At 33.3% G+C, this 144,179-nt stretch overlaps 16 protein-coding genes across 32 annotated transcripts in view; 9 read left to right on the forward strand and 7 right to left on the reverse strand.

Annotated features, from left to right (window-relative positions):
- Positions 1 to 802: 802 nt before the first annotated feature.
- LOC130824257 (kinesin-like protein KIN-14C) lies at positions 803 to 7,776 on the forward strand. The gene is made up of 17 exons (XM_057689187.1): positions 803 to 1,053; positions 1,132 to 1,374; positions 1,465 to 1,609; positions 1,853 to 1,962; positions 2,040 to 2,159; positions 2,265 to 2,468; positions 2,994 to 3,203; positions 3,311 to 3,385; positions 3,483 to 3,629; positions 4,537 to 4,675; positions 4,906 to 5,015; positions 5,356 to 5,517; positions 5,731 to 5,948; positions 6,418 to 6,499; positions 6,589 to 6,687; positions 6,780 to 6,884; positions 7,313 to 7,776. Exons 1-17 carry the CDS (start codon positions 1,006 to 1,008, stop codon positions 7,478 to 7,480), a joined length of 2,385 nt encoding a protein of 794 aa, XP_057545170.1. The 5' UTR covers positions 803 to 1,005; the 3' UTR covers positions 7,481 to 7,776.
- A 1,234-nt stretch (positions 7,777 to 9,010) lies between these two features.
- On the forward strand, positions 9,011 to 11,642 carry LOC130824053 (thioredoxin-like protein CXXS1). Its single transcript, XM_057688931.1, has 4 exons — positions 9,011 to 9,091; positions 9,181 to 9,285; positions 10,491 to 10,613; positions 11,357 to 11,642. The coding sequence occupies exons 2-4, from the start codon at positions 9,187 to 9,189 to the stop codon at positions 11,507 to 11,509; spliced, it is 375 nt and encodes a 124-aa protein (XP_057544914.1). The 5' UTR covers positions 9,011 to 9,091; positions 9,181 to 9,186; the 3' UTR covers positions 11,510 to 11,642.
- A 3,604-nt stretch (positions 11,643 to 15,246) lies between these two features.
- LOC130824162 (oxygen-evolving enhancer protein 3, chloroplastic-like) lies at positions 15,247 to 18,520 on the forward strand. Its single transcript, XM_057689054.1, has 3 exons — positions 15,247 to 15,848; positions 16,654 to 16,952; positions 18,274 to 18,520. Exons 1-3 carry the CDS (start codon positions 15,545 to 15,547, stop codon positions 18,370 to 18,372), a joined length of 702 nt encoding a protein of 233 aa, XP_057545037.1. The 5' UTR covers positions 15,247 to 15,544; the 3' UTR covers positions 18,373 to 18,520.
- A 1,033-nt stretch (positions 18,521 to 19,553) lies between these two features.
- Positions 19,554 to 21,134, forward strand: LOC130824096 (GLABROUS1 enhancer-binding protein-like). The gene has a single exon (XM_057688984.1). It carries the CDS (start codon positions 19,745 to 19,747, stop codon positions 20,963 to 20,965), a length of 1,221 nt encoding a protein of 406 aa, XP_057544967.1. The 5' UTR covers positions 19,554 to 19,744; the 3' UTR covers positions 20,966 to 21,134.
- Positions 21,135 to 24,705: 3,571 nt separating this feature from the next.
- Positions 24,706 to 34,534, forward strand: LOC130823756 (protein HEAT-STRESS-ASSOCIATED 32). Its single transcript, XM_057688499.1, has 5 exons — positions 24,706 to 25,018; positions 27,334 to 27,525; positions 27,619 to 27,829; positions 33,927 to 34,150; positions 34,245 to 34,534. The coding sequence occupies exons 1-5, from the start codon at positions 24,893 to 24,895 to the stop codon at positions 34,353 to 34,355; spliced, it is 864 nt and encodes a 287-aa protein (XP_057544482.1). The 5' UTR covers positions 24,706 to 24,892; the 3' UTR covers positions 34,356 to 34,534.
- A 5,952-nt stretch (positions 34,535 to 40,486) lies between these two features.
- LOC130824224 (uncharacterized) lies at positions 40,487 to 44,902 on the forward strand. Its single transcript, XM_057689133.1, has 6 exons — positions 40,487 to 40,779; positions 40,984 to 41,959; positions 42,049 to 42,269; positions 42,971 to 43,007; positions 43,642 to 43,703; positions 43,966 to 44,902. Exons 1-6 carry the CDS (start codon positions 40,679 to 40,681, stop codon positions 44,441 to 44,443), a joined length of 1,875 nt encoding a protein of 624 aa, XP_057545116.1. The 5' UTR covers positions 40,487 to 40,678; the 3' UTR covers positions 44,444 to 44,902.
- A 15,057-nt stretch (positions 44,903 to 59,959) lies between these two features.
- LOC130823460 (pentatricopeptide repeat-containing protein At1g55890, mitochondrial-like) lies at positions 59,960 to 61,016 on the reverse strand. Its single transcript, XM_057688079.1, has 2 exons — positions 60,925 to 61,016; positions 59,960 to 60,860 (listed from the first exon to the last, which is right to left on the reverse strand). The coding sequence occupies exons 1-2, from the start codon at positions 61,014 to 61,016 to the stop codon at positions 59,960 to 59,962; spliced, it is 993 nt and encodes a 330-aa protein (XP_057544062.1).
- Positions 61,017 to 61,815: 799 nt separating this feature from the next.
- Positions 61,816 to 72,485, reverse strand: LOC130824225 (cysteine-rich receptor-like protein kinase 44). 10 transcript variants are annotated; one of them, XM_057689139.1, is made up of 11 exons: positions 72,036 to 72,485; positions 70,591 to 70,763; positions 69,291 to 69,327; positions 67,692 to 67,786; positions 66,149 to 66,904; positions 64,759 to 64,890; positions 63,932 to 64,053; positions 63,467 to 63,677; positions 62,878 to 63,115; positions 62,594 to 62,744; positions 61,816 to 62,479 (listed from the first exon to the last, which is right to left on the reverse strand). In XM_057689139.1, the coding sequence occupies exons 5-11, from the start codon at positions 66,849 to 66,851 to the stop codon at positions 62,165 to 62,167; spliced, it is 1,872 nt and encodes a 623-aa protein (XP_057545122.1). In that variant the 5' UTR covers positions 66,852 to 66,904; positions 67,692 to 67,786; positions 69,291 to 69,327; positions 70,591 to 70,763; positions 72,036 to 72,485; the 3' UTR covers positions 61,816 to 62,164. The 10 variants fall into 10 exon arrangements, with proteins under 10 accessions (XP_057545122.1, XP_057545121.1, XP_057545124.1 ...); XM_057689138.1 differs by having other exon boundaries at positions 67,692 to 67,809; XM_057689141.1 differs by lacking the exon at positions 70,591 to 70,763 and having other exon boundaries at positions 67,696 to 67,786.
- A 1,765-nt stretch (positions 72,486 to 74,250) lies between these two features.
- Positions 74,251 to 78,815, reverse strand: LOC130823461 (cysteine-rich receptor-like protein kinase 25). The gene is made up of 7 exons (XM_057688080.1): positions 77,948 to 78,815; positions 76,780 to 76,923; positions 76,460 to 76,581; positions 76,077 to 76,287; positions 75,632 to 75,869; positions 75,366 to 75,522; positions 74,251 to 74,937 (listed from the first exon to the last, which is right to left on the reverse strand). The coding sequence occupies exons 1-7, from the start codon at positions 78,762 to 78,764 to the stop codon at positions 74,647 to 74,649; spliced, it is 1,980 nt and encodes a 659-aa protein (XP_057544063.1). The 5' UTR covers positions 78,765 to 78,815; the 3' UTR covers positions 74,251 to 74,646.
- Positions 78,816 to 94,290: 15,475 nt separating this feature from the next.
- Positions 94,291 to 98,231, reverse strand: LOC130823495 (uncharacterized). The gene has a single exon (XM_057688114.1). It carries the CDS (start codon positions 97,109 to 97,111, stop codon positions 95,471 to 95,473), a length of 1,641 nt encoding a protein of 546 aa, XP_057544097.1. The 5' UTR covers positions 97,112 to 98,231; the 3' UTR covers positions 94,291 to 95,470.
- Positions 98,232 to 98,367: 136 nt separating this feature from the next.
- Positions 98,368 to 103,168, reverse strand: LOC130823496 (DAG protein, chloroplastic-like). The gene is made up of 5 exons (XM_057688115.1): positions 102,607 to 103,168; positions 99,844 to 99,941; positions 99,698 to 99,763; positions 99,302 to 99,478; positions 98,368 to 98,691 (listed from the first exon to the last, which is right to left on the reverse strand). The coding sequence occupies exons 1-4, from the start codon at positions 102,957 to 102,959 to the stop codon at positions 99,303 to 99,305; spliced, it is 693 nt and encodes a 230-aa protein (XP_057544098.1). The 5' UTR covers positions 102,960 to 103,168; the 3' UTR covers positions 98,368 to 98,691; position 99,302.
- Positions 103,169 to 104,034: 866 nt separating this feature from the next.
- Positions 104,035 to 110,728, forward strand: LOC130823497 (pentatricopeptide repeat-containing protein At1g66345, mitochondrial). 8 transcript variants are annotated; one of them, XM_057688119.1, is made up of 5 exons: positions 104,035 to 104,368; positions 105,597 to 107,536; positions 108,340 to 108,478; positions 109,951 to 110,109; positions 110,224 to 110,728. In XM_057688119.1, the coding sequence occupies exon 2, from the start codon at positions 105,784 to 105,786 to the stop codon at positions 107,461 to 107,463; it is 1,680 nt and encodes a 559-aa protein (XP_057544102.1). In that variant the 5' UTR covers positions 104,035 to 104,368; positions 105,597 to 105,783; the 3' UTR covers positions 107,464 to 107,536; positions 108,340 to 108,478; positions 109,951 to 110,109; positions 110,224 to 110,728. The 8 variants fall into 8 exon arrangements, with proteins under 8 accessions (XP_057544102.1, XP_057544106.1, XP_057544105.1 ...); XM_057688123.1 differs by having other exon boundaries at positions 108,381 to 108,478; XM_057688118.1 differs by having other exon boundaries at positions 104,098 to 104,368; positions 105,355 to 108,478.
- A 1,436-nt stretch (positions 110,729 to 112,164) lies between these two features.
- Positions 112,165 to 113,836, reverse strand: LOC130823499 (U-box domain-containing protein 21-like). Its single transcript, XM_057688124.1, has one exon. The coding sequence runs from the start codon at positions 113,695 to 113,697 to the stop codon at positions 112,357 to 112,359; it is 1,341 nt and encodes a 446-aa protein (XP_057544107.1). The 5' UTR covers positions 113,698 to 113,836; the 3' UTR covers positions 112,165 to 112,356.
- Positions 113,837 to 125,391: 11,555 nt separating this feature from the next.
- Positions 125,392 to 126,401, forward strand: LOC130823500 (uncharacterized). Its single transcript, XM_057688125.1, has one exon. The coding sequence runs from the start codon at positions 125,452 to 125,454 to the stop codon at positions 126,139 to 126,141; it is 690 nt and encodes a 229-aa protein (XP_057544108.1). The 5' UTR covers positions 125,392 to 125,451; the 3' UTR covers positions 126,142 to 126,401.
- Positions 126,402 to 139,552: 13,151 nt separating this feature from the next.
- On the forward strand, positions 139,553 to 139,939 carry LOC130823463 (cysteine proteinase inhibitor 1-like). Its single transcript, XM_057688081.1, has one exon. The coding sequence runs from the start codon at positions 139,553 to 139,555 to the stop codon at positions 139,937 to 139,939; it is 387 nt and encodes a 128-aa protein (XP_057544064.1).
- Positions 139,940 to 143,879: 3,940 nt separating this feature from the next.
- LOC130823501 (uncharacterized) overlaps positions 143,880 to 144,179 on the reverse strand; it is a 1,576-nt gene continuing 1,276 nt past the window's right edge. Inside the window, exon 2 of the mRNA XM_057688126.1 lies at positions 143,880 to 144,008. Coding sequence (XP_057544109.1) covers positions 143,949 to 144,008 — 60 coding nt within the window. The 3' untranslated portion in view covers positions 143,880 to 143,948. The remainder of the gene's footprint in view (positions 144,009 to 144,179) is intronic.

The raw sequence follows: 144,179 nt of genomic DNA on the forward strand, positions 1-144,179 counted from the left end.
TTCAAAGTTATAAATTCAAAATTTTCTTTGATTTATGTGAATCGAATTTAACCTCGATTCGTGACCCTATATCTTAAGTACTTCAATGAGGGCCTAATAAATTCTTTTTATTTATGCAACTAAAAAAAGGATCAATGACACTTATCAACCGTTAATTAGTTCTCACTCACAACCTCTAGAATGGTCATGGGTCAAGGACCTTGTTGGACCCGCTTTTTTTTTAAGGGTCTGGGTCTTATTTGTTGAGACCCATGGGATCTGGGTCTGAACTGGATCTAGAAAATATTTGACGGGTCCGGGTCCGAGTCTCAAGGTGCAGGCCCGGACTCGAACCCAGAATGGACCTCGAGACCTAGACCCTAGACCCGCCCCTCAGTCCCGGACTCGGACCCTATACAATTAAATATTTTTTTTACTTTTTAGTAATTATTTTGTATTTGAATTTAATGAACTCGAACAAGTGTTTGTAATACGATAATAAGTTACTTACAAAAATACAAAAAAACTCGAAAAAAGGTTCAATTTTGACATTTAAAGAGACTTTGTTTAAGACCCATTAAGAACCCATCAAAGACCTTAGACCCCGTCAAATCTGGAGGGTCTAGGTCTGGGTCTGGGTTTGAAAATTTTGGACCCCTAGGGTCCGGATCTATAAAAAATAAAAGGATCCGGGTCCGGGTCTGACCAGAGCCACTCTAGACCCGCCCCATTACCATCCCTACTCGCTAGTTGTTATATAACCTCCACAAACAAAACGTTGTGTTGCACCCAAAATTAAACAAAGTAAACAATAAAACGCAGCGTTTTTTCTCCACATGACCAAATGTAGAGGGTTCCTTCAAAATAGCGCCAGGATACTTTTCAAATTTTGAAACAGCAACGTCTCTCTCCAAGCTCGAATTCCCTTTCCCCAATTGCCCCAAACCCTAAATCGAATCCTCGAACTCCTTTAGAAATCATAAAAATTCACTAAATCATCTTTATTTTATCATTTTTTTAACGAAAATGGCGTCGTTTCGCAGCCAAAATCGACCTCCAAATTTCTCTCTCAGTGTATTCCACTTTTATACTTTCTTGTTCTGGTTTTAGGTGTTTGTCTTTTTTTCTCACTTTTTTCTTTGATTCTTGCAGAAAAAGGATGGAGGAGAAGAATTACCTTTTGATAAGCGTCGGAAAATAGGTGGAGGAAGATTGGCGGGTACTACTGCGGCTAGTAGAGCGAGGCAAGTTCTTTCAAATGTTAATTCGAATAATCAAGATGGTGCAAGTGATGCGGCATCCATTGCTGAAGTTCCTGAGAGTGTCGAATTTACTAAGGAAGAAGTTGAGGCGTTGTTGAATGAGAAGATTAAGGGGAAAAAGTTCGATCTTAAGGTTTGATTTTGTGAATTGAATTATACGTTTTTGTGGTTAATTGATAATTGAAGAGGTTATGTGAATTGGTAGTTTGATTTTGATTTTTAGGGTAAATTGGAGCAACTTTCAGAGTCGAATAAAAAGTTTAGACTTTGTATAAAATGGTTTCAAGGAGTGGAGCAAAGCCTCAATCAGGAGCAGGAAAAGCTGCGTAATTTGTTAGAGGCGTCCGAGAGGAAATGCGTGGGAATTGGTAATTTTCTTACTTTAACAAATTTTACCTCGTTTTGAAGTAACTTGAAATATTTTCTATGATTATTCATGATAATTGATTGATTTTACCCAGCTTTAGTTGATGTATTCAGCAGAAATCGGTAATAAATTGATTAGATCATGAAAATTTTCTGACCATTTATCTTCAAGAACAATGAATGAGTGATCAAAAGCTCATGTATTAGCAGTTCATATGTAATTTAAATTTGTGCAATGCTTTTAGAGGATGAGAGGAAGAGGAAGGAGGATGAACTTAACACGATCAATGGCGAGTTGAGGCAAAGCAATGTTGTTCTACAAGAGAAATTAGCAAAAGAAGAATCAGATAAATTGGTATGTTCAATGAATTCAATAGCATCATATATAGCATGTCGTAATAATTAACGCAATGTAGAATATGTAATTTGTAGGAAGCAATTGAGGGTCGTACTAACGAACAGAATGGGAGAGCTGCTGCAGAAGCTTTGAATGCCTCACTATCACAAGAGCTTGAGAAAATCCGACAAGAAAAAGCAGATGCTGATTTAAAGGTATAGCAGCAGTATTAATTAAACAATCTTTTCTGTTGTGCCGTAGGTATTCTAGTAGGATTGTTTATAATAATTTTCTTGTCCTCCTGAATTTAAATTGGTTAGGTTGCGTCTGTGAATGATATGTACAAGCGTTTGCAAGAGTATAATACTAGCTTACAACAGTATAATAGTAGACTCCAAACAGATCTTGCAGCTGCTAATGCAACCCTTCAAAGAGTGGAGAAGGAGAAATCGACAATTGTGGAGAATTTGGGTTCCTTAAGGGGACACTATGCCACCTTGCAAGACCAATTGTCCTCTTTCAAGGTTACTTTCTTGATCTACGATGCTTGCTGAGTGTGGTTCTTGAAAATTATTCTCTTTAGGAATGTGCACATGTGGTGACTTCACTTGATACTTGATAGGACGGATGTATTTGTTCATATAGAATCTTATGGGATTTGTCATTTTTTCTGTCTTTACTTGATACATTTATGCTTGTATTGTTTGTTTATACTTGTTCCAATGAGACAAAATATCAACTTCTTGTTTCAACTTCAATGTTTTCAACCCATAGACTGTAGGACACGAGGAAATGTTTCTTTTTATTTAGTACATTCAGTTGAAGAAAAACTAGATTTGGAATTTTTTGGTATAGTTGGTTATCGAAGTTAAAGATTTTGAAATAGGTGGGTAAATATGATGTTTTAATGTTAATAATGTTGCATTGTATGTTGTACCTGTGGATTTATGTTTTGTTATTTTTGGCTTGATATTCAGTTCCGCTTCATTATAAGTTTCTCTTCAAAACGTGTGATGTGTTTGTGTTCTTGTTTCTTCTCCCTTGTCTAGGCTTCCCAAAATGAGGCTGCAAAGCAAAAGGAGACCTTGAATACTGAACTTATTCGCCTACAAGGAGAGTTACAACAAGTTAGAGATGAAAGGGATAGGATGCATTCACAAGTGCTTCTTTTAACCTCTGAAATAGAGAAGTACAAAGAGACCACAGGGAAGTCAGTTGCAGAGTTGGACAACTTGATGATGAAGTCTAATGCATTGGAGGTTTGTTGTCTTGTTTTTTGTTTTTATATTTTTTGAATTACTTTATGTCTCATGTCTCATCCATTTAGTTCTATATAACTGAACATTTTTCCGGCTGCAATGTTTAGGAAACTTGCGCTTCACAAAGGGAGCAATTGCATGTACTTCAGGATCAGCTTGCATCTGCAAATGAGAAGCTCAAGGTTGAAACTTTTGGCTTGTTTTGTGTATTTGTTAGAATTGACGGTACACTTTAGCCTTTACTTTGCAAACTCAATATACTAAAGGAGTTCTGTGCAGATGGCTGATCTTTCAGCTTTTGAAACAAGAACTGAATATGAAGAACAAAAGCTACTGATACGTCAATTGAGAGATCGTTTGGCAGATGCAGAGCTTCAAATTAATGAAAAGGAGATGTTGAGAAGAAGGTTGCACAATACTATATTGGTAATACTTCTCTAGCAGGTTTTTTAAGTGCATTGCTCTAGTGAATTCTAAATTTTTGATATTATATTAAGAGTTCTACAATTTAATATTTTATTCTGATTGTGATGGAGTCCTAGTTTGTGTCAGTGCTTCTGCGACAATATTTTTTCAAGCCCTGTCCCCAGCTGGATGGAATCATACAGAAACAGAAAAAGAGAGAAATGAGCATTGGGAACGAACTCTTAATTTGATACCTCTTTAATATAAATAGCTTGTTTTGGTTTGAAATTGGTGACACTTTCTTCCGTTGTACTGCAATGTTTTTTCACGAAGGTTGGATCAACTTGACCTTTGTCTCATTTATAGAGAAGAATTTAAAACTCCTCACAAATGTTGGAAATTTGGTGTTTGCACTTGCAGGTTACTTAAGAATAGAGAATTCTGTTTATATAAGAGCCATTTAGATGTTTGCATTGGTATATTGTATGCGATTTATGCTGCATAGGTGTTTACAAGTTTGTGTTATTATTCTGCATACTTAGTTTTCTGTAGTCTAAACTTTTGACAATGGCAATTGGATGGTCAAACTGATATAAAATTCTTACCGTGAGTTGTACAGTTCAATTTGATTAGAACATTACAAAATACCCACTGCCTTTCTCTGATCAATTTATGTATTTTGGTCTGGACTTTCATTATTGCTAAACATACATGTATCTCATGTTGCGAGAAACGTGAGTAGCTTAGGATTGTGACTAAATATGCTTGGATATCTGTTTATTATTTCAGGGTTATACTCTGATATTGCTTACTTCAGATGGGTTGCTATGTAATTTGTTGGGAAGCTTTAGATTCTCCAAACAGTAGGAAATTTTAGGTGATAAATATAGCAAATTTATAATCTCTTTTACATTGCCTTGTACTGCAGGAATTGAAAGGAAACATTCGCGTCTTTTGTAGAGTTAGGCCCTTGTCACCAGAAGATGGCTGTGCTTCTGATTTACCTGTTATCTCTTATCCTACCTCAACTGAAGGACATGAATCCGGAATTGACCTGATACAAAGTGGTATGCTGTGAGAAAGTTTTGTTTATTGATTGTTTTAATATTTTAAGTGTTTTGTCTTTATGCTTGCCTGTCATCAAGTTGTTATAAATCAGCTTAATGCTCCTTTTTTCAAGTATTATGTTGAGATGTAGAATAAAGAGTGAATTCACATTTTATTTGCAGCCACTATAAAATGTTCGTCCGAAATACCAGTGTGAATAATTATTGACACTGAATTCTGCTATTTTCAGGACAAAAATACGCCTTTACTTTTGATAAAGTGTTTACCCATGAGGCCTCTCAGAATGACGTGTTTGTTGAAATATCAGAGTTGGTGCAAAGTGCTCTTGATGGATATAAGGTATAAATTGCTTCTACAAGCTTACTTGTTCTAACCATGAGATCTATTAGAGTTTATTGTAATGCAACTAGTTTTTCACCTTGAGGAATCCTTATCCAAGCTTATAAATGATAATGTCTTAGCTTGATCTAATGAGTCGTCCTATCTTGGTGCTTGCTATTGCTAATCGCTCACTGTATTGTGCAACCTGTCGTATAGACCCTGCAGGATGGAATTATAGAACATTCTGTTTTGCTAATTTCTTTGTATATGAACGTTTGTGCTTATTGGATTTGATGTTGTTTAGTAAATATTCCTTTGACTGCATCTTATCATATTATTATCTCTGTTGTTTGGGCAGGTGTGTATATTTGCTTACGGTCAAACAGGTTCCGGCAAAACATATACCATGATGGGCAGACCTCAGTCCATAGAGCAGAAAGGGCTTATTCCTCGCTCTTTGGAACAGATATTTGAAACTAGCCAAAGGCTATCAGCTCAGGGCTGGAAGTTTAAAATGCAGGTATATTTTGCTTTGCTTACAAATCCTTGATTTTTGTGAAGAACTCTGTACAGAGCAATGGTAAAAGAACAATGTTTAACATTTATTTACGAATGTAACTGCGTGGGATTATTGTGTAACTACTTGCAAGTTGCAAAGTGACATTGTTTGTTTTTGATTATTAGCATGGTTGTAGGCTTAATATCATAGTTGACGTGTTTTTTTTTTTTGCAGGCCTCAGTACTCGAAATTTATAATGAAACAATCAGGGATCTGCTAGTAACTAATAGAACAAGTTGGGATGCTGCACGTACTGAAAATGGTGCTTTGGGAAAACAGTATGCAATTAAGCATGATGCTAATGGAAGCACATTTGTCTCTGATCTTACCATTATCGATGTGTGCAGTTCAAAAGAGGTTGCTTCTCTTTTGCATCAAGCTGGCCAATGCCGGTATGTAGCTTAATTTCTTATGGCTTAATCTCTGGGTGTGAAGTTTATTCTGCAAAAGGTTCCACCTTTTCATTTTTGTGGTTTGCCTCTTTTTTTTTTTCCGGGGGGGGGGGGGGGGAGGGGGAGTGTTGGAGGAATAAAGCAGGAAAAAATGGGACAATGAGGTGAATAGTTTAGTAGAATCGAGAATAGAGAAAAATTATGTATAGGACAGTGAAAGCTTTTGATCCCCGTAAATCTTTCTGCATGTATTGTTACACATGTATAGTAATCCGCTCAAGACCAAGTCCCAATAGTTATAGCTTTTAACTTTTCATGTTCTTGTTATATGACTTAACAAAAGTTGTTTGTTATTAATGTCGAAACTTGCATGGAAATAATAATAAGACACTGATGGTTTTCAGGCATGGTTAGTTTGGCACACCGTGGTTTATTGTTGCATGCATATTGACTGTCTGCAATATTTCAGGTCCGTTGGCAAGACACAAATGAATGAGCAATCATCAAGAAGTCACTTTGTCTTTACACTGCGAATTTCTGCAGTAAATGAGGTAGTTTTATGTACTTTGCTAGCCACTCTTTTAACAATCAACGCAATGGCCCGTGTTACATGGGTGTTTACTGCTTTGTTGTGTGCCAGACCACAGAAAAACATGGTGTTTTGAATCTTATTGATCTTGCTGGAAGTGAGAGGCTCTCTAAAAGTGGAGCTACTGGTGAACAATTGAAAGAAACTCAGGTATTTTTCGGTATTTGAATGGTTTATCAAACTTGTTAATGGGTGTTTTTCAAATTTCCGACACAGGAATTTTACTTGTTTTTCTATTACAGGCCATCAACAAGAGCTTATCCTGCCTTGCTGATGTTATATTTGCTTTAGCCAAGAAGGAAAGCCATGTTCCCTTCAGGAATTCAAAGCTTACATACCTTTTACAGGTAAGAAGATGCATTCTAATCACATCCATTACCGATTTTACCTGCATTAGCATAATCTATGAAATGTATCTAGGTAGAACTTGAGAGAATTAGCTATATATGCACACAATTGAACCCACAAATCGATCTGTCTAAGAACAAATTTGCATTGGACGCGGTTGAGCTGTGATCTTAAATTTGCTTTCTTCACGTTTCAATAACACATCACTTTATGCCAATGCTAAGTTACTCCTACAGTCCTACCTAAAGCTCTCACCTAATTAGAGTTTAGGGGTTGTATGTACTCGACCTTTGATAGCAAACATCATTTGCAACTTCACAAAAACCAAAGAATTATAAATCTTTTCTGCATTGAATTGTTCAATTTCTTAATGTTTCAATGAAAACATACAAAAGTCATTAACAATATGTTTGTCTTGTATTATCAGCCTTGTCTAAGTGGTGACTCAAAGACATTGATGTTTGTCAATCTATCACCGGAACCATCATCAGTAAACGAATCACTATGCTCCCTTCGATTTGCTGCCAGAGTTAACACATGTCAGATAGGAGTTCCTCGCCGTCAAACGGCCGTAAGATCATCAGATTTCGTCTAAGCACAGGCTGAAGACAATATATATGCCTTCTCTTCTTTTTACTTCAAAGAAATTTGTTCCTAACTTCCTAGAGTGTAAGTTTATGGTTGTATAAGCAGCTATAGGATGAAATAATTGGTTTTTTCTGATCTATAGTGTAATATAGGTGATTAGGACTTTAGGAGTATTGATTATGAATGCAAAGTTTCCAGCTTTGCCTAGTTTATCTGGTTTTTTCAATGAATTATAGATTATACAAAATTGATGGTGATGTTTTCTATAGTAAAAATAATAGTGTTGATCATTTATTTTGTTGATATTTCGGAGTATTATTGATGTAATAATGTTAAAATTTTGGTTTCAAAAAATGTGAAATCGGTGCATAAATCACAATGAATCACTGTGGGAAGTTGTCATTGCTAAAGATTGTGTTTTGTTGACAGGATATCAGGAATTGAAATATGCAGTAGGAGTAGGTAGGAATGTAGAATACTTGGAGGAAATCAATATATGTTGACGATTAATTGATTTCGAGGTTGAAGGTGTTTGACAGAACAACTTATTATATATTTAACTTATTATTAGCGCAAATTAAAGGTTGATTGGTCAAATCACATAATGTTAATGTTTGGTGACTTAGCTAGTTATTATGAATAAACTAGTTTTGAATAAGCTATTTATAGCATTTAATTCAAAATAAACTGGTTAAATCAGTTAATAAAATTATTTCGTCAAATTATTTGCTTCAATTAGCTATTAACTACCAACCATTTGCCAATTTGCCAATATCTCATTCTTAATTATATTTTAGTATTGAAGATAAGGACCAAATAAAGTATTAACTTTGTTACCATTAATTTCTTATGTTTATTTATGATGTTATATGTAATTATGCTAGGGCTATTGCCTATTGGATTGCCCAACCAAATTGCACATCTAAAACTTCTTTCAAAATTCTTTTGGAACAATATGATCCAAAGTTCTTTTTGCACTTTTATGATGTCCAAAAATGATACTCTTTTAAATATTCAAACAATTTTGTTATATTTATATTTTGACAAATTTTGAAGAATTATAATTCCTTTGTATTTTTAAACAAATTAAGCTAATTTAATACATAATATAGACACTCTATTATATTATAATATTGAATCAAAAATGATTCAAAGCAAAGTAACCAATTTCTATATAGATATATTCATATATTATTATATCGTATCAGAATTGATTCTGGGAACGGAAAAGGAACAGAATAATTTAAAAACAGATAATGATATTAATGCATGATTCTTTTGCCCGAGACGCGCCTTATTCATTAATTACATAGTTCAATAATACAAAGTATTTAGCATTTATACTTCTTGTTTTAAGGTCGTCTCTCGGAGAGACGATATCTCACAATGGTTGCTCTTCTATTAATAATTTATTTTTATTTCTTCCATTGTTTTTAATTATTTATTAGTTCAATTATATTAAAAATAAATCAAAAAGTTATTAAAATTGCTGAACCTAATATTGGACGTTTTAATTATTATTATTTATTATATATAAATAAGAGTCAGGGCCATCATAAAGTGATACATGTTTGCCAATAAGCTTATCTAGAGCTATTTGTTCATTCACATCCACTTTGTAAGACTTTTTATGAGAAATTTTCAAGCTTGATCATATATAATTATTATTCAATAATTTAATTTAACAACTAATCAAATTATTTGTAGGAAGAAATGGAGAAACAAAAAGGCAACAGATCCATGGTGTCAAAAGTTGAGACTAAAGATCAATGGGAATTGCTTTTCAATATGGCCCAGAATAAGGCCTACCCTGTAAGTGATTAGTTTCAATGAAAACTTTTTTTATTTTTTAATTTTTTTTTATTTTTCTATGATAAAAAAGTGTTTAGAGTATATAACATATTCTGAACTTTAAAGACTCCATTTTCTGCTTAAATTTTTGGTTGAACTGGTTCTTTAATATGATATCAGAACTAGCATAAGGAAAGGTCACAACCGTATTAGAGCGTACAAAATATTAGGAGACCTCAACCATCAGATTAAATTCTAGTAAATTTGTTCTTTGACAAAAAGCTCTCATACAGAATGTCAGGAGACCTAGACTAAAATATAAGGAGAAATTAATAAGATGATCGGAATACTTTTTCTCTTCTGATTGTTTAGCATGAATTGTTTTGGTGATTTTTCAATTGGATTGTATTTATTAGGTGTGTTAAAAACTATCAGATTGATTCGAAATGTATTCTTATAGAAGGCTATAATTTCAAGGGGGAATTCAGGCCCCTTGCGACCCTAATTCATGACTCCGGTTGCATTATAAAAACAATATTTTATCATTCTAATGTCATTAAGTGGTTTCCATCTAGGATGGGGTTTGAGAGGATCGGATTTACTAACCTTTATTATTTCCGATTGAACCTTGGTAGCAAATATCATGTGCAAATTCACGTAAAAAAGATTGCACATGATTATTACATTAGATTTCGAAATAAAAGTCTATAAATCTTTGGTCCCATTAAAATAATAATCATTTGAATTGTGTAGCATATAATACAAAAAATAACACCTGAGTTAGATTCTTATAAATGTAAGATCAGTTTTCGATACATTTCTATATCAATATTCTGAATTCATCCTTGTATAATTCAATTTTCATTTTTCAATAAAATTAAAGATTTATACTCGAATAACAATGGAATATTTTTATATAATAAATTATAATATAATAAATTATTAAATTTTATTAAATTATTTATTAAAAAACACTTTTTGTTTACGCTAATTTATAAGTGATAATGGCCATTAAACGTCAATCAGAAACAATCCTTTTATTTTTACAAGAAAAAAATTGCATCTATTCAAGTCACTTAATGACATTAAGTAATAAAATGTTGTGTTATAAGGGATTCGATCTGCTCCAGACACGCCCCATGACCATCCCTGAGGTTGGTGCCTTGGTGGTGTTAATTTAAAGAAGCTTATGTTTATGACATGATTAATGGGAATGGTATTTGCAGATGGTGGTTCATTTTGGGGCTACATGGTGTGTTCCATCAGTTGCTATGAATCCAGTCTTTGAAGAATTAGCCTCAACTTACTCTCATGTTATGTTCATCTTTGTTGATGTTGATGAAGTCAAGGTACTTAACTTGCCCTTCAATAAACTTCTACTATGTTTTCACATTTTGTGAACAATAGTTATTAATTTATTCCTATTTTCAAAAGTAGTCCCTTTGTTATAGGGTATATATTATATCACGAGATTTTAACCATTAGTTTAATCTTTTAGTTCATTGAATTTTAACATGAATTTAAAAGCCAATACGACAACAAAATTAAAAAGATTTGAATCTAAGCGGCACCTCATTTCAAGTGTAGTATAATGTATACTTCATCCATTTCAAAATACTTGTAACATTTGACTTTTCACGCAATCTAATGCACTAATTCAATCCTTAATATCTCTAATTATGTATATTAAAAATTATAAAAATTTGATATCAATAATCTTTGCATTGGAAACAGAGAAATTAAGGATGATCAATGAATAGTGTCATTTTCCTAATGTTGTAAGTAATTTGGAACAAAGAAAGTGTTATAGGTGTGAGAAGAATATGTGTTGCGTCTATACTTCTAGCTTAAAGAGCTCTCGTGTGCGTAGGAATGATAGATATATTGAGAGAATATAATAATTTAGGGCTTCAACCATTAGATTAATCTTTTGGTTGAATTATTCCCTTGGCATAAATAAAAGTATGTTTTAAGCTTTAATTATTAGCTTAAATTATTGATTAAGTTGATTTTTCGACACCTTTTGTTGTAAGACCAATTCGTTAATCTCATTGAACAAGATTTGATGGTGATTTTTTTGGCATTCATTCAGGAAGTTGCTTCAAAATTTGAAGTGAAAGCAATGCCAACATTTATTCTGATGAATGATGGTGTTGCAATTGACAAGCTAGTTGGAGCAAACCCAGATGAAATTAAGAAAAGGGTTGAAATATTTATTCAGTCAGATGGCACTAATATCGCCTAGTATTTTGTATTAAATACATCATATTTTTCGATTTTTAAGTTTTCACCAAATAATTTTAAAAACTTTTACATATTTAACATATATAATGCAAATATAAAAGAACATAGAAAGTATATTATTTGCCTTGGCATAATATGATCTTTTTTGTTCTCTTTTGGGGTGTGATTTAAATTGTAGTAAAAGTTATACATGAAATTATGTTTCCATTTTTGTGCTTGTTTGTTGAAATGTTAGTTAATTTCATAGAAATTTTGAAGCTTTTGGCAATTGAATGTTTGTTGATTTATTTGGCATGTTTGATTAGCTTATAATTATTTTATTTTTATTCGGCTAGTCTCTTGAGAGACCAGAGACGTCTTTTAAGACCAGCCCACTAAAATTTAATGCCTATTTACATTATTCTTAATGTCTACTTATCATATTCTTAATGCCTACTCAGAGTATCTTAAATGCCTACTTATATTATTTTTAATGCCTATTTACAATATTTCAAAAATATATATTGGGCAGGCCCAATTAGAGATGGTCTCTCAAAAAAACTTTCTTTTACAAGAATTTATGTTTTTTATTTGTAAGTTAATTGTATATGTAACACCCCGATATTTTCTAGATATTTTTTTCCCCGATATATTTAATAATTTACTAGTAATATTATTTTTATATATATATATATATATATATATATATATATATATATATATATATATATATATATATATATATATATATACATATATATATATATATATATACATATATATATATATATATATACATATATATATATATATATATATATATATATATATATACATATATATATATATATATATATATATATATACATATATATATATATATATATATATATATACATATATATATATATATATATATATATACATATACATACATATATATATATATATATATATACATACATATATATATATATATATATACATACATATATATATATATATATATATATATATATATATATATATATATATATATATATATATATATTATTGAGCTTGGTCATGAGATTTGCAATCTTTTTTGGCAATTAGAATTATTTGGGCCCAAACTTTTCCTTAACCCAACTTTTATTTTCAAAAAAAAAAAAATAGGAGGGATTTTTGGTGGAGCTTGTAACTCCCTTAGGGTAATGAAAGATCGAGGCATTAATCCCATATAATTAACCCTTCTTAATTCCTTAATCATTTTCATTTTGACATCCTTTCATTTCTAAAGTTTCCAAGGACAAAAAAAAACATATTCTTTCAAATTTCCTCCTAATCCACATTCCTAACTCCATTACACTTCATCATTTGGTGTTTTCCTTTACAATTGTAAGTGTAATTCTTAATCTATGTTGATTCTAAGTTTTAATTTAAAATTCTATGATTATTATATGTTTTATCTTATAATTCATGTTTAATTTAAGAATTTAAATTTTCATGTATGATTTTAGGATGTATTTTTCTATCTAAATTGATGAAGAATGTTTCTTTTTAGAGTTTTTAGATATGCATATATGTGAAGAATATGATTGGTTTGTGTGATGGGTGATTTTGAAATTTATATATAAATATGAATGTTCATGTAAAAAAAAAAAGTGTGTGGTTAAAGAAATTATTGTTGAACAATGAATTTAATCTCAAAGATAGTTCATAAGAATTATATAAATTTGGTCATTGATATTTAATAGGCAATGTACCATTTGAAATTCATTTGTTGATGAAATTTTGGTGAATCCCGTAGGGTTAGAAAAATAGTAAAAAAATCTGTTTTTGGAACACTTTTTGGCTTGAAAATAGGTTAAAAATACTTAAAGTACAATATGAATTATGAAAATTGGTACACGGGGGTTTTGACGCCTTCCGGACGCAACGGTGAAGTCGGAATTTCAGTTTGACAGTGTTAACATACTGTTCTGAACAGAATACTGAATCTGAATTTTATTGGATGTTATGTTGTGATGAAGTATGTTGTGTGATCATGAATAGTTTGCAAGTGTGGCTTGATGTTAGATGTGTGTGTGTGTGTGTGTGTGTGCGCCTTGATTGTGGTTTGAGAAAGTGTGAATATATGCTTATTCCCGTATGTACGATTGAATCGTGTAGGAAGTCGATTCGTGACGGGAAGTTGATAGGTTCATTTAAGATTTGCTTTTGCTTTCTTAAGGTACGCACACGCAGTAAAACTTTTTATATCGTGGATTGGTTGTTATAAAGGAATAATAATAATAATAAAGTGTGAAAGTGATGTTATGCTTTCTTATTCAAGAGATATGATTTCAATAACTTGATGAGTAGAGGTAGTATGACCTCACTAACTTTAAAGTAGACGTAGTATGACGTCGATTGGTGGAAATATTTTACTCGCGGTTTGTGGGGGCATTATGAGCCACCGCGGGGGTATGCATACTTAACCATAGGCACCGAAGTAAGGCGTGTTGCCTATGGTAGAGACTTGCTTAGGGGTTAGCTCCCCCTAATGTATTGTCTTACTCCGGAAGTTTGGGGTTTGGTTCGGCAGTATGATGACTAACTCAATGAATCATTTGGAATATATTAAAAAGTAAATATTGAACTGTAGCCGACGTATGGTAAGTTGCCATTGTGCTTTATGCTATAATGTTAATGTTATAAGAGATGTTTTTGCTGACGTGTACCTTTGATCTTAACGATCCTGCGATGATGTTGTTTTTCCTTTCGGGGTTAATAACTAGCAGTGAGTTAAGTTGCAGGCTGGGGAGTGAGGATTACATCTGAAGAATAAATGAGATAGAGTACGAAAGGATTTTAATTTCGAACTTTATTAGCTTTTTAGAAATGGATTTATTCAAGAGGCGACTTCGCTCTCGAGATGTACTCCTTGGACTTTGGTTTCATATCTTTTATCCGCTGCTAAGACTACGATGTCACTAATTAATCTACAATAACTCTAGTAGAACTCGATCTGCAAGTTTTAACTTTAAAAATTTCGTTTTCTCGTGCCATTATGACATCTTGGTTAAACTCGGGTCCTGCTTGGTTTTCTTTTAAAATATAAAAATCTCTCTTTTAACGATCCGAGTTTTTCCGGCATGTTACAGTATAAGTAAACTAGTAATAAAAATGTTTAATAAACTAAAATGCAACTTTTTCATATGTATAAATGGAGTATCATTTAACAAATAAGGGACTGTTTGGAAAAACACCTAGTTGGATAATTTTAGCTAATTTTTTGATATAAATAAAGGGTTGGATGATTAAATCATCAAATGATAATGTTTGTTAAATTTGTTGGTTGAATCAACTTATTGTTATAAATAATTTATTCTTAAACAAGCTGCTCATAGCAACGGGTTCAAAATCAACTGGTCAAACCAATTACTAAAACCAGCTGGTCAAATCAGCTACTGTGATAAGCTATCAGCTGTTTGAGAGTGTTCGGCAAACAAGTGATAGCTGGTAGCTGATTATAGTGGCTGATTTAACCAACTAATTTTATTAACAGGTTTTACCAACTGATTTTGAACCCGATGCTATAAGCAATTTGTTCAAAAACACATTATTCATATCAATAAGCTATTTCAGCCAGTTAGTTCACCAAATACTAGCATTATCTGGTTTGACCATCCAACCCTCTATTTATGTCAAAATAACCTAAAATTGCTCAATAAAATAATTTGACATACACCCTCTCTCTCAAACACATTAAGATTTTTCACATATTTTAATAAAAAATTGCATGAACCAATTCTAATTGCTAATTTCCGCGTGTCAACATACTAAGCCTCCAAATCATCACAATCCAATCCAATCCAACAAAAATGAAATACACAAGAACACATGTAAACCACTAAATGGTTGACTTCATATCTAAAAATGATCCAAGTGGGACCCAAAATAGATAAGGTGTACTAGTAAGAGTATGAAACAAAATCACCCCATTGGAGATCGGAGAATCATCCACCTTACACTTCCTCTTGTCACCAAAACCACCATTGTTAAGTAACTTCTAGAGAGAGAAAGCAAGCTAGGGATGGCTCAAGCTATGGCTTCAATGGCTGGCTTACGCGGCTCAACTCAAGCTGTTTTAGAAGGAAGCCTTCAAATTAGCGGCTCTAACCGGCTAAGTGGGCCCATTTCAACCCGTATTGCTGTTCCTAAAACAGGCCTAATTGTCCGAGTCCAGCAAGTTTCAGCAGAGAGTACGGAGACAAGTCGTCGGGCTGTTTTGAGCCTGGTTGCTGTTGGTATTGCTTCTGGATCGTTTGTTAAGGCTGTTCTTGCTGATGCTAAGCCCATTGCTATTGGCCCACCTCCTCCACCGTCGGGTGGTCTTCGTATGTATTCAAATTCTTTTTTTTTTTTTTTTTAAATTTTAGGATAAACAAAGAAAAGAAATAGAGTGAATTAAAATTAAACTTAGATCTTTCCTATAAAATAGTAATGTATTTATTTTTTAATTGAAACAAAATTCAATTTTTATTAGATATAAAATTAATAATAGATGATACTTTGTTGAAGTTGAAGATTATAATTCATATAGGAGTATTATATAAATAATTTAAATATTATATAAAAATATAAGAAAAAGTTTAAATAATTTTGAATTTTTTAGTGTAATATATGTTAAAGAAATATAGACATTTTAAAAATTTATATTCCTAATAACAATCATCATAGCAAGATAGTAAAGAATATGCACAATATATAATAATCTAGTAAATTTTAAATATTATGATCGATAATATTGTTATTTTTATGTCATTCCACTTTATATATAATAATCTCAAGTTGGAAGATTAATTATAAGCTAGCCTAACTGCTCTGATACCATGTTAAAAAATTAAATTTATCAAAAAGTTTAAGTTATTAATTGAGGCCTAAAATTTGTTATATAATTTAACGGTCATAATCTATCCACTCTTAGTAATCATCTTTCTACTAAAACGACAATATTAACATTCTATTATATTCTTGATGTCATTTGCTGAATATGACTTAAGTAGAATTTGAGTTTAAATGTACACAATTTCTTGTTATAACCGATCATAAAAAGATAAATTGCAATGAACTCTTAATAGCGAATTATTACCGTGTTAGTGATAACAAAAAGATCATTAAAAAATACATTTAATATGGCAGCTGGAACATTGAACTCAGACCAAGCAAGAGACGGTAGTTTACCCTACACGAAGGATAGGTTTTACCTTCAACCATTGCCTCCAACAGAGGCAATCCAAAGAGTAAAGGATTCAGCTAAAGAAATCATTGGTGTCAAGGGTTTGATCGACAAGAAGGCATGGCCATACGTCCAAAATGATCTTCGAACAAAGGCTGAGTACCTTCGTTTTGACCTTAAAACCGTTATCTCAGCTAAGCCTAAAGATGAGAAGAAATCTCTCCAAGACCTCACTAAAAAGCTCTTTGATGATATCAACAATGTGAGTCTTCTCTTATTTTCTTTCTGACTCCACTTCAGTTTAGTTCAGTTTAGTTTGGTTCACTTGCTTGTTTTTGTTGGTATGTATAATACAACGCCTTATAATGGAGTATATAATATATTCTAGGTATTATTATCAAATTAAACTTTTAGTTGAGTTGGTCATTTGATATAGTATCAGAAGCTGACTTGACAGAATGGTATAAGGCCGAATCTCATCCACCCCTCATTATTTCAAGTGAAATATTTTCGCCCGTTTGGTGAATGGTAATAAACGGCAGTAACGGGAATGAAAAACTAGTATAATCTTGGTTGAAAAATTACTTGGCTACCTTAATAGCCATGCTTGTCTAGCTTCAATCATCTCATTTTTTTCATAAAATTCATTCCAATACATTACCATTAGAAGATGTGGTATTAGATGGTAATAGAAATTTGTAAACAAATTTTTTTTTGTAATCAAAGTTTCATTACCATGAGAATAATATGAAACTTTTGATAAAATTTTACACTATAAATCATTTTCATTACCATCATTTAGTACCACTAACCAAACGGGCCGTTAGGGTCATATATGAAGAGAGCTTAAACGGCATCCTTACTTTTAGCTCAAAAGACATTTTTGTAAAGGGGTGTGATAGCATACATAACATATCTTGGAATCATAACCATCATCTTAAATTGTTGGTTAAGTTGATTCTTGACAATTTATTATTAATTTCTTAATCATTACATCACTTATTTTTCATATTGACATTTAATACTTATTTCCGTTCGAATTAGTTTAATTTAACATTAGTAACTTAAACATAACTAAATTGAAAAGAACAAACTCAAATCTTTATATTGGGTGTTTAGCAAACGATTGATAACTAAAACTCCAGTATTGAATGACTTATTTGACCAATTGATTTTATATATGCTGGTGGAAGCAATTTGTTATATATTAGTTAATTTAACCAATATTCTATTTTAACCAGTTAAATTTACCAAATACTGACATTTAAATGATTTGACCACACAATCTGTCTATTTGTTCATACCTAAAGAAGCTAGATTATTGAAGAAATTATTTTCCCCAAAACCCATTTATGCTTAGGAAGATTTTGATAATAAATAGTTCACTTCCTCCATTTCTTAGAATTTGTTTCATTTAACTAAAAAAAACTCCTTTATATAAAATAGTCAAAGGGGACAACCAGTATAGGTGAATGAGTCACTTGACTTTGACTAATTGTAAGTAATATTTCTGTATTTGAAAAGAATTGCTAGATTTATATGATTGTGGATTGATTAATTATATCTTTATTTATGGATGTCAGTTGGACCATGCGGCAAAGATAAAGAGCACTCCAGAGGCGGAGAAATACTATGCTCAAACTGTATCTAGCTTAAATGACATTCTTGCTAAGCTTGGTTAATTGTATTATTTTTTGTTTTTTTTTTCTCAAGATAATGTATGACATTCAAGTTTATTTTAGTCTTTTCTAAGAATTTTTTTTTCATGTTTATATATTATCATATAATAAATCTCGTTTTTAAATAAAATATTACAGATTATGTTTACAATCGATTAATAAAGGTCAACTGAAAATATTATTATTGGAGGATTTCATACTTATTAGATTTGGTTTTGAGTTTTGAATAATCTCTTGCCGATAAAGTATATAAACTAAGATCTTTTATTTATTTCGTTTTAATTGTTTTGGACTTTGTTATAAAGAAGAAATGTATCTTTAATACCTTTGAATGAGCACCTTAAAATATTCGGTATTAATAATAATAATAATAATAATATAACTTAACTTAGATTAGTGTCATGATGTCCTTAATTTCAAACAACTGTATGATTAGATACTTATGATGTGTTTGCTCCTCAATATCATTCATTTAAAATATTTAATTCGGATCTCTTATACAATTTATAAAGTGTAATGCTACGTGTGATATGTGTTCATCATAAATGTTGTTACCATTCAAATTAATTAACTCATTAAAAGTAAACTAGAATGACATAAATAAATTTAGATTGAATTATTTTTATATGCAATATCTTCATTCGCCACAAAAAGAGAAAAAGGTGAATATTAAACACCAAAATAGGAAGCAGAAGCGTCGGGACGGTCTCCGATCTGGTGAGAAGTATGGTGGGAGTAGAAAATTTTTGAAAAATACTAATTTTTTTAACAAATAACCAATTTATAAATAGAATAAAATAACTATAATTAAAACACATATTAAAACAATCAATAAAAATAAATATAATATCAGTTTTAACTAAAATAAAGTAAAAAAATAATGTTAAAAAAAAAAAAAAGTAATTATCAACATTGTGATATATCACCAAGTCGAGAGTTATATTGCCTTCAACCTACAATAAAATTGTAATATCTTTTGATGTACTCACAACTTCAAAATATGATACACTAACAACAATGATAAATTAATAGTGATGTGACTTCTTTAAATCCAATTTCAACGCATATTTTTACATTTTACGTTGACCCAAAAGCATAATCAATGAATTAGTATTAGTATAATTAAAAAACAACAAAGTTGAGCCCAAAAAATGGGCCAGCCAATCAAAAAAAAAAATACTTGTAATAAGTTAGGGTTAAAAAAACATTATTTAGGGTTTTACAAAAACATAGGAATAGTTCAGAATTCAGCCGTTGTCATCCCCCTGTATAAATAATCATATACCTAATTCTTTTCTTAATATCCCATCAAAATTCAAGATCTGCGACCAATTTCTATCTCTTTCTCCCCCAAATTTCCCTCAAATTCCTATCAATGGCACGCAACAAAACCCTAAAACCCTTGACTGAAGCTCCTCCTGAGCCTGAGTCTTCATCTGATGAAGAAACTGATAATGAACAACATCAAGAAGAAGGTTCTGGCGGTTCATCCGATGAAGAACAGGATCTAGAACAAAGAGAAGGGGAAGGGGACGAGGAAGAGGACGAGGAAGAGGAAGAATCTGATGATGATGATGAAGATGAAGAGGAAGAACCAGAACAAAACACATCAACTCCAATTCAGCCTTCCAATACCAAAAAATTAACTATCATTAATTCAAAAAAACCCGTTCAGGATGGTTCCTCAGACGAGGATGATCCCCCTGTTTCGAAATTTAAATCCGTTTCAAAACCCGTTCTTGAGATCTCTTCCCCTCCTAAGTCCAGATCTAAACCCGCAAACACCGGTTCGAGTACTACTGCTGAGAAAAGGCCTGCTGAAGGGGATGAGAAAACTGGTACAGCAAAGAAGCAGAAGAAGGAAAAAACTACTCCTGGGTCTGGAGTTGGGACTCCTGTTGTTCAAGAAGAAGGGTCCAAGAAGTTATTCCAGAGGCTTTTTAGTGAAAATGATGAGATTCAGATTCTTAATGGCATGATTGAGTATAAGGCTAGAAAAGGTGCTGATCCCATGAATGATATGGAGGATTTTTGTGCTTTTGTCAAGAAATTGTTGCATGTTGATGTTAGTAAGAGTCAGATTATGGATAAAATTCGTAGGCTTAAGAAAAAGTTTAATAATGCTAAGAGTAAAGATAAGAAGATTGGTAATGAACATGAGAAACGTTTGTTTGATTTGTCTAAGAAGATTTGGGATGATAGTGGTAACAATACTAAGGATGATAAAGTTTCTAATGGGGTTGTTGGGGATAAGGATGTTGTTGTGAAATCGGGCTCGAAGCCCAGGGCTACAAAGAGTAAGAGTGATAATGTGGTTACTGAAAAGAATAAGGTGGTGGTTCACAATGGTGATACAGCTGGAAAGGGTTTGGTGAATTCTGCCATGGAAGAAGATTTGGATGTTGGTGAAATGGCTGTTAAGGAGAAGGTTAGGAAGAGGGCATTGAAAAAGATGGGTGAAAAGGGGCGGGCCGAGATCGACGAGATGTGGGAGAAGGTGGCAAAAGCGGAATGGGAATTGAAGATGATGCGGGAAGAAGCACAAAGGGAGGAGACTAGAAGGATTATGGAAGCTCTTGGATGGGTTAAGCCCTAGGTGTAAGTAAGGAAGTATGGAACTTTGTTGTTTATGATTATCTTTTTATAAGCCTTAGGATGTACATTCCTTAAACAGGCTCTTTATGTTTGATATGTTTTCTGGATTACAGATGGATGTTTAAATTGGATGCTTAAATTTTAGTTTATTTTGGTTGTGTTTATGCAGATATTAATGGTGGTTCTGTTTTTTGTTTGCATGTTATCTATGTGTGTTGATTATTTTTGTGATTGTTCTTGCTCAGCTTCTGTGTGATTATGTTTCTTTTCATTAGTGTAGTTCTGGATTCTCTTGTTGTAGATTCTTTTGGTAAATATAACTTACTGCATGCTTAGATAGCATTTTAGCCATTTAGGAGTGGAAAGAAGAGGTGAAAACAGTTTGTGGGAGTATTTCTTTAATGTAATCAGGGTTAGATGTAATTTGCTAGTTTTGGTTTGTTTGGATAGAATCTTAGTTGAGGGAGTGCGACGATATATGATGACGTTACGAGTAAAACTTGAATAATATCTGTGTTTACCTTTATTAATGCATAATTTACTGATTTGCTATTGTTTTAGATAACATCGAATCTAAGTTAAGGGTGTTGGATATTATATATGATATAAAGGTTTGATGTCTGGATGATGTTGCTTCTTATTTTGGTCTAGATGCATTAATGTTCGGTAAAACATGAGTAATAATGCAATTTCCATTATTAGTGCATAGCTTGCTGATTTGCTTATGTTTTAGATAGCATAGAATTTAAGTGAAGGGAGTGTGATGACATGCGATGATATTACGACTTACGAGGGGTTAATGTCTTGATGACGTTGCTTCCTAATTTGATTGTAGAATGCGACAAACATTAATGTTTAGTAAAACATGAGAATTTCCATGATTAGTGCATAATTTGCCGATTTGCTTATGTTTTAGACAACATAGAATCTTAGTGAAGGGAGTGTGATGACATACGATGACGTTACGACTTATGAGGAATTAATGTCTTGATGACGTGAGAAATATCTGTATGAGTACTGCATAATTTGCTTATTAGCTCTTGTTTTAGATAGCATAGAAAATTAGTGAAGGGAGTGCGATGATATACTTTGACGTTATTAGGGCTTAATGTCTAGATGTTGCTTCCTATTTTGGTCTCTGAATGCCGACAAACATTAATGTCCTGTAAAACACGAGAGATATATGTACAATTTCATTAATGGAAAATTATCTTTCACTTTTATTGCATTCGTTACTGGAAAGTGTTTCTTAAATTTCATCTAAAATACATATAAAATTTATTCAACCTTTTCCCCTTAGGATACGAGGTGTTATGAGAAAGAGGAAAAAGTTTGATGCAAAATTGCAGTTATAGTTATTGAATGTTTTTTGGTTGTCTTATTTCAAATCTTATCTTTCAATTCTCCTCTGCAATAGATGCCATAACGTTCTTCTCATTTAATCAGCTTTACATTTCATTTTCTTTGACTTCACTTCAATTTGTTTCAACCAAAGGACTTGTGAAGTTGTGCTTTGTGTGATTTAGAAGGGAGTGCAGAGAAGGTATGTGAAGATTAGGGAGAGAGATCTCGTAGAACGGATGACAGAGTATAGAGTACTTTGTGAGTGTTGTAATTTGCATAGCTCGTGTTTCTTTATTGGCTTTAACTTGTGGTATCAGACACTCCAATTCTTTAATTGTTTTTCAATGTTCTTTTCGGTGTTGTGGTCGTCAAAATGCCGATCCTGCTGTTGTGCTCGATTCTGTCAATGTGTTTGGAGATGGTTTCTTCCCTCACTTGCATTCATTGAGGAGATTTTTTTGTCATGCCGATTCTGAAAATTTAATCTTCAAAAGAAGTTGAGGACTTTTTTCATTTCTTTGCTTTCTTCTTCATTCTGTTGCTATGAATCAGTGAAAACCTAGGGAGTCAATACATTTCTGTGTATGTTGAATGCTTCATATCTTGTACACCACAGGTTACAGTCCACACTGCAGTTATGAATTTTACGTGGTTTTAGGATTTTGGTATCTTCGTACTTTCTTCTTATGAACGTTGGTGTGGTTATGTTTTACCGGCATTGTTTGATGATGTCTTGATGTCGACGATGAGACCAAAACTATTAAGATAATATCCCGTAACTAGGTGACTACCGTATCTTTTTTTCCTTAAAGTGACGAATCTGTACATCTGCAAACACTTTTCACATTCCTCGATTTGAATTCGTGAATAGGATTGCAGTTACCTGCTGTGATCTTGCAATCTACCCTTTTTCCATGTCAATTCTTTCTGTGCTTGTAGCATACAGATTTGCTTGCATGTTCTTGCTGATGTACACAGATACTAACCTGGTGCTGTCGAGTGCTTTGAATTAGAAATGTGTTTACTTGGTTATATTTTCAACTTCGCGTTAAACTCGAGCCCTTTGTTTTCGATGGCATTTGCATTGCTGTGATCCTGTGAAGCCGAATATTAAGTCGAGTCAAAATCGGGTCGTGTCTAAGTCAGACTGGTTCCAATTTGGCACTCCTTTGACTTGAATATTGCTTCATAGTTCATGGTAAATTGCATTATTGAGCTTGAACATAGCTTCATCTTAAATAGCCAGGCGATTATTGTGTATTTCCTTATATGATGATGGAAAATTTTGCTTGTTTTGTATAAAGTTTTATTGTTTTAATCAAGTTTCGTAAAAAGCGATATCCTCCCGATGTTAATTGCTTCTACTTAGGATGCGATTTGAAAGGATCGGATTACGCAATCTTAATTTGTTAATGATAATAATAAAACTAATGCTCTTAATCCTAAAATGGTGAAAATTAAGGGATTTTTGATATCTTTGATACCTAAACTATTCGATCAACGACATTATTATATTAAAACTTCCATCACACTGTGTAGATTCTTAATTCATCTTGATTCACAATCCCAGACTTGAAGTTGGAAAATTTAATTCGGTGATTTTGAGTTTTAGGCTTTTCAAAAGCAAATATTTTGTTATCTGTGTAATAACTTAAAGCTTCTAATTTTAAATATTTTTGTTAAATTTATATTATTATTATTATATATTATAATGACTTGTTTCATAAAAATAAATGTGGCAATTACTTTTGTGGAAAACGTTTTCCAAAATCTATTTGAAATAAGTATTGAATTTAAGAAACATTTTAACTTTTTTGTTTGCCACATAAAAAGTTGGAAGTATCATATGCTAATCAAAGTTTTTTATCTATCACGTGGTAAAACCAAATTTTATCGCTAGAATGTTCAAACCATATACATCAAGTTTCAATTACAAATTGGTTATTTTATAATACTTATCATTAATTTGTTCTATATAATCGTAATAGTATGTTATAATTTGTTAATTTATAAAACTAATAAAACATATTAATAAACTATTTAAATTATCGTGAAAAAAATCAATAACAAATTTGAAAAAAATGAAAATTATATATTAATTTAATGGTCAAAAGTTTTTTCTTTCACCTTTATAACAGAAATTGAATTTTATTATCAAAATAAATGTTCTTTAATATTACGCCTTTAATTATAAAGATGTTCAACACATATCTAACAATCAACCATTATTCAACTTTATAATCGAACATGATTTGACCCAAAATCAAATAAATTTACAAATATTTAAGAATCAATGTAGTCGTAGAACAACCTTAATTAACTCTAAATAGATAAAATTATTGAGTGGGACCCAATCGAACGAAATGGATAAATCGCTGTCTGGTTGAACCGTTTGTCATGACTCATGAGTATAGAGCTTTTGAGCCTTCTCTAGAAACAACCAGCACACTCCATAAATCTTTTCAATTTCACGAGAAACAAAAACCAATACAACGAATTTTCTCAAAATCTCAGCATCAAACTTCTAATCCCTAATATCTTCTACAAAAAAATACTTGGTGTTAAGCTATAAATTCAATCGATCATGGCGTCGTCACTGAAATGGAAGAGTTTTTTCGAAGAGGAAGATCGTCCGGAAAAGCCTAGAAGGTATGGCGTCACTGAAATTCGCGGCCCTCATTACTCTCATTTCTCTCAAAATGTTCTTCAGGTACATTTTTTTTTTGGAGAATTTAGTTAATTTCAGTGTTAAACTTTTGTTGTTGAGTTTCACTTTTTTCAATTTTCAGTAAAAAAATAGTAAATTTTTTTGTTGAGAGTGTTGTGTAATTAGTATGCACAATTTAATGATCTCAGACGATGATATAGGTCAAATTTGATTAAAATTTTTTTTGCATGCAGCTAATAATTTCATGATTTCCTATATGTTAATGGAAGATGATGTAATTAATAGCTCGAATACTCGCTAAATCAGAATCAATCGGCTTCTTATTGAATGCTCTCTTACAAATTGTCATTAGCAGCATACTTTGTTCCTTTTTCAGTTGTTAATTTTCGGGAAAACATGTTTAAATTCTAAAAGTACTCTGTTAAAACTGCTGTTATGCTGCAGTATAAAGAAGAGAGAACAAATAAGAAGCAGATGTAAACAAGGAGAAAAATAATACGTTCTATTCATAGATGTAAAAGAGATACATCATTGGTTTACATAGAAAATGGAATGAGCCTAAGACTAACAACAATCCTAAGTTTCTAATTAAAAAAAATTAACACACAACCTAAGAAGATGACTGAGCTGGCATAACAGAAATAACAACCTCAACTATGATTTAGCTTCCTTGGGCCTTGAGGCTTCTGTTTGATAAAGTTCTTGTAGTTTTTGTAGCTTTGTCATCCAATCTTGCTCGTGACTTATGCGACACGAACCAGCGTTCTAACCACCAACATGAGCCAAGAAGGAAACATATACTACATGAGCTGAACTTATCTGACTTCATCTGCATCATGAGACTCATGCTCCCTCCTTTTGTTGGTTACGTTTGTAATATTTCATACAGGGAGAGAAAATTTTTTAACATGATTTTTAATGGATATAAAAAATTAAAATATATCTACGTGGATCTTGTAAGATACGTCTTAATGTATAAAATTTTAATATATATTTTTTAATAATTTTGGTAAAGTGTATTAATAAATATTAAGGCTTAATTTATACTTAAAAATGTGCAAAAATGTCAAAGTTAACCATTATTATGGAACAAAGGGAGTAATAATTAAACTTGTGCGATGGGCTAAAGCCATGAGGCCTATTGTACGGCACACTATTTCGAGTCTTAAAAGGGGCTCGTAATACCCCCGACCCCATCGTATAACCAGCGACTACTACAAACGAATACAAGTCTTTCCAGTGCACTCTGGTCTTACTTGTGGTGGTACCCAAGGAAACTTTTCAAGATGTCAATCCTAGATTGCTTCCCACCAAGCGTGCTTAATTCTTAGTAAATGGCTTTCATGAAAAGAAGATGCAATTATTGATATAGTTAGTCTATCAATTCTTTTTGAAGCTTAACGGAGGGTATCGCACTCAACCCACTCTACTGTCTTTGCCCTAATGACTAATAATAAAAGCATGTTTTTCGTGGTTTGTATTAGGTTCTTTTGGGTGCTTTAAAAAAATGTAAAGAACAAGTTAGAGTATCAGATGTTCAGATGACATAATGGTTTCATATGTTTGTGTATAGGGGAAACTAGGCAATAAGGCAAAATCAGTATTGAATTGTGTACATATCACCAAAGAACTGCTGGTGAGTTAGTTCAACACAAATGAAGTATCCTGGATTTGCCCATGTAATACCAATAATCTGAGGCTGATAAGAAATGCTTTTCTTTAGCAACAGATTGCACAATGATTTACCGATGAATCACACATATTTAAGCAATATTAACTCCCAAATATCTGATCAATTAATTCTCAGAAAAGTCCCACATTAAAGAACCAAAGTTACTTGCAATATGTATGAGAAATCCATTCTATTTCTAGATAGCATGGATGGAGCTCTAAATATCCCTTAGACATACAGCATAAAGATCTTATTCTAATTAAAGCACACATTTTTAAAACAAAGCAAGTTACTGATTTTGCCTCTATATCTTTAATAGTTTAATACATTCTTATACACTTTTAGGCATTCTGCACATTCGCCATAATGTTTAAGTTATTTGTAGCCGCCGAAGTGTTGTACGTCAGCCTGCAATCTGCTACGTAGAATTCATTCCAGAAGGTGTCATGCTGGCCAAGTTTGTAACTGTTTCTCACAATTAGTCTTGCTAAGTTGGTATTTTTGGATATTTTTGATTTGTTGTAATGTGTGGAAGCACTTTTTACTGTAATGTCTTGCACTTAGCTTTTCATTAATGAGAATATCTTTTTCCTTATCCAAAGATTAAAAGAAGGGTTATTGTGAATATATCATTTAATTGTTTTCAATGTAAATTTGTATTTAAGCAGTTTCTTGCCTTCTATAGGATGTTTTTGAGTCAATGGGGCAGTTTGTTGATGGTTTGAAGTTTTCTGGAGGTTCCCAGAGCTTGATGTCGGAGAGTTATATTAAGAAGGTGACTGACATGGCACACAGGCATAATATTTATATCAGCACTGGTGATTGGGGAGAGCATTTGCTCCGAAAAGGCACTTTCGCTTTAAAGCAATATATAGAGGTGATTGTAGATGTATATTTATTCTCCTTCAGCTTTTCAAAGATAAGTACTAGTTAATATATTGTTCTGAAATCATTGTCTGCTACTCTTCAGGATTGCAAGCGCTTGGGTTTCGATACAATTGAGCTAGATGCAGGTTCTCTTGAGATCCCTGAAGAAACTCTTTTAAGATATGTGCACATGATTAAGGAGACTGGTCTGAAAGTTAAACCTCAGTTTGCTGTTAAATTTGACAAGTCTGATATACCTTTGTCTGGAAACAGAGCATATGGAGCGTATGTAAAGCCAAGGCCTCGAACTTACGGTATTTGGATCTGTTTGCTATTGTTGTTTCTTTGTTGGGTTTGATGGATGTTAAGGTATCTCATGATAATAATTGATCCGTAAATCTTCTACTCATTACATTCGTACTAGATGTGTGTAATTTGAGGCTCGTCAATTTTGAGATGCACTTAAATTTGATTTCGTAAATTTCTCCTAGCGTGTTGTTGTTTTAGATGCACAAATTTTCATTTCATTATTTTTCTTCTCTCTATGATTTGGTACTGAAGATTTGAACAGCGGAAATTAGGGTTTTGGAATTCTGTTCATTAATTTATGAGAGTAATACAATCTTCAATATATACATCAATTCTAGGGACTAAATAAGGCAATAAGAATAATCCTATAATTCTATATATAATTAAGGGAACGAATTAATCTATTATACTGGAAATATATATATATATATATATATATATATATATATATATATATATATATATATATATATATATATATATATATCCCTACACTCCCCCTCAAGTTAGGCTGTAGGGTCACAAACACCTAACTTGCGTAGAATAGGTGTTGAAGGCTTCTGGTGATACGGCTTTAGTGAGAATGTCTGCCAGCTGGTCCTTTGATCTGATGAATGGTAAACTAATGATCTTCTTTTCCAGTTTCTCTTTGATGAAGTGCCTATCTATCTCGACATGCTTTGTACGATCATGCTGAACAGGATTTTTAGATATGCTGATAGCCACTTTATTGTCACAGTATAAGTTGCACGCCTCTTTTTGTTGAAAATTTAGCTCATCCAAAAGTTTCCTAATCCAGAGAACTTCTATAATCCCTTTAGCAATACCTCTGAATTCTGCTTCAGCACTAGACAGAGCTACCACTTTTTGTTTCTTGCTTTTCCAAGTGACCATATTACCACCTACGAGGGTAAAATATCCCGACGTCACTAGCCCTGTCAGCTTCTGTATAAGCTACAAGTTCCAGGTGTTGATTTTTTCTAAAGAGAATTCCCCTATCGCAAGTTTCCTTTAAGTATCTTAAGTGTCTCGTTACAGCCCCTATGTGTTGAACTTGAGGTTGATGCATGAATTTGCCTACAACACTTACAGCATAGGCAATGTCTGGCCTTGTGTGTGATAGATAGATAAGTTTTCCTACCAATCTTCGATACTGATTTTGATCTGCCATCTCAGCTCCTTCAATGAATTGGAGACCGTGATTTTTCACTATAGGTGTCTCTGCTGGTTTGCAGTCAATCATCCCTGTTTCAGCCAATAGGTCTAGGATATACTTCCTCTATTTGATAAAGATCCCTATCTTAGATCTTAGGACTTCTATCCCAAGGAAGTATTTCAAATTCCCCAAATCTTTCATCTCAAATTCCTGGAACAATCGGCTCTTTAGCTCATTGATCTCCTTAGCATTATTCCCCGTAATGACCACATCATCTACATAAATAACAAGACATGTGATTAGACCATCTTTCCTCTTAAGAAACAGAGTATGGTTAGAATTACTCTGTTTGTAACCAAATTTTCTCATAGCTGCAGTAAATCTTCCAAACCACACTCTAGGAGATTGTTTTAGCCCATATAAAGCTTTTCGGAGTCTACACCCCTCCCCCTGATTGTATTCATGTGGGAAACCTGGTGGAGCTTGCATGTAAATCTCTTCTTCAATTTTCCCATTTAAGAAGGCATTTTTCACATCGAACTGGTATAGTGGCCAATCTTTGTTGGCTGCAATGGAGAAGAGAACCCGGATGGTGTCAATTTTAGCAACTGGGGAGAAGGTTTCAGAGTAGTCCACTCCATAGGTCTGAGTGTATCCTTTTGCAACGAGGCGAGCTTTGTATCTTTCAATGGTTCCGTCCGCGTGATATTTTATTAAGAAGACCCATTTGCATCCTACTGTTCTCTTTCCCTTTGGCAGAGTGCATCGTTCCCAAGTCTCATTTTTCTTAAGAGCTATGATTTCTTCTTCCAGGGCTTTCTTCCACTTCGGATCACGAAGAGCATCTTTAGTGGTTTTGGGTAGGTTGCCCGAGTAGAGAGAAGCATTGAAGGCAACTGCTATCTGAGATAGTTGCTCTTGGTTCGCTTGATTAATGGGATATCGAGATCTTTGAGACTCGAACTCAGGATCATATCTCCTTGGAGGAACACCTCGTGTGCTCCTTGGAGGCAACTCATATCTCCTGGGAACAACATCATCACTAGGCACCACATTATTGTTAGTATTAGTATCTGGGGAATCAGGAATTACCTCTTGTTCAGCAGGATACTTGGGGACTATAGTGGACTGAGGAAGATGGAAGTATTGTAGTTTCGGTGACGATGTCGGTGGTGATATCTACTTGCTCTTTTGGGTCTCGACCATTTGCCAGGGGATAGATTAACCAGGTTAGATCCTCACTAGTACTCTCCCCCTGAGATCTAGGCTGGATAAAAAAGTAAGAGTGCTCAAAGAAGTCACAATCTATAGTGGTGTACATTTTGTTATGAGTTGGATCATAACACCAATAGCCCTTTTGACTAACACCATATCCAAGAAAAACACACTTATCAGCCCGAGGTTCTAATTTAGTTCTGTCCCGTTTCGGAAGATGAATATAGACCACACACCCAAAGACACGGGGAGGAAGAGAATGAGAGGAAGGGACAGAATAGAAAGTACTCAAAGTAGCAAATGGGGTTTGAAACTGAAGAGATTTTGTGGGAAGCCGATTGGTGAAGTAATTAGCAGTGGCAATGGCCTCAGGCCAATATGAAGCCGGGACATGAGACTCGAAGATAAGAGCACGAGATATCTCAAGTATGGTTCAGTTCTTTCTTTCGGCAACCCCATTTTGTTGTGGGGTGTCAAGACAAGTTGTTTGATGAAGCATGCCATGTTCAAGAAAAAAATGTTTTATTTTATGAGAGACATATTCCCCACCGTTGTCTGAGCGAAGGATTTTTAGGCGAGTGTGAAATTGAGTAAGAATCATATTGTAAAATTTAACAAAGACATTAAAAACCTCAGATTTGTGTTTATGAAAATAGATCCAGCTCATGCGGGTACAATCATCCACAAACAAAACAAAATATGAATATCTATGAGAATTAATATCAGGAGCAGGACCCCATACATCAGAATGATCCAAATCAAAAGGGTTATCAGTCCTAGTTAAACTAGGAGAGTATGAATGTTTCTGGCTTTTAGTCGGTATACAAGCTTCACAATCCAAAGACAAATTACAATTATGAAAAGATGGAAAAAGACGTTTTAGATAACCTAGTGAAGGGTGACCTGAACGATGATGCCAAATCCATAGTTGCTGCATGGGAGTCCCTTGAGCGAGCATTGAATGACCTTTTTGAATCGCCTCGTCCACATATTACAGTGCAACCTGCTTGGTACCACGCCCAAGAATCGTCCCTGTCCGAGTATCCTGCACAAGACAACCATCAAAACTAAACAAGACCGTACAATTAAGCTCTTTAGTTAGCTGACTAACAGATAACAATTTATGAGAGAGACTGGCTTGGTGGTGGCCTTCCTCCTTTGTAGGTCATCCCACCAATTGGGATACCCAACTAGCTTAAAACAACCTTCCTTGGTATGTCGTGACCCTCCACAGTGGCTACACCGGAGTTTTTGCCAGTTGTCACTTTCACGGTTTCGAGGGAAGCTTTTGTTTTTCATCGCTAGACCCGATCCAATCTTTGAGGGATCCAATCCCAGTGATGAGACGCCGGTCATGATTCTCCGGCGTGAAATTTCTCTTCGGATGGTGGCATAAGCCACGTCCACTGTCGGCAGAGGGTCCATGTGAAGTAAGTTCCTTCTCTCCTTGTCCAAATTCTCATTTATTCCTGTGAGAAATCGGTACAGTCTTTGTCTTTGTATGAAATTGTTGAATGTTGTAATTTCTTGTGAGCAAGTCATCAGATTTGGCATGCGTCTGTCAATTTCTTTCCACAACATACTAAGTTTTCCAAAGTATGTTTCGATGGTGTTGTTTCCTTGCCTCAAAGTGGCGGCTGTTGAACTTAGATCGTAGTTTTGGAGTTTGTCCCGGCCACTGTTCAAGAGATTTTCAATTCCTTGCCATAAATTTCGAGCAGTGCTATAAATGATAAACTGGTTTACGATTTCTGCATCAATATTCTCAATAATCCATGAAATAACCACGGAATCATGTTGGGCCCATTGCGGGTAATCAGAATCTGCTGTCTTGGGAGGCTCATTAGTAATGTGGTTTAATCTGCCACGACTATTAATGGCGATTTGCATCAATCTGCTCCATCTGGTATAATTGTTGTAATTTAATTTCTCTGAAAGTTGAATTGTGGATACGTTTTCTGTGGGGTTATTTCGTTTGTTAAATTTCTGAAACATTTGGAACATTTTTTCCATTTGTTCCATTGTAAACAGTTGGTTTGGTGTTGTTTCATTGACTGGTTCAACCATTGCAGATATGAGGTAGATGATGAGTAAAGTGAACGGTTTATCGGAGTTTTCTCGGATCTGAACCTGTTCGTCTCTGATACCATGAAGATTTGAAAGGGTTTTGGAATTCTGTTCATTAATTTACGAGAGTAATACAATCTTCAATATATACATCAATTCTAGGGACTAAATAAGGCAATAAGAATAATCCTATAATTCTATATATAATTAAGGGAACAAAATAATCTATTATACTGGAAATATATATATATATATATATATATATATATATATATATATATATATATATATATATATATATATATATATAGGTACTCCGTGTTTACACTGTTTTAATCTTTTGGATTTTAAGTCATTGGGTCATGAACGAATTTACAAATGGTCCTTGTAGCTGATAAATTTTTGGAAAAATTGTTGTGAATAATCTAACCTATTTTCCATTATCTGCCAATAATTCCACCTTTTGAAAATTTTTTAATAATCCAATCTTTGCTTTCTGTTTGTTGCCAATGGACCCTTCGAAAAATGACCTGCTATATCAGGTTACTTTTCATCTTCTTCCTTCTTTATTATAATCCAATCTATTTTCCATTACCGGCCAATAATCCTAACTTTACAATTTTTTGTAACAATCCAATATTTGCTTTCTGTTTGTTGCTAATAAACCCTTTAAGAAGCTAAATGAAATTGCTATTATTTTCCAAGCTTATGAAGTTGGTCATTGCATAAATAATAATTGTGTTTACATACATATCCCATCAACTAGGGGTGTTCAAAAAATCCGACCTGCTAGACTCGACTCGCCAAACTGCTTGACCCGACCCGTTGACCCACATCCTAAATAGCTGGTCAATTTTTTTAAAAAAAATAGTATAAACCTGGTCGGGTACTTGACCCGCCTTAATCGGGTTAGGTCATGGGCCAAAAATACATTGAGTCGGTCACCCATCGACCCGTTATGTATTTATCTTTATCAAGTTGAAATTTAAAAAAATCAATAATAGTCGTATGTTTTTCAATTCCCATCAAAGCATACTACCCCTTTAAATCAGTGGTAAAGAGAAGTTGAGTATTTTAAAAATTGTAGATTGTTTGATAATAACTAAAGAGAAAATGTGTTGATGAAATTAAAAGAGACTTAACATGTATGGATGAGATATGTTGGATTATTATAAACTAGTGGCAAAGAGAAATTGAGTATTTAGCTTCTTGAAAGGTCCATTGGCAACAAAATGAAAACAAAGGTTGGATTATTAAAAAGAAATTCAAAAGATGAGATTATTGGCAGATAATGAGAAACAGGTTGGATTATTATAAAGGAGAAGATGAGAGGTAACTTGATATAGCAGGTTATTTTCTAATTATATGGGTCCATTGGTAACAAACTGAAAGCAAAAGTTCTTATTAAAAAATTTTCAAAAGGTGGGATTATTGACGGGTAATGGAAAATGGGTTGGATTATTCGCAACAATTTTTCATTATTAAAATCTGTGCATGTTTAAGCTATACTCCCTGTATAGACAGTGTATTTAAAGTTGATGAAACAAGTTATAGGTGATAATTCGACAAATGTTTCCGGAAGATGTGACACGGTATGGAAATGCTAGCAAATCTGAGTTGCGATGAAATAATTGACGTTTTATACGAATTTCGTGTTTTCATAGATCTTGTTGAAGATGTAGACCTCCTAATCCGTAAAGCAGAGAGATGTTTGGAGGCTGGGGCAGACATGATAATGATTGATGCTCAGGATGTTTCTCAGCGAGCTGAATCTTTAAGAGCTGACATCATTGCCAAAATTATTGGTCGGCTAGGAGTTGAGAAGACTATGTTTGAAGCGGGAGATGCTAGAACATCGGATTGGTTCATCAGTCAGTATGGTCCTAAGGTACTAATATTATATTTCACCTTCTCACGGACACATTGCAACTTATTTTTTTCACTGAGCTAGTGATTGACACTGGTATATAAAACACTTTCAGGTAAACCTTTTTGTTGATCACTCCCAAGTGGTTGCTCTGGAGTGCCTTCGTGGGCGCAAAGCGGGCAAAAATCACATGTCTGTTCTCAGTTCAGCATATCATCTATTCTAACGTGATATTTGTTAACATGGTTCATTTTGTTGTGTTTAGTGTATATGTTCCTCATCCTCCCTTATGATATTAGTTGTTATATGTAACTGCAATCACGTTAGGGTTGCTCTTAAGAGAACATGCGGAACTGTGCTGGTTGTGACTATCCTTGAATAAAACAAAACGAAAATTTTAACTTCTGTTTGGTCTCTTTGATTCAACTGATGCTGATCTTAAGTTGTACTTGGTGCCCTAAATCTTGGTACTTTTGGAATATAATGCCCGCTTGATATGGGAATTGTTAGCAATTAGCAATTATCTTCCCTACAACTGCAGTCTTTATACTTTAGATAGCCTTTTAAGAATGAAGAAAGGGTAGGTAATAGAAGGGAAGGGGAGGGAAAGGAAGTGGAGGGAAAGGGAAGGAGGGGAAATTAAATAAGAAAAGAAAGGAAGGCAAAGATGAAAAGCCACCTCTCATTTGGATAGGAATTGAGTCAAGAAGGAAAGGATGAGAGGGGATTAGAATGAAAAAAGTTCATTCCTCATTTGATTTCGAGGTCCCTCATTTGATTTTGGGGTTAGACTGAGAGGAGAGAGGGAAGGGGGAATTGATCTTAATTGATCTTCCTTTTAAGTGGTGATTATCGAACCCCTTAACTGACCTAATCTCATTGAACATATTCAACTTTCAAAGGTATCAAATGTGAGCAATGTTGCATGGAGTGATTCCCTCAAAGTGTTTTTTTTCATGGTATAGCTGATGCTTTTGGAACATATTCCTGTTCCTTTTGAATTACACTGTAATAGTGACATTATCTTTGGATACTTATGCTCTCAGCTTTTTGTAACATAGCTTAGGTTTTGTTCATTCCTAAAGTGACATTAACCATTCTCAAACAGCTGGTGCGTGAATTCTGTTAATTTTTCAATTGTAATTTATAAGAGACCAGAAAAACGATCTAAGATGCTCATTCCTTCTTTGTTAATAACCCAAATAAGCACTTCACACAATCCTAAGCCAACAATAAACCCACAAAATTTTCTTTTTCTTCAGTTTCTAGCTTAACATAAGCACTTCACACAATCCTAACTTAACCATAAACCCTGTTCCTCCTGGAATGTTGAACTTACCAAAGGCCAATATTATCGAGCTTAAACAAAAGAAACTAGTCGGTGAACTTCCCTCGTTCATCTCAGGTGATTTGCCTAGACACTCTAGATGTATCCAACAATGCCATCAGCGGAAGGATTCCTCCAGCATTTCGGAACTTGGTCAGTTTACATAAACTCTTTCTCGGAGATAACAATTATCAGGAAACATTCCCGATGAATTATTCAGTCTGAGAAACATATCAGTCATCAATATAAAAAATAACTACATAACTGGAGATATACCTAAATCAATAGGGAATTGTTCATCTTTGCAATTCTTAGATCTAAGCAGAAACAATCTTAGTGGAAAAATCCCACATGAGATATCTAATTTGGTGATTTTGAGCAGTTTAAATCTGTCCAGGAATCATTTGACAGGTGAAATCCCTACTGATATGGTAAACATGAGTGGGTTAGTTTCACTTTATCTTTTTTATAACAATTTGTCAGGTAGAATTCCAACAGATGGACAATTTGCTCATTTTAACCCGGATTCGTTTCTGGGTAATCCGAACCTCTGCTATCCGTTTTAGTTAACTTGTGCTGCATAATTCGAGATCAGCTCGGGTCATGCGTTTCAGCGACTAGGCTTATCATTTGGGTGCATAACTATGCTCCTATTTGTTAGTAGTTTTCTTCTCTTGTATATGATAGTACCCTGAAGAATAGTGGCTCAGTATATATTCATCTGTATTATGTCAGTATACTTCAGTCTTTATGACTAGTAACTACTTATAATAAATGCCGTGTTTTGTGATTTGTATCTGATGTTTAGACACATAATGGTTTCATATGTTTGTGTATATCCAGGCCCGAGTCATTTGTTCAATAATTGCTACGGCTGCACACGGTTTGAAATTTTGGTTAGCCTAGGCTGTTCTATACACCAAATCGAATCAGAATCGGATCAGACCGATCTAGAACGATCCGATTTACAGTTATTATTTTTTATATCAAACCAGGCTTAAATGATATATTTGTTTATGAATATATTCTACATGTTACATTTTAACTACGAAATTGTAAAACCACTAATAATACAATACTAACAAAAAAAACTCGTAACATACTTTTACAAAAACTCGTAATGTTATCACATAATTTTCAAATTGAAGCTTGAAACCTAAAAACTAATATTTTTATATTTGATTTTTACGTAATTTAATACATTATTTTGTTATTTATTGAATTAGTTTCAAAATAATATTTATTAAAAATTAATATCATTGAAATATGTAATTAGACGATTCAAATAAAATTCTATTTACTATTTTTTTTCCTTAGATATTAGCCATAATATACAAAATAAGCTTGAATAATGATTAGCTTATATAATTATAATGTAGTAAATATTTCAGAAAAGAGAAAATGCTATAACATTTGAATGGGGACATAATGATATTGATTGTTAACGCCAATAATACTACATTGGAGGTATTAAAACTAGTTTCTCATTGTATAATATAATAATGATATAGATTACAATTTTTGTATGAGATGTTCTTACCATGAGACGCTCTCTATATATGTGTTTAATAGCCTAACTGATACAAGTAGTAGCATATAAGCTCTTTTGTTTTGAGGTCGTCTCATCGAGAAATGATCTCTCACAAAAGTAGCTCTATTGAGAGAATGATAGTACTACTTTCTTCTCGCACTAAACAGAAAAAATTAACATGGACAAGGAGATGGTTAAAATCTATTGATATTTTAATCGTAAATTTTCAAATGAACGGTGAGGCTATCTATTTGGGCTGATTCAATGTACACTTATTATGTTAAAGCATCCAGACAATATCTTAAAAGTGATCACTTATAACCTTAGAATAATCACTTATAATCTTAAAGTAATTAATTAAAAAAATTGACTAATTACATAAACTCGTCTTTTAGTGATACGGTTTCATAGAGGTTGCTTATTCAAAGTAGTTAGGCCACAATCAATATGCAATACTTAGGAAAATTTGAAACAAATAAGCAAAACATTATAAAAAATTTGAGTAATAGTAAAGTTTTGTAACTATTTTTCAAGATAAACAGTTTTTTCCAAGACATGAGGTTTGGTATGTTTGCACTTAGTAACAGCGAACAAAGGCAGAGGGTTTCATAAAAGGCAAAGAATCTCTTCGTTGTTACTAATAGCGAACAAAGCTAAAACCTGGCCAAACATGGTCAAAGATCTGTTCGCTGTTAGTAACAACGAATAAAGCTTTGACCTTGTTTGATCAAATCTAATTCGTTCGCTGTTACTAACAGCGAACAGATCCTTGACTTTTTTTTTTATTTTTTTTATTTTTTACTTTTGTTGGTTGTTTTTGTTCAAAATAGCCATTGTAGCTTTGAAATACAGCCGTTGTAGCGTTGAAATATAGCCGTTGAGTGAAGATCTATAAATACATCACTCTTGTTAATTCTATTCTATCCATCCTATTGCTTTTGAAGTTAAGTTGAGGTATGTTCTTGTAAATTATGCTTATTTTGAGGTATATTTCCCATCTTCTGTGTTACATGCTTACGAATACACGACATGAACCAAAACCACGCATCTATGCATTCCTTCTCAAACAAGGCAAATGCAAGTGGAAAGATATCTTTATCACCATCCTGTGCAACCGCAGTCAATAAGGTATGACGGTACTTACCATACAAGTGTGTACCATCAATGGCGATTAGAGGTTTACAAAGCTTAAAACCCTCTATGCTAGGTCTAAAGGCCCAAAAGACACGTTGAAAGGTTCTAACATTAGGACGTACATACATACTCGCGTCATTGTCTTCCTTAAAGAACCACTCAACTACTATGCCCGGGTTAGATTGTTGCAACGCTTTCAAAAAGCGTGGAAGAAGAGAATATGAATCCTCCCATGTACCATAAATGGACAATAGGGCTTGTTGCTTAGCACACCATGCTAGCTTGTAAGTGACCTCTTTCCCAAATCGATCTTTCACCATCTGTCGAACGATAGACACCTTAATCGAAGGGTCTTTGGAAACACAATTCCAAATCACAATGTTAATCACAGAGGACGTCAAGTGAATATGTCCAGCTGACACAGTGTCACTACCCAACACACAATTCCGATGCTTTTCATTGTACTTTGAAATGAACCATGAGGTTGAATAAAGATTTAGCCTAGCCCTTAGTTTCCAAGAACATCCCTTCTTACACTTCAATAATTAGAAGTCTCTGTTTTATACTCTACATTCCTACGAATATGATAGACTCTAACAGCTTCCAACAAAGCTTCCTTACGATCAAATATCATACCCTTTTCAAACTCCTCATCTTCGGTGTAGGTGGTATCACAAACCCAAGTCTTCCAAGAGTTTTCCTCTACATATTCTCCAGAGGTGGACATAGGGCATAAGATGTAGGAGCAACGATTGTAGGATTGTTGCCTAAGGTCATGTCATTAGCTAGGGCATCCTCTTCCACATCCACATCATCATCAGAAGGATCATCAACAAGTTCATTACTTTCATTACCATCTTCCTAAGGTACCAACTCAATACTTTCTCCTACATTAACAGTCGCATCATTTGGGATTGAGTTTGAAGGAATTCGGAAGGAGTAGAAGATGGGAAAGGAACAAAGGGATTTTGAGTTTCTTGAGTTAAAATAGGCATATGTGTTGGAGAAGGATTGGAAGCAACATTCACAGCTTGATTGCCTAGGGGTACCACTTCTATGTATAACTCTAAAGTGGGAATAGATGTAGCCTTTGAATGCTCCCACATAGCATCTATGGAATCATTATCCTCAACAGGAAAAACTAACAATTCACCACTCATGTAGTATTTAAAACTTAAATTAATAGTACTTCGTGTGGTGTCAATTCCAATCTTAGAACATACAAGAAGCTTAAACTCATTCAAATCCATGTTCGAGTTGCATGCAAACAATTTACGTTTACCCCCAACATGCGTAACCTTGTTACCACTTGTACGAATGGAACCATTCCAAAAACATGCAATAGTCACACGAAATGGTGCCATTTCTACATGAATACATACAAAATCAACTTCATCACCAAGTACATTCACGAAGATACATAATTAATTAACTACGTTTACATAACTATTTAACTACATTTACATAAACTAATCAACTAATTCAAATAAAATAAATATACTCAATATACAAAAAAAAATTAATTACGTATAATCAATATACAAAACAAAATCAACAAACATAATTTACTACCTACATTTACATAAACTAAATCAATATAATTACCAAGTAACTAAGTACATAATTATTAATTCAAATGATTAGTGATAACATGGTACCAAACTCACATTATCCACAAAAAAAAAAACCTAATGTAACCAAATTCAAAAGAATGCACAAATAAGTAAAAAGTCAATAATACATTACCTTAATAAGCTTATATATTGAACTAAATGAGTAGTATTTGCACAAGTAATGAGCTGTATTTTAAACAAAGAATGAAAATTAGATAAGGAAGAAAAAACCCTAATTTTCGTATAAAAAAAAAGAAGAAAATTATACCTTAGACAATTGCAAGTATATGCTAGACCACTTTACTAGTGTTGGATTAGAAGAGAGAAGGATTAATTGAAGCATTCAAGATGTTTTAATGGAGGAAAATGAGAGAGCAAAGGCCGACTAAGGTTTTAGGGTTTAATAGAATTGGGGGAAAATTAAGAAAGATCAAGAAATTTAACTCGCATCTGTTCACTATTATTAACAGTGAACAAAGATTGGAAGTAAAAAATAGTGAAAATCTTTGTTAGCTGTTAATAACAGTGTATAGACTTTTTGACTTTTTTTAGCCTCAACTTTTTATTTGCTGTTCGTAACAACGAATAGGTCCAAACCAAAGCTTTAAGAAAAAAACTGCTTATTTTAAAAAATAGTTTCACAACTTTACCACTATTTAAATTTTTTATATTTTTTAGTTATTCATTTTAAATTTTCAGATGCGTAGGTGTTGAGTCAAAAACAACAGCCCAAATTCAGCCCAAACCCAACCGGATAGAAACAAACAACAACAAAATCAAATCAAATTATTCTCTCGTGAATTTTCCTTTCTCTCTCTTCTGTTTGGACGCCATTTCTATCTTTTCTCTCTCCTCCATTCTGCAATCCGAATCCTACTACCGATTTAACACTTCAAACACCTGACCCGTTTCTTTTCACGAGCGTAGCCATTGAAGGACAAGGAATGTCGAAGAAGAAAGCTTTCAGTGGCAACACCATGACTCTCAAAGACTTTCATGGCGGTTCTATTCCTTCCGATATTTCTCTTCCTTCTGCTCCTGGCGTGTATGTCTTTCTCTTCTATTCGTTGAGTATTTCAATTAAATTAATAATTTTTTTTGTGATGGAAATATCTGTCCTAAGATCTATGCTAGCTTGTTATCAATTTTGGTTGATTTTATGTTTGTTAGTTTATTCGGATTAACATGTTTTGTGAAGATTAGATCTGTGATTTCGATTTAGGTTGTAAACCCTAGTTTTTTTGAACAGGATTGTGAGACCGAGTGATCGTTCAACTTTCGATCGTCAAAATGTTTGGGGGAACTCAATGGGGGCGGGTCGATCTGATCATCGATTGCGTCCGAGTTCTTCAGGTTCTATGAGGAATTTGGGTGATAATAAGACTCCTTTTCTTACTAATACTGTTAATATAGGTAGAAATTTCGATGAGGATGAGAGGAAGCCACTTGATGGTGGTGGACCTTCTGCGCCTCGTAGGACTGTCAGTGATGAGAGTTTCGGGAGTTCAGTTGTCCGGTCGGAGACTCGAGTGGATGTAGGGAAGGTTTTAGTGCAATCGAGTTTGAGGCCAGTGAGTCCCCAGGTTGTGGGTGTTAATGGGAATTCTTACTCGGCTAGAGTTGCAGACGGAAGTCAGACGGGCGTGGGTGTGGGTTCAGGTGTAGGGGGGAGCGTGAGTTCTCGGCCTAATGCCTGGGGTGTGAGGAAAGAGGTGCGTGGAATGGGTGAGCTGGAGTCTTCTATGTGGTGTGGGCAGAATACAGTTTCTAAATTTGAGCAGGCGAGTGCATTGGATAAGATTTCTTCAGGTAGATGGCAAACTAAGTCTGTGCAGAATCATTTGGAGGTAGGGGCTATTATGCCGTTGGATTCGCCTAATAGTTTGTATAGGAGAGAGAATGACTCTTACGAGGGTAATGTGAATTCTACAAGCGAAAGAGAATACTGTGAGACTACATTGGCAAGGCATGTGGAAAGGGGTCTCAGAATTGAAGAAAGGAGTCAAGGAGATTTTAAGGAGATTCTAGGTGTTGAGAGAGTCCATTCTCCAGTTCAGAATTCTGTAATGTTTACTAATGAGGGTCAACCAGCTTACCCTGATTCAAGATTTGGGGTTTCTGAGTTGTCACAGCCTCCAGAAGTGAATGGAAGGCCTAAGTTGAAGCTGCTTCCAAGAACAAAGCCGCTAGATGTCCAAGAATCTATTGTTGTTGATCATAGGAAGGTATGATTTGTGTGTTTGATGATTGCTGATTTTTTAATTATTCCATTCTGAATATTTATGGTAATTCTTTTCTTTTTGTCTCCATGAAGCGTTCCCTACAACCCATTGATACTGGTCACTCAGAAGCTGGAAGCATCCATGGACGTGCAAGTCATGTGTTAGCTAGACCAAGCAGCACTGAAACAAGTCATAGGAAACCTGGGGCAAGTGGTGTTGAAGAAGAGCAACAGGTTGTGGAGCGTCCAAAGTTGATTTTAAAGCCCCGTTCACAGCCTGTTGACTATTCAGATGAAAGCACCGAAAAAGAAAGGTAAGTAGCTTGTTTGAGATCTTCATAGTTATGGTTCTCTTATCCCCTCCCATGCATCATTAATATTCAGTTTTGGCCTCAGGATATTTTTCATTGGTTGCAATCTCGTGTATGTAGCCAAGTTTAAATTATGAACTAATATCTTTGATTTCAGTGTCTGATATTCTTGTTCATATTATTTCTTGTTTCTATTTTGTAGTTAATAGTACCCTTTATTGTTTGTTATCAAATCCATGTTTGTTCCAAGTACCTTATTCAATGCTCTTGATGTTTGGTGGTCCAGCATATCTAAATATATGTTGAGCCCTAGTTTATTTTGGTCCAGAAATTCTTGTTTCCCGGTAAGCCTTGGTGTGCATGTGTATGGTAATATCCTGAAAACTTGTGTACGTGTTAGTTCCTTCTCTGTTAGGGAATTGCGTGTATGTCCTTTGGGTTAGAGTTCCCATTCTGGATTGATTAGCCATTGCTTCAAGATCCAATGTAGTGAGTCATTGACCGCTCAATTTTCATGGTTTCATCTTACTAGCATGTTATATGCCATATGGTTGAACCTATTCTTGCAATCATGTCTAAAATTATAAAGCTTCATCCAAGGCTTGCATTGTATATATGCCATAGTGATTGCTTGATGCCTTAATGTGATTCCCTGAATGTTGAAAGATGTGCACTTTGTTGACTTGTTTATTTGTAACACTCAGGAGGGCATTGTTTGGCGGTGCTCGACCACGGGAAATGGTAAGTCGGTTTCAAGTTCTGCATCCGCCTTCCCTTTCTTTTCTGCTTTTGTTTTTTTTTTTTTTTTTTGGTGAAAATGGTGTTCTATTAGTTGGCCTCTCATAGGAGTGTTCTTTGTTATACTTATATAAGCCAGTTTCTAGAATTTCAATTTTCCTACTTTGAAATGGTGTATTGGACAGTGATTGGATGTGATGAGTGATGACTTTTAGACAGAAGAGTTGAACGGAGACAAGCCACAAATTCCAGAATTCTTTTGGACAAAAGTAGCTTTTTATTCTGTAAGGAGGTAGAAATTGTGGGCTAGGATTTTACTTCCATAATTATGGTTGGACTTCTGCATGAATAAAGATAAAAGAGGTGGAGGGAAAGAAGTATTTGTACCCTTAATCTTTTCTCTAGAATATGGAATATGGGGCTTGACAAGGTGGGATGGTAAGCTGTATACTGGAAGAAGAAAAACAAAACGTCATGGTCTTCAGGATGAATATCTTTTTACTGTTTTCCATTGCAGGCGTTTTTTTGAAAAATGTAGTGTTTCCATGGAGGATGTCATAAATGACTATCGTATTTCTTCCATCTTGATTCTCTGTTCTCTTTGGGGATGTCTTAATTATGCTTTCTCATGTTCCAGGTTTTGAAGGAGCGAGGTGTTGATGATGTCACCGGCCATGATGAAGCACAAGATCCAAGCCGGTAATGATACTACTCTCTCATTTACTGTAAGGCTCAAAATTTTGGTTATCTGTACGTGTATAATATGTGTGCTGATGCAATCTGTTTGTCATTGTTTTGTGTCAAATCTTTCCATCCTCTCTTCTTCATGCTTGACCTGATTTGTGTCCAGATATTGAAAATGAATCTCCTATTCTCATCCCTTGCGTTCTCTTTCTTTCATCCTATGTAAGCAATTTATAAATCTTCTCTGTGCTTACTTGTTCAAGAATCTTATGTGAAGGACAAAAAATACTGCGCTTCATAGTGAAGTAGTACCCGCTCATGCAAATGCCTCAAGCCAGGGTGATAGGCTTGATAATCTATCTATTGATCAGAGGACGGGAAGAGGCCATGAGAAGAGAGACCAAAGAGCAGATGTCCAGAGAGCTGATTCGCAGAGAAAGAATTGGCGTAATGATAACCGGAGAGGTGGCCGAGACACGGAGAAGCACCAACAGGAGAGGCAACCATCACCAGAGACATGGCGCAAACCTATTGAGCAGCCAAAATCCGACAATTCTGGATTGCGTTTTGGCAAGGCTGTTTCTGCTGTTGATCTTGTACAAGCCTTTTCAAAATCAGCATCAAGCCCTAAACCTGTCGATCAATTTCCTGGTCAAAAAGGACTTCCTGGCCAAAAGGGTCTTCCTGCCCGTTCGCAGATACCTTTCTCTAGGCTTACTGGAACTACATCCAGGCCTCAGATCAATGGTTACTGATATTTCAAGGCATCATCTTAATATTCAGGATCCATGAAAATGAGTTGCGATGGAACAAGAGCTTGGGCACTGTTCCGCGCCTGAAACTTGGCGGAAAATAAGAGTTCGGGTTTCAACCATCTTTTGCTTTTTTCCTCAGATTTTTTATTCCTGATCTGCTCATCTGTTAATCATATCCAGTATGTGGTAGCTGTTTCGGACCTAATGTCCACTGTTAGGCTAGAAACCAATGAGTAGTTGTCAGCAAATCAAAGCAACATGATTCTTTGATATTGTGGCTGATACCCATTTGATGATATGAATGATATTGGTTCATTAGTGTTTCAGATGATTGCTTGTGGGGTTTTGAGTCCTGCCTTAGAGCATGTCCCTAAAATGTATTTGATGATTTCAAAGGTATGGAGATCAAATTAAAGGTTGCTAACAAAATTAAAGGCAAATCAGCCTAGTTTATAGTCAGAAGTAGTGTTTTTTTGGGCAACTAAACTCTAAAGTTGAAGTTGAGCTAAACTTTAGCTCTGATACCAAAGCTTGAGCAATTAAGAAGTAAAAAAGAACAAAAATAATGTTAAAAGAATAAACTAGACAAGTAAGAAAGAACACACCAATTAGGAAGGTGGAAAAACCGTTGAATCATATGAGTTGAAGATTATAAAACCCATCCAAACATGGGGAACCAATTGTATATATGTATGCTTTGAGTACAAGAGATTATAGGCAAGATGTCACGCATGGCTCGTAGCCCTCACACATCTTACATCAAAAGGAGGTTATAGAGACTTCCAGAATCATCAAGAAGGTTCCGGAGAACACTAGAAGGTTCCGGAGAACTCTAGAAGGTTACAGAGAACTCTTGAAGGAGCCTTGTAAATATCTAGTGTCTAGAATTCTCTAGGCAACTCTTGTACATACTTTAGAGTACCTTAACACTTGTAATTGTGTAGAACTCTCTAGAAAGATGTAATCTAGATCCCTCCATTTGAGGAGGTTAGAATGTTCTAGAATTAGGACAAGTAGTAAGGGGGATTGCCTATAAATACCCCAAGGCATTCATTTGTACATAACAACTTGAGAGTTCACTTGTAAAGCTTTCCTTGTGCAATACATAAACCTCACTTACATTTCCCAATTCTTGTGTTCCTACTTCACATCTTCTTAAAGTCTTAGCCAAATCCACACAAACACACCAACTACATCATTTAGCAATACATCTTTGGGGGTTTGCCTGACTTGTCTTACGACGGGAGTGTAAGCAAGTGGCACACGTAAGACTAGGGAAAGAGTCGACACGTGACAAGTGGTATCAGAGCCAAGTTGGCCGTATTGCTGTCGGGTTGAGTAGTTGTTCTAACGTTTGTGTGATAATGGCATCAAAGGACAAGGAGAGTGCTGTTCTCTTAGGAGAGGAGTCACAAACCACTAGGAAGACCTCAAAGAAGGATCTTGAGGCAAGAGTGGCTAAGTTGGAGATGAGCCTCGGGGATGCCCTCGACGACATCACTAAGCTTGAAGAGCAGGTCGGGGCTTTAGAGGACAAAGAAGATGAGGTAGCCCAAAGCCTTGTGAATCAAATGGCCGAGGTGCTACGCTCGGAGATGGGAGCCATTCGTGACTCCCTTGGTGGGGAGCTCCAAGCTGTGAAGGAGCTCGTTGAGTCCCTCAAGGGGGACATCACCTTGTGCAAGGCGGCGGTGGCCGGGGGTGCCATCGTTCGGGAAGGCCCTAAGATGAAGATTCCCGACGCCTAAGTACTATGGGAAGCGCGATGCTAGGGAGCTCGACAACTTCCTATGGAGCATCGAAAGGTACTTCGATGCAATGCGGGTGAACGATGATTCATCCAAGATAAACACCGCCACAATGTATTTAGGGGACGATGCCATCCTATGGTGGAGAAGACGCGAGCAGATATTAAAAAGGGGACTTTTACCATCAACACATGGGAAGAGTTTAAGGTCGACTTCAAGAGGCAATTCTATCCAGAGAATGCGGAGGAGGTGGCCATGAAGAAGCTTCGGGGGTTGAAGCATACAAGTACTATTAAAGAGTACATAAAGCAATTTTCATCCCTTATGTTAGAGGTGACGGAGTTACCCGAGAAGGCACAACTTCTCTACTTTATGGATGGTCTACAACGATGGGCCGAGCAAGAGTTAAAGAGGCGTAATGTACAAACGCTTGCTGAGGCCATCGCAGCAGCCGAGTCCTTAATTGAGTACAAGCAAGACTCAAAGAAGGATAAAAGCAACAAGCAGAGCGGTGACAAGGGGAAAGGTGGGGGAGCAAAACCCACCAAAGACCGCGGGAATGGGGGAGGCAAGCCATTTGAAAAGAAGGACAAAGGGAAATTTGATTCCGATGGCAAGTCTAAAAACCGCGATTGCTTCTTGTGTGGAGGACCACACTTTGCAAGGGAATGTCCATAGCGGCAAAAACTCAATGCCATGGTAGCAGCACATGAGCAACACTCCGGGAAGGAGGCGCAAATGGGGACATTGCGTCTTCTTAACAGTGTCAAGGCTACGATGGAGGAGCCCAAGGGGGGAGGCAACGTAGTAAAGGTGAGCACCCTACCCCGCTCTAAGAAGTCTCCTCTTATATTTGTTGAAGCCATGGTGAATGATAAGGCTTCTAGGGCACTCGTAGACACGGGTGCTACCCATAACTTTGTGGCCGAGGGAGAAGCCACAAGGTTAGGATTGTGCTACACCAAGGAGCCGGGCAAGCTGAAGACCGTCAACACATCACCGACGCCCATTCATGGTGTTGCAAGAAGTGTCCCCATTCGTTTGGGAGAATGGAAGGGGACTGTTGATCTCACCGTCGTCACTATGGACGACTTTTCATTAGTACTTGGCATGGAGTTCATGGATATGGTAAAGCCATGGACCTTGGAGAAGGATGGAACGATGACCATCTCAAAGGGTTGTGTGGCCTGTTTGTAACATCTCGGAATAACTCGGGTCTTTGAAAAGAAAAGAAAATGATCTTTTAAAACAAAACAACTAAAACCCGAGTCAAACCGAAACGTTAGGAACAGTTTAAAACGGTTTTGAAGTTAAGGAAACGTGCGGATCGAGTTCTATTAGCGTTATTTAAAACTATTAGATAATAAGAAATACTTAGCAGCGGATAAGAAACGAAAAGTCAAATCTACTTATTACAACTTGAGAGCGAAAGTCGCCTCATAAAAACCAAATGCTCTTTAACTAAACTTTGAAGTTCTTTTTAAGACTTCTTTACTTTAATAATTTATTTCTTCAAGGGACAATCCTCACTCCCCAGACCTGCAACTTAACTTACTGCTAGTCATTGCCCAGATAGGACACAACATCATCGCAGGGTCGTTAAGACCAAAAGCACACGTCAGCGAACGTCGCATATCAATAATTAATAACATAAGAGAAAGTTTAATTAATTAGTTAACAAATCACAGAAACCGTACGCTTGATCTTGCTTTATTAAAAAATATTTGTTTCATGTAAAAAGTTAGTCAGCCATACTGCTGTACTATCCAGCCATACTGCCGGTACTATCCAGCCATACTGCCGGTACACTCCAAACTCCATAAGTGAGACAATACATTAGGGGGAGCTAACCCCTAAGCAAGCCTCTACCATAGACACTCGCCTTACTTCGGTGTCTATAGTTAAGTATGCATACCCCCGCGGTGGCTCATAAAGCCCTCATATGCCGCGAGTAATTCTTTTCCACCAATTGACGACATACTACGTCCACTTTTTAAGTTAGTGAGGTCATACTACCTCTACTTTCAAAACAATATATAAAGATTGACGTCATACTACGTCCACTTTTGAGTTAGTGAGGACATACTACCTCTACTTAAGTTATTGAGGACATACTACCTCTACTTATCATAACAATGTATAGAATTATTGATTCGAACGATAGCATTATTCGTTCTATATACCCATGCCTTACTTTTGGGTATCATTAATACATGATACATCGATCTATTGCGAACCACGCTGCGTGTACATACCTTAAGCAAAAATAACCAACTCGCAAACGTCTCAATCAATTCCCGGTCACGAATCGACTTCCTACAAGGTTCAATCGTATTCGGGAAATAAGCACACATACACATTTTCCTCAAATCACACATAACACACATATACAATCACATCCATACCTAGAATGCTACACACAACATGAACATCCATCACATACTACAACATGGTATAAACACAAAACTGGACAGCTTATACATTCTGTCCAGAAACTCATCTTAATACTGTCAAACTGAAAATCCGACTTCACCGTTGCGTCCGGAAGGCGTCAAAACCCCCGGGTACCAAATTTCATAATTTATAACATAGTATAAGTATTTTTAACTTAATTTCAAAGCCAAAAATGCTCCAAAAACACAAATTTTCCACTATTTCAAAACCTACGGGATTCCATTTTTTTTATCACCAAAATATAAAATTTCAATGCTTTATTCTTTAATAAATCTAAACAATAAAATTTACATAATTTCCATGATCACATACAAAAATAAATTTTAATTAATTATCTATATTTTTCTTAAAAATAATTCTTTTTACTCCAATGTTCAAACACAAACACATCACATATATATACATGCAAATTTTTCTTCTATCAACCTTATACTTCTCTTTTATTAATCAATAAAAATAAATTTCCATCACCACATACACATTTTTTTTTTTTTTTATGAACAACCATTTTTTTTTTTTTAATGTATATATATATATATTTATATATATATATATATATATTTCAATCATTCATCAAACAATTCTACACACACATGTGCACAAATCTAAAACCCTAAAACCATACATTAAATTTAAATAGAAAAAACATCATACATCTAAACATAAATTTTTTTAATTCATGAACAAAATCATAACTATAAAATCACACATATAAAAACATAGAAATTTAAAAAATAAAACTAGGTTAAGAATTACTTACAATTGCTCAAGAACACACCAAAATTTGATGAACCAATTTGATGATATTAGGCGTGAGAATTAGAGAAACTTTGAGAGTATTTTTTTTTTTTTTTCTTACTTGCAATTGAATTTGAAAATGAAAAGGAGTAAGGAAATGAATAAGGAAAGGAAAGGAATTGATTAAGGATTTATGAGATTTTATTATAATAATTTCCTTAACCTTCCATTTACTCAAATGGAAGTTACAAATCCTCCCAAATATTCCCATATGGCCGGCCAACCTTTGCCATTTCCCTTTTTTTTTTTTATTTATTTATTTATTTTTTTTTTTGAAATTAAAGATAGATTAGGAAAAGATTTGGACATAAAATGATTTTAATTGCCTTAAAAGTTGGATTCTCATGATTTAACCTACTAACAAAATAAATAATAAATGAAATATTTTTTTTTTCTAAAAAGAATAATAATAATAAAAATAATAATATTACTAGCAAATTATTTAATATATCGGGGAAAATTTCGGGGTGTTACACTGTTCCATCCCAATCAATCGGGAAGAGGTGGAGGCCAAGATGCTATCAGCTATACAACTTAAGAAAGGAGTTCAAAAGGGACAAGCAACATTCTTGGCCACACTCGTTGAGAAAGAATCTCATGGGTCCGAGATTCCTAGTGAAGTTTCGGAGGTCTTAAAGGAGTTCAAAGACGTTATGCCTCCGGAACTGCCAAAGAGGCTTCCCCCTCGAAGGGAAGTTGATCATGTGATCGAGTTAGAGCCGGGGGCAAGGCCTCCAGCCATGGCACCTTATCGGATGGCCCCTCCAGAGCTTGAAGAGTTGCGGAAGCAGTTGAAGGAGTTATTGGAGGCGGGATTTATTCGACCCTCCAAGGCACCATTCGGGGCTCCAGTGTTATTCCAGCGCAAGCATGATGGGTCATTACGTATGTGCATCGATTACCGGGCATTGAACAAGGTAACCATCAAAAACAAGTATCCAATTCCTTTGGTTGCCGATCTATTTGATAGGCTCGGTAAAGCAAGATATTTCTCCAAACTCGATCTTCGCTCGGGGTATTGGCAAGTGCGCATCGCCAAAGGGGACGAACAAAAGACGGCATGCGTCACTCGCTATGGGTCCTTCGAGTTTTTGGTGATGCCTTTCGGACTCACTAATGCCCCAGCAACATTTTGCACTTTGATGAACAAGATCTTTCATCCATTCCTTGATAAATTTGTAGTCGTCTATCTCGACGATATAGTCGTGTATAGCGACAATTTGCAAGACCATGTGGAGCATTTGCGAACGGTGTTCGAGGTCTTGCGGGAAAATGATCTCTATGTGAAGAAGGAAAAATGCTCGTTTGCTCAAAAGGAGGTGTCTTTCCTTGGGCACCACATCAAGGACGGGAGGATCATGATGGAGAGGGACAAAGTGCAAGCCATCAATGAGTGGGAGCCACCCAAGAATACCTCGGAGCTTCGTTCTTTTCTCGGGTTGGCTAACTATTATCGAAGATTCATTAAAAGCTATTCGGCAAGGACGGCGCCATTAACCGATTTGCTCAAGAAGAAGGTTCAGTGGCATTGGGGGCCGGAATGTCAAGGGGCATTCGATGATTTGAAGAAAGCAGTCACCGAAGAACCCGTCTTAGCATTGCTCGATTATTCAAAGCCCTTCGAACTCCATACCGATGCATCCGATTTTGCCATTGGTGGGGTGCTCATGCAAGAGGGGCATCCCATTGCATACGAGTCGCGCAAGTTGAATGATACGGAAAGGCGTTATCCCGTTCATGATAAGGAGATGACCGCTATCATTCATTGCTTCCGGATATGGAGGCACTACTTGCTTGGGAGTCGGTTCACCATCATGACCGACAATGTCGCAACAAGTTATTTCCAAAATCAAAAGAAGCTTAGCCCCAAGCAAGCTCGTTGGCAAGAATTTTTAGCGGAGTTCGACTATGTTATGGAGTACAAGCCGGGCAAAGCCAATGTCGTTGCCGATGCTCTAAGCCGCAAGGCTATGCTAGCTAGCGTAAGTAGTGTGGCTAGCAACCTTCTTGAACGGGTCAAGGAGGGACTTCTTCAAGATCCTATGGCCAAGGGACTTATGGAGTTGGCCAAGGAAGGGAAGACACGGCGATTTTGGGTAGAGGATGATCTTCTCTACACTACGGGGCGCCGCATGTATGTGCCTAAGTGGGGCAACCTTAGGCGCGACATCATGAAGGAGTGCCACGACTCTAAGTGGGCCGGGCATCCGGGGATGCAACGCACTTTGGCACTCTTGGAGGAGTTATATTATTGGCCTCATATGAGGAGTGATATTGAGGCCTACGTAAAGACTTGTCTTGTGTGCCAACAAGACAAGATCGAGCAGCAAGTGCCGGCGGGACTTCTACAACCTTTGCCTATACCAGAGAGGCCATGGGAAAGTGTTTCGATGGATTTCATTTCCGCCCTACCCAAGTCAGATGGTGGTGGTCGATCGCTTTTCCAAATATGGGACATTCATACCGGCACTACGGGATTGCACAGCCGAGCAAGCCGCCAAGCTATTCTTTAAACATGTTGTCAGTGACCGCGACCCCCGATTCACCGCAAAGTTTTGGACGGAGCTATTCAAGTTGATGGGGTCAGGTCTCCATTTCTCTACAAGCTTTCATCCCCAAACCGATGGGCAAACGGAGAGGGTGAATGCCTTGTTGGAGCTATACTTGAGGCACTTTGTGAGTGCCAACCAACGAGATTGGGCAAAGTTGATGGATGTAGCCCAATTCTCTTACAACTTGCAGCGGTCTGAGTCGACGCAACAAAGTCCTTTCGAGATAGTCATGGGGCAACAACCTTTGACACCACAAGCGCTTGCGTCAGGCTATACGGGAAGTAGCCCCGCTGCATATCAACTTGCCAAGGGGTGGCATGAGCAACTAGACATTACCAAGGCATACTTGGATAAAGCGGCAAAGAAAATGAAGAAATGGGCGGACAAGCATAGGAGACCGGTCGAGTTCCAAGTGGGGGACTTGGTCATGGTCAAGTTGCTACCACAACAATTCAAGGTATTCCGATCAGTGCACAAGGGGCTTGTGCGCAAATATGAGGGACCGTTCCCGATACTACGTAAAGTCGGGAAGGTATCGTATCAAGTTGAGTTACCATCAAAGCTCAAGATTCATCCGGTGTTCCATGTGAGTATGCTCAAGCCCTATCATGGAGATAACGAGGATCCAACAAGGGGCGTGTCACAACGTGCGCCTACGGCAGTTGTGACGTCATTTGACCGGGACATCGAGGAAATCGAGGCTAAACGGCTCATCCGACGAAGGGGTGTGCCAAGTTATAATGAATATCTAATCCGTTGGAAGGGACTCCCGGATAGCGAAGCAACATGGGAAAAAGAGGACGACTTGTGGCAATTCCGGGACAAGATCGAGGCATTTGAATCTCGGCCTTGACGGGGTCGTCAAGGACTTTGGTGGGGGAGCATGTCACGCATGGCTCGTAGCCCTCACACATCTTACATCAAAAGGAGGTTATAGAGACTTCCAGAATCATCAAGAAGGTTCCGGAGAACACTAGAAGGTTCCGGAGAACTCTAGAAGGTTACAGAGAACTCTTGAAGGAGCCTTGTAAATATCTAGTGTCTAGAATTCTCTAGGCAACTCTTGTACATACTTTAGAGTACCTTAACACTTGTAATTGTGTAGAACTCTCTAGAAAGATGTAATCTAGATCCCTCCATTTGAGGAGGTTAGAATGTTCTAGAATTAGGACAAGTAGTAAGGGGGATTGCCTATAAATACCCCAAGGCATTCATTTGTACATAACAACTTGAGAGTTCACTTGTAAAGCTTTCCTTGTGCAATACATAAACCTCACTTACATTTCCCAATTCTTGTGTTCCTACTTCACATCTTCTTAAAGTCTTAGCCAAATCCACACAAACACACCAACTACATCATTTAGCAATACATCTTTGGGGGTTTGCCTGACTTGTCTTACGACGGGAGTGTAAGCAAGTGGCACACGTAAGACTAGGGAAAGAGTCGACACGTGACAAAGAGCTCCTCACTTAACTCACTCACAAGATTCAAAAAACTGAGAGGGTTAAGCTCACTCAAAATATTCTTATGTGGTTTTATCCTCTTTTGCAATTGCTCTTCAAATCCTAAGTGAAGATCCTTAATAATGTTCAGTTATGTTGAAATGAATTGAATGAGTATTTAAAACCTAATGTATTAAACAAGCCTTTAATTCAATTCCGCATAAAGACATGAGTGCTCATTCAAGCACAAAGGGCAGTTCGTTCGAGCAAACAACATCGAGGCAAGACAATAGCTTTTAGAGCCAATTGCCAAGAGCTTGTTCAAGCTAAAGGGGAGCTGGAACAAGCGGAAATGTAGTTATTCGAGCAAAAAAACGACGAGTACCATCTTCGCGTATCGCCTTGCTTGTCCATGTCTTATAGCAGTGGCCTGCTCAAGCAATCCCTTCAACAATGCCCAACATTAGCAAGCTTTCCCACATACCCAAAACACCCTACTCAAGCAACACCATGTCCATGCTTCTAATGCTCAATACCATGCACCAACATTTCCATTTCAACAATCGTGAAGTGATTATCAAGTCACTCAACATTTTTCAAAAACTCACCAGAACCATGAAACCCTTTGGCTCACTTAGGTCTTCAACTACTACCTCACAAGCATTATGTCCTTCCTCTTAGGTTATACATTACATGGAAGGGTTGGCGATCACCACAATTTTTGATGGGGAACAAACAACTGGTATTTCTAGGACTCAATTTGACAAGGAAGGATAAGGACGACAGTTGAACGTAAGGAATGCACAATTTTCAAGTTTCGGAACATCCTCTTATGGGTTGTACAACCAACTGTACAGGGGATTCAGGTCTGCTCATTGTGACAACATTTTCTGTAGTTGATCTTGAAGGTCCTACTACTCGTTACGAAACTAACTTTCATTTGTTTTTCCCTCCTTACACTGCCCTAGTACGCTATGGTACAAGCTACAAGGAAGACCTTTGCACTGTTGCTCTACTTAGTCGTGCGGAGCATCCAAGAGCAACTATAGAAGTGAGCCATTCAACTTCGCTGTTATCACTATAACGGCATTTATACGCAGCTTCACAGAAAATAATCAAACTTCAGATAAGGGTTTAGCCCACTACATAGCTACCACATTTTATTACTCAAATGCTTGGAAGATCAGATGCAAACAACCGTACTATTGTCATAACAGTTTCCAATTAACTCATCATAACAAAAATTATTACATAAATAAAAAGTACACATGTTCAAATAACCCCTTTGACTTTAGTGTAAAGCCTATAAAATGTTCTAAGAAGTCCATATACAGCTAAGAACAAATATAATTTCATGTCCTCAACTTTATATAATTCTAAACATCCAATATTAAGGGTTTTCCAATACAGAAAAGATTTGTAGTTTTCATGCATTATCATCATACTCGATATCCCACGCTTATAAAAGCTATGATTAGGGTCTGAGGAGGTGTGGAAGACACCATACGATACCTTTGATAAAGGACATAAGGAGGTTGCGGCCATTTAAACCCTCACCTCGAGAAATTCATAGTCTTCACTATTTGCTCTAAAAAATGAACTTATAAGCTGATCAAGTTATCATGGATTAGGCAAAACAAGATTATAAGGAACAAAAGTATTAGACTTACTTAGTCCCACAATGACCTGTGCTTTCTCCATCATTGAGTTCTTCACCAATTCATCAACTTGTTAAAATAATCTAGAAAATTCTAGGATTTTAATTAAATATAAAAATATCTAAACTAAAGAATTAAAAAATAAAAATATCTAAGATAATATAATGGAAGATCCTAGAAAAGTATTTAAAAAATTAAAAATATCTAAGATATTTTAGTAAACTTGCACTATAAATACCCATTGATGTAATCAATTTTTTGTGCAATGAAGAATAACATCCATTCTACATATTCACTCATCTTCCTCTCCAAATAAATCCATTCACTATTTTACCATCTAAATTTTTCTACATTTGGTATCAAGAGCTAATTAAAACCAAGACCTCCAAACAACCTAAACACATTAACCAACGTACTCCACAATAAAATAAACCTCTAACCATACAATAAAAAAATGACCTCAACCATTAATTACCCCCAAGTTAATTGGGTTCCCACATTTAAAGGAGAAAAATATGAACAATGGGCTATGCAAATGAGGTCAATATTTATCTCCCAAGATTTATGGGAATTAGTACAAGAAGGTTACGAGCAACCACCCAAAGATGACACTAAAGAGTCATCTTGGGATGAAACAAAAATAAAACAATATAAACAAAATAGGATAAGGGATAACTATGCCCTATCTCTATTATATCGTGGAGTCGATGAGGCAATACTTACAACGATCATGCCTGCAAAAACAGCTACAGAGGGTTGGAGGATCCTGGAGACAAAATACAGAGGTTCCGAAGAGGTAATTCTTTTTAAACTCCAATTACTATGGAGATAATTTGATAATTTATTAATGGCAGAAAATGAAACAATACATTCATTTTTTGACCGCGTCACTAATATAGTTTATCAAATAAGATCGAATGGTGGTAAAATAGAAGATGAAAATGTGATTCGAAAAATATTAAGGAGTCTTTCACCAAAATATAACATTATTGTCACAACAATAGAAGAAGTTAACAAGAAAAATTTATCTCAATTAAGTATACCTGAACTAATGGGATCACTACTTGCACATGAAGATAGATTAAAAAGATTTAACGAAGAACCACTAGAACAAGCTTTTCAAGCTAAATTAAAATTTTCTAATAGTGGAAATAAAAATAGTCATTGTAAAAATTATGAAAAAGAACAAACATCAACTAATTGTAGCAAAGGGAGAGGAAATTTTAAAAATCAAAGTAATCGATTAAATAATCAAACTGACCTTTATTGTAAATTATGTAAGAAAACTAACCACAATACTAATGATTGTCGGTATAAATGTAAGAGGTGTAAAAAACACACTCGCCTCGAAGAAGATTGTTGGTATCGACAAAAAGAAGCAAACTATTCCGAAAATAATAATTCCGGAGAGCAAATATTTTACACTGGATTAAATGCACAAGAAAAAGTAAGTGACATATGGTATATTGATAGTGGTTGTTCAAACCACATGACTGGCAATAAAAATTATTTTGTCACTCTTGACGAAAATGTTAAAACACACATCACACTTGGCGACGGTAAAACAGAAGATGTCGCCGGAAAAGGAACAATCGCCGTTAAAACAAAAAATGGCTCATCAAAATTAATTCATGAAGTTTTTTTATGTTCCCGGACTTGCACAAAATTTATTAAGTGTAGGCCAATTAATTAAAAAAGGATATATGGTTAAATTTGACAATAACAAATGTCAAATCTATGATAAAAATAAGGGTCAGATAATAACAACGGTTGAAATGGCTCCTAACAAAATATTCCCATTAAAATTGTCATTTGAAGAAAAATTGGCTTTAAGCTCAATAAATGATGAATCCACCTTATGGCATTTGAGATTCGGGCATCTAAATTTTAACAGTCTAAAACTATTAAAACAAAAAGAAATGGTAATTGGACTACCATCAATAAAAAATGAAAGAAAAATTTGTGAAGGCTGTATATATGGCAAGATGCACAGATTGCCATTTCCTACCGCACCTTGGAGGGCCAAGGCTCCTCTAGAGCTTGTCCATGCAGATATCTGGGGTCCTACCAAGAATCCGTCTCTTGGCGGAAAAAGATATTTTCTTTTGTTCGTAAATGACTACTCCCGCATGATGTGGGTATATTTCTTGGAGAAAAAATCAGAAGCTTTTTCCCACTTCATGCAATTCAAAGCCCTCACAGAAAATCAAAGTGGACATTCTCTTAAGATTCTTAGAACGGATCGTGGCGGAGAATTTACAAGCAACGAATTCAACAGTTTCTGTAAGAAGCATGGAATTAAAAGAGAACTTACAGCAAGGCGTACACCTCAACAAAATGGTGTCGCAGAAAGGAAAAACCGCACTATAGCAGAGATGGCCCGCAGCATGATGCAGGGTAAACATCTACCCAAAAGATACTGGGCCGAAGCTGTTCACACGGCAGTATATATCCTCAATAGATCTCCAACAAAAGCAGTTAAGGATTTAACGCCATATGAAGCCTGGCACAAGAGAAAGCCAAGAATAGAACACCTCAAAGTGTTCGGATGCGTAGCTTATGCCCACATCCCGAAGGAGAATCGGGAAAAGCTCGATGAGAAGGGAGAAAAATACATATTCATTGGATACAGTCATGAAACAAAAGGATATCGCCTTTACAAGCCTGAATCTAAACAATTAATCATCTCTAGAGATGTAATTTTCGACGAAGCAGCCGAATGGACGTGGAAAGAAAAAGAAACTGAAGCTCGCGAAGGAGATACTCTCCTAAGAGATCCAAGTGAAGAAGACGAAGCAGACCAACCAACAAACCCATCATCTACGAGTCCAAGTATACTTGAAAGTACAAGATCATTCCCAAGCTCAGGAAGCCAAACATCACGTTCAACTCCTCAACATCAAGAAGCTCAAAGATCAACACGAGATCGGCAACCGCCATCATGGTTACAAGATTACCATTGTGACCAAGCAATGATGGCTCTCTTCTCTAGTGAGCCACAAACATTTCAAGAAGCAGCACAAGAAGAAACATGGATTGAGGCTAGGAACGAAGAAATCAAAATGATCGAGAAGAATCACACATGGAAACTTGTAGACAAACCACAAGACAAGGAAGTCATCGGACTCAAGTGGGTCTACAAGGTGAAACATAATGATGATGGCTACATCAACAAGTACAAAGCAAGGCTCGTAGCAAAGGGATATGCGCAACAACCAGGAATCGACTTCAACGAAACGTATGCACCAGTTGTCCGCATGGAGACAATCAGAACAGTCCTGGCATTAGCAGCACAGCATCAGCTACCAGTCTTTCAGCTCGATGTCAAATCAGCATTTCTAAATGGAGAACTTGAAGAAGAAGTGTACGTCGAGCAACCGCAGGGATACGTCATCAAAGGCCAAGAAGACAAAGTATACCGCCTTCGAAAAGCTCTGTACGGACTCAAACAAGCACCCCGAGCGTGGAACAGCAACATCGACAATTATCTTCTCCAGCATAGTTTCATCAAGAGTCCGAGTGAACCTTCACTATACATCAAGACACAAGGTAACAACTTTCTCATTTTATGCCTATACGTGGATGATCTAATCTATACAGGCACACACCCAACGATGATTGAAGAATTTAAAAAGGCTATGATGAAGGAGTACGAGATGACAAACCTTGGTACAATGAAATACTTCATTGGCATACAAATCAAACAAAGCCCAGGAAGAATATTTCTATCACAAGAGAAATATGCAGAAGACCTTCTCAAGAAATTCAATATGGGTGAATGTAAACCGCTGGCTACACCAATGGCAATCAATGAGAAGTTATCAAAGTACGATGGCAAACCAAAAGTCGACGGAGCAATGTATCGAAGCTTGGTCGGCTCTCTTATCTATCTCACACATACAAGACCAGATATAGTCAACGCTGTCAGCATCGTATCCAGGTTCATGAGTGAACCGAGCAAGGATCATCTAACAGCATCAAAGAGGATTCTCAGATACATTAAGGGAACAAAAAGCTATGGGATCATGTACGAAACTGAAAAAGATTTCAAGCTCACAGGATACACCGATAGCGACTGGGCTGGAAGCGTGGATGATAGAAAAAGTACAAGCGGGTACGTATTTCAGCTTGGAAACAAGGTGGTCTCATGGTCATCAAAAAAACAGGCGACAGTAGCTTTATCATCAGCAGAAGCAGAGTACATTGCAGCAACAAGTGCAGCACGTGAAGCAGTCTGGCTGAGAAGGATATTAATCGATCTACAACATACGCAAGAGACACCAACTACAATGTTCTGCGACAACATGTCAACAATAGCAATGACGAAGAATCCAGTGTTTCATAGCAGATCAAAGCACATCGAGATACGACATCACTACATTCGTGAGTTAGTAGATAAGAAAGAGATCGAACTACAATTCTGCAAGACGGGGGAGCAGCTCGCAGATATTTTCACAAAACCCATATCAATTGATAGATTTATCGATTTCAGAAGACGACTTAGAGTTCAAGATTTTTCAGATTAAGGGGAGTGTTAAAATAATCTAGAAAAATCTAGGATTTTAATTAAATATAAAAATATCTAAACTAAAGAATTAAAAAATAAAAATATCGAAGATAATATAGTGGAAGATCCTAGAAAAGTAATTAAAAAATTAAAAATATCTAAGATATTTTAGTAAACTTGCACTATAAATACCCATTGATGTAATCAATTTTTTGTGCAATGAAGAATAACATCCATTCTACATATTCACTCATCTTCCTCTCCAAATAAATCCATTCACTATTTTACCATCTAAATATTCCTACATACTACCCTCTGCAACAAAGCCTCATCAAGCAAGCATACACGCTTTACCATCACCCTGCACACCTGATATGCCAAATCAAAATCGCCCTTATCGCACAAAAACGGAACAATGGTTCTGAAGTCACCCTGTTAGGCACACCATAAGTGTTCACAAGTTCCTTATACCACTTCCTTACACCATCTAAATCATCACTCTTACATGATCCTAGAATCAAAGCATTGTAAGTACACACATTAAGCTTTAGTCCATTACTTTTCATTTCCATAAACAACCGCATTGCCTCAGAAACTTTCCCATCATTGAAAAGCCTATGTAACTTACTATTATAGCTAATTGTATCAGGAACCACACCATTCTTAATCATTCTTTCCCATATTTTTTCACCTTCTTCAAATTTACCATTCTCATAAATCCCACAAAGAAGTGAATTAAACGAATAGACACAAGGATTAATTCCATTTTCCTCTATTTGATCAAACAACTCCAATGCATCATCAAACAAACCGAGTTTACACAATGAATGAACAGCAGTACTATTAGCTACTTCACTAGGTTTAATACCCAATTTCGAGGGTAATTCTTGAAAAAGATGGTAAACTTTATCGTATTCCCCAGCATCATAAGCAGCACCGAAAAGGTTATCGAATAATAGTGTACTATGCATATCACCTCGTTGAATCAATTCATCGAACATCTTACGTGCATGATCAAACATGCCAGCTTTTCCGTATAAATAAACCAGACTAGCACCAAACCCTTCATTAGAAATGTAATCTTTCTGGGATTCTAGCACATCTTCAATCAAAGACAACTCTTTTGCAAGAAAAAGACGATGAATTACGTTCTCATAAATTCTACGATGTCTTTCCCTAAAGTAAGAATTCTCAGACAGAGACTTGAATTTTTGAACCAGTGTGCGAGAACTATTTTGGTTTAAAAGATCTTTAATACTGTTACGAACCAAATTGATTATTCTCAGAGGGTAAGAAAGTTGTTTTTGTGGGGTTCAAGTACTGGGTTGGTGGTACTGCTTTAATGGAGTTTATTGGTTTTGGGGTACAAGAAAATAAGCTATGGAGACGAATCAGAACTTTGCAATTCGACATTTCTAAGTTGAAAGTTGAAGTAATGGTAGAAGATGTAGTAGATTAGCTTCTTCAATCTCAAGAATCCAAACTCTTAGGAGGATGTTGATGAACTGAAAGACAAATCAAGATAGTACATAAATTCCCCAAAATAAAATGAGTAGCACTTAAATACTCAACTCTTCCCTCGGTTATTTGTAACATTCAAATTTAAATATTCTCGCATTGAAAATCAGATATAAGTTAAATTATTTGGAAATTCCACATAATAATTATGAATTATTAATTTTTTTTACGTAATAGACAAAAAAATTTTAATTCACATAGTGATCATAAGCTTTTAACTTTTTCACATGGTAGACAAAAGAGGTGTGTTTTGTTAACTTTATATTACTTTTTTGGAACAAGATGGCTTTTTTTTTTTTCAAAAGTAGACGTCGTAATGATCCTAATTGGGCATATATTTCGTAATTCAGTCGAAATAAATATTTAATTTAACTAAAAACTTAACATTTTGTTTACCATATTAAAAATTCGGATACTTCACCACGTAAATTTATTATCTACCACGTAAAAAAACCAAAAACTCAAAGTTACCACATATAATTTTCCTAAATTATTTTCTAGTTATATTGAAATCAAATTTTTATTAGGCTTACTTTTCTTGTCATTAAGATTTTCCAAACAATAATAGAATGCTTTATTTGGATTTTTATAAATATTGGCTTTCAATATGAAGTATTGACTTAATACAAATAATGCCTAGAAAGTTATTGGATCTCGACCAAGAAATATTGACCCTTTCTTATTTATAGGAAGTACAAAATTTAACCTTCTATATCTGTCAGTTACCAATTAGTTATTACAAACAATATAGATCATATTACAATATTAAAAAAAAAAAAAAAGGTCTAGTGTGTAAAATCAGTTAAATCTCACAATAGCAACTATGATCCTCTATAATGTTTTGGTAAGCTCATCTTTTGTACCCTTTCTTGCAACTTTAGGGTTCATACACAAGGTTCATTCAGTTTATAACTATATATGATGTACTACTTCGTCTAGCTTATCTTGATACATTATCGTTACAACTTTTAAATGACAACGTAGCAAAATGAAAGGTCAGAGTGATATGTCATTCATGTCTTAGAGTTTGTAACATCTAAAGACTACCGAGGACCCATATCGCTAATGCTTGATGTCCTAGTAAAACCGGTCGCAGACAGATCGAGCCTAGAGCATTCATCCAATTCCGAATATGAGCCTCCAACGAAGAAATGAGGTGCTGTCGGAGGTGGCAGTATGACAGAATCACCACTTAGTGCTGCTACGACAGTTGCCATTCTAGGCCTTTTCGAAGCGTCTTCTTGGATGCACAATAATGCTAAGTGGATGCACTTTTCTGCTTCTTCTAATGATATATCATCTTCCATTCTTGAGTCTACTAAGTTCATGGCCACACCCTCCTCCCATAGCTTCCAAGCCTATAATATTAGCCAATACGCGTGACAGTCATCCAGGATATTAGAAAGGGTTAGATGTACACAACTTTACTCATGTAATAGCATCAGAGGAATAAATAAATGAGCATAACTTACACGATCGAGTAGAGATTCTTCATTTCCGTCTAGTCTAAAAAAATTGTTCAATTGGCCACTTACAATCTCCAGAATCAAGATTCCGAAACTATAAACATCTGACTTCACTGAATAATGACCTGCAATCACGTACTCTGGTGCCATATACCCACTGTATAAGTTGTGAAATCTATCAGTTTTTCAGGTTTGAAGTTAAACTCATGTATGTAAATTTGAAGCATCATACATATCATACATAACAAAGATAAAGTCTTGAAAAACATGGTGAAAAAAGAGATACTCACAAAGTTCCAGCAATCCTACTAGTATTTTTTTGGGTTTCGTCTGCCTTAAAAAGTCTTGCCATTCCAAAATCGGAGATTTTTGGATTCATATCTTTATCAAGCAGGATATTACTAGCTTTAAGGTCCCGGTGTATGATCTTGAGCCGCGAATCCTCATGAAGATATAGTAGCCCTCTTGCAATACCACATATAATCTTACTTCTTGTTTTCCAATCTAAAGATGCCGACTTTTTAGAATCTGGCAAGTTGCAGAAGTATATATCAGCTCAAAAGAGAAACTGAATCACCCTTGACATATATATATATATGAAGGGCCTGTTTGGCAAATGGCTATTGGTCGAGTTGTGGTTGGTTGATCAGCTAGACATATTGAATGATAGCGAGTTATTAAGCCAACTATTTAAGCCAATTGTTATGAAGAATTTTGGAAAAATGAGAAAAATGGGTCGAACAACCAAAAACCAATAAAAGGCTATACATTCAGCTTTTCAGCTGCCTTAATTTGACTAACCAAAAAGTCAAAGGCCAATCAAAACTAACAAAAAGCCATTTGTCAAACAAATCCAAAATAAAACAGGTATACTCGTACCATTTAGAAATTTGTCAAGGCTAGAATTTGGTAAGTACTCATACACAAGTAGTGTCTCATGTGTAGCAAGGCAAAATCCAAGGAGTTTTACTAAGTTTTTGTGTTGGAGTTCAGCAACTAGTAGAGCTTCTGTCTTAAACTCAGAAATGCCTTGCCTAGAGAATCTTGATAGCCTCTTTACAGCCACCTCTTCTCCATTTTCAAGGTTTCCCTGTAAAAATGTAAAATCTAATGAACTATACATTCATAGTGCAAAAATATGGTTTTGATCTGTCCAATGATGTGATAAGCAGGGTGATGATCACATATCGGCGAAAGCACAACTTATCCATTGAATCGACCTAAACACCCGAGTTTTTTTATACCTTTATTCCTTTATACTATAGGCCACATTGAAAACCTTAACAACTCGACCAGTATGATAATATGAAAAGGAAGAAGAAAAGCATGTATCATAATCAATACCCTGTAGACTTCACCAAAACCACCTTCTCCCAGCTTTCTATCTTCTGAAAAATTATTGGTTGCAGTTCGTATCACGCCAATGTCAAATTTCAGGGACTCCACAACTTTAATATCATTTAAATCTGCAGGACTATGACTAATTAGCATAACTCTGATTTTTAATACTTGTTTATAAGCAAATGCAAGCAACAAATTTAGTGCAATTAAGCAAAATAAAAGAAGGACGTTTTGGATCTGAAATCAAGCCAAACCAGCTCAAAACACAAAAGCCACATCCAAGTAAGCAATAGAGTAAACTCAATCTACACATTCTTTTTGATGTTTAGGGAAGTCTCTTTTAAACTCTTCAAATCTTTAATTAGGGTGTGTTTTCAATGACTTTTTGATTAGCTTTTGACTTTTAACATTTTAGTTGGTTAAACAGATGCAAAATGTTTTATAAATGACTTGTTAGTCAGTTGAAAAGATGACTTTTAAATAAGTAGTTTTTGTCATTTTGACCCAATTTTTCTATAATAAACAGCCAACAACCAATAATTACTTTTATTAAATATCTGCATAACAACGAACTTAAATAGCCGACTCAACCACTATCAAATTAGCCAATACTTCTATCTAGTCAAACCAACCAAGAACCAATTGCATGACCGACCTTTTGATCTTTTCCAATGATAACCATTACCAAAATAGTCAACGAAAAACACTTAAATGAATTTGATTAGAAGTTTTGCCTTAGCAATCCTTGCAAAGAAGAAGGCTTAAAATTTAATTATTCAAATTTAACCATTTAGTACTAGTCTGATCAAGAAGGATTGAGGTTATCTTACCAGCTTGTGCTTCTATAGCCTTTCTCTTGTATATGAATATCAGAACTCCTATTAGTATAGTCAACACTAGAACTGCTGAGGTAATTGTGCCTATCAATACTGCCTTCTTTTTTGAAACTTTTCCTTGGGTTTCTGCTACACAAAATTTGCATATAATTAAAAACCGAATATAGTTAAAACTAAAATTTGACTGTAGTGCAAAAATGAGGAAGCGGCGGCAATTGCGGTAATGGACACGATGATGCAGGTGTGGGTTAATGCGGTTGATGTATAGTCAAATATTAGTCAAAGTAAAAAATATCATTGAAGTGACCTAAAACGATTTTTATACCTTTACGATGTAGATATTTCGATTAATTTAAAAACTTTACGAAGCGACTGCTACAAGGCTCAGCCACAATGAAATGACTAGTACACAACACCAACTTGTATAGATTATCTTAAATATAACTGGTTGTCAAAAGTGTGCCAAATATAATTGAGACAGAATTTCAAACAAACCATCTAATTCAGTCAATTTAAAGGACTACGAAAGTTTCTCCGCCTGTCAGACATGAAAACAAAAGAGAATTTTCGAGATGCTAAATCTTGGAATTATTAAACTTTATTGGTCAACAAGACAACAACATTTCATTATTCCAATGATATTTCTCACGTAAGCTCTATCTAGACAGGTTTGAATTTCGGATGTATGCAACCTTATTTCTATAATAACAAAAGGTTATCGATGATTAACTCTGTTAACTAATATTAACTTCAACTTCACGTTATAAAAAATACACGTAATTTAATGAATCATTGAACCATTTAGTGCAACATGGAAAATTGAATTCAAGATATTGAATCTACTACCAAAAACAAGATGTTGACTCACCAGGCACAAAACAGTTGTGGGTTCACAACAAGTGTACAGGCCAGTCCAACGAAGTACACATAAAAAGTTATGTTCGATTTATACAAAAACCATTCTCAACCATAATGATAATACCTCACTAATCATTTTCAATTCATTTCATAAGCCCAATGCCTTTAAGTAGCTCTCACTTAGATGGAGTTTAGAGAAGTCGTATGTATACAACTTTACCCTTGTTAGAGATAACAAAGATGTTTCCGATTAACCTTTAGTAGCAAACATCAACAGCAACTTCATATTTACACGAAACGCACATGAATAATGAGCCATTTTATATAATCCAATATAATATGAAACCAAAGAACTATAAATTTTTGTCCCCGTCGAAATAAAGAATACCTCACTAATCACCATTTTTCAAGGAACCAACTCAACCAAAAGCTTAAGCTTATGATTGAGACTCCAAAATATGTTGTATACTTTGACACCATTGATTGAATGAAACGGGAACAACCTTATGCAAGTACTATTGCTTACCTTTGAAAGGATCAAATACAGCTCGTCCAGCAGCATCTCCATAAAAAGGATATATATCATACCTCATATTACAATTAGGACACATCAAAGTACAGCCAGCCTTGACATTACAAAGCTCAGTAGTATTCCCAATAACCATCTTAAGACAACTTCTGCAATCACTTAAAGATATATCAGGTGTGCACTCAACAAGAGTATAAACTGTGTTCAAACTAGTCAAATTACCTACAAATCTAGCTTCTTTTGTTGCAAATTTCCTCTCTATTCTACCACTTGTAGCATTAATTGTAGCATTCCACATAGTATCGAGTACCACTTTCATAAAACTACTCATATTACTTGTAACAGACCAAATATCATGAGAATTTTCTCTGTTCCACATTGGTATCATAGGAGCAGGATGCATAGTACCAAGAAAAGATCTGTTAGAGTAATGAACAGCACATTGATCAAAGTACCATACTGTTGAGTCTTTCTTTCCAGGACAACGAGTGCCAAGCGTGTTGGTGGCTAATGAAACACACTTGTTACAGGCAGTATCAGTAACATCAAGACGGCAGAAGAAGAGGCCATAAACCTTGTCACCTCCAATGCCAACACTCGTGTTGTAGAAACGATTCGTGTTGCTCGAGTTTGAAGCGAGGTAAGAGAGAACTTTGTTGATATTGTGCTGATAAATGCTGTTTGAAGAAACGATAGTCATGTCTGGGCAAAGTGCATAAACATATGCTTGGGGAGGAGCTTCAGGAGCAGCACCTAAGGTATACAAAATCCAGTTAGTTAACAGAGAAAGGAAAACAAACAAAGATGGCCATGATTTAGTGAGAATTAGCATATTTAAAGAAAGAAAGATAAACACTAGACTACTATGATCTGAACAACATAAAAGCCATAGGAGGTGAATGTTAATGTGAATGGGATTTAGGAAGCTATTATAGTAAGACAACCCAATATAAGCAAGGAAAGATATAGTGCCCTGTGGGATAAAGCCACAGGTAACACTTATAGGATGCCACATTGGTCCTTCACACTCGCTCCTACTATCATTCCCATGCTTGCCTTTTGTTGTAGCTTGTAAATAAATGAACCTTAGTTCTAATCAGGTCAATTTTTTTGTCCTACTCAAAAATGATACAAGGTCAATCAAAAGTTAATGGCTTATGACCTAAATATATGGACTTCTGATTAAAAAAATGGTCCAACCTAAGCAAAATTATAAAAAGCAGGTGAAATTCACTTTTATGAGTTTTAATTCCAACATTTTTGTGTCTTGATTCACTATAGTTTTAGTCATTTCTAGTGTTTCGGGTTAATATTTTGTAAGTTAAAAAGTTTCGAAGGTATATATTAGTTCATTATTATAAGAAGAATTAATTTAACAAAATAAAAAAATTTATACATGATAATTTTCTTGAAAAATTTAAATAATTTAAGACTTGACCCTGCTTTGACAAATCTACTATTGTAATTAAAACCTTGTATGTTTGATTTTCGATTTATGAAAGCAGCCACTCGTAGAATTAGAAATGCAGGTAAAATTTACCTACATTACACCTATATGGTGGGATCCTTCTCTATATCTTCGTTCTGCGAGCATACTTTGTGCACCGGGCTGCCTTTTAGTTCCATTTCTTGAACCTGTCAGTATTTATTTTCGTATCCTAATTTCACAAGCTATATTACTGATTAAATGCTTGCATTATAACAATACCATGATATTTGAACAGAATTATTAGTTAAGAAAGTTTTCATAAATATGAAAGGTGGGTAAAATTAAATATCAATCAGTTTTTCATTTAGTCCTGAATAAAAAAATTCCCAGGTTTGTATATTTATATTTGCAAATAAGTTGACCAACAAAAGGATGCCATGATATGATATCCTTGGAAATGCTATCTGATCCACAGGTGATGCTAACTTTGCAACAGCATGAAGTCAGTCTCAATAATTTCATGCTATTTTTTTAATGAGAAGCATAACTAACTGGGAGGAAAACATATATACTGTATACAGTACATGGAGTATAAAAGAGGGAGAGCATTAAATTTTGATGGTTGGTTATACTTGATATTACAGATATATCCAACTATGAGTAATACTCACGGCTGTATCACTTAAGGCCGACTTTAAGGATAGGCTAGAATGTTTGTTTGATAAATGGTTGTTGGTTGAAATCATTATCTGGACCTATTAGTTGATTTGACCAGATGGAAGTATTGAATAATTTACTAGTTGTTCTTTTTAATCCAGTTATTTTGGAGATGTTTGCAAAAAAAGCTGTTAGTTGTTAGCCAAATAGCCATTAATTAGAGAGTAAAGTGGTCAAAAGTCAATAAAAAAACTAATATAAATAGCCTTTTGTTTTGGAAGGCATTTATCAAAAATTGTATTCTGCTTTCTTCCCGACTAAAATACAAAAAGTTATAAGTCAACAAAAACACCATATACCAAACACCCTCTAAATTATGATGAAATATTGATAAAACAAGTCTGAAAGAGACCCATATTTTATAATGGGAAATTCTACGAGGTAATCATGAGGTTTTGGGTTTTCCACGTGGTAATCAAAACTTTTAAAAAATTCACGCGGTAACCCTGAGGTTTACCAAATTGTTCCACTGTGACCTTTTCGCACATAAAACATTAGGAAAACGTTAGCAAACGTTAATTTTGAAGCTTTAAGGCTGTTGTAAGCCTATTTATGCGACTCACCATTTCAAATGCCATCAGTTTCAACTTTTTCCCCCAAAATATAAACCCTAACTCTACCATCTTTGGATTTGGGGGAAAAAAATATGATTTGGATGAAAGATGGTAGAGTTGGGGTTTATGTTTTGAGAAAAAAGGTTAAAACTGATGACATTTGAAATGGCGAGTCGCATAAATAGGCGTACAACAGCTTTAAAGCTTTGAAATCAATATTGGCTAATGTTTTTATGTGAAAAAAGGTCACGATGGAACAATTACGTAAACCTCAAGATTACCGCGTGGATTTTTTAAAAGTTTTGGTTACCACGTAAAAAATCCAAAACCTCAGGATTACCACGTGAAATTTCCCTTTTATAATTTGACATGAGCTAAAATTTTTAAATAATAATTCCTAACGTAACAAATTCAATAAGACAGCGATCAACAAAATAACCTGAAGCATAAAGTTTCCATAAGGATCTCATGAGCACCTACATCAGCCAATACAGGACATTAATCAAGTGTGCTGAAATTAGGAAAAATTAACTTTTTAGGAAGAACTTAGCCATTTCTTAATCTAAAAATCATGGACAAAGTATTAGAAAAGAAAAAACTGCAAATAAATACAAAAGTAGAGCGCAAACGTAGATTGCAAGGGCTGACCACTGTCAGCCCCCAAGTGACCGCAAACGATGTGTATAAGTTAGCTGCCCAATTTGGCAACAGTTTAAGATTTGTGTCCAAGTATCCTCACTCAACAAACAACTTAAGTTAGATAATTATATCTCGTAATAAAATATACTTGAGCCCAATATTTGTAGGCTCATAATTTATTGAATAATTTACGAATTATAACCTTAAAGTTTAACACTTTTGTGAATTTCAGTATCAATATTTATTTTTTACGAATTACTGTCACCAAAGTATCAAAGTTTATGTTGAGTATGGTGACTCCAACTAGTAGCACCATTGAATGGCAAAGAAGATGAATCAAGAGAAGAGTCATGGAGGAGCTGCAGGTGGGTCCGTGGGGCGCAGAGTAGTTGCTGCCTCGGTGCGCGGGGTGCGGAGTGCGTTCTGTCTTCATTTCGCGGCTCGCGTAGTTGTACGCGGCTCGCGAAATGGCAATTTCTTTTCACGGGAGCAGTTTTTCGGGCTGGTTACTATGTGTTTATTATGTAGTAACTTCCTTTTATTGGGATAAGTATATAAACTCCCATTTTAGTGTTAGGGCATAATGATTCACAAATTGAGAGAGATCACAAGAGAGTCATTATTATTTGTGAGTGTGATTGAATTCATCTTGTAAATTCTTTGCGATCATAGTGAAATTATTTGATTTCGGTGCCGGTGGACCACATCGATAGTGAACCACGTTAAATTTCTTGTGTCATTTTCTTATTGTTTTTGATTGAATTTCTTTATTGTTTCATTATTGTTTATCGATTCTTGCTTTCGCTGTCGCTCAACAGTTTACAGGTTCAAGCCTAAAACACAGAACTCCGTTCACTTAACCTAAAATTCCAAATACCAAAATGGTCGGAATTTTGTGGTTTAATACTTTGGTGCCCGTAATTCGTAAAAAATAAATATTTAAGTTGTAATTTATAAAATTGCTAAATTCTAAGGTTTTAATTCGCAAATTATTTTAATTTGTAATATACTTTAACAATTAGTCTCTGGCTCCACCAGAACGCATTACAGGGTAGTATCTATCTACATCAAACATTCACCAAACTGTGCCAACTACCAACCTTTCAATGCGGCTATCTCTGATCAACTGATGCATCAGCTGTAATCTAGTTCATCAGATTTGTTTGATATCAACTCCACAATCAATGTTCATCTTTCCCACAGTTATATTCTGAAAGAGGTCCGCCCCTCTTAATTAATTTGCTTACAAATTACTGTATAATTTGCTTCTTGGCTGAATAAAACATAAAAATTAGAATTTTATGGATGGAGTTTTAAATATCAAAAATTTATGGATGATTAGACTATATTACACAGTACACACATTTGAGGCCTCAACCATCCGTTCAAATCTCATCCAGCCCCTCCGAAATATTCGCTAAATCTCATCCTACCCCTCCGAAATATTAGCTGGAGACTTGTATTGGAAAATGTAGCAACATAGGGGTGGGGCGAGTATTAATTAGGAAACAATCTATATTTGGGATTTATCATTGTTAATCTTGTCAATTTCTCGAATAAAGAATCAAATAACATCATCAATTGCTGCTTTGCATTTCCTGAATATATATGAGAAAATTCACAGGAAAATAGAAAACTAGACCATATTTGATTATGTCAGTCTTAAATGGTGACTTGAATTCACCAAATTAATTCTTATGTATTAATAAGTGTATAGAGAGGGAATCCTATAAATAAAGTAAGTGGGTGAGTTAAGTATATAATTTAATGTGTGGTGTTTAAGTGTTAGAATTAATTTATGAAGTTGCGGAGGAATTAAGGATTGACTTAAATATAAGAATTATAGCATGATGAAAGATAGTTAATGAGAAGACTAAAGGGTGAAGATTTTTGTACAGAGCATTCAAGTAATGAAGCATTGCCTTAATCGAGCATTGGATTCGGTCTTGATGTTCCTTGAATTTGTTTATTGTGCATTAATCCTTAGCCTTAATTATGTAATACTCATTAATGTACAAACCTCTATAAATAGAGGTCTCATATGTCATTGTAAATCATCCACAAAATTACCCAAACCTAAACACCGTCATATCTCTTCTCGATTGTAATTCTCCATTTGGGAGTTCTTTGAACTCTTTTGTGATAATATAAGCGTGATACTATACACTGGAAGACATAACCCTAATTGGGTGAACCTCGTTAAATGTTTGTGTCATTTTTATTGCATTATTTTCTCTTACAAACATCGTTCTTATTGAGAGTGTAATTTGTTCATCACAAGACTTCATAAACTCGAACTTGATGATATTAGAGATTGAAACAAATTATTTGATCTCTAATATAGCATCGTTTCGGCTAAAAATTGGCATAAATAAAGTGGGTATCAAACCAAGTTAGCTATCGCAAAGAACTTTAGTTCAGACAATTCTTCAAACACCTTATGGCCATATTTAACCGTGCTAATTAAACCGACCTAGGAGTATTTCGTAAGTGTAGGAAATTGGGAAAGCATAGCAAATGATAAGGATTGAGGAATGTACTTTACCTGCTGCCTACAATCTGCTTTATCTTTCATGTGTTCATTCCATGTTTCCATTGCCAATTGATGCTCGAGAAGATTGTTTCTGGTGCAAATTTTCGCCCAAAGTACTGCAAGTCTCCATTATAAAATACAAATTCTCACCTGTTGAGATTTATGGTGCGACTTAAATGCATAATTAATGTGTGTATTTATGTGTGAACTCATGGGATAGAATCCTATGGAGTAAGTTAATGGGTGCTTTAAGTGAGTAATTTAATGATTGTGGTGTTTAAGTGTGATTTATTTGTTGAAGTAATCATGAGAGTTATGGGTTTTAATGATGTTTAATAAGAAGTGCAAAAGGTTTTGAAGAGGCTTTGCTCGAGTAGAAAATGACAGAAAGCATATTGAAGGTCGCTCGGCCAGCTAGCTCGACCGAGCGAGCTTCTAAGTGGGTCGAGCGAACAAACAGAATACTTCCAGTTGCGAGCCTCTGTTTTGGTCAAGCGGATCCTTTGACGATTCATAGATTGCTGTTTTCGTCCCTTTAACTTGTTGGAGCTGTTTCAAAGTGGTTAATACTCAGAATTAAGGCTGTAATCTCATTGAATGTACTTAGTACTATAAATAGAGAGCTCTCATGCTCATCCAAGACATAGTAAACACAACCCCTAAGCCATACACATAGTCTTTTGTCTTATCTCTTACTCAATTGTAATACTTCATTTGTAAGAGTGTTTTACTTATTTGAAATTATATAAATAAGAAATTACGCACCACGGAGGACATAGCCATCATTTGGTGAACCTCCTTAAATCATTGTGTCATTTTGCAAATTTTATTTTATCAAACATTTATTTGTGCATTAAAATTGTGTTATAACCCCAAATATAATATATTATAACTACAAATATATGTTGTTATAACCTCATATATATTATGTTATAACCTTTTATATATATATATATATATATATATATATATATATATATATATATATATATATATATATATATATATATATATATATATATATATATATATATATATATATATATATATATATATTTTGTTATAGTTTTAAATATATTATATTATAATCCCAAATAAATTATGTTGTAAACCTCAAATATATGCCAGTATAACACAAAATATATTATGTTATAATCCTAAATAAATGTTGTTATAACTCCAAATATATTATGTGACTTTTCACATTACACTTACACGCGCGCGTCATTTTTTTTTTTTAAATTAACATAATGAGCTGGACTTTTAAGAACCGTCTTTAGAAAAGATGGTCTTTCAAGAGAGAGGCCATATAACTAATTCAATTCAAAATATATGACTTAAAAGTGATTTGATAACTCGAATGAAGACCTTTAGTTATAGTATAATGTCTTGTATAGTAAGACATTCTTTGAAGAAAATTAATTTTACGTATTAGTGTATCACGAAAAAATCGTTTTCTTAGAAAAACTATTTCGGTGTTTCCATGCTACAAATATACTTCAAAACTTCCCAAAGGTTTAACACGTACACTCAATCTCACAACAATATGTACTTGATTTGTAAAGGTGTGAACGCAACACTACACTTAATACTTGGATTAGAAAACAAAAGTATGCAAGTACAAGAGTATTATAAGAGTACTTGACAAAATAGTTTGTTGAACAATTTAAATTATTTAAGTTCAAATAAATATATACAAATGGTAGAAATTAATTTGAAACAACTTTTTGTTATAAATTAGCTTATTTACAACAAGTTACGCCCACAAGCATGCTTAAGATCAACTGGCTAAATCGGTTGATCAAATCAGATATCAGTTGTACTCGTATGTAGGGATGGCAATTCAGTCTGAATTCGACCCTAGTCCGACTCGATCCGAGGAAAATAATTCGATTCGAGTTTGAGGAAAAAGTTATCCGACTCCGACTCCGACTTTACGATCCGAGTCCGAGTTAGAGACGGACTGGAGTTAAAAAATCCGATACTCTGACCCAAAAGGAAATCTGACTTTGAATTTGACTTTTACCCTAATATTTTGTTTCCTTTAAAACTCTAGACGTGACTAATTCAAGCTCTCTCTCATAATACTTGTAATTTTCGATTTTGAAAAACTACTTGGTATTTTTATTTAGATTAATCAATCAAAATACGACAAATCAGATCAAGAGAAATAAAAATATGCCAAATCAAAATACGAAAAAATTTTGTTAAATTGTAGTATTAGGACTATTTCTCTTGTAAACTTGAATTCAAAGTACATACTTTTTTGCTAAATTATATTTGAAAAATATATTTTGTTAACTTTGTATGCTTTAAAATCATTAGTACAATATCACAACGATAAAGTTTGATAATAATCCGACTCCGTTGGAGGTCTGAGAGTCCTGGTCGGGACAAACTTGAAGTATGCATGATCCGACTTCGAGTGGAGGTGGACTGAAAAAAAAATCCGACTATTATCCTGAGCAAAGTCGGAGTATGTATAATTCGAGCCGAATCCGACCTATTGCCATCCCTAGTCAGTATGCTAAACACCCCATGTCAAGTATAGGAAATCATTATGTATATATATATTTGGATTCCAAATCTTCGTTTCTACCTATAAAAAACTTTACCGACTAAGCTATTTGACATCGATACTTATACTTGAGAAAGTTGGATGTGAGTAACCATCTTCATATTTATTGTTTACATGACAAGCCATAAAACTAGGTGGAGTTGGAAAAGGTAGAGTTATAGACTCTCCATTAAGCAAGGCAACAATTGAAACCATTTGAGGTCTCTTAGATTTATCATCTTGTATACATAAAAGACCAATATGTATACATTTTGTTAATTCTTCAATTGGGAAGTCATCCTTAAAAGTTGGATCAGCCAATTTCAATGGCATTCCTTCATTCCACAATCTCCATGCCTGCATTAAATTAATCAGTGTTATCCGAAGTTTTATTCATGTATGTCATAATTATGTATTATGATTTTTTTATTAGGGCTAGACTAGAGAATTCTTACAGGTATAGAGTGACAAAATTTTGGTAGTGTTGGGATGGCTTATCCTACATCGACAAATTAAAGATGGTATGCACACTTTATAAGCTATTGGAGACCTTCTTCTTACTGTCGTATGGTTTTGGGATGATATATATCTCCTTGGCTTATTAAGTGTGTGCACATCGTATTTCTCCGTTAATATGCTGATATTCACAATAAGTTCAGCCTAATTTAATAGATAAAGGATAAAAACTAAATTATAGTCTTTATATCCTCTAAATTTGCACCATTTAAGTTTTAGTAATCATGCATATCATTATTTCCAACATCTCAATATTGTTAAAAAATTACCTGTAAAAATAGTGATTCATCATCTTCTTGCTCTACTTGACGTGAATACTTGTTCTTTTGACCGCTCACTAGCTCAAGGACTATAATTCCAAAGCCATAAACATCTGATTTAATTGAAAAATGACCTGCAATTAAATATTCAGGAGCCATATATCCCCTTCATAATAATAATATTAATTTAGAAGAATTAAAAAAAAAAAAACATTAATTTCCAATTTTATTAGAAAAACAAATTTAGCAAAGAAAAAACATGACAAAATACTCACAATGTTCCTACAATCCTATCAGTATTGTCTTGAGTTTGATCAATCCCAAAAAGCTTTGCCATGCCAAAATCCGCTATCTTAGGATTCATATGTTCATCTAACAATATGTTACTAGGTTTGAGATCTCGATGTACAATCTTTAGTCTAGAATCTTCATGAAGATAAAGAAGTCCTCTTGCAATTCCTCTTATGATTTTAAATCTCGTGGTCCAATTTAAAGATGCTCGTTTCTTCGGATCTAGAATCAACAAGTATTTTTATTAGCTAAAGTTTAAAGCAATCAAGCAATATAAAAAAATATAGGACAACCATTAACGGATTAATTTAAAACATTAGTTATGAATTTTTTTAACGTAAACTGATACTTAATTATCTCTATAAATTATAATAGTGTCTGAATTTTAAGGTTAATTACTGTAGAATTTTTAAACTGTCCTAAAATTACCTAATAAAAACTGATCGAGACTCATGTTAGGCAAAAACTCATACACAAGTATCTTTTCCTCATTTGACAAGCAAAAGCCCAAGAGTTTGACCAAATTCCGATGTTGAAGTTTAGCAACCAGAACAACTTCTGTCTTAAATTGACCAATTCCCTGTTTAGAATTGCTGGAGAGTCTCTTTATAGCAATACATTGTCCATTTTCAAGCGTTCCCTACATAGAATGTAGTAAGTTTTACGTAGATCATCCTTAAAACGATAATTTACTTTTTTTTGTTTCTGTTTGTTTATTATAATATGAGAGCTTTAAGTTCAAAATGTAACACATAAAGGAGTAGCATTTATAAATTATAAGGATTATATATTCGTAGATTTTTAAGTTTTACCTTGTAGACCTTACCAAATCCACCTTGTCCCAGCTTGTTATCCGCAGAGAAATTATTGGTTGCTTTTCGTATTTTCGATAGATCAAACCTCAAGGATTTCACTTCTTCAATCACTTCTACTTCTATTATAAGAAATTGGACAAGATATACAGAGGTTGGGTAATTTAGATTCGAATCACTTTGATTAAAAATCTTATAAATATTGAACCGTGAAACCTATAACACATACGAATAAAGATAATTGAGTTGGTTCGACATATATACAGAAATGAGTATTCAACTAAATTCGTGAAAATATGAGAAGCTAATGTGATTCTTACCATCAAATGAAATTATAGACTTTCTCTTGCTTGCAAAGATCCAAACTCCAAGAAGGATTAGAATTGCAAAAGTTGATGAAATGGCGACACCCACTATAACTGATGTTTTCTTCTTTCTTGATGATCGTGTAATTGTAGTTTGGTCTATTAGACGATAGCACAAAACTATTAAGATTTCAAAATCGGAGTAAAAACATTTCTACTAATTTTATAATTTTTTGAAATTTTAGAGCCAAAAACTAATAAATTAAACTAAAACAAATTCAATGTGACCTCATATTAAACAACACCTCTATTGAGAGACTGTCTTTATAAGAGATGGCTCTTCAGGCCCAAGTCCAACAATTAAAAAAAAAATCTAAAAAATGACGCATGCGTTTAACCCTATTTGAAGTTGGTGTTATAACCTATTGAAATTGGTGTTATAATCTATTGAAATTGGTATTATAACCTATTAAAATTGATATTTGAAATTGGTGTTATAATCTATTAAAGTTGGTATTACAACCTATTTGGAAATACCAACTCTAATAGGTTATAATACCAACTTCAATAGGTTATAACACTAACTCCAAATAGGATTGTACAACGCGCGTTTTTCTGGTGGTTGTTTTTTATTAATAATAAGTCGGTCCATTTGAAAGGCGTCTTTTTATAAAAACAATCTCAAGTAAGAATTTGTGAATATTAAAACCCCTGAATTTAAGAGGACCATACCGTACAACTAATTCAAAATTAACAAGTTTTGTATGAATACGTCTCAACATGAGACTGACCCATATAATTCTTTATAGTTTTTTGATTGATCACTTTAAAATTATAAGTGATCAGTTTAAAATAAGAAGTAATTACTTTAACGCTATCAATATAAAAAAGTGATTACTTTAAAACAATAAGTGAACACTTTAAGAAGGTTATAATTACTTAGTCACTTTAAGTTAACATTAGTTACTTCAAGATTGTCGGATCAATTTAAAACTATAGAAAAGTGATCACTTTAAAACAAGAAGTAATCACTTAAGGTTATAATGGGTAACTTTAAGATTCTAATTAATCACTTTAAGGTTATAAGTAATTATATTAGACCAGTTAATAGAAATAGTCTCACTATAAAACTGTTTCATTTAAAAATTTGTGATTTAAATTTGGAGCAATCTTATTATCTTACCAACAAATAAGGGAGATGGAGGAGGAGGAGTAACACCAGATGAAAGTGAACCACCATAGAAAGCATTTAATTCACACCTAGCACTACAACTAGGATTCATCATAGTACAACATCCCTTCATATCACCACACATTTCACTCATATTCCCAATAGTCTTTCTAAGACAATAGTAACAATCACCCTTAGACAAATCTGTTGTACATTCTGCAAGTGTATAAATCATATTGGATCTTGTTAAATTTGCCTCAAAAATTCCTTCTTTTGTCGCAAATTTCTGATCGCTCCCTCCCAATGATGCTTGCAAAGAAACATCCCCTAAAGTTTTAAGCACAATTTGTGCAAAACTAGTAGAATTACTAGTAATATTTTGTATATTTACACTATTTTGCTTGTTCTTCATCAATATCATAGGAGAATCGGTCATTTTACCATAAAATGGTTCATTAGAGTACCTTAACATACATTGATCATACCATATAATTGAATTTATTTTACCAAAACAACTCGAATTTGATGATTGAATAGCCAAAGAAATGCACAATTGACAGAAATCGCTTGTTTGATCGATTCGACAAAAAAAGGCTCCATAAACTTTGTTAGATCCATTTCCAATTGTTGTGCTGTACACTTTCTTGTTATGGGTTGCATTAGAGTATAGTGAAGAAAAAAGGGTGTTTAAATTGGTTAGAAATTTGCTATTTGGACTAATTGTTTGTTTATCTAAGCAAAGGGATTTTGTAAACATTGGATCACATAATGTAATGGGAATGATCAAAAAAATAGGTAGAGGTATTAGAAAATTAAGTAAAGGGTTCATTTTTAAGTAAGATGTTTAGGGAAATGATATTTTGTAAAGATAAGTAAGCAAAGTTTTATAAGCTATTGATGTATTACGTCCGTTTGAAATATGTGATAAAACTATCAATTTTATAAATAATGGTATAAAAGAAGTATATTTTTCAACACCATGAAGTTAGGTTTGATATTCAAAGACACCATTTGAAATTAGAGTCATGATGGGAATTGGAGATCAAACAATGAGTCCATTTTGGACATCATAACCTAATTATTACTTTTGTTGACCTTAGAATTTAGATGTTAAAGAATTATTTCAAGTTTTCAACTATATATGTCAAAATGGCCAAATGGATGATTTCAAGTTTTTCAACTATATATTTTAAGTTTTCAAATTTTGATAAGTTAGGTTTTAAAATAAAGATATATATAGATACAAGTTTAACTTAAATTTAGAGTCAGTAAAATAAATTTACAAATAAGATAAAATATTAACATACTTATATCTGAAATCATTCTTTATCACTAAATTTTTTCAAAAAGTATATAAATTGTTTTTCCCATGAAAAGAGAGTATTATACTATTTTAAGGCTTTCAAGCCTAACATTACACGCTTTTAAGGCTTTCAACAAAAAAAATATGAACTTAAAATACAAAATTAGCTAAAACTATTTGTACTGGGACCTAACCAAAATTTGATGACATAAACTTAAAAGCTTACAAATATGGGGAAAAGGGTTAAAATAGTCAGTCCTGATTATGTTTGCGTTAGACCTGATGTGGGAAAAACAGCCCGTTGATGTGGGCTAGGCCGGACTAAAGTGTGGGCCTAAAAGTTCCTGCCCAACCCGTAACTTGTGGGTTTGCGGGCCTATGTTATATATTATTTATACATTATAATATTTTGTTTATTTTATTATACAACTCTAATATATTAGCTCAAGCATTTTAAATTCTTTGAAATGGAATTGTATTTGTGTAATGACCCGTCTTAATATAGGGTGTATTGGCGGAAACAATACACTAAGTTGGGTCACTAAAATTTTCAAAATAAATTTATAACTTCGAATAAAGTAAATCAAAAAGTCATTACATAATAATCCAGTGAGTAAAACACTCCCATAAACAAAAATAAATAAAACATCTAAACTTCAACTTAATGTTCTAGGTAACCCTACATCTCTCAGTCTTATTCCCCAGTCGCTCCGAGTGAATTCAATCATCACCTGCAACAACTAAACCGCAAATTACCACTTAGTGGCCAGTAACTAGACTGTCCTTAACACAAAGGTTCAAATTTAAACAAAGAACTAATGCGAGACTTAATTAAAATTCAAACCAATTAACAACGATCCAACCATACAAACCAATAGAGTCAAATAATGTTGATCAATTCAATTAATACCAAAGTAGGGTAACCAAATCAATTAAAACCAAGGATAACTTTTCCAAAACAATTTAACAAAAAATCAAGTTAACAATATTTTCAAGTCGTACTTGGAACAGACGCAGTGAACAAATTCGCGGCCCACTAAGCCTAGATAAAGTCAGGGCGAACCTCGGGTCAACCACAATGATATAACCCTGTCTAAGAATGGCCAATCTCTCTCGTTTTCCGAAGATCCAGCATAACGAGAACGACAACTAAATCTAAAACCAATCTACTATAGATGTGCTGTCCAATCGAAGGAACCACTATGGACTTACCCAACGATTTCCAAATAACAACAAAACCAATGTTCATAAGGAACCACTATGGATTTACCCTTAAGAACCCAAAGGCCACAATGACCATTTCCAAAATACCAAAACTCCAAAGGAGTAGTTCAAAACCAATCAAGATCAAAATCATACAGTTTAAGTTGTAATGTCTGAGTTTGGAATAAGGATAATTCGAACTTAATCAAGAATACACCTTACTACAACTCTTGGCAAGAATATACTACAGACAATGTTATTTTATTCTTAAGTATAAACTTGTCGACAAGCAACAAAACAGTTTTATAAACCATCAAAATAAAATCACATAGCCATTATAATAGTCAACAAAAGTCAATGGTCAAGGTCGAAGTCAATGCCAAAGTCAAGTTCTCTATTTACATGACTTTAACAACAAATGGTCATAAACTATCTAATTAAATAAATAAGTAGTACATGAAATTAACACATAACCAAGCAATTAGGTACATGACCAAAAATAATAAATTAATAAATTAAATCAGGTTTTAATTCCTCTTAACCTTAATTAATTCACAAAATTCAAATTAACTAGTTTAAGCCATTATTAAATAATAATTTTGTAAAATTAAACCCAAATTTATCAAAATTAATTTACATTATTACCTACTGATTGTAACATATTTTAGTGTTAAAATAATGTGGAAATAAATTAAAATCAATAAATTATAGCCAAATTACTATTAATAAAAAGTGCAGATTTTCTAGATTTTCATAATAATTTAAAATAAAATTATACAAAACACGAAAATTAAATTTTAACCAATCCTAAATTAAATCTATGTTATAACACATCATAGAAGATTAAAATAACAATAATATATGCACGAAAATAATTAAAGCAAAATTTACTATATAAAATCGAATTAATCAATTTAAATTTTAATTAATTCTAAACAAGACTTCTATGTTTAATTAAGAAACTAAGTGAAGAAAAATCTAGTTACCTGGATAATGGAGGAAAGTAATAATCTTTAGAAGATTAAAGAAAACTCCAAGAAAATCTCCCAAATAATTTGCAAAATAAATTCCTTGAAGTAAGCTTGAATAATTCAAAATAAGTCTTCAAAAGTTACCCAAAAATATGATAATATTTTGACACTTGAAGAAAAATAAAGCAAGTATTCTTTTTTTTTTATTTTGAGAGAAAAGAATGAGAGAAAGAAAGTTTATGAGCTAGTTTATGAATGAATGAAAATTTCCATAACAATAGGCTAGTATTTATAGGAGGGGAAAAACCATCCCAAAAGACTTTTCATAATGGCTAAAATTTATGAGCATTAGGAAGTTCAATCAACTTGAGGAAAAGAAAATGAAAAGATTTGAAGGATGTTCATGCATTCATTCCATTCTAGAATGTACCAATTAATTAAGCAAAAATTAGAATCAATTAACCTAATTAAACACTAATTTTAAAAGCTTATCATGATAATAGTGTACTAAAAAAAAATATATTTAGTCATCCTAATTTAAAACTTGTTACCACAAGTTGGTCCAAAAATAAATAACCTAGGACATATAATAGTAGTACATAAATTTAATGAAAATAATATATTAACATGACAACAATAATAATAATAGTAATAATAATAATAATAATAATAATAATAATAATAATAATAATAATAATAATAACTCATGCACATTTTAAATCACATTATAAAGCATAAAAGAGATAGTTATAACAAATCACAAATAATATCATAATAAATTATTTTAAATTAAAGACTAAACTTAAAGAAAAGTAACTAGAAAGAGGAATAAAATGGAAATTATGCCATAGAGAAAATTCGGGGCATTACAATCCTACCCACTTATAAAAAAGTTTCGTCCTCGAAACTTACAAAGAGAAAGATAAGGAAACAAGGACGAAATAATTACCTTTGCTCGACTACAAACAACTCGGGATACTTAAGTCGCATTGACTCCTCAGTTTCCCAGGTGGCTTGTTCATACTTTTGACTACGCCACAAAACTTTCACTAATGGCACTTCCTTTCTCCTCAGAGAACGCACCTGACGATCAAGGATTTTGACTGGCTTCTCCTCGAAAGTCAAATTAGGGTTGACCTCTACCGACTCTACGGCTATAACATGCGAAGGGTCACTTCGATAACGCCGTAACTGAGAGACATGGAACACATTGTGAACCTTAGATAGCTCGACTGGCAAAGCCAACTTATAAGCCACTTCACCAATCCTCTCAAGTACCTCATAAGGACCCACATACTTAGGGCTGAGCTTGCCCTTCACACCAAATCTCATTACTCCCTTCATTGGGGACACCTTCAAAAGCACCTTATCCCCAACATCATAAGTAATACGTCTCCTACTCAAATCGGCATAAGACTTTTGTCGATCCTGGGCAGCCTTCATCTTTGCTTGAATAACTTTGACCTTATCTACAGTAGATTGGATAAGATCGGGTCCCAACACCAACGAATCACTTATGTCGCTCCAGAAAGTAGGACTACGACATTTCCTACCATAAAGAGCCTCGTAGGGAGCCATTTGGATGCTCGCATGATAGCTGTTGTTGTAAGAGAACTCTACCAAGCTTAAAGACTTCACCCACGAGCCTTGGAATTCCAGGGCACAAGCACGGAGCATGTCTTCCAAAGTCTGGATTGTTCTCTCTGTTTGCCCATCAGTTGCAGCATGGAAAGCGGTACTCAACTTCAACTTAGTACCAAAAGCCTTTTGTAACGAGGACCAGAAATGAGATAAGAACCTGGGATCACGATCGGACACAATTTCCCTAGGTACACCATGCAACCTTATGATTTCATTTGAATAAGCCTCCGCCATTTGTTCCATTGACCAAGTCTTCTTCATAGGAATAAATCTGGCAACCTTGGTCAAGCGATCAACTATTACCCACACTGCATTCAAGCCACCAGCGGCATTAGGAAGCCCCATCACAAAATCCATGGAAACGGAGTCAAACTTCCATGCTGGAATAGGAAGGGGTTGTAACAAACCACCTGGCCTTTGATGCTCAATCTTCACCTTCTGACACACCAAACACTTGGCAACAAATTCAGCAACCTCTTTTTTCATACAAGGCCACCAAAAGCTTAGCTTGAGGTCCTTATACATCTTCGAACCTCCAGGATGTACTGAATAAGGAGTGTTATGAGCTTCACTCATGATTTCGTTCTTCAAAATCGGATCATTAGGCACACACCATCGCCCTTTGAACTTCATACTCCCATCCTCTGCAATATCAAAACTCCCAGCTCGTCCTTGAGCCTTTGCAGCCCGAATCTTCCGAAGCTTAGGATCATTCTGTTGCTTCTCTCTTAACTCAGCATAAAGAGCAGGCTCAGAACTCATAGCGCTTAAGCGAGCTTTAACCCCACCCAATGATACCACTTCAATTTCCATCTTGCGGAATTCCTCACATAAGTCCTTAGAGAGAACCTTCATAAAATTCAGCAAGGGTCCAGGCTTTCGACTCAGGGCATCAGCAACCCTATTAGCCTTTCCTTCCTTATACTCCAAGGTCAATTCATAATCCTTGACAAGCTCGAGCCAGCGCCTCTGACGCATATTCAATTCTTTCTGAGTGAAAATATACTTGAGGCTTTTATGATCAGTGTAAATCTTGCACGAAACACCATATAAATAGTGTCGCCAAATCTTTAATGCAAACACCACTGCAGCTAATTCAAGATCATGCGTAGGGTAATTCTTCTCATGAACTTTTAATTGCCTTGAAGCATAGGCAATAACCTTACCCCGTTGCATCAACACACACCCTAGTCCACTCTTCGAGGCATCACTGAACACCTCATACTCCTCTCCTTCTATCGGCAAGACTAAGACAGGAGCAGATGTGAGCTTTTCTTTCAATAACTGAAAAGCCTTTTCGCACTCTTCGGACCATCTAAACTTGCAGTCTTTCTTCATCAATTTTGTCAAAGGTTGAGCAATAATAGAGAAGTTATGCACAAACCTTCGATAATAGCCTGCAAGTCCTAGAAAACTCCGAACTTCAGTTACACTAGAGGGACTTGCCCATTCTAGAATAGCTTTAATTTTCGTTGGATCAACCTTCACACCTTCCTTGCTAATAACATGGCCTAGAAATGCCACTTTCTTAAGCCAGAATTCACATTTTGAGAACTTGGCAAACCATTTCTGCTTCGTGAGAATGTTTAACACCATTTTTAGGTGTTTAACATGCTCTTCTTCATCCTTCGAGAATACCAAGATGTCGTCAATGAAGACAACTACACATTCATCCAACAACTCGTGAAAGGACCTATTCATCTGGTCCATAAACACAGCAGGGGCATTCGTAAGACCGAAGGGCATGACGACAAATTCATAATGCCCATATCTAGTCCGGAAAGCCGTCTTTTGAATATCATCTTCCCTCACAGGGATCTGATGGTAACCAGACCTAAGGTCAATCTTAAAAAAGACACTCGCGCCCTTTAATTGATTAAAAAGATCGTCAATTCTTGGCAAGGGATATCTATTTTTTATAGTTACCTTGTTCAGTTCACGGTAGTCAATACACAGCCGCATACTACCATCTTTCTTCTTCACAAATAGAACTGGAGCACCCCAAGGAGAAGCACTGGGCCTTATAAAACCCTTATCGATAAGCTCTTGCAACTGAGTCTTTAACTCTTGCATTTCTGAGGGTGCCATTCTATAGGGGGGTTTAGAAATAGGAGCGGTACTTGGAATCAAATCAATCCCAAATTCTACATCTCTTTCGGGAGGGATTCCAGGTAATTCTTCGGGAAATACATCTGGATAGTCTCTGACAATGGGAATGTCTTCAAGCTTAACGCCTTCGAAGACTTCAGTCACTTTGCACAAGAAAACTTCATTCCCTTTTCTTTGTATTTTCATCATCTTTATAGCAGAGATGATCTTCACACCAGGCTTTGCTTTGGTGTTAGAATAAGAAACTCTCTCCCCTTTATGGTTTCTCAACACCACCTTCTCATCCCTACAATGGAATACAGCTCGGTATTCCTTCAACCAATCCATGCCGAATATCACATCGAATTCGTCCATGGGGAACTCTTTAAGATTTGCAGTCAATTCTACCTCGTTAATGATAACAGGAACGCTTCGAAAAGCGCGATGACAAGAAATTTTCTCCCCATTAGGAAGGGAGATCACAGATTTAACAGACATAGAAGAGTTCAACTTGGCTTTTTCAATAAAGAAAGAAGAGATGAAAGAAGTAGTAGCACCAGTATCATTAAGCAGAGGTTCATCTTCTAGGAGGAATCCTACAAAAACAGAAATTTATATGTAGTCTTACATACTTCCTTGCTTTTCTAAAAGCAATTCCCATTTCTTACTACCCAAGTAATCCTCTCTCTATGGTCAAGTCAATTGCTTAGATTCCAAGTAACTTACTCAAGCAAGCCTCGGAACCGTTTAGCTCTGATACCAACTGTAATGACCCGTCTTAATATAGGGTGTATTGGCGGAAACAATACACTAAGTTGGGTCACTAAAATTTTCAAAATAAATTTATAACTTCGAATAAAGTAAATCAAAAAGTCATTACATAATAATCCAGTGAGTAAAACACTCCCATAAACAAAAATAAATAAAACATCTAAACTTCAACTTAATGTTCTAGGTAACCCTACATCTCTCAGTCTTATTCCCCAGTCGCTCCGAGTGAATTCAATCATCACCTGCAACAACTAAACCGCAAATTACCACTTAGTGGCCAGTAACTAGACTGTCCTTAACACAAAGGTTCAAATTTAAACAAAGAACTAATGCGAGACTTAATTAAAATTCAAACCAATTAACAACGATCCAACCATACAAACCAATAGAGTCAAATAATGTTGATCAATTCAATTAATACCAAAGTAGGGTAACCAAATCAATTAAAACCAAGGATAACTTTTCCAAAACAATTTAACAAAAAATCAAGTTAACAATATTTTCAAGTCGTACTTGGAACAGACGCAGTGAACAAATTCGCGGCCCACTAAGCCTAGATAAAGTCAGGGCGAACCTCGGGTCAACCACAATGATATAACCCTGTCTAAGAATGGCCAATCTCTCTCGTTTTCCGAAGATCCAGCATAACGAGAACGACAACTAAATCTAAAACCAATCTACTATAGATGTGCTGTCCAATCGAAGGAACCACTATGGACTTACCCAACGATTTCCAAATAACAACAAAACCAATGTTCATAAGGAACCACTATGGATTTACCCTTAAGAACCCAAAGGCCACAATGACCATTTCCAAAATACCAAAACTCCAAAGGAGTAGTTCAAAACCAATCAAGATCAAAATCATACAGTTTAAGTTGTAATGTCTGAGTTTGGAATAAGGATAATTCGAACTTAATCAAGAATACACCTTACTACAACTCTTGGCAAGAATATACTACAGACAATGTTATTTTATTCTTAAGTATAAACTTGTCGACAAGCAACAAAACAGTTTTATAAACCATCAAAATAAAATCACATAGCCATTATAATAGTCAACAAAAGTCAATGGTCAAGGTCGAAGTCAATGCCAAAGTCAAGTTCTCTATTTACATGACTTTAACAACAAATGGTCATAAACTATCTAATTAAATAAATAAGTAGTACATGAAATTAACACATAACCAAGCAATTAGGTACATGACCAAAAATAATAAATTAATAAATTAAATCAGGTTTTAATTCCTCTTAACCTTAATTAATTCACAAAATTCAAATTAACTAGTTTAAGCCATTATTAAATAATAATTTTGTAAAATTAAACCCAAATTTATCAAAATTAATTTACATTATTACCTACTGATTGTAACATATTTTAGTGTTAAAATAATGTGGAAATAAATTAAAATCAATAAATTATAGCCAAATTACTATTAATAAAAAGTGCAGATTTTCTAGATTTTCATAATAATTTAAAATAAAATTATACAAAACACGAAAATTAAATTTTAACCAATCCTAAATTAAATCTATGTTATAACACATCATAGAAGATTAAAATAACAATAATATATGCACGAAAATAATTAAAGCAAAATTTACTATATAAAATCGAATTAATCAATTTAAATTTTAATTAATTCTAAACAAGACTTCTATGTTTAATTAAGAAACTAAGTGAAGAAAAATCTAGTTACCTGGATAATGGAGGAAAGTAATAATCTTTAGAAGATTAAAGAAAACTCCAAGAAAATCTCCCAAATAATTTGCAAAATAAATTCCTTGAAGTAAGCTTGAATAATTCAAAATAAGTCTTCAAAAGTTACCCAAAAATATGATAATATTTTGACACTTGAAGAAAAATAAAGCAAGTATTCTTTTTTTTTTATTTTGAGAGAAAAGAATGAGAGAAAGAAAGTTTATGAGCTAGTTTATGAATGAATGAAAATTTCCATAACAATAGGCTAGTATTTATAGGAGGGGAAAAACCATCCCAAAAGACTTTTCATAATGGCTAAAATTTATGAGCATTAGGAAGTTCAATCAACTTGAGGAAAAGAAAATGAAAAGATTTGAAGGATGTTCATGCATTCATTCCATTCTAGAATGTACCAATTAATTAAGCAAAAATTAGAATCAATTAACCTAATTAAACACTAATTTTAAAAGCTTATCATGATAATAGTGTACTAAAAAAAAAATATATTTAGTCATCCTAATTTAAAACTTGTTACCACAAGTTGGTCCAAAAATAAATAACCTAGGACATATAATAGTAGTACATAAATTTAATGAAAATAATATATTAACATGACAACAATAATAATAATAGTAATAATAATAATAATAATAATAATAATAATAATAATAACTCATGCACATTTTAAATCACATTATAAAGCATAAAAGAGATAGTTATAACAAATCACAAATAATATCATAATAAATTATTTTAAATTAAAGACTAAACTTAAAGAAAAGTAACTAGAAAGAGGAATAAAATGGAAATTATGCCATAGAGAAAATTCGGGGCATTACAATTTGTCTTCTTTAAAATTAATTAAGATGTTATTTTCCAATATTTCAGTACATATACTAACGGATTTAATTATTTCATATAGGAGCATGTAGTTTAACATTACTACATAAAAAGTATATTGTTTTCGTATAGAAATATGGCAGCAAATCAGATTAACAATCTAAAGAATATTCTGAAAAAAAGAAACAAACTAAAAAGAAAAACTAAGTACATTAATTATTTGAAATTATTACGCCAATCGTTAAGCAATCTAACAGAGGCAATTTTTTCATAATATAAATAGCACCAAAGAAAATTAATGAGAATAAAATTTAATTATGTCAAGCAATTATTTCAATTGGGATGGACCTAGAATAATATTAAATGATATCAATAATGTTAATGCAAGTGCCAAAACCCATGACTTTTCGGGCCGGGCCGGGCCGCGGGCCAAATGCCAATCCCAAATCCGTCTCAAAAAAAATCGGGCCACTTATTTTTTGCCCAAACCCACCCATCGGGCCATATTTTGGTACCCAAACCCTCACTTTTTCGGGCCGAGTTGGGCCGGGCCGCCCATGATCAGTCTAGTTTGCGTATTGATGCATTTTTTATTTTTCGGGTTATTGGTGAAAATATTTGGGTTGTGACCCCTTAATTTCAATTGATAGACCAATTGTCACATTTCTTTTTTCACTCTATTAAATGTTCAATTCTAAATATTTTTAATTGTGCATATGTAAAAAATATTAAAAAATTAATATTTAAAATTTTACATAAATTAATATTAATAAAATTTATATTGAAACAAATTAAACAAGATCTTATTAGACTATGTTTTAATTTACAAATTAAGAGTAATTGATACATAGTGTAAAAAAAATAGAATTGGAGGAATACTAATTGTCTATCAAAAAATGATATTAATTGTTAATGGAAGAAATAAAAAGTATGTCAAGGAATTAATCAACATCTTTGAAAAGTAATAGCGCAATCAAAATAATTTTCAGCATAATTAGTCTAGTTAATTGAAAATTGAAATGCAGAGTTTGAAATTTTTGCTTGTATGCTAGACTATCTAGTAGATGTTTCTTTGTTTTGACATTTTCTACGGTTATAATGTCATTTTTATTTCAAATTTCTTTCTTTTTAGAATTAATTTGTTTGATTAGTATTAAGCATTTCTCAATTTCTAATTTTTTATTAATTTCAACAAATTGAAGTATAAAATAAAGAAATTAAAATGACTTATGCACCCAATTTGGAATATTTTGGTATAGAATAATAAGAAAAAGCTAAAGAAATAAAATGCGAGAATTTAATTTATAATCTTAGTTAGAGAGTACTACATCAAGAAATTTGCAACTCTACTTATGTAGGACTAGTCAACTTTCAGAAATAGGCTTAATGAAGTGCACAAATAGTTGATTCACCTCTTAACATCAAGAATAATACTATAATTAAATAGTAAGAGGAAAAAAAGAAGGAAAATGAAGGAAATGGGTAAAAAGAGAGGATATACTTTGTTTGTTTAAAAGGAAAGATAAAAGAAAAGTAAGAAAAATAAGTGTTTTCTCTCTAAATTTTTTCACATTAGTAGAAATTATATTCTTGATAAAATTTGTCCATTTTTCCTCTAAACTAGCCTATGCTAGTGTTTAGTAAATTAGCTGGTTAAAACAATTTATTGTTGTAAAGAAGTTGTTCATAGCAACAAAATCAGTTGATTAAACCAGTTAATAAAATTAGCTGGTCAAATCAACCACTATAATTAGCTATCACTTATTAATTATTATCCATTTGCCAAATAGTTAAAGGGTATTACTTTTGCTTTGCATAAATCACTTTTCTAAACCCAAAATTTTATAAAAAATATAAAAGAAAAGATACCTAAAAAAGTATTGTATAGTTTTAGCGGCGTGCTTATGAGTTAAAGACATTAATCAGTCATTATTAAGTTTATGTCGATCAACTTGGTGAACATTAGTATCTGATCCAAATCTATCACCGGAAATCGACAAACAAGATGTGATCTATCCATCATCCTATTCTCTCTTTTATAATATCCTTAAAATATTATTATTATTCTAATAATATCAAAGCCCGTAAATTCTCTTTAATAAAAATTAAAAAACAAAAAGTTAACAATAATATCAATATAACTTAAGAGGTAATTGGTTTTGTAAAAATATAACAAGTACTAGACGATTAATAATTAGGTACCCCTCCGCTCAAAGGTTGTACCTATATGAGTATGTAAAAAATAGTAATATTAATCATTAATAATCAATAAATATTACTAAAACAAATAGTTGCTGACATCATCACTACTTAAAATTACTTACGTATCATAACCTTAATAAAAAAATTTCCTCCAACATTCAATAATGATGTTAATAATGATGTCATTGTTCTTATAACTATTTTTTATCTTTGAATTTATCACTGACATCATTTTATATAATAGAAAATCATATATATTATTTCTTTTTTTCAATTATTTATAAAATCTTTTTTATTTTATTTAATAAATGTGTATTATTTAGTGTATTGGATATTTGAGTTGGTTAAAACATAATATACCTTAAATTCAATATGATTCAGGTTATGACTATTTTTATATAATTCAATTATATTTTTCATGATAAAAACTTTTTTTTCGTTTAAACTTTTACAAAATAATTTTACATACTTTTGTGTTACATTTGATTTTGAAATGTGTTATTAATAGTTATAATACTTTATATAAATTAATATAGTTTATGTATAGAAAATTTAATAAAAGCGTGCATCGCACATTATATGGTTACTATCTAGTTTGTATATATATATATATTTTTTATCATACATTAAATTTCAGTGATGCGCTACTATATAAGAGTATTATGTTACACACTTTGCAACTTCCAAAAACAAACATTTTGGGGCCATTAGAGTTACATAATACCAACCTTATTAAATACTAAACAAATCACCACCTTGCATGCACCAAATCTTGGGCAATAACTTCTTCATGTGGGATACATATATACATCTATCTATCCCCTTAGTCTCTTATACCCTAAAAACAAAAGGAACCTTTCTTAATTCTTTCAATATTCTTATTACATTATACCCTCTTAGTAAAAGCAAGAAATATGTCTAGATTTGTTATTATTTCTTTCATGATCTTCCTTCAAATAACAACTATTATGGCAATTTCTAAGGTTCAATTCATACAAAGAGTGTCAAATGATCCAGATTCATCATGGATCGGACTAGCGACTTTGGTTCCAGCTCCAACTCCAACTCCAACTCCAACTCGAGGAATATCAGAACATCAACACATAAGGCTGGTTAGTAGGCATCATAGTAATATTCCTACGGGTGGTGATGTTATTTTAGGTGGATTTGCTTTTGCTTTTGTTGCTGCTATTATTTGTTACATTAGAATTACTAGAAGAAATGACAATGATCAATCGTGAATTGAACAAGAATATAAGCTTTGGATATAATCCAATGTATTATACATATATTTATATATATTTTTTAATTTTATTAGCAATAGATTTTGATGTTATTTTTGTTCATGTTTGGGAGTAACTTTTGCTTTTTTGAATAGTAGTGATTATACTGGTTATTACAATCTATGTATAGGACTAGATTGTGATCGAAATATTCTCTTTGATTTCACTCAGATTGTTATATTTTAATATAAAATTTCCGTATAGGAGAGAAAAATGTTATCATTTAACTAAGACAAAATTGTAAATTTATCAAAAATGAGAAGTTTAATGTATATAATAGTCAATCTTCAAATATATACTTATATGATTGTTATATGTGACTCCGAGAATATTGATATTTGAAATTTTTAGTAATCTTGTATGTATAAATTCTCATTAAATAATAAGGTGATGGTTTTGTAGTATTTTCATATGAAATTTCATAAGCAAATAAAAAATTATATATTTAAGGGTAATAACAAAGAATAATATTCTTTCAAAAAAAAAAAAACAAAGAATAATTTGCAATCATCTTACTCATCACTAAGGCTCAAATATTTCATTTTATTTTTATATATAAAGCCTGTCTTTGAAATCTACAAAGTAATAGTAGTAATTAAAATTTTACAAATTCTTGTATGAGATGGGTTCATCATGAGACGTGTCCTATACTTAGATTAAATAGCCCAATAATAGAAAATTTTAGCATAATAGACTTTTAGTATGGACTTGTCTTACAATGAGACGGTCTGGTATAAGAGGGCCCGTTAAAATTTTGGGAAAGTTTGACTTGGGCCTTAGGGAGTTAGGGGTTGGATATGTGTCATCTTAGAATAGTTAGAAATTTTGAATAAAATAAGATGTTTTAACAACTTAATTCTAAAAATAAGCTTCGTGAAAACTTTATTCCCAAAATAAGCGTCCGTACATCACAACCTAGGCTTGGTGAATGTCGCTGTTACTAACAGCGACTAAAAAAAAAAATTTGTTTTTTTTAAGTCGTTGTCAGTAACAGCGGCTTAATGCGTTTTAAGTTTCCAGTTCTCAGTTACTTCCTCATTCCAACCTACAAGATTAAGGAGTTGACCAGTTAGCCTTAAAGTCGCTGTTAGTAACAGCGACTTGAGGCTTAACTAATTTTTTTTTTTATTTTTTTATTTCGCTGTTAGTAACAACGACATTCACCAAGCCTAGGTTGGGATGTACGGACGCTTATTTTGGGAATAAAGTTTTCACGAAGTTTATTTTTGAAATTAAGTTGTTAAAACATCTTATTTTTTTCAAATTTTCGAATAATTATATATATTCAAGCTTTAACTTGAATAGATTGTTGAATGTAGTCTATAATTTTACTAGCTAATTAAAAGAACCAAACACATAATATTTAGAATTCTATATGTCAATTGTTGATGGAAATGACTAATGAGACTTGAATGATTGGGGACAAATGCACATGCATGAAACATGAACCAATAAGGGATTTTTCCCCAACTCTCATAAATAATGGAGGCCACCAAATCCAACCAGGCCATGGTTCATGAAGCTAACCATGAGAGGTGTGGGACCATTCAAAATTTCAAAAAAGAAATTTGATTATTTAAATTATAAATATAAATGATCAAAAAATTGTAAGTAAACACGCATAAAAAATAGTGCAACAAAAAATTGTAAATACACTTTGTTATATTCAATTTTCTTTTACAAAATAATAAATACCAATTTGAATTTTGAATGATCATACTCTAAAACTCCATTTTAAAAACTTGACTTTTAACAATTTATTTTAACTAAGTTAATCAAATAAATGATGAAATGTTGAAACATAAAAAATTTAAAGGAAAATTCGCCTAGAATAATTCAACCTTTTTATAATTTTTTATAATAATCCCTCCTATTGACTTATCATGAATAATCTCAACTTTATGGGGTATTTGCCTAGCGAAAACTCGGATAACCGAATGACTTGTTATAACAAGTTTTATTTTTTTAAAAAAAGATAAATTAAAATAAAATATCGAAAAATGTCAAAGAAATGTCAAATTTTTTTTTTTGGAATTTTTTATGCAAATTTTTAATATTTTTCTCTAATTTTATAATAATTTTCAACTTATTTTTTTGGTAAATTATCTACTATAGCAGATCATGAGATTATTCGAGTTTACTCTAGGAAAATGCCCCATAAAATTGGGATCATTCATGGTTAATCAATAGGTGTGATTATTATAGCTAAATCATGAAAAGATTGGATTATTTTTTCAAATTTAAACTAATTAAGCATTAAATGAAATAGTGTTAAAAAAATTACTTGATAAGATCATAACTCAAGTGTAATAGATAAAAATACTATCTTTTGATTAAATATTTTAAAATCTTACCAATTAAATGAACCAAGTAACAAGCAATTAAAGAGCAAATCACCTAAAAGAAAATCGTCTTGTGTTGATTGGAATATATATTATTTTTTCAAATAGTCATAAATTTGATTCTCGCTATCTCCTCCGATCCCCTATTCCTTCCTTTCCTCCGGTCTACCTCATAAAGACAAAAACTAAAAGAACAAAGTTAAAGTTAAAAGAATTTATTGTAAGAGTTGCAAAAAGGAGGATCTTTAAAGAGAGAAAAAGTAAATTATTTTGAGCGACACCAATATATAACAAACAAAATTAAACCAGAAGAAGATCTTGTACAATAATATCCTTAACAGAAAGCCATAAAATAAGTTTTTGGCTAAGATTATGAACACTTTTAAGTCCACCATAGCTAAGGTAAGCCCTAAACACAATATTGATTCGAACCAATGTATCAAATTTAGTCTCACATGGTTCATTGTAGTAAAAAACAATCACCAAGCATTAAATTAGGAGCTACTCTCGTGAGAGACCGTCTCTCGGTGAGACAATCTCATAACAAAAACTCATGCTATTAATTTGTATTAATTGGACTATTCAACTCATGCATGAGACACATCTTACGGAAAGACCGTCTCATACAAGAATTTGCGTTAAACTAAGGACATATACTAATGTGAAACATCATAACAAAAGGAGTACCATGACAACCATGATATTCCTACTATTTGCTTGATGAAATGTTTTGCTCATAGAAATGCAACATCTGTTACTTTGATTTTGCTACATAACACAATACAACTAAAAGTATACTGTTGTATAGAAAATTCTATGGGACAAAATAAGAAACTTGTGTTAAGATGAAAAAGACATGACACATGATATACAGTAGTTTTCTATATAATTTAGACTCTTTATTTTATATCAAATATTTATTGCATCCTTTTTATTTGGATAAAGATAAGACACTTAAACACCGATTAATTTTGCTAAAACATAGATTCTTCTACATAAATTAACCCAATCTGAGACTTGTCCGCATAGGTGAAGTATAATATAGACTTAGTGCACGCCCATTTTATTGTGCGACACTTCTCACCTTACTAATCCACCCGTATTACTCCCGATTCCACCAACTGCCACTCCTTAATCCTTACTCTCTACTCCGCTATTCCACTAAATCCACGCGAGAGTTTCTCCTCGTCTAGTATAGACTACCATTAAGACCACAGTAACACCCTGATATATTTTCCCATGAAGAAGTTCCTTGAACATGCTCAGTAACAGGCTGTTGAGGATGATGCTTCTGATAGCAATAAACAGGATCTCCATAACTTCCTTTCTCCGGCATCGATCCGCCGTAAGGATTAGGATTCCCAAACAGATAATCAACAGTTTCTTTACAACAATAATCATAATCATTCATATAATTATCATTAACATCTCTTTCATGATTATAAACTCTCTGATTTCTCTTCCATAAACAAGGAAAATAACTTCCAAATAATCCTTCACAAATATCCAATGCTTCAATACCATACCCATATGGCATTTGCCTTTTTATTTGATTATTATTACCAAAATCCTCCTCTTTTCTTCCTTTTTTATCACCGAAATCACCTTTTTCTTCGTCTTCGTCTTCATCTTCAACCTGGTCGTTATCATCTTCCCGAGGGTTTGATTTCTCCAAATAATATTTGTTTTTTCCTTCGTCTTTATCTTTATCTTCATCTTTGTCTTCATCTTCAACCTCGTCCTTGTCAACTTGTTTCTCCAAATTTAAGGCCTTTTTTTGTTGACTTATGCCACCCAAATCATTTTTCTTCTTTTGTTCTTCATTCTCTTCCAAATCTAGGGCTTTTTCTTGTAGAATCACTTCATCTACAAAGGTCACCTTCTTTGGCTTTGCTTCACCCAATTTTTCTTCATTTATATTTTTTGGTTTTGCTTCAACCCCAAGATTTTGTACTTCTTTTAAAGGAAGAACACCAACCAATGGTACTATTGGATCATTTTTCAATGGCTCCTTAACTGAATCATCTTGCTTTTCTCCTCCTCCTTCATCATCATCATCATCATCATCATCATCATCATCATAATCATCCTCATCCTCATCCTCATAATGATCTCCATCGTCCTCCAAATCTATAGACTTCTCTTCTTGGATCACCTTACTAACACTATTCACCCCATTAGTTTGTTTTTCTTCAGCCTCAAGATTTTGAACTTCCTTCACAGGATGAACTTCTTTACCATCACCATCATCACCATCATCATCTTTTTCCACATCCATAGACTTCTCTTCTTGGATCACCTTGCTAACACTATTCACCCCATTAGTTTGTTTTGCTTCAACCCCAAGATTTTGAACTTCATTTACAGGAAGACCTTTACCATCACCATAATCATCATATTCATCATCATCATCATCATCATCATCATCATCATCATATTCATCATCTTCTACAGACCCATTAAAGGAATCCCCCCCATGAGTTTTTGGATCATGTCCCTGATCTTTATCTTCAACAATAGCATTAGTTTCTTCAGGAGTATTGACATTATAAGAAACAATATATTCAGTAGAAACAAGATCATAATAATACTCACCATTTCCATTAAACAAATTTGCATTCTTGAAAGTAGAGTAATAATATCCAACTAAAGATGGAGTTGGAGCATGCTGATATGCATTCCCATAAAATTCTGTATCAGAAAACTGAACATACCTTGGCTCTTGTATTGAATCATCATTATTGTAGTTATACTGATCATTATAATAGAACTGATAAGTATCTGTATCTCCAATGCTTTGAGGATAATCTGAGTTGTAATAGTAAGCCATTGAGTGGATGAAAGCTTAGTGTGATCTGATAGTGTGATACCTCAAAAGCTCAAAAGAATAACTCTTGAGAAGCCTCTAGAAAAAGTAGATTTTTATTCTGTACTAGGTAAAGGTGTTCAAAACAGGTCAAAACGAACTTGATATTTACCCGACGCCAAAATGAGTTTAAAATAATGTAAAATCAACGTGGACTCAAGATCCTATTTTGAATCGACCCGAAACACTTGACTCAAAATTAATTCGATGACATGAATAAACACCTCTAGTACTTGTGACATTACTTTTATTAGTATGGCCCACTATGTTTTATGTTGCAAATGATTGTTAGTTAGAGTAGTTGAATAGAGTTTTTGGCTGATCAGTTGGAAATATTGGCTAATTTGATAATTGTTAGGCTGTGTTAGTTGTTTATTAGAGTGGAAGAAAAAGGATTTGAGAGTATTTCCTCTAGAAGGCAAAATAGTGCAGAGATAATACAAGATAAAAGTAGATGAAGTGCATGTATAAATGTATAATGATAATGGTTGAGAAGTCAAAATCATGTCATGGGGTTGGTTCTACAATGGACGGTGGAGATGTTTTGGATTCATTTCACTATAGGAAATATGGATCCGAGAACCATCTAGATCTCATTTTTACTATTTAGAGGATATTTGCAATTTTGGGGGGATGTTATTAAGTTATTCTATTATTCCTGATTTACGGTATTTTCATATTTACATTAGTTTGAATAATAAATTAGGCAAAAAAAAGAAAGAAAGTGAAGCGGAAGGGAAGAAAGGGAAAGGTAGGTAATGAGTAAGGAGGGAGAGTGCATCATATTTGTGAGAAAACCGAGTGTTTTACTGTTTTCCCTCCAAATATTTTCACTTTAAGAGAAATTGTATGGTTAACAAAATTTATCTATGTTTTTCCCCCAAACCTCTCCTCTTTAAATCTGTCCCCTCACTTTTTGTTATCCAAACAAGAAATTCTCAATCATTTCAAATCCCTTGCATTCCTTGCCCTCAATTTCTCTTATCCGAACACAGTGTAAAATTTATTTACTTGAGTATTACTTCCAATTCTTTTTATTCGTCTTACTTTGATCTAATCCGTTTAAACTTTTTGATCAAAGTATAAGTATGAAGAAACAACGAAAGGAGACAAATCGAAACTTCAACTACCTTGAGGAAGACCGAATAAGAACTACCCTATAAAATTTCACGACTACTTTCTCTGTCCCTTCGAGATATCATACGGGTCTACGGCTGATGTACAAACAGAAACGAAAATTTCATACTATAGTTAAAATGCAGAGTCTATTTGACAGCAAACAAGAGAAAACAACCATACAAAAATCTTGTAAGCAGGGCCAAAGAGACTCCTACACAAACATATTCATACATCAATAGCTCAGATTCTAATAATAGACTACTTTGCTAGCAATTGGTGCCTTACAGTAAAAGATTGTTGCAGCACATCCATGATATCAACAGCATAAATCTTCAAGGCCATGAACAAATGAATATCCATCCATATCCAGCAAATGCAACTAATATCTCCAAATGATATGCAATTTCAGAAAACAGGTAAACAACCTGGACCAAAAGATATCATCATATTAAACAGCCATGGGCCCGTGATAACTCAAAGCCGGATTTGAAGTTGCCCATGATATTTTCCACTAAGGATCAATCGGAAACAACCTCTTTGTTAGCATGAAGGATCAGAGGAATCAAGCAGTCACAACCAATGTCACATGATTCACTAATCTCCTTATGAATCCCAAATTAAGAAAAGCGAATTATGGTCGATTTTAGGCTATTTTAGGGTCAACAGCCTAGACCAAAAGATATCATTATATTAAACAGCCATGGGCCCGTGATAACTTAAAGCCGGATTTGAAGTTGCACATGATGTTTTCCACCAAGGGTCAATCGGAAACAACCTCTTTGTTAGCATAAAGGATTAGAGGAATTAATCTCCTTACGAATCCCGAATCAAAAAAAGCGAATTATGGTCGGTTTTAGGCTATTTTATGGTCATTGAGCAAATCGCGAATTCAAAAGGCGAATTAACTAACGAATTATGTTACATTGGTCACAACTCACAATGACAATTTTTTTCGGGATCTTTGCCTAAATTATCAATTAAATTTATGCCAAATATATTATTAGCACGGAAAATATGTCTACTTGAATTCCTTACCTCATGAAGACGTTGATTCAGAGGAGGCAGTCTCTTGTCTTGGTTTTCGGGCTGTTCCAGGGGGACCATCTCGCTTTCTCTCATACCTTCTACTCTCATATTTAGAAGTATTGCGCTGCTTGGGTTGATAGGTCGGATACTTGCAAGGAATGATCTCACCATTGATATACTTATCCCCTGAGACCGAACATAATGAGAAATGAGACCAACTAGACCATGTATAAAGCAACATTTTCAACAGTATTTCATCACCCCAATTCCATAAAGTGGCTCCTACCTAGGTTGGGGTTTACGGTCGAATCTACGCAACCTTACCCTTGTTAGTGTTAAAAAAGAGGTTGTAGTATGTATAACGGACAAATATAAAATTCAGCTTAAACCAAAAGGAAAAATCACCTCCATAGTCCTTGTTTTTAACATCGATGTATGAATCAGGTAACACCCATAGAACTCCAGGCAATCCTGCAGATCATGACAGTTAGCTTAAATCCAGATTTTTTTGTGTCATGCACTAAGGAAACAGAAGGAAAATCATCATTTACCCTTGAATTTTTCTGATGTTTCTTCATCTACGGTACATTGGAAACCAGTGTAGGTTGTGGTACTAAAAGCATACATGTTCTTTTTTGCTTCTTCCATGCTGATATTATAGAAAGGAAACTGTCAATTCACTCAAATATATAGGCTAAAGCACAAAATAACATAAAATGAAACAAATCGAAGCAATAATATCGTAACTTCCTGCTCTGCAAGTCCTAAATAAATCACAGCTTTACTTCACAAAGTTATCGAGCATTTGAATATGAACATGCACACAGTAGTGCCTTTAGGCCCAATGTAGGTTGAGTAATTGATTCAAAAAGAGCACCTTTAGAAGGAGAGAATACAACAGGACATATATATAATAGAATTATGAAGGAACTCACAGCCCCAAACATAGAAGTCAACCAACTCTATTTAGGCTCCATTGACATGTTTCTAGAACTTAGCTTTAAAAGTGCACCTAAGAGCGCCGCGCGCCCAAGACGAGCGTTTTAGACAAGAGCGTTGTTAAAATGTAGATGGATAATATCTATTTGTTCCATAGCTCCCCTACCTCACCCCCTACCCCCTTACAAAATAGAAATTTGAGACTCAAAACTTGCATTAAACGAGAGCCTTCAGCCTTGTTTAAACTTAAAAGTATTCATCTAATTTTAACGGCAAGGACAATTGCTTCACAGGTCCCTTATCAATTAGAAATAACGAACTCAAAACTTGCCACATCAATGGTCTAGAAAGGACATCATTAGTTGTCCACAATTTGCTACACAAATGTTCACGAATCTCATACAGCTTTGTTGTGCATTAATTTATAAAATATATACTCAAATGGCAACAACTTGTCACTAATCACTAGCAACAGCCAACAAACGAGTGATAGGTAGCTCAATAAGTCTTTGATCAAATAACTAAACACATCCTCCGTCCATATTCCACAGCAGAACAGTGTAGTTTCACAAACATTCTCCATCATCACCATCAGAAAAGGAAGGTACTTTCATTAATCATCATCAATCATCCCCCAATAATCAAAAAAGGTCGGTTTCACATTCAGCCTCCATCACCCCTATCACAAACAAACAAATGGCTAACATTCATTCCCCATCATCCCTCTATAAACAACACCATAAAGCCTACCAATTTAGGTCTTGTTATCCCCAAAAAATTTATAATATTGTTTAGTTCTACTCCATCTGTCACTGTGAAGTTGCACATATTTTCTATTTTAGTTTGTCTTGGTCCCACTACCCTACTATAAATCTCATCTACAAACTTATTCTATATTCATCTCAACCACCCATTTCTTCTGTCCACTCGTATTTTGTTATTCTCCAACTAAAAATAAATATTAACACTATAAAAGAGGGGTACAATTTGGGCTGGTTTTCTAATTATTGTTTAACCTAATTTTTTTTTCTAGGAAAATTTACCTAGAATAATCTAACCTATTCACGATTTTCTTATAATAATCTCAACTATCAATTAACCATGAATAATCCCATCTATTGTTTCATTTAACCTGAAATGTTGTTGAATCACCTACTACCGGTTTGTATTAGATACAATTTAATTTTCTTTTTTTTTTTTTACCTTTTTACTTCAATTATTGTTTAATCACTTTTTCCTTACATTCATTCACTCCCTCCTACCAAACCCACCATCGAAAAGGACCTCCATTGAAGATTGTTCTCGGTTCTCTTAAATGCATAAGTGAATAAAATTTGTTTTGCTACTGATTTATGAAATCAGCTACTAATTTATGAAATCGGCTACTGATTTATGAAATCAGTTACATAGTTTGTGCTGTTTTGGTTTATGAAATCAGCTATTGTGCTATATTCTTTTTACTACTGTGCTATTGTAATGTGATGTTAGTTTTCAACTACTACATTTTCAATTCAATTCAGCCACTAATCCATTTTCAATTCAGCCACTAATATTAGTTTGAGATAGAAGAGGAATTAAGAAAAAAGAAAAAAAAATTAAAAGATAAACTATGAACTTACTGCTACAACAATTGAGATAAGCAGTATTTAAGGAGGAAGAAGATAGAAGATGGTAATAGTCAAATATGGTCAAGAAAAACCCAACAACATTTCGGGTTAAACGAAACAATAGATGGGATTATTTATTGTTACTCGATAATTGGAATTATTGTTGGAAAATCGTAAATAGATTGGATTATTCTGGGTAAATTTTTCTTTAATCTATAGGAGGTCTACTACATAAACCCCTCTTGTAATTAGGGTTAGGGTTATGCAATTGATGCAAGTTACACAACTGAGAAAATGAGCCGCCATTAGACAATTTTTCTAAGATTCATCTTGTAATCTCCGGTTTTAATAGTAAAACTTTATTTCTCGGTGCTATCACATCGATAGTGAACCGTGTAATTTTTGGTGTGATTTCCGTATTATTGTTCGTGAATTTCTATTGTTTCATTTATTTTTTTGGGTAATGGCTTCCGCTGTCCGCAACACAATCATATTATCCCTAATACAGGATGCATGAAGTTCTAGTAACCCATTTCAATTGAAACTTAAACTATACTATAAACCCTAAACAGGAAAATGATTTCATCCAACAATCAACATACAATAGGAATTTAAGATGAAAGAACCAACCTTTTGCAATTGAAGCAGTACCATATGCTCTCAAAAAAAGTAAACATAGGTTTAACTAATCAATTAAATTCAATTTAACAAAAAGGGCACGAAATTATCAGTGTAAAGAACAAAAATTCAAGAGGAACAAGAACAAACCTTCCCAAAACAGTAGCAAGAGTATTAAGGTAAGTATCAATCATCTGTTCTCTAGTAGGAGCAGGGTCTTTAGGGAATTCCATAACAATCAACCAGTGATTATAGTCGCAACCAGGTAACATTATCGTCTCTCTTTGCTCACCACTGTTGTTGCTGCTGCTTCTTTTAGCGGAGTAATCTCCATCAATGGAAGCTTTAATTGCAAAATTTTTTGATGGGTTGTTGCGATTCCACTTCCATGCTTGTGGGGTTAATGGATGTGGGGATAGAGAAAGGAGGGAGATTGTGGGTTTAAGGGATTGTAAAGAAGGCAATAGGGGTTTAAGGAGGATAGAAGATGAGAGGGTAGCCATTGGTGACAAATTTGGGGAGGGAGATAACAAATGAGGTTTGTATGAAATGATAAGGTAAAATGAAGGGGTTTGAGACCTCTCTCTTGGGGATATTTTATGTGGGGTAGAGTAAATTCACAAATGGAGGATACTTGTAATTAGGGGGTGGGGGGAGGGGAGGATGGGATTAATGGTGAATGGTGATGTATGGTATGGGTCGGTTCAGTTCGGGTTGAGTCGGGGCAAATTCAAGTTGCGCCGCGAATATATGATATGGCATGATAAAAAAATTTTCTAATATGAGTATAGGATAGGCATAGACTCACACAATGTAAGTTTGGAATGTGATTTATACCTTAGATTATAACTGAGTCTAATTTATTTTTAGGATAAGGAAAACATACAAGATCATATTCACTAACCTTTTCGTTATTTAAAACAGTGATTTTTAAGAAAGACAAATAAGTCATATTCGAATTAAATTTTGCACACTTCAATTTTGCTCTATGTAAAAGTCACACCTTTTATTTTTTCACACAAATCGAACTTAAAATTATATATTTCGTCTTTGCTTTGATTTAGACTCTAAAACCTCTAACGAAGTTAAATTATGTTTCTTTTTCTTGAAAATCAAATTTGTCTGACAACATACAAACTCACAACAATAATTATTTCAAATAGGCTATCAGTTGCCTAAATTCTACTTACCAATAAAAATACTTTGAGACATTTTGACAAATCCAACATAATAACTCGAATAGGCTACAATTTACTAATCAATAATAATATGCAAACTCATATCAACATTGTTATCGAATGAACGCAACAAAGTTTAACAACATTCGATTCTTCGTCACAAACCTTCTATATAACGTCTAATGACTTTACTACTAATGATGAACTCAAAAATAATAGTCCAAATAGGCACGTTAATATGTTTACATCAATTTTTTAAAAATTAATATTTACATAAAGTCGAGATCGAATATTCAGTTAAATCTAAAACCAAATCAAATCCACAAACGCTTTTTAAGTCTCAACTCTAATTCAACTTTAATTTAACATTTATAATTGATCTTTTAATTCTTCAAATTTAAATCCCACTGTTTTTCTTGGATCGAATTCTTCAAATTTACACGACCCGACTTGGCCCGGCCTGTGCCTAGGTATGCTATGCACATCTCTAAACCCAATGAACCAAAAGAGGAAACTGGAAAAAGGATTTCGAAATTTCTCCGAAACTTACTGCTCCAGTAAGTTGCTTCCCGGAAGCAGCCAAGAATTGGAATTATAAACTCATTTTTCGGCGGTCTACTTGAACTAAATCAAGCATTATACTTTGAAATTTGAACATTGTTTCCTTTGAAATTATGGTTTGCTTTGATTGATGAATAAGTGGAGGAAGATTATCTGAACATAATCCGGCCAAGGTAATGTGAAGACATTTAATTTTACTTATTAATCTTTTGTATTGGAAGAACTTCCAATTTTCTTGTTGGGAATTTTTTATTGTGCAGTTGAACTTGTTATTTTCTCTAATATATGATCAATTTGAAGTGTGAAATCCATAATTTATTTATAATTTTATGATTGCCCATTTGTTTTTGATTAGTTTTAGTGATTTCCCTTGTGTTTGATATCGTGAAATCTTTAATTGGAAGCCTAAAGTTCAAGTCTTTTCAAATTGGGGTGTCAAAGAAACTCATTTTCCTTTAGTTTTCCCACTTGATTTTTGTAATTAAAAGGAAATTTGGTGACTTGGGTAATCAATTTTACTAGAAAAGTTATTTGTTTTCTGCTGATGATATTGTTAAGGTATATAAGATATCATAGGGCAACAACCATAAGCTTTACACTTTTTGTTGCGTTGGTTCCTTGGTATCAAAAGCCAACGTGAATCCGAGAGTTGGTCCCTTGACAGATATTTTAGTTTAGACAAATATGCATACTTTTGTTTAGAGAGGCTTAATTATGTTGTTGATTTAAGTTGTTATAATTGATTAGCTATTTATCAAGACTAAATTTTTGTGATTTACTACTGTATTTTCAGTTTGTTTATAGTCTGGTGAATTGAAATGATTGGTAAAACTCCTACAAGTATTTCATAGGAATTAGGGATAATGTGAAGAAAGTAATTTGATATGGATTATAGAAGTAATCATCAGGATAGTGGATACTTGATGTCAAATGCTCGTCTTTTGTAAACCGAAGTTGCTTTTACTATTTGGGGATGTCCTATAGGAAAGTGTTGCACTTTTTTCATGTAGATATGGACTATGGTCAGGTTTCCTTACGGAAATATAATCATTGGCTTATATGGAGAGGTGAGAATAGGATGGTAAGGCAACACTTATTATAATGTGTGTTAGCTAAATCTTGGTGAATATGTAATTATATGTGTTGGTACAATCCCCAGATTGATCATAGTTCCTATGAGCGGCATACACTGGATATGATGATGATGATGATGTGGTACAATGCGACAACTAATTTTCGAATGACTTGTGTTATTTCCTGTTGCTATTGTACTGTCTTTCTTTCTTCTTCAGAGAAAGAAACAAAATAAGTGTTTTGTTTTACAACATTCTTCGATTAAAGATGCGGGCGATGGTTATAATGTGATTTTGTTTGATATTGCTTTTTAACACCTTGGTTCAGGTGTAATTTCTTAAGATTTGGTTTGTGTAAGGTGAATGGAAAGAAAGCAATTTGCTGATTGAAGGAAAAACCGAAAAAGGTCTTCTTGCTTTCTAGCTTACCGAATGTGTGCATATTCAAGACTATTGCCTTATTATATTCTGTGGCCTCATCTTGATGAGGTGCTGAAAAATCATTAGAGGTAGAGATGGCTTCCAGTTTTCGTCGCAACATCCCTACGGTTACAAATCTCGTTCTATATGGTAAACACGCAAAACGTTTTTTCTGTCATGAGTTAATGGTCATGGATGGCCCCGGTCATACTATTGCAAGCTCTGTCTGCCATTCGTTACGCAAAGGCTTGAGCTGGGATATATTGTGCAGAAAATATGATTCGGTGAAATTTGATGCTCCTATTGTTGAGAAAGTACTACTGGAATTGAAGGAACCCCTTGAAGCTAAGCGAGCTTTGAAGTTTTTTCATTGGGTTGCACGTACTAATAAGATCGGTCAAAGTCATCATGAACTCAAGCATTATTGTGTCATTATACATATCTTAGCCCGTGCTCGTCTTGTGAATGATGCCCGCAGTTTGTTAGAATCCATACTGAAAAGAAATGTCGAGGATGAAGTGGATTGTTCTTTGAGATTTTCTGTCGTCGATATGCTACTAAATACCTACAAGATAACCAACTCATGCCCGTTTGTGTTTGACTTGTTGGTGCAATCTTATAGCAAATTACGGATGTTTGGTGCAGCCTTTGATGTTTGTTGTTTCTTAGAGGAGCATGGATTCTCTTTAAGTCTTGTAACATTCAACACTTTGCTTCATTTCATACAAAAATCGCCGGATAACAGCAATTTGATATGGGCGGTTTATGGGCATATGATTCATAATAGAATCTACCCAAATGAAACGACGGTAAGAATAATGATCAATGCATTATGTAAGGCGGGTGAGCTGCAGAAATTTGTCGACATAATAGGTCGAATTCACGGCAAGGGATGCTCACCTGTGGTGATTGTGAACACTAGTTTGGTTTTTCGGATGTTAGAAAAAGGGAGAATTGAGGAAGGACTTCTTGTGCTGAAAAGGGTATTACAGAAACACCTAATACTTGATTCTGTTTCTTACTCTCTTGTGGTTTACGCTAGATTAAGAAGTAGAGATATAAAGTTGGCACACGAAACATATGAACAAATGCTCGGTAGTGGTTTTCACCCGAACTCTTTCATTTATACTATATTCATTGGAGCCTGTTGTGAGGAAGGGAAGGTTGAAGAAGCACTTAACTTGATGGATGAAATGGTAAATATGGGCTTAAACCCGTATGATGATACGTACAATTCTCTTATAATAGGTTGTGCTAAAAGCGGAGCTTTGGCGGAAAGTTTTCGACTTTGTCAAGAAATGATTGAGAGAGATTTGGTTCCGAGCAATTCAGCTTTTAATGAAATGCTGGGAAAATTATGTCAATCGGGAAATGTTAAGGATGCTAATGAGATGTTAACTGTTTGTATGGAGAAAGGGTATTTGCCAGAGGAAGCAACGTTTCTTCATTTGATCGATGGCTATGGACGAGAGGGAAACATTCAGGAGGTTCTTAAATTGTATCATGAAATGGAGTTTAGGTCACTGTCTCCTGGATTACCGATTTTCACATCATTACTAACGACGTTTTGTAAGTGCAGGAAACTGGTTGAAGCAGATAAGTTTCTGGCTATAATGGAAAGTCGGTCGTTATGCCCGAGCATATGCATCTATGATCAACTGATTTCTGCACACCTTGAAGAAGGCAATAAAGAAAGGACTCATCAGCTTTACAAGGAGCTGATTCGGAAAGGCTTGCGGCTTACTCGGCCAATGAACCCTAGCATCTTTTCTTAAGATCTTGACTTCTGAAAGCTTGTTTTCGTTGATGGAGTAATGTACTTGGGTTTCGGGTATTAATATCTGTGAGGTATTGTATCTGCACCCTAATCTAGTTATCTGCTATCATCATATAACATCTTCTTTTCAATAACATTGCATTGCCCGAATGCCATTCAGGGGTCCCACCTAGGTGGGGCTTGGAAGGTTGGATGTACGCAAGGTGTTCAACGGGCTAGGTTGGGTCGGGATGAGTCATGTCAAATTTAAACGGGCCAAGGCGGGTCAAAGCTTGTTTGAACCCGACCCACTTTGACTTTTTGTAAAAAGTTCGTATAATAGTTTTCTTATTTTATGGCCCGTTAAGTCGACCCATCTATGTATATAATAAATCATATAAAAATATAAAAAAAGTAAAATTTTTTTCGCAACCAATTCCTATAATTGTCCAGCCCGGCCGACCTGACCCTTTACACCAAGCCATTTAATGGCCCAACTCGCTAATGACCCGTTAAAATGTGACTCGACCCTTGAACCATTGGGTCGAGCCGCCTCGTTAAACACCTCTAAATGTATGTAATGTTACCCTTGCTAGTTGCTAGTGATAACAAAGAGACAATTTCCTATTGACCCTTAGTAGCAATCAACATTATATTACAACTTCACGTATATTACTAGTACACATGATTTGATGATCCATTTTAATATCGTCCATAATAATTTAGTATGATAGATTAATGCCTTTTAAATCATTTCTCAAATAATCTTTTCATATCATAAATTAATCCCTGTATTAACTGCCATTTAAGTGCCAAATATATTTTCTAAGTTAGCATCCCTAGTGTGCTTGTTTGCTTGCCTGTTCATCAACATTAAAGATGAATCCGGTATCAGGACTTTACCGGCATTATTCCGATTCTACTTTCTTCTTCCAGCACCGGAGACTGGCTTTTTATAAGACAAAGTTTTGGTGTTGCCAACCCATTGTAGAAGACTTTTGGATGGTCAGCCTTAGTGGGTTTTCTGGTTTTAGGTAAATGTTTATGTCTATCTTTGTTCTTTATTTTCCATTTTTGTGTGCCTTTGTAATTTTTTGACCATGATAAACATGCTTTACTTTACTTTTTGGATAAAGAAAGCAACTATGCTCCTGACCAAGACATGCTTCAAAATCTTCTTTCTCCGTTGTCCACCTTATGTCCATTCTCGAGTCTCAATGGGGCCTAAGGTTATAGTTTTTTTTTCATATTATAATGGATTATATCAAAATAACTCATTTAATCAAGTGCATTTCTTATTTATGTAAAGTTACATATATATTTGCTATCAAGGTTCAATTGAAAACAACCTTTTTGTTGTCACCAAGAGTAAGGTTGCGTATTATCCAACCCCAAACCCGTTTAGATAGGAATCACTAAATAGCATTAGGGTAATGGAATATCCACCTTTTCTAATAATTAGTGATGGCCACGAGGTGGATTATCCGGAACCGAACCGGTCCTGAACCACAGAAGAACCGTCCCAGAACCAGAATCCCAAACCCGCCCAGAGAACTGTGCTAATGCATACTATTTTGCTTTTGCATTTGCTTTCTCATTAGATCACTTTGATGGAAATTTATCAAGCACCATAGATTTTTTTCTCTTGCAGTGATCAGATTGCTATACATACTCTTGGTCCTAGGAGTTCATGTTATAAATAGTAAAGAGAGCTGTGCTGTGTGGATTGAACATTGATAATATGTTGGGTTTTTTCCCAGCATTCTGAAAGCTATGTTCCTATTCTAGCTTTCTCCACATTATTAGGACTTGACATGTAGTCGAAAGATGTAGACACTCGAGAAATTAGTAAACTTTGAGGTGCTTTTCATGAATTTCAAAAGATCGTAACGTAACGCCTATTCTTTGTCATTACCGTGCTTTTCCTCAAAACGTGTTTAGTTGACAGTTGATAGTTCATTGCCGAGAGTATGCATCAATTGTAAAACTTTACAGAAAAAAATGCAGCATTATACTTTGATCCTATATATCAATTAGTTGATGATTGATAGTTGATTGTTGATAGCCCGTGTTGTATTGGTGGGGTTCGGAACTAATTCACTTTTTCCGGTGGCATATTTCACTTAAAGCAAGACGAAGGAGAAGGATCGGTAGTTAACAACTTAGATGATCGATAGTTAACAACTTAGATTAAATACACTATCTAGTGGCTGGTGACATCAAAAGGCTTGCTTAAGCCATCAAAACTGACTGCAAGTCTTGTGTATCCATGGTGTGTGTTTTTAGAAGGGGTTGCTTATATATTTGACTATTACGATGTCTAGTGGCAGATCCAGAAAGAAAAATGAGTGATATCAATTTAAGTAAAATAGCTTAATGAGTTTTGATCCTGGTCACATGTGGAAAGCAATACACTAATGAACTCATTTACGGAATATTTACATGTAATATTTGATTTTATTTTGAATTTAAGTGATGTTAACTAACCTCGGTGACATCATACTAGATCTGCCAGTGACGACGTCGTATCTTATTTGAGGGCTAAGGCTTTACTCATTTCATCTCGTTGTCAAATCAGCCGAACAATTTTTACAAGGATAAAGTTGCTTATGTCTAACTCCTTCAAATCCCATCTAAGCGGGAGCCACTTGACATCAGAATAATGGTAATTGCGTCCTTCCTATTATTGCATTTCTAAGTCCTAACAATGCCCTTTTGTATTCTTATCTTTTATGGAAACGGTGTTTTGTCTCGGTTAAACCATGTACTAATTTTTCAGGAGAAACCTAAGTTCGATTTTCATTGCATCCTCCCTTTGCCTCAACCTATCCGGAATCCTTGCTTTAATCATCATCATCATACTCGGTGTATCCTGCCCATAAGAACTATGATCAAGGTTTAAGGAGAGCAAGAAGGCGACAACTCATACCCATAAAGGAAGATTCGAGTCTTTAATGATATAAACAACGTTCTTCGTTCAAAACTGTGATGTGGGACCGGACCTCAGAATTAAACAACTGAATTATGGTTGTATTCTGGCATCCTCAACATTCCTCATCATGGAGGTGGAAGATTCAAAGTTTAAAGGAGCTTGGATTGTGAGTCATAGTGGACTAAATCAAGAGCTTCCCATAATCTAGAAATAGTACGGTGTAGTTTTCTTATTGATTTACTATTCTTTTGTTTATGCAAACTATATATCATTGTGTTGAAATGTAAACCTACTCATTAAAATTTGTCTATTTTGACTCTTTTTTTTTTAAGTATATTATGTCATTATTTTATTCGAGACGCACTTTATTTCTAATCAATTTTTATATTTTAAATAAGTATTTCTTGTTCAAGCATCAAAATCGGTATATTGGTTCATTTTGTTTAAAAATATTTTTATCAATTATATTCAATTTAATTAATTCAAATAGCCATTAATTTCGGTCTCTTGGAAGCAAACAAGCTTTGCGTTAAATTCAAGATCACTATCAATGATGTGCACGGGCAATATTATAATAGCAATAAATAATAGCAGCCCTGTGCCCTGTCACAGAGTTTAGCTGTATTTATTATGTTTTATTGATTTCTTTTAAAGAGACGACTTCACATTCTTATTTTTTCTTTAATTTGTATTAATTAGACTATTTAACCTATATATTTAATGTGTGTTTCGAAAAGAGATTTTTAATTATGCCCAACTAAAGACATAATAGAAGTTAAAATAATAGATTGGATAAGGCAAAACCGACAATAATAAAAACTAATTTTAATTTGATGAATTTTATCCAGATCATCCAAAGGACCAAAATCACAAATTTCATAGGACTGAATTATAATAAATTTGAATTTGGCGTCGTTTAGAAAAGTTAGGTCAACTTTAGTGGCTTAATTAATTAGTCATATACTCATATTCTAGACGTGCCAAATTACAACAGTTTTTATACTTCTATTAATTTTATGGAGTATTTTTTTTGAATGTTGGTTTTAGGTGTTAGGCATTTGTTTTGGACTGTAGTATTTATTTTTATTTTGACTATTGCTGACGTGGGAATCTAGATATCCAATTAATACCTAATTTTTTTACACTTATAAACTATTTTTTTTTAAGTACAATCAATTTAATGAAGAAAAAATATAAATGATTTCTAAAAAACTAATTTTATAAAAGTTAAAAATTTTCTTATATGAATTTTTTTTTCATTTACAACACACTTTATGCTTTAATAATTAATAAAGAACTAATTTATATTGACATTAATCATACTTGCACATAATTAATAAGCTTAGTCCTAATAAAGGTGTAACAAGAAAAATAGCTTCCCACGTCAAAACTCTTGAATTTTGATTACGTAAAATGTGTGGTTATGAGCTAGGTAAATATTAGTGTTGCCTAAGACAAGTACCTATGGGCTGCCTGCATCGAAATTGTCGCACAAAGATCCAGTTATGTAGTTATACGTTCCATTTAATTGTGTCGCCTATACAGTAAATGTAGATCTATTTCGTCTCCTTGTCGCCCTAAGTATGGGCGACATATTTATGTGTTGTCCAAAATGTTATTTTTTGTAGTGATATATATAGTCATATAATTCTCTACATAATCAAATCATAGTCTTCTATACTCGGATTCGATTATGTTAAATTTAGTGATGATGATGTATATAATAAGCTTACTTTTTTCTAATCACAAATGAAGAGAATAAAAATTAAACCACTAAACTTAAAAAAATCCCAATTCGTATGATATATTGATTTAGCTAATTAAGAAAGAATGGTATATCCATATTTAAATTTATACCCTATAGTATACTACTTTTGTATAATTTGTACACTACTTTTTGCAAAAATGTATGCTAAAATCACTAATTAATATCATGTACAATAACATTAAGAGATTAATATATAATAACACACAGTCTAATTAAAATGGCCTCTTCAAATCCTTGAAATCTGTAGATTCTATGCATTCAACCTTATCCCTACAAAGATTCAATAGCTTCAATAATTTAGTAACCTTTTCTTTAGTCCTCTCATTGATATTCCAACCTACTTGTAAAATCAACAATAATTTTTGAAATGCACCCACTTGAAGAGCTTCAACTATAACCCCACCATTTTCTCTTTTTTCGTTTTCGCAAAGCCTGAAAAGTATAGACACCGAAAACTCGGTTGCTAAATCGGAAACTCTTAGTATCTTTTTAACCACTACTGGCACGGTCAGTGCGTGGTTGTAAGCCGCCTCTCGGCCTTTTTCGGACCGGCAAAGGCCATCGAGGACTCCTAGGGCTTTCTCACAAATGCTTTTATCAGCATTGACAAGTATGTCCAAAATTGATGTCACTAAACCCATTTCAATAAACTTCCCTATGATAACACCCTTGTTTAAGGATATTATATAAGGTGTTATCATATTGTATATAATTACTAGAGAAGCTTTTGTTGAGGATAGACAAATGGGTTCTTTAATTAGTTTGACTAATTCGTCCATTGCTTCTTCTGATTCAGTTAATTTATCAACAACCGTTTCTTGATCATCTTTATGGCTTGAAATAAGTTCTTTAAGGATTAAAATTGCGTTTCGCCTTCTTGATAAATCTCCGCGCTTAAGAAACCAAACCAAACGCTCTAGAGATTTTGGTGACCTAAGGCTAACCTCGGCTTCTGATTCAAAAGGAGTGATTGAGCTAAGAACAATCATAATTTCCTCTAGTAGTGAAATGACGATTTCGTCCTCATTATCGGCGAAAGATTGAAATGCAAGTGCTAGGGTTTTCCCTACTCCATTCGCTACAATGCACTTTTTATTCCGCTCACTTTGCTTCATTTCTTTACTAATTTTCTCTACTAATTCTCGGCACTCTTGTGGGGTCTGTGTTTTGGAGATTTTCTCCAAGACGGATCCCACCTCATCCGAGCTGATAGGAACCCTAGGAGTAGGGATCCGTTCAACACCATAAGACTTATTCTCAACGCACCAATCTTGAATCATACTTCGAATACTATGATTCGGGATAGGTTCAAGAGATTTCAAGACTTGTTTAGTCATAGGACATGTTACGTTACCGGCGTCTATCCACTTCTCAATACTTTCTCTATCGTACGTAATTCCCGTCGATAAAGTCACCGGATCCTTCATTATATCTAACGATATCGGACACCGGAAATGATTCGGAATTATGAGTTCCGTCGGTTTTTTCTTCGAACCACCTTCGCCTCTGGCACCACCTCGATTCGCCCTCTTTCTCCTCCATGAAGAAATCATTTTTACAGCTTATATATAAAAAATTATCAAGAAAAAAAATAAGTATATTGATTTTATTTATGGGTTTGTTGAATGTGATAAACAAGAATAAGTTTTGAATGAATATTATGTTATTGGGGAGTATATATATATATGGGGTAGGTTATAATCTTATATAGAATACGCGGTACTTAATATGAAGAAAATCATACAAGATATATTATATAATAAATAATAATTAATTAAAATAAAGAAAGTAATGACCAAAGACTATTTAATAAGGGAGAAATATAGAATGTTTATAAACGTTATTAAGTTCAAACAAAGGGGGAGAAGATTTGAAAGTTTGACCGTTGAAAGTTTGAAATGGTTAATCAAAACAAGAGGAGAGAGAAAGAGTCAAAGAAGACGTTGATTTGGTATAATGCCATACCATACAAATTTGAGAATGAATCAACGTGAATAGTGGCGAGGTCGGTGCATGCATGGAAATGCTATTGCTAAAGTCTTGTCTAGCTAGCTAGTTTCATCATATCATTATCTACCATGGTCCATGTTAGTTAAATTTTAAGCCGATTTAAAATTAATTTGAAATTTAATTGCAAATTAATAGTTTATAATTCGAAATTCTTTAGTTGGGTATTTGTTAAAGCTGAAAAAAAAGTAGATTAATAAGATAAAAGTCAATGAAAAAGTTATTCATATCTATATAATTTTGATTTATTTTGAGGTTTTCAACTGATTTAATTCAAAAGACATTTTCCAAACACAATTTTGGTTATTTGACCAACCGAAATAAATTACTAAAATGAGTTTAGTAAATGGCGTTTAAATTAGCTGAAAAGTTAAATTCCAATAATTACTCTTTGCAGTTTTAATATTTTTGTTGGGTTTTTAGCCTAATTTTTATCGATCAAAAAATATATACACAAAATAATAATGTTATAACCTTAATCCCAAAAAATTAGAATTATAAACCGAATACTATACATAAATTGAAAAATAAGTAAACTGAATAACCGATTGCCAACAACCAATACCTAACCCTGAAATTATCTCAATATTGGGATAGACGGAGCAAAGTGAGAGATGAAACCAATTTTACATGTTACAATTTAGGCAACTTTCATATTTGATGAAATTACAATCTTAATGTGAAATGAAATATTGAGATTGTCATTAATATCCAAAACTTATACTCCAAAGTGGTACTAATAGAGTCACCATAGTACTAGCAAATTCTTTTAGTTTCATACTCCCTCCATCACTCCACACATGTGATATTTAATTTGGCATACATATCAATATACTTTTTATTTTTAAACAAACATATCAATACACTTATTCAAACTTAACGACTTTATATATATATATATATATATATATATATATATATATATATATATATATATATATATATATATTAATTATTGTTGTAGGTTAAACTTATGATGTAGGCCGGTAAATAAATGCAAGAAGAACTTCTTTGGAGAAAATTTTGAGTCATGGGACTCTTTTACCGCATCCTCTTTTATGGGTATGGATTGCTGTTTTTATGAGCGGGATACACTGTATGATGATGATAATTGCATTGAGATAAATCAAATAAGTACTACTTTTCAAGAAATATTATGTGTTTAGTTTTCTCCTATTTCTCTCTTTTCCTCATTTTACTGTATAATAAAAAATTTAAAAGTTAAAAGTAGAATATAAATTTTCAATAATTGATAATATTTGGTATAATTTATTTTGTTTTTTCGGCGTGACGCGCAAAGAGCACGCATTCAACTTTAGTTTAGTGAGCTACCTGAAATATGTGCGCAAACTGTACGCTTTTGTTGTTGAATGCTTACGGCCAATTCTTTTGAATTCAATAAATTCTAACTTATTAACTTCTATTTTATTAATTAATTCCCACGGACTTTATTACATGACAAAACAATTCACACGTTACAACTTACAAGTCAGTCATTTGATTCAAATTACCGTGTAGAGATGGCCATTTCAAATTCTTGGCTTTCATACAATTTCTTTAGCTTTGCCCCAACTAAGGATGCAATGGGTCGGATTCGGCTCGGATTATACATACTCTAACTTTGCTTCGGATTTTAGTCGAACTTTTTTTTTCAGTCCACCTCCACTCGGAGTCGGATTATGCATACTCTAAGTTTGCCCCGACTCGGACTCTCGGACCTCCAACGGAGTCGGATTATTATCAAACTTTATCGTTGTGATATTGTACTAATGATTTAAAGCATACGAAGTTAACAAAATATATTTTTCAAATATATTTTTCAAATACAATTTAACAAAAAAATATGTACTTTGAATTCAAGTTTAACATGAGAAATATTCCTAATACTACAATTTAACAAAATTTTCTCGCATTTTGATTTGGCGTGTTTTATTTCTCTTGATCTGATTTGTCGTATTTTGATTGATTGATCTAAATAAAAATACCAAGTAGTTTTTCAAAATCGAAAATTACAATTAGTATGAGAGAGAGCTTGAATTAGTCACGTCTAGACTTTTAAAGGAAACAAATTATTGGGTTAAAAGTCAAATTAAAGTCGAATTTCCTTCAGGGTCGAAGTCGGGTCGGAGTGTTGGATTTTTAATAAGTCCAACTCCGGTCCGTCTCTAACTCGGATTCGGATCGTGAAGTCGGAGTTGGAGTCGGATAACCTTTTCCTCGGACTCGAATCGAATTATTTTCCTCGGGTCGAGTCGAACTAGGGTCGGATTTGGACTGAATTGTCATCCCTAGCCCCAACACTTGCTTATTTTTAAGTTATTCGACTCCTAAGGTCAAATAGTTAAACTTAGTCTAAAAAATATAGAAATGTATTTAGAATTATTTAAATAAAATTAATTTTTAATTGTATAATAAATTTGATCTAGAGCGAATCTGACGGCTGTGGAACAAAACTAGTAAGTTTGGATCTTAAATGAATTTAAAGAGAGGTTATGGATTGAGTTTGGCCGTTTGGGTTTGAAGACCTTAAATTCAAATTCAGACCCATTTATTTTTTGAACCCGAAGTCAAACTCGGGTCCATTAGGTCTCAAAAAATTGGACCCTGACACTATAAATAAGGGCGGATCTAAGTCGATTTCTAACTTTTGTTAGTTAGTATATTATTATTTAAAGTGATATAATATGTAAGAGATAGTACTACTCATAAATGTATTATGTTTCATGTTTTTAAATTATCATATGTAATATTGTACTATGGTTCATACGCTTTTGGTGTATGATTTGAAATATTATACTATACTTTATACATTAGCATTTGATTATCTATTTTAAATACATAAGTTAAATATATAATTTGTAATTATGTTTTGAAATATTGTACTATATTTCTTACATCACCCTATTTATTAAATTATGTATCACAACATTTCAATATAATTTTTTTGTCTTAATTATTAATAATTACTTTGAATAATTTGTGTGACAATTTAAACGATTTCTGTAATTATATAAGTGACTTTAACTTTTTTGTCTAGTTTTTCACATATATGTTTTAATATAATTGTATAATAAACTAATTATTCACTTTGATAACTATATTACTATAACAAATACTATAAATATTTATTAATTAAGTTTATTTTGTAAGTGAATTAATTTTAATAATAATAATATCAATATTTATAGCACCCGTACTTAAAATGAAATTTATCTAGTTCGTAATAAATTACATATATTAAGGAGAATCTAGGCTCATATCAATTTAAATGTGAACTTCCTATTAATATTCTATTGTATAAAATATAACACAATAAAACATTACCTTGTCTATTTGAGTCAAAATTATTGTACAGGTAGCATTTTTACTTGAAACAAGTTATCATGTCCTATACATCGACTTTACTTTCGGTAGAAACGCTATCTAGGTCAACAATATTGGGCCGAAGCTAAAAAAAACTTATTTTGAAAATAATTTATCATGAAATATATTTTCAATGGCCTCTTTATTGAGAGACCGTCCTTTTTAAAGACGGTTCTCAAAAGCCCCGCCTATTAAGTTAATTTAAAAAAAAACTGACACGTTTGAGTAAGTGTAATGTGAAAAGTCACATTATATATATTTGGAGTTATAGCAACATTTATTTGGGATTATAACATAATATATTTGGTGTTATACCAGAATATATTTGAGGATTATAACATAATGTATTTGAGGTTATAACATAATATATAGGAGGTTATAACAACATATATTTGTTGTCATAACATACTCCCTCCAATCCTTTAATTTAGTCTCATTTCCTTGGGCACGCATATTAAGGGTTGTGTGGGGTCCATGTAAATGGTGGTAGTTGGGTATTTTTAAGTAAGTGGATTAATTGTTAATGATTCCCTCTTTTTGATTAATAAAGTACATAGAATGAATTTTGGAGGGAAAATTGGGTTTGACATTGTTTGAGACTTAATTGAAATTAATACATTTCCGAAATTTTTATAATTATACAACCATTAAACTACTTAAATTAAATTACAGAAAATTACATCAAATAAATTACAAAAACCGTCAAAATCATAAAATAAGCTAAGTCTTCAATACTTCCTTGATTTCTTCAACGTTTTTTGAACGGCAATTGAAAACGAGCAACCCTCTCGCCACATGCGCATGCGGATATTAAATCTTTCGTTGACTTCAGATTTATAAAAAAACAAACACGGTATGCATTTAGTGTTCAAAATTAATTAGATAACTACAAAAAATCTAAATGTTTTCATTTTGAAAGGAAGCCATCAATGACAGTGGAACAAAAATAAGCTAATCAAAAGATTGAAACCATGAAACTGGAAGATTGAAAAAAAATGAAAAGAAGCCAACAATGAAAAGAAGATAAATACAGTAAAGGGAAAACAAGCCATCAATCCAATGAGTTGACAATTAGTAACACAGTAAAGGGAAACCAAAAAATTAATGTCAATGGCGCCAAGGTTAAAAAAAATGGTGCCCATAGATAACAAATTATGTATATAACACAGCATTAAGTGAAGATATCAAACACTTCATTTAATTTCCACCAACTTCAATACAGTATATACAATGGGAAAAAAAAAAGATGTAGATAATTTAACTAAGACTCAAATAATGCATGAGCTTTTAACGTCAGCAAACAGTAATGGGAAGCTACAACACGGGTTCATCAATGAAATTGCGAAGAAGTACGATTTGCATAGGAGGACAATCGGAAGGATATGGAGACAGATTCGGGATCAAAAAAAAAAACAAAGTTCCAATTAATGTCAACAATAAGAAGACAGTGACCAACGGTAGACCTGCAGTCCCCTTTGATGAAAACAAATTCAAATCAATTGAAAAAGTGAAGAAGACAACTTTAAGATCACTTTCAAGGGCCATGGAAGTTAGCTACAGCACAGTATGCAAATGGAAAAAAAACAGGTACTTTCTAAAGCACACCAACGCAATCAAACCGTTACTTACAGACAAAAATAAACTCGACAGGTTAATTTTTTGTCTTAGTAGTTGCATTTTAGATGAGCAAACAAGCAACTTCACATTTAATGAAATGACAAATGTAGTCCACATTGATGAAAAGTTGTTTTACATTACAAGGACACAACAAACATTTTATCTAACTCTAGATGAAATACAGCCACATAGAGAAATCCAATCTAAAAGATTTATCCCCAAGATCATGTTTATGTGTGTCGTTGCAAGACCAATCTTTTCTATTGAAGGTGAGATGATATTTGATGGAAAGATAGGCATTTTTCCTTTCACACATGAAGTGGCAGCACAAAGTGCGCTGGAAAGACTTGTGTATTGTTTTGCTTAAATTAGCACGCAACAATACCCTCTTAGGAGTTCAAAAAACAGGAAAAGAGGAGAGCCAGAGACCAAACCAATACAATCAATCACTAAAGATCACACAAGAGATATGATTGTGCACAAGATACTACCAGCAATTAGAATTAAATGGCCATCACATTTAAGCAAAACAATTTTCATTCAACAGGACAATGCTAAACCACACATTTTAGATGATGATGAGGTGTTTAGAGAGGTGGCTACACTTGATGGATTTAACTTCCACTTAGTGCAACAACCTCCTAACTCACCAGATATGAATGTGCTTGACTTAGGGTTCTTTAGGTCAATACAATCTTTACAGCATAAAAAATCAGCATACAACTACGCACAATTAGTTAACGCAGTGACTACAACATTTGACAATCTTACACCAAATGCACTGAAGAATGTATGGATCACATTACAAGCATGTAAAATTGAAGTTATTAAGAAACTAGGTGGTATGGATTATGAAATTCCACACATGAGCAAAGCAAAACTTGAAAGGGAAGGGAGACTCCCACATTGTTTGGGGGTACAGCAGGAAACAATTTACCAGGCACTAAGATATCTGGACACAAAGGTGGATAAAACTACATTGGAGGGCATTTTATTTTACTTGGGGATCAAAGACGAATCAGTTTTCCATCAACTTCATTTAACAAGAGCAAGCACAGAAGCAACAACAGAACCAACAACAAAAGCAATAACAGAAGCAACAAGAGAAGCAGCAGCGTATATTCCGACAAGAAATGAAGCAACAACAGAAGCAACAACAGAAGAAACACCAGCATGAACACCAGCAACATGTAAATATGACACACATGAGTATACTTTTGGGTTACCTTTTGTACTCACTTTTGGGTTACAGTGTAAGGTAAATGTTTAGGTCTAAACACGATGTAGAAATTAAATAGGGGAGATGTTTAGCCGTAAACATTTAGAAGGAAATGTCATGTAACAATTTATTGATGGCTTCAAAAACAAAATGAAAAACAAATTCATCTCAGAGAACAATTATTTGAACTCATCATAGATAACCCAAATTCCATACTAATTGCCTCCTACATCTGGTAAGAACATAGCCTCCTAACCATAATGTTTGGTGGCTTATGAACTGAAAACCCTAGAAAGGTGGCAAAATGAATGGATTTAGGGATTTTGTAGCTATAATCAATTGTTTACCCTCAAAAAAAAAATCATAGGGCAACAAAAACAGAACACGAAAAACATGCATACCATACATAGCACATAAACAAAATCATCATTAATCATAGAGGAAAGATGTATCCATACGAGAAAATGGGCCTCGAACATCAAAATCAGACACCAAATCATCATCATCCAATGATTCTTCATCTGAGGAAGGGAACAAGTTCTCAATGTATAGATATTGAAGATCCAGTTGTAAATCAAACATTCCCTGTATTTCTTCATCTTCAGAAGTTATACTTCTTCCCCAGTTAGGATCCGTTTCATCAGAAGTCGTACACGATGCAGGTAGGCGATTGTAGAAATCGAACCACGGGTTAGGAGATCCAATAGTAGGATCACTTTCTTGGGACGAAGACAAACAAGAAAGACAAGACGTTGGTGAGGCCATGTTCGAAAAAACCCAGAAAACTTAAGAAAAAACCCAGATTTAAAAAACCCCTAAAAGCATTAGGGTTTCAAGAAAACGAAGATGGTGGAAAAAAAATGAAGATGAAGATAATAAACCGTAAACTAAGGTATTCTTGATGATGAAGATGAAGATCATTGAAGAACACGAAGAGTTATACACAGTTTGAGGATGGAGATGAAAGAGAGGGAGGGATGGGTAGGGATTCAGAGTAGGTGAGGTTATAAAAGGGAGGGAATGATTAAGGTGAGGTTATAATGTTAATTATTTTAGGTTAGTAGGGTTTACGGGGGTAAATTCGTAATCACGTGTGTGAACTAAGGGTATTTAAGTAAAAAGGATTGCCAAAAATAGAATTGGGACTAATTCAAAGGTTTTGCCAAATAAAGAAATGGGACTAAATTAAAAGATCGGAGGGAGTATTATATTTGGGATTATAAAATAATATATAGTTAGGTATATAATGGTCTGTGTTTGAGGGTATAGTATTTTTATAACACCAAAATATATTACGTTATAACCCCAAATGTATGTTGTTATAACTCCATATATGTTATATTATTACTTCAAATATACATTCTTACAACTCTAAATATATTATATTATAACTCTAAATATATTATATTATAACCACAAATATATGTTGTTATAACCCATATATATTATGTTATAACCTCAAATATATATATTGTTATAATTTCAAATATATTAAGTTATATTCAAAATAAATTATGTTATAAACCCCAAATATATGCTGGTATAACACCAAATATATTATGTTATAACCCCAAATAAATGCCGTTATAACCCCAAATTTATTATGTGACTTTTTCACATTACACTTACACGCGCGCGTCAGTTTTTTTTTTAAATTAATATAATGAGTTGGATATTTGAGAACCCTCTTTACAAATCGGTTTCAAATAAGAAATGTTGTATTTTTAAAAAGATATTAAAGGAGTACGTAGAAAAGAACAAGTCACAAAGAATATGTAAAAATTGAGGCATTTGAAGAAAATAAATTCATGATATAGACCAATTAGATTTTATAGCACATAATGTATTTATTTGGATGCTTGACTGATCACACTTATAATATTTTAAATTGGGTTAATTTCAATTTATTGGTTAAATATTAATTTTTATATGAGATCGTCTCGCGATGAGATGAGTTCATACAAGGAACTCAAGTTAAAAAATAAGTTTTTAATATCAAATGTTAATTTTAACATAAAAAAATGTGTTGAACATTAAACAATTAAAAGTGGATATTTTAAATACAAAAGTGAATGCTTAGATTAATTTGTTAAGTTATTTTACCCAATTTAAGACGGTCATAAGATTATCTTGCGATGAGACCATCTTAATTGAGAATTTGATATGATTATTATAAATTATACTTCCTCCGTTCCAAATTAGTTACAACATAAAAAATGACACTATTTATTTATCACTCTTAATTTGTGATCAGTAAAACCTATAGGTTAAAACATAGTCAGGTGAAATTTTATTTGATTCGTCTCATTGCAAAGATTATTAATAACAAATTTTTATAATTTTTTATTATGCTTAATTAGAAATATTATAAATTGAATTAGTATATTGAAATACATGAAAAAAATAATTGTTGCAAGTATATTATAACATTATAACGGAGAAAGTAATACTCCTACATATTATATATATACACTTAATAGAGTATTAGGTCAAGTTAGGTTATTCTCAATTTTAGTTCCTCAGTCGTTTTTGTAAACACTTTACATAAATTAGCACATAAAATGAACAAAGCTACATACTCTCTCAATTTCACAATCTTAATTACATTTGAGTTTTTTACATTTTTCATGTGTAATTAGAGCTTTAATATCTATAATTAAATAGACTTTATAAAGAATTATAAAAAAAATATATTAGAGAATTGAGTTTTATTTTATCTCAATTCTCAACTAACTCTCCCTCCTCTTGGTCTATCCTATAATCATCAAAAGTAAATATATTTAAAAATTAAAATATATTACAAACATAACCGACCAACATAATAAAACAAATACATAAAATAATAATAGATATATTTAATATAGATTAATGACTCAAAATTTACTCGATCTAAAAATTAAATCTGATTTGACCTACCTTAAAAAATAATTTATATTTATGTAAATAAAATACAGTATGAATACCAAATTCCATTTCAAGTCAATGAGTTGAAGGAGACTTAAAAGCTTCCAAGCTATACAGTTTTCGCGTAGAAAATTTTGTTTTATGTGACCATTTGCAGATCACATTGATGGTGCTTCAGAGAGTATTGACAAGATTGCATCTATTCAATGATTTGTCCGAGTTTCAAGACAGACACACCACAGCCTCATCGTATCTCTCGAGTTGCTCAAAGTATACTTCTAGAATTATATGTTCTTTAGAAAATTTAATATTTAAATTTTTTTTTTAAAATACGTAGTATTTTTAATAAAACAAGAAAATATCTAAAATTAGTGAGTATTAAATCTAAATTTTCAACATGTTAACACCTAATACATTTTCAAACATTGTTAATAGTGACGATATTTAATTTATATTTTTTGTAAAATTTTACTTTTAATTATTGAATATTATAAAGCCATTATAATATAATTTGCTTTTAGTAGGATATATTTAACGATATTTAATTTAAATGTCGCTATTTGAAATTTCATATATTATATATATATATATATATATATATATATATATATATATATATATATATATATATATATATATATATATATATATATATATAGAGAGAGAGAGAGAAAGAGAGAGAGAGAGAGAGGGAATTTAGTGACGTTTATTGAACCTTTTAACAGCATAATAAAAAGTTATACTAAAGCTTTTTACGATATAAGATCTAGTGGCATTTTTCGCAAATGCCAATATAGACTATAGTGACAATTACATATGCCACTAAAGACCAAATAAAGTGTCGCTAAATCACTTTATAGTGGAACTTAAAATAAAAACCAATAATTATTACACTAAAAATATGAATCAGTGACATTTTTTTAATGCCACTGAATTCAATGTCGCAAAAAGTTAAATTTGTTGTAATGAGCGACTCTAGTTTAGTCTAGTACATTCTATTGTTGTAAATAGGGATGGTCATGGGCGGGTCTGGCCAGACTCGGATCTGAACCCTTTTATTTTTTGTAGATCCAGACCCAGATCCAGACCATAAGGGTCCAAAATTTTCATACCCAGACCCAGATGCTCTGGATCTGACGAGTCTAGGATCCTTAATGGGTCTTAAATAAAGTCTCTTTGATTTGTCAAAATTGAATATTTTGCGAGTCTTTTTGTATTTTTGTAAACAACTTATTATCGTATTACAAACACTGGTTCGAATCCATGAAATTCAAATACAAAATAATTTACTAAAAAGTAAAAATTTTTGTCTAAATGCATAATTAAAAACCAAACACTTGTCCAAATGCATAAGTAAAAACACTTCTCTGAGGGGCGGGTCTAGGGTCTGGGTCCGAGAACCCGAACCCGGACCCGTCAGATATTTTTTTGGATCCATTCAATCCGGATTCGATGGGTCTCAAAAATTAAGAACTAGACCCTTAAAAAGGCCGGGTTCAATAGGGTCCTAGACCCATGACCATCCCTAATTGTAAGTTACATATTAGCTAATTAAATCGGTATAACGAAAAAATATTAAACTTACTATCAATTAACAACTAAATCATTATATTTGTTAGAAGCATCACCAATTTTCCTCAAGTGTAGTAAGACTTTATTATTATATACTCTAATAAATCCTTTTGGGTAGTCAAGGGGACTAATTTTTGCCTCCTAAGACAAAATTAGATTCTCTAGCTCTCTCTTTACTACACTACTATGGGTACTAACTTATGCGTTAAAGATACTGCTTTTAGGGGTCATTTTGGACATGTTGAAATTATTTTACAGGAATTTTACGGTTTCTGGTCAACCACCATACTACCATTACAACCACCTAAAGGTACATTCTTTTTAATTGTTTCTTATTTTTTAAGAGAACAAAATCCAAACGAGATTCACTCATAAAATCAATTGGTACATGCACCTTTTCTTTTTAAGTTACTTTTTAAATTCCTCTAAAATAAAGTAAAATTATTTTTCAAGTTTATAAAGTAATATAGTGACAAATCTTCTTTCTTTTCTCCAATGTCAAAACTCCCATATGTGAATAATAATAATAGAAAATTTAATAGTATATATTATATTTTATATCATCTACTACAAATAGAAAGTACATGCACCTCCAAATCCCACAAGAAATCTCCATAACATCAATATGCAAACAACTCAAACTATTTTCTTCACTTTCACTCTCCTCTTCCTCTCCACCAATCTCACCGTAGCAACCACCAAAACCGGTGGTTATCGACCAATCACAAACCTAGAAGACCCACATGTCAAACAAATAGCAAACTTTGCAATCTCAAACCAAAATAAAAAACAAAACACTAATCTCCAACTAGTAAAAATAATCAATGCACAAAAACAAATTGTACAAGGTACAAATTATAAACTTATTATCACCGCTAAAGTAAAAGACGGCGGTCTCATATTTAATTATGAGACCGTCATTTTTGAAGGATTAACCATCAAGGGTAATCCAATCAGATTAAAACTCGTGTCATTTAAACGAGTCCATAATAAAATTAATAATGATGAGATCAAGAAGTTGCTTGGTGGGTATCAAGCAATTAAGGATTTTAATGATTCTAATGTGAGATTTATAGGTGAATTTGCCGTATATGAGTACAATAAGTTAGCTAAGAATAAGGTTGAGTTTGTGGATATTGTTAAAGGTGAGTATCAAGTTGTAACTGGTACTAATTATAGACTTGTTATTTCAGCTAAGATTAAGAAAGATAAGTATACCAAGAATTATGGGATAGTTGTATTTGAAGGGTTGCCTACAACTAATCCTATGTTGAAACTTGTTTCTTTTAAGGAACTTTTGAAAACAAATAAATAGTTTATTTTAAATTCTATCAAATTTCTTTAGAATCAGACTTTGTTTCAATCAGATGATGTACCACTTTTCTAAGAATATGAGTTTAATTTTCGTTGCTCTCTCTTCTAATTTTCGTTGTCAGTCTATCCTGCATTAAAAAATTAATTAATTTCTAAATTTAGTAAGTTATCAAGATGGTATTTTGTCTTGAAATAGTTGAATAATAATAGAGTATGAATAAATATCATGCTTTTTTCAATTGTAATGAATTATCATTTAATTTTCATTAAGAAGAATTTTGATTATTAAGATTGCATCGATGTTCAAAATTATGGAATTGATTATCTATTTATTGTGTATAGACTACTTATTTTATGATATATCGATAATTTAGTGTTAGTATTATTAGCACTTTACTAATTTGAAGTATTCCTTTCAAACATACAAAAAAAATACTAACTTGAAGTATGATTTTATGCTTAAGCCTTGTTAATTATAAATATAATCTGAAATTGATTTAAAATCTGTAAATTAACAAGTCATAACCTGAAAAATATGGACTTATTATTTAAAAATGAGTGAATCCAAATAATTGGAAAACGAGGAAACCTAGTTGTGATATAGCCTAATAACTAACCTATTTTCGGAATTTGAAGAAAAGCGTACCATTGCTCACAAAATAATATTACTATTCTCATATTAATATATAATATATGCCCATCTGCAAGTCTAATATATTTCATTATTTTTAAATAATTCTATCTGCAAGTCTAATATATTTCATTATTTTTAAATAATTCTACTTATTGCATATGTCCGTTATAAGGTAATCATCAAAACGCCTTAAAGCTTCATCCTTTTCTGGAATTCTAGTTTTATCCTTCTTCAAACTAAGCACTAGTTTATAATATTTAAACACTAGTTTCATATAGACATGATTAGGGTGTTCAATGAGTCGGATAAGGGCGGGGCGGGACAGGCTTAAGTAAATATAGGCCGAGTCGAATAAAGGCCCTTTATAATTAAAATGGGCTTAAAATGGGCCGGCCCATTTTTCACTACTAAAAATTATTTTAATCTCCACTTATTGATTTATAATAATTAAACTATCATCTATAATAATTAAATTGAAAAAATATTAATAATTCTATTGACATTGTCATTTATAATATTTAAATTATACATTAATTATGCAATTTACAAAGACCCATTTTAGACCTTTATTGAGCCCTTTTATATAGCCCGCATCATTTTAATTATAGTATAGCCCGTTTTTGACTCGACCCTTATAAAGGCCTTCTAAAAAGGGCTACATAAGGGCTCAAAATAGAGCTCAACCCATTGAACTCCCCTAAACATGATACATTATCAATGGACATATACAAATACAACTTTATTTTAAAAATAAGTAATAAATTAGATTATTAATACGAATAATTTCAGAAATATATCACCTAATGTTCTAAATACCAAGGGAGATAAGGCCTCCTTACCTTTGAAACACCCTCACTTCTTCTCTTAGTACATAGTACTTAGAGTGTTAGAGCATGAAGAATGAAGAGGATAAATATATCCTCTTCATAATTCTATCTTTTTTTCTCCATTTGACACATTATTTTCTTTTTTCTTTACATCATTTTTCATTATTTACATCATCTTTCTCATTCCATTCCTTTAATTTGTCTAACATCCAATCATTTCAAGGGGATACTCTTTCATCCTCTTTTCACTTTCTTTCTCTTACTCACATATAACCTACAACACATTCTTTTTCCTATCACCAAAATCAATAATTCTAATTTGTTTAATTATTGAAAAATAAATATTGTTTAGCCAATTAATTTGCATAATTAATTAATTAGCAGATTACTAGTCGTAAAAATTCAGCCCACACAAAAAATTGAAGTGTGTGAAATATAGGTAAAATTAGGTTTATTTTATAGAGAAAAAAAATAAAGCCGTTGGTGAAATTATTTTGAAATTTTACCTTACGATTTTTTAATAAATCGTTTTAAATAATACCGTTGTACAAAAATCAAAATTAAATACAACCAATGAGATTGTAACATGTGTACTACTCAATCCTCTTCCTCCCATCTCCATCCTCTTCATGGAGAGGATTAAGACCAATCCTCTTGGCCAAGAGGATTGTTATTATTTCCTCTACATATTTAAAAGAATAGCTTTAATGAGAAAAGAGAGTACTAAGAGGAAGGTAAATCTTCTAGAATATTTATGATCTTAGTAAGAGTAAATGTAAATGAATGTTGACAACAGCAGCCTAACTACAAGTTTTGGCAGGTATTTTTCAAAGAAAATTGGATATAATAATGCACTAAATGAGCCAGTGGAATTATTACGTGTGAATACAATTATACATACAAATGATTTAAATGATGTTATTTGTATGTGAACGAATAGGACGAGCACGAAATTAATACTGGTTGCAAGTTGTGAATTGTTTCTTTAGTGGCCATATTGTTTTAATAGTTTCATTGTAAAGGATGCGTTTTAGAAAGTAGCTAAAATCTAACCCTCTTACTTCTCTCGTTTCTTTGTTATTAGTTTGTTTATTTTTTTTGTAGTTAGTATTACTTATTTATTTTATTTATAGACATTTAATTTATTTTTCCCGTGTGGTTATGTCTCTTTATTTTTCTCGTACCGGGGGACTCCTTTGGCCGCACTTTCCATTATTGGTGTGAGTTGCCGCCGTCCTTTTCTCCCCAGACCCTGTCCATAGTTTTTCTATGAGCGGGATACACTGGGTAGGATGATGATGACGTAACTTTTTTATAGAGTTTGTTTGTTTATCGTAAAAAATAAAATTTTTCTAGCTAATTATTATAAGATATCGTCGTTTCAATATGTGAAATTCATTTGAAATGAAAGACTTTAGTTTTGATATTCAAATTCATGATTTTTTTAAAATGACACTTATTTATTTAGAATTTTCAAAATTAGATATTTGTCTCATTTTACTGTGGAAACATATTATTCTGGAAATATTCTGATGATTTATTTCTCCATTTAGCAAATATATTAGGGCAATTATATATTTTCTAGTTATATTATTTGCTTAGTTAGCTCCTAGTTTTATATATATAATGAAGCTGTAATGGTGATTAAAGGGAAAATAAAAACTGAGTATTCATTCTAAACTACCCTAATCTTCTGTTTTATCTTTTCTTCACTTAAATTATCATTAAATCTTAAAAAATCAGCACAATTCTATATATTTAAATTTTATATTTGCCAAATATAATATTTGAGCTAATCTTGAATTGGAAATAAAGTACAAGTTAAGTTGGCATACATACATAAACTTATTTCCTTTGTTATATTATAAGGAATTTACAAAAGTTACTTATTTGACACTGATAAAATTTTCATTTCCTTGAAATGGCAAATAATGTTGATTTTGGTTTGAAGAGAAATCAGAAACATCAGAGGAGAAAGGGAAAAAGAAGAGGAGAAACAGAATGCTTATCTTGAATTGATACAAAGAATACAAAAATTACATTTTTAGATAAAGGGAAGGGGGAAATATATACTAGTATAAAAGAAGAGAAAAAAAGAAGGAAAAACTAATTATTATTTTTAACACCCCTCCGCAAGTTGGAGGGTGTTAACATCCCCAACTTGGAAGTCAGATTTTGATGAACAGGCCCTGAAAGGCTCTTGGTGAAGACATCAGCTAATTGGTGTTGAGTGGACACATATTGCAAACTAATTAGACCATCTTGCAGCTTCTCTCTAACAAAGTGACAATCAATATCAATGTGCTTTGTGCGCTCGTGATAGACGGGATTCTTGGCAATGTAGATAGCAGCTTCGCTATCACATTTGAGAGGAACAGGAACAATAGTAGGTAATGTGAATTCATGCAATAACCCGGTAAGCCAAGCAAGCTCTGCTGTAACTCTACGCATAGATCTATATTCTGCTTCTGCTGAACTTAAAGATATCGTGGCTTGCTTTTTACTCTTCCATGAAATGGGACTACCACCTAGAAGGATGAAGTAACCACTGACTGATTTCCTAGTGTTGGGACAGGAAGCCCAATCTGAGTCACAATAGGCTTCAAGGGTTAAATCTGTGGAAGCATTAAGATGAATTCCTTTAGTGTGGTCTTTGCTCAGATATCTCAAAGTATGTAGTGCTGCTTGCCAATGAGGTTCTCTTGGATCTTGCAGGAATTGACTTAAGTATTGTACTGCATAAGAGAGATCAGGTCTTGTGTTTGTTAAGTAGTTCAATTTACCAACCAATTTCCTATAAAGACTGGGATTGGAAATAGGAATGCCAAAGTCAGGTCTTAACTTCAAATTACTTTCCAAAGGACAATGTGCAGGAGTAGCATTCTGTTGATCAAATTCCTTTAATAACTCTTCTGCAAATTTTCTCTGTGTCATGATTACACCATGAGGTTCTTGTAAAAATTCTACACCAAGAAAGAAATGTAAAAAACCCAGGTCTTTGATCTTGAATTTGGAATGCAGGAATGTCTTTAAAGCATCCATTTCCTCTAAATGATTTTCAGTAATTAAAATGTCATCCACATAAACTGCTAATGTCATCCACATAAACTGCTACAAATATGGTACTTTTGCCCATGGTTTTGTAGAAGAGGGAATAATCATTCTTGGATTGGATATAACCCCTTGATTTTAGAGCTGTAGATAGTTTAGCATGCCATTGTCTAGATGCTTGTTTAAGCCCATATAAAGATTTCTCTAACTTCAGCACTTTAGTTGAATCAGAAAGAATTAAACCAGGAGGAGGCTTCATATATATGTCTTCATTCAAATCCCCATGTAAAAAGGCATTATTAACGTCTAATTGATGCATAGGCCAATGCATTTTAACTACTGTGGCAATGAGGCTCCTTATGGTTGTCATCTTCACTACTGGAGAGAATGTTTCATTATAATCAATTCCAGCCTTTTGAGTGCAACCTTTGATAACCAATCTACCTTTGTATCTTTCCACATTTCCATTTGCATGTCTTTTGATCTTATAAACCCATTTGCTGGAAATTGGCCTTTTGCCCTTTGGCAATATAACTTCTTCCCATGTGTTGTTTGCTTCCAATGCAGATAATTCTTGTTGCATAGCTTCTTGCCAAGCAGGAACAGTGGCAGCTTCTTCATAACTTGTTGGTTCTTTTATATTATTAGTAGGATCAAGCAGCTGGTGAGTGGGAGATGAAGTAGTGAAACAACAGATATGATTTGGAATAGAGAATAATGAGGTTAATGTGTGAGGACAATCATGAATATGAGCAATGTCAGAAGGAGATGAATTTAGGACAACATGATTGCAAACATAATCTTTTAAGTATGCAGGTTGCTGTGTAGTTCTAACAGACCTTCTGATAAGAGGAATGGGAGAATGATTAAGAGGTGGTGAAGAAGAGTGTGTGTTTGTAGCAGAAGGTGAAGAGTGACTGGTGGGAGGAATAAGAGGAATGGACTGACTTGATGAAAAGTAATTAAAATCAAATGGTGTTTGTGTAGAAAAAGGAAGAAAAGAACCTGTCTGTTTTAGTGAGGGAAAGGAAGTTTCTTGAAAAATAACATCTCTAGATATCTGAATTTTGTGATTATCAAGATTATAAAGTTTAAATGCCTTTTTTCCTATAGGATAACCTAAGAAAATACAAGGTGAAGCTCTTGGTTGAAATTTATCACGTCCCTGTTTTAGAGTGGATGCATAACATAGGCAACCAAAGGATCTGAGGTGTGAATAAGATGGGGGATGACCAAATAGAATTTCAAAAGGTGACTTGTCATGAAGAATTTTCATAGGGAATCTATTGATAAGGTATGTAGCTGTAAGGATGCAATCACCCCAAAAAATGATAGGTAGCTTGGATTGAATATAGAGGGCTCTGGCTGTTTCCAGCAGATGGCGATGCTTTCTCTCAACTACTCCATTTTGTTGAGGAGTGTCTCTGACACTGGTTTGATGAAGGATGCCTTTGGATTGAAAGAAGGATGTGGCTTCTCTACTGGATCCTAGTTCAAGAGCATTATCAGTCCTAAAGACTTTAATTTTGATGTTAAACTGTGTGAATATCATTTCAGTGAATGTTTGAAGGAGAGGGAAAGCATTGCTTTTAGTTTTAAGAAGGTGAGTCCAAGTGGCTCTGCTAAAATCCTCAACTATGGTAAGGAAGTAATGATAACCTCCATGAGTGGGGGTGTGATAAGGTCCCCAAATATCAACATGAATAAGATCAAATAGATTAGAAGATTGAGTTTGACTGAGTGGGAAAGGAAGCCTGTGTTGTCTAGCCTTTGGACAAACATCACAATTGCTAATTATATCAATAGAATTATTAGGAAAGAAAGAAAAATTTTTGAGTTTATACAAGGGTAAATGACCCAATCTTTGGTGCCAAATATGACCATTTTCATTATTTCTGACAGAATTACACAGGGTTTCATGTACAAAAGAAGGAAAAGAGGAATTATCAGCTGTTTTATGTACATTAGGCAATTGAGAAGTGCTAGGAGTACATTTATTTGTATGAGAAAGATCAACAGGATTACAAGCTTTGTTTGACTGAGCATGATCTTTGTGGCATATATTTGCGTCAGATGTAGAGGATTCGTAATGTGTTTGAGCTTGAGAAGCAGGAGAATGTTGGAACAAATATAGCCCTGAGTGAATATCACCAAGATGTAGAGGCCTCTTCATTGAAGGGCCCTGAAAATAACACTTAGAATTAGTGAAGAAAGCGTAAGAAAAGGGTTCTTTGCAAAGTTTGCCTATTGAAAGCAGATTATACTTAAATTGAGGAATATAAAGCACATTATGCAAGGTGATGTTGGGATGAATGTGCACAGAACCAACCTTATGCACATTAACAACATGGCCATTTGGCAAAGTAACATGATGTGCTTTAGGAAGGATTTGTGTTTGGATAAAAAGCTTTTCATTATGACACATATGATCACTTGCACCAGTATCAATGATCCAAGTACAATCAGCAGCTGACCAACAACTACAACCAACGCAATCACCAGAAGAAACATGAGGAAAACAAGCCTTCATACCTGAACAATTGGAAGCTGTAAAAGCTTGACAAGAAGATCCTTCAGAATAGTCAGTGAGCTTATTGCTAGTTTGTAGGTTATTCATCATGGCCATGAGTTGATTGAATTGAGCTTGAGATATGTTTTGATGATTATTATCATAATTCCGGGTTTGAAGATCATTTTGACTTTTAAGTTTACAAGAATTCCGATCTTGATTATTGTTGTGAAGGTAATGTTCTCCAGGTTGAGAAGGATCATCATCTTGATTACACATAGCATTACCGGCAAATCTTTTATTTTTAGTGAACTTAAAATCTTTGGGAAAACCCACAAGTCTGTAGCATTTGCTTGCAATATGCCCTGGTTTCTTACAGTGGTTACATACAGTTCTTCTGTCATCTAATTTCTGTTTGTAATTTTGGTCATATTGAATTCTTTGCTGTTGATTTTGATTGTGATTTGATGCATACATTGAAGCTGATTCATTACTGAATTCTGATGCTGCCTGAACTTCTCTTTGTTTTTCTTCTTGAGACAATAGGGCATATGCCTGACTTACAGAGGGCAAAGGTTTCATCATTAGAATATTGCCCCTAATGTGATTGTAACCACTATTGAGTCCCATAAGAAATTGAATAAGGCGTTGATCTTCGTTGAACTTTTGCATGGCTTGTGCAGAACCGCAAGAAAAGATAGGTAAAGAAGACAAGATGTTCAATTCATCCCAATTTTTCTTCAATTTTGTAAAATAACCAGCAATATCATTCGTACCTTGGCTTGATAATCGAATTTCTTTTTCCAATTGAAAGAGTTTGGCACCACTTGCTTGACCATAACGATCTTCAAGTTCTTTCCAGATATCATAGGCTGAATCTGAGTAAAGAACACTTTCAGCTATTTCTTGGGATAAGACATTCAAAATCCATGATGTGACCATATCATTGCATCTTTTTCATTGACCATATTTGAAATCAGTTATATTAGGCTGAGTATTCGAATTGATAAAGATCAGTTTGTTCTTTGCCGACAAGGCTATAGACATTGATTTCTTCCAGGAACCAAAATTCGAACCATCAAAGGGTTTTGAAACTAACAATAGTCCAGGATGATCTGCAGGATGAAGGAAGAGATGATCTGAATGATTAAGAGAACTCGAACCAGAATCTTGAGAAGGAGAATCTTGATTTATCATTGTGAGAAGCAAAATCAGATCGAAGCAAAAGAAGAAACAGAAGAAAGATCAGGGATGATGTATGTATGAGAATCAGATCTGAGAGAGCGGATCTATAGCTCTGATACCATGTTGATTTTGGTTTGAAGAGAAATCAGAAACATCAGAGAAGAAAGGGAAAAAGAAGAGGAGAAACAGAATGCTTATCTTGAATTGATACAAAGAATACAAAAATTACATTTTTAGATAAAGGGAAGGGGGAAATATATACTAGTATAAAAGAAGAGAAAAAAAGGAGGAAAAACTAATTATTATTTCTAACAAATAAATAGAGAGTATATATGGTGATAAATTCCTATAATATGTTGAAATTTCTAAATCTTCTAAGCTTCAATTTATTGTATAAAACGAATTAAAAAACTAAATATCAACTTATTAGAGAATTAAAATTCCTATGAATTTATGTATATGTGGGTTTTGAACAATAACCACAATTGAATAAATAAATCTTCTTACGAATTTTTCTATTGAAAATTAAATAAAATAGTATGATTCTGTTTTTTCGTTTGTTCATTTTACTTTTTGTATAATTTTTTTTTGGAAGAAAGAAAGACTTCATTAATTCCAAACCAAGACAAACACAAGCTATAAGAAGGCAAAGCAAAGCCTCAAGACGAAATTAATCTATTCTAACAAGTCTTGATATAATCTAATAGTCTCAAGGTAGAGACCTTTGAAACGATAGCTAATTATACTAAGCTTGAGCTCCTTCATGACAGATATAGGCGTAGAATGTGCAATTGCAAAATACAAGTATTTCTAGCCTTCCAAATCAGATATATCAAACTACAAATAGAGGCAATCGTTAACTGCTTCATTAGCTTACAAACTTTCCAAGTGCCATGAGAAATGGTGGAAAGCTTCCTCATCCGAAATCTGATACCCAGCCAAGCCGAAAGAACAGATAAACAAGAAGAGCTAAATTTACACTCAAAAGAATAAGTGCTCGATGGACTTATTCTTTACATTAAGAAACATGTAACAACTAACCAGAGCCATGCATATATTTAATCTTTTATATATATTTTTTTGTATTAAAAAATTATATTAAAATGGAAAAAATAAAATAAAATACATACAGTATTTTATGTCTCCACAAACAGAAGAAACGTGGAGAATAATTGTGGGCTCAAAAAAGCCCATGGACATAACGAGTGGACAATATTGTTCAAATTATCGTATTATAACCGCATGAATTATTTCTCGAGCATAGGGCTCTTTGATCGTAATCTTATTTATAAGGATATAATTTGCCTTTATATTGTCATAATTATTATGAGAGGGGCGTAATAAAGTACTCCCTCCGTTCTTTTTTGATCAATCACTTTGGTTTTTTCACACGATAGAATCTTTGGGTTGTAGTGGGTATTATTTTAATTAAATAGTAGTGTGAAGTAATGATTGTATTGGAAGTATGAGGTTGTAGTGTGTATTATTTTAATTAAATAGTAGTGTGAAGTAATGATTGTATTGAAAGTATGAGAGAGAAAATAATTATAAATAAAAGAAAAGGGGTACATTAAAAGAAAAGGGGGGTTTTAAGTGGTAAAAGTGGGATAAAAACTTTCTAAAAATAGAAAGTATTCTAAAGTGGAAAAACTTTTGAAACTACCCATTATAGTAATGTGGAAGATCAAAAAAGAACGGAGGGAGTATATATATAACATATATTGACTATTGAGGCCTCAACCTGTTGCTTATAAGTTTTTGGCTACGCTACAAAAAAAACCAGATGGCTACGGGTCCTTCTTGTTTCCATCCTGTCGCGATCACCTATATGGCAATCGGATGGAGACAGGAGGACCCGTGGTCATTTTTGTCAGCACCATCAGCATTTCCTGTAGCGATAATGTCTTTTTTTGCGTCAGAAATTTAATGTCGTCAGTCCGTCACCATTTTATATCTTGAACTCCCTTTTACATTTCAATATTATTATGGTATTATTATTATTTTAATATTATTATTATTATTATTATTATTATTTTAGTATTATTAGTTTTTAATATTAATTAATAAGAATTTAGAGTTTATAATTTATAATTGAGGTTTTATTTTAATTAAAAATAACAATTAATATATAAAAATACATAAAACTAAAATAAGAAATAAAATAAATACGACAAAAAATATATAAACAATAAACTTATATTAATATAGAAAATAATAACAAATATAATACAAAAGGTATAAAATACTAAATTTACATATAAATTATTTTTGAATAAAATATACAAATCTTCTATTACCACTACCACTTTCACCACCCCGCCGCATACGAGACCCGACGAGTCGCTTGGAGTGCTCGTGTGTTACGAGATCCACAGGAACCATCAGATGCACCTGCACTTCCACCATGAAATTAAAAAACTGAAACTAACAAAAAATTCATTATTTAACAGATAATTAAAAATTTAACAGCTAATTACCAACAAACAAACACATAAAAAAATTCAAAAATTAACAAAAAAATCTGAAATTAAACATTTAGACATAAATATCAAAAAATCTTTAATAAAAAAACGAAAAAAAAAGAAAGATAACTATAAAGAATTAACAAAAAAAATCTACCAACAGCAACATACAACAATGTGAACTAACTAAAAAAATCCTTATACAAGCAGAAAAATAAACAAAAACTATCACATAACAAAATAATTTAACAAAAAACTACATATAAACTGAAAAATTAACAAAATTTACCAATATCAAAAGTTACCAACACGTACAACAACATACAAATAAAAAATTATTAAAAATTAACAAAAAAAAATTAATATATAATAACTAAAAAAATGCCAAAGAAAACATAAAGCACTAACTGAAATTTACCAAGAACAATACACAAACCGAAAAACAAATCTACATATAAACTATCATCAAATAACAACAACATATGAACTATCAAAAACACTATAAATTGTTAGAAAACTAACAGAAAATGGATGATACTGGTTGAAAAATAGTTGAAGGTTGATGGTTGAAGATTGAAGGTTGAAAAAGGTTGAAAGTCTAAGAATAAGTGCAAGAGATTGAAGATTGAAGATTGAAGGTGTAAGTGAGAAAAATGAAGGTGAAAGTGAAGTGAAAAATTTATCGACCTAAGTCCCTTCCTTTCGCAAATTTGAATTCTCACAAAATATTAATGGCGACGGAAAATGCCCATAGTCAACACTGGGAACAAGTTGGAGACAGGAAATGCTTGTAGCCAACCTTGGCGACAGGACTCTAATATCTCCATCCCGTAGCCAAGCTCAACGACAGATTGTCTCAATATCAGTTTGTTTCTTTAATATTGTTCCTTGACATGATATTAAAAATTAACTTGACAAAAATGGTTCTTGGTTCTCATTCATTCTTAATTGCTTTATAAATATGACAAAAGAATAATTAATGCCTCAATGTTCGAAACTTGAGAATCGAATCTTATTTTAATTAGAATATGTAACATTTTCTCGGACAAAAATTATACATTCAATTTTTATCTAGTTTTTTCCCTTCTCCCAATATATATCCTGTAATATAAAAACAAAAAAATATTGAATTTAATTAGAAACATTGGGAAATAATTGTGGCCTTAAGGGTTCATTGTGTGACCGCAAACATAAACTATGGACTATTCTATGAAATCAATGAACTAGGTTAACTATTAACGTACGAACACTTATTGACATATGAACAAAAACATGCAACAAAACAGAGTATTTATTTTCATTAATATTATATTATACTCTTAAGGACGAAATAAAAATTATCGCTATTCTAAATATATATTCAAATATAATATCTATTTAGGTTATTTATAAGAACCTCATATTCCATATTCCTTTCTTTTTTTTCTTTCTATTTATTTTTTTCACAGTTTTCAAAATAATTTTTTAGCCTTGATATCTCTGAATACATACTATAAAAAATAACAAAAAATATTGATAAAAAAATATACATTTAGACGAATCCCACAAGACCTGTCATGAAAATATTTTATCTTCTATATATCACTCAAATATCTTAATCAAATTTTTATCTCTTTAAAGTGAAATATTTTAAATGAGAAGAACATAAGTAAATGTAAAAGATAGTAATATTGAATTGAAGTTATTCTTACATTTGGACAGGCTGGAGCTAAGCTAGTTTTACTATAATTTTTAATGTTGATCAACCTAATGCCTTTCCTATATTTTTATTTATCGAAATACACCGACATATACGTCAAGTTCTCCTTTTATTTTATTCGCTTATTTTTTTATTCACTTAATTTTTCAATAACGTTCGCTCATGAACAAATCATACTATTCCTGTACTTAAATATATGATATATCATCTAATAAGTCTGTAAAAATTTTTTTATTTATGTTAATAAACTCAATTCTTTTTTTCTAATTCATTCATAAATTTAATCTTTTCAATTAATATATCTATGCATACATTTGTTGCATGCACTTATATGATATTTTGTTTAATCTCATTAACAACAGAGAACATCACTTGTAATAATCTACCTAAAACAATAAAACATGGTCAAGTTTAAAAAATCCTAAACCTTTAACTATAACTTAATTATTGATTTGGTTGGTTACTCAACGTGTTATCAAAAGCTAAGTTAGGTATTGGGTTTGAATTTCTTATACTCTTTATTTCAAGTGGAATTAAGCGTCAACTTATGTGAGACTTGTATTCTATTCCATCTATACTTCTTGCTCAAAAGTCTCTCGTGTGAGGGGGCGTGATAGAGGGGGCGTGATAGAGTATATAATTCTGCTTATAAGTTTTTGGTTAAGATAGTTCTTTGACATGGTATTAGAAGCTAAGTCAACATGACAAAAAAGGTCGTTATTAGTGGTTCTCATTATGCCCTCATTTCAAATGGAATATTTTTGACTATGCATGTATGAAGATGACAAGTGTTGCATCCAGTATTCTGGCCTAAAGGGATCTCATGTAAGGGGGTCTAATAGGATATATAACATATTCTGAGCATAAACTCGATCAGCCTATTTGTATGGTCGAGTTGGTTCATTGATAAATTATAGCAAACTAAGTGGGACACATCACAAATACTCTATTTCTTGACCAAAATGCCCCTTAGTTCCTATATAAATATGATTAACATTCAACCCAAATTCCCACACACAAACACAATAACTCACAAATCATCATCATGAAGCTCACTAATAACCCTCTTATGTTCACCACATTCTCATTGATGCTCCTCCTCTTCATTGACTCCACACTTGGTGCAACCCTAACAGGTGGGTACCATGAAATCAAGGACATCAATGATCCATCAATCAAACTGATTGCAGAGTTTGCTGTGTATGAGTTCAACCAGCAAAAAAAAACCAATCTGGTTCTTAAGGAGATCAAAAAAGGCTATTATCAGATTGTGGCTGGTACTAATTACAGACTATTTATATCAGCTGTGGATAAACATGATGATCATAAGTCTATTAATGACTATGTGACTGTTGTGTATGAAGGCTTGCCTAGTCAGAATCCTGTCTTGAAACTTGTTTCCTTTGACAGGCTTCTTAAAACTAAGAATTAACATGTTGGATGATATGATCAACTGTTTATGCATGGATTGATTCTATTTAATGTATGTTATGTTATGTTTTATTTATGTTGAATAAGTGAGCATTATGGACTAATATGTGTCTTGTAATACATATCTTACAAGTTTCACATGAAGCCTTCAAAGGGTTAATTGCATGTATGAATGTTTAAGTACTTTATGAATTTGGTTCTTATTTTTATGTATGAATTATAATATTAATTCTCTGATTTACGAACTCCATGATAAAACCTTTTATTTTCATGTTTAACAATGTAACAAAATAATTAAAACCTATGAAATATGTGTTAAATGATAAAATCAATTTAAAACATGAGTTGATAATTATAATGAGTCTACATGTTATCAAACTTCATTGAACAAAAAAATCTTTATTAGGCAAAATCCTGGTAGAGCGAAACCTTAACAATTATAACATGGGTCTACATGATGAAATCAATTTTTAACATGCATTGATCTCAATTCTTTGAATTCATCCTCCACCAATTTGAGGTGCCACACTCTTTCTCATTTTTTCTATCCTTTTACAATTATAATATATTTAGGTTTTTGTTTCATGCTTAATTACTTGATTTACTTTTTATATAAGGGAGTTTTGTTGAATGATTTTTGTCACGTTGTATCAGCGTCAGAGATCATTTAATTTGTGTGTTTGCAGTATAACAAATTTAATTTTCTACGATATTGTATTGAATGACATTAAAAAAATGTCACTGATTTACATTTTTAGTGTAATAATTGTTGATTTTTATTTTAAATTCTACAAAGTGATTTAGTGACATTTGTTTGGTCTTTAGTGGCATATACAATTGTTACTAGAGTCTATAGCGAAATTTACGAGCAATGTTACTAAATCCTATGTCGCAAAAAGCTTTAGTATGATTTTTTATTATGCTGCTAAAGAGTCTAATAAATGTCGCTAAATCTACTATATATATCATTAGAAATTTAAAGTAATGACATTTAAATTAAGTATCAGTAAATATATTTCATTAAAACCAAATTATATTATAGTGTTGAAATTTATCATCTAGATTCATAGGACTAATCTAGTTAGACCAGATATTACACATAATCACAGTATATAATCTAATGGTTAAATTAAGTAAATAACATAAATATGTAACTTCCTAGTATTATATGTCTTTTAACCTATAGACTTCTAATGTTTTATGAGATTTTTCAAATACCCATTTAAGCTAATTATTAATTAGCATTCTCCCAATCGTAAACGACCCTTAAAGGGTACTGCACAACATTTAAGCGGAAAGGTGATAGGTGTTCTTGGCTTTTTTATTAAGCGCATTTGACTGCCTTAATTTAACCGATTATTATTGAACGGAATTGGCACCGTATCAAGAAAAATTGAGAGCAAGTCAATGTAAGTCAATATAAGGGTTGTATGTAATAAAATTTGTTTAAAAATTGTTCTTAAACATTATAAAAGTATACGAGATCTCACAAGATGTTGTGCGTGGACTACACTAGAGAAACTTCGTCTGCGTTTTTTATCTCGGGTTATATTTTAGCTAGTGGATTCATGTTATGAAGGTATATTAATTCATTGGGAATTTCCAATATTTACTCGTTTCGTATTTTTTGTCAAATTCCAAATCAATTATTGAGGTTTATAAGGCGACTCTAGCTTAAATCTAGTATATTAAATATTGATCACAATATCTATTGTTGTAAGTTAAATATTAGCTAACATGAGTTGAACAAAAAAACTATTAAACTTATCATAAATTAAAACTAAATCATTAAAAATGTTAAAAGTTTCACCAAATTCCCTTAATTGTAGTAAGACTAACTATTATATACACCCTTTTGAGATAAGTTAATGGGACTAATGTTAATTTGCTTCTCTTGGAAAAAATTAGACTTTCTAGCTCTCTCTATACACTACTATAAGTACCGTTAAAAGACCATCACTTCTTCTCTTAGTACATAGTACTTACTCTGTTACTTTGATATTGTTACCAACATTGATATGTTCTGAGATAAAATATTAATGTCAATAGCGATCTCTAATGAACAGAAGAATACACAAGAATAAACGATCAAGTTTTGGTAGAATCACTAAAGAAATTATACAATATAATGAAAGATAGCTGTAAATTTGAAATAACAACCTCACAATAAATGAAGATTTAGTAAAAATCTATTGGGCATTTATTGTTTAGGTGTTTTAATGAATCATCTATTAATTTATGACTATATAATATAATAAAAACGGTCCAATTTGGTCTAGTGTAACACTAAAATAAGATCAACACAAAAATTTTGGACTGGACTCGGCAAAACCATTCTATAACGATTTGGTCTGATCTGGTCAACAGTTTTTTATTTTAATGTTTTTTCCAAATTAATATGTATTAATGTAATATTTCGCACCTACAATCACCGAATATAAGAATTTGTAATTAGCTGAATGCATCAATTCAAGTATGTATTACTAAATAAATTTAACTACATATCGAAATATCTAGGTAGTATATTTTTAAAAATAACTTATGGTTTTCGATCATAATACGGTTTGCGGTTTGGCTTGGTCTGAAAATCAAAACATCAAAACTAGACTGTAAACTGTAATTTAAAAAAAAAAAAAAAACCAGACCATACTCTTTAGATCATTGACCAAACCAAATATCAAAATTACGATTTGGTCCGGATTAATTTGCAGTTTAAACCAAACTTTATTCAGTCCTATATCCAATGATGTAATACAAGCCTAACGAGTGTAAAAAACTGTTCAAATTATCGTATTATAACCGCATCAATTATTTCTCAAGCTAAGAACTCCTTGGTCGTAAGTCGTAACGTCATTTTTATAAGAATATTATTTGTCGCTTTATTTTATCTTTTTTCAGACCCTAATCATATTGTAAATAGAATATAATAATAATAATAATAATAATAATAATATACCACATTAATTATTTAATCTTAGGGCATGTCAAATACAAACTCCAACAATCACAAACCCATCCATTAAAAACAATTTCATTACCACGATCACACATATTACATTATTCAACCTACACCAAAGGTAAGTATTTTTTTCTCCCGTTAAAAAATTTATTCGCTCAGTCATATTTGTCTAGCAAAAAATATTTCCTTAATTCCCTTATAATTACTAATACAGCTAGTCTTTTGAGAAACTGACTCTTTACGATCACGTACCTAAAGTCTAGTCCATCAAAGATTAATACCTACTTAGCGTATTTTTAATGTCTAGTATCTAAACTCCAATCCATTGAAGATTAATATCTACTTACCGTATTCTTAATGTCTACTTACATTATCCTTAATGCTTATTTACCGTATCTTTAATGCCTACTTTTAATATCTTAAATGTCACTTACATTATTCTTAATGACTACTTACAATATTTTAAAAAATATATAATGGATCGGCCCAATTAAAAATGGTATCTCAAAGAGACCGTCTCTCACAAGAATTTGTGTTAAATTAAAAACGAACAAAAGAAACGTGGAGAAAATAATTGTGGGCTCATTGTGTGACCACAATATAAATTAAACCATGGACCATTCTAATATCTATGAAACCATTAACGTTGGATCACATCCAAATTCCAAACACCTACATTTACGTATTGTTCCGCTCATGGTCTGTCGGTAATATAGACTCCTTTCAATTCCTTTTAATTGTCCCATTTGGGTTGGACACGAATGCTAAGAAAGTGGGGGACCACCTTAAATAGTATACCCACGTGATGTAGGGATATTGGTAATAAAGTTGATTAAACTCTAATTATTCCCTCCAATTTGAATAAGTTTAAATTTGGAGGGAAAATTAAAAATTGTTCAATTACATAATTAAAAATACAAAATCTTCATAACCATTAATTAAATTACATAATCAAAAATTACATCCCGATAAAATAAATTTACATTTTATAAAGGGGGTTTGTATCTATACTTTCACTTCCTCCTCGATCTCTTCAACACTTTATTCACGGCTACAAATAACGAACACTTTTCTCGGCCCATGTGAATACGGATATCATTTCGTTCATTGACTTCAGAAAAGAGGTCGAACATACCGGATATGTATTTATTGTATACGTTAGTCACTTTATAAAAAATGCGCCAAAAAACGAAAAACATTAAGGCCATCTAAAATTAAAAACTTTTCCAAAAAAATATTCATGAGAAGCAACCCAAACCCACACAACAAAATGAAATTTAGA

This window comes from Amaranthus tricolor, chromosome 9 (genome assembly GCF_026212465.1).
Source record: "Amaranthus tricolor cultivar Red isolate AtriRed21 chromosome 9, ASM2621246v1, whole genome shotgun sequence".
NCBI classification, from domain to species: Eukaryota; Viridiplantae; Streptophyta; class Magnoliopsida; order Caryophyllales; family Amaranthaceae; genus Amaranthus; species Amaranthus tricolor.

Bases quoted from the DNA above. Each gene is read 5' to 3' on its own strand.
- LOC130824257 (XM_057689187.1), top strand. From the start codon at position 1,006: ATGGCGTCGTTTCGCAGCCAAAATCGACCTCCAAATTTCTCTCTCAGT. The intron at 1,610-1,852 runs GTAATTTTCTTA...CAATGCTTTTAG, and splicing joins GAGGAAATGCGTGGGAATTG to AGGATGAGAGGAAGAGGAAG. The intron at 6,688-6,779 runs GTATTTTTCGGT...TTTCTATTACAG, and splicing joins AACAATTGAAAGAAACTCAG to GCCATCAACAAGAGCTTATC.
- LOC130824053 (XM_057688931.1), top strand. From the start codon at position 9,187: ATGGAGAAACAAAAAGGCAACAGATCCATGGTGTCAAAAGTTGAGACT. The intron at 9,286-10,490 runs GTAAGTGATTAG...TGGTATTTGCAG, and splicing joins CCCAGAATAAGGCCTACCCT to ATGGTGGTTCATTTTGGGGC. The intron at 10,614-11,356 runs GTACTTAACTTG...GCATTCATTCAG, and splicing joins TTGATGTTGATGAAGTCAAG to GAAGTTGCTTCAAAATTTGA.
- LOC130824162 (XM_057689054.1), top strand. From the start codon at position 15,545: ATGGCTCAAGCTATGGCTTCAATGGCTGGCTTACGCGGCTCAACTCAA. The intron at 15,849-16,653 runs GTATGTATTCAA...TTAATATGGCAG, and splicing joins TCCACCGTCGGGTGGTCTTC to CTGGAACATTGAACTCAGAC. The intron at 16,953-18,273 runs GTGAGTCTTCTC...TATGGATGTCAG, and splicing joins TCTTTGATGATATCAACAAT to TTGGACCATGCGGCAAAGAT.
- LOC130824096 (XM_057688984.1), top strand. From the start codon at position 19,745: ATGGCACGCAACAAAACCCTAAAACCCTTGACTGAAGCTCCTCCTGAG.
- LOC130823756 (XM_057688499.1), top strand. From the start codon at position 24,893: ATGGCGTCGTCACTGAAATGGAAGAGTTTTTTCGAAGAGGAAGATCGT. The intron at 25,019-27,333 runs GTACATTTTTTT...TGCCTTCTATAG, and splicing joins TCTCTCAAAATGTTCTTCAG to GATGTTTTTGAGTCAATGGG. The intron at 27,526-27,618 runs GTGATTGTAGAT...GCTACTCTTCAG, and splicing joins CTTTAAAGCAATATATAGAG to GATTGCAAGCGCTTGGGTTT.
- LOC130824224 (XM_057689133.1), top strand. From the start codon at position 40,679: ATGTCGAAGAAGAAAGCTTTCAGTGGCAACACCATGACTCTCAAAGAC. The intron at 41,960-42,048 runs GTATGATTTGTG...GTCTCCATGAAG, and splicing joins TTGTTGTTGATCATAGGAAG to CGTTCCCTACAACCCATTGA. The intron at 43,008-43,641 runs GTAAGTCGGTTT...CTCATGTTCCAG, and splicing joins GTGCTCGACCACGGGAAATG to GTTTTGAAGGAGCGAGGTGT.
- LOC130823460 (XM_057688079.1), bottom strand. From the start codon at position 61,016: ATGTCGAATTGCAAAGTTCTGATTCGTCTCCATAGCTTATTTTCTTGT. The intron at 60,861-60,924 runs GTACTTGAACCC...GGTTCGTAACAG, and splicing joins AAAGCAGTACCACCAACCCA to TATTAAAGATCTTTTAAACC.
- LOC130824225 (XM_057689141.1), bottom strand. From the start codon at position 66,851: ATGACTATCGTTTCTTCAAACAGCATTTATCAGCACAATATCAACAAA. The intron at 63,116-63,466 runs GTACGAGTATAC...GCAACTTGCCAG, and splicing joins CCTTGACAAATTTCTAAATG to ATTCTAAAAAGTCGGCATCT. The intron at 62,480-62,593 runs GTAAGTTATGCT...CTAATATTATAG, and splicing joins AAGAATCTCTACTCGATCGT to GCTTGGAAGCTATGGGAGGA.
- LOC130823461 (XM_057688080.1), bottom strand. From the start codon at position 78,764: ATGAACCCTTTACTTAATTTTCTAATACCTCTACCTATTTTTTTGATC. The intron at 76,288-76,459 runs GTAAAACTTAAA...CATTCTATGTAG, and splicing joins GATTTGGTAAGGTCTACAAG to GGAACGCTTGAAAATGGACA. The intron at 74,938-75,365 runs GTAATTTTTTAA...AATTTAATGCAG, and splicing joins ATGAATCACTATTTTTACAG to GCATGGAGATTGTGGAATGA.
- LOC130823495 (XM_057688114.1), bottom strand. From the start codon at position 97,111: ATGGCTTACTATTACAACTCAGATTATCCTCAAAGCATTGGAGATACA.
- LOC130823496 (XM_057688115.1), bottom strand. From the start codon at position 102,959: ATGGCTACCCTCTCATCTTCTATCCTCCTTAAACCCCTATTGCCTTCT. The intron at 99,764-99,843 runs GTAAATGATGAT...CATGATCTGCAG, and splicing joins AACATCAGAAAAATTCAAGG to GATTGCCTGGAGTTCTATGG. The intron at 99,479-99,697 runs GTGATTTTTCCT...GTTCGGTCTCAG, and splicing joins TAAAAACAAGGACTATGGAG to GGGATAAGTATATCAATGGT.
- LOC130823497 (XM_057688122.1), top strand. From the start codon at position 105,784: ATGGCTTCCAGTTTTCGTCGCAACATCCCTACGGTTACAAATCTCGTT.
- LOC130823499 (XM_057688124.1), bottom strand. From the start codon at position 113,697: ATGATTTCTTCATGGAGGAGAAAGAGGGCGAATCGAGGTGGTGCCAGA.
- LOC130823500 (XM_057688125.1), top strand. From the start codon at position 125,452: ATGCAAACAACTCAAACTATTTTCTTCACTTTCACTCTCCTCTTCCTC.
- LOC130823463 (XM_057688081.1), top strand. From the start codon at position 139,553: ATGAAGCTCACTAATAACCCTCTTATGTTCACCACATTCTCATTGATG.